At 42.9% G+C, this 127,702-nt stretch overlaps 1 protein-coding gene and 1 long non-coding RNA gene across 6 annotated transcripts; both read left to right on the forward strand.

The window, feature by feature from the left end:
• Positions 1 to 22,158: 22,158 nt before the first annotated feature.
• LOC128778355 (uncharacterized) lies at positions 22,159 to 41,523 on the forward strand. 2 transcript variants are annotated; one of them, XR_008423954.1, is made up of 2 exons: positions 22,159 to 22,217; positions 41,248 to 41,523. It is a non-coding gene; the product is annotated as an uncharacterized LOC128778355 (long non-coding RNA). The 2 variants fall into 2 exon arrangements; XR_008423953.1 differs by lacking the exon at positions 22,159 to 22,217 and adding an exon at positions 32,279 to 32,336.
• An 8,938-nt stretch (positions 41,524 to 50,461) lies between these two features.
• CPEB4 (cytoplasmic polyadenylation element binding protein 4) lies at positions 50,462 to 117,809 on the forward strand. Of its 4 annotated transcripts, XM_019450346.2 has the most exons (10): positions 50,462 to 53,030; positions 73,022 to 73,103; positions 91,856 to 91,906; positions 101,259 to 101,282; positions 102,999 to 103,172; positions 106,319 to 106,408; positions 106,782 to 106,900; positions 109,070 to 109,184; positions 110,525 to 110,706; positions 113,369 to 117,809. In XM_019450346.2, the coding sequence occupies exons 1-10, from the start codon at positions 51,906 to 51,908 to the stop codon at positions 113,594 to 113,596; spliced, it is 2,190 nt and encodes a 729-aa protein (XP_019305891.1). In that variant the 5' UTR covers positions 50,462 to 51,905; the 3' UTR covers positions 113,597 to 117,809. The 4 variants fall into 4 exon arrangements, with proteins under 4 accessions (XP_019305891.1, XP_019305892.1, XP_019305894.1 ...); XM_019450347.2 differs by lacking the exon at positions 101,259 to 101,282; XM_019450349.2 differs by lacking the exon at positions 91,856 to 91,906.
• The last annotated feature ends 9,893 nt before the right edge of the window (positions 117,810 to 127,702 follow it).

Consider the following 127,702-nt stretch of genomic DNA (forward strand, 5'->3'; position numbering starts at 1 on the left):
CTGGAAGCAGGTACCCTCAGACTTCCTGACAAGTGAACAATATATGTCTTTGTGATTTAAGCGAATGCTCGCCTGTTGTTTGAAGCCCAAGGAGAATTCTGAGAAATGACGCTGGAGAGGTTAGCAGGGCCCAGATTAGGCAGGGTCCCTAAAGGCAGTGGGGTTTTGTGCAGGGAAAGTTTTGCATAGGGAAGGGAAATTCAGGCTTACCGAGGGTAAGTCACTGCTCAGGATCCCACTGCTAATAGGTGTCAGAGGCTGGGATTTGCCCAAAGATCTTACAAACTGTTGACCAAGCCTCTTTCCCACTGCTGTGTAGGGCATTTTGCCTCATTTTGCCTTCAATTTGCTCGTGGCTTGTTTTGGCCCGTGGGTTATTTCTAACCGCATGCTGGATGAGTGGAGATTTTGCCAAAGCTTCTTCCTAAGTTGGGAGTAGATCTGTGAATTTCGTAAATAAAGAGACTTGAGGGGTTCGGGGAAGAAATCGCAGAAGGTGAGAAGGTGAAGCAACTTAGGACCAAATTGGCTTGGGGAAAAGACTCACAAGGACCAGGACACGGCCGGAACGAGACACGAGAAGGATAGTACCAATCTTTCCACCATCTTGGTTTCATTGGCCGAGAAGAAAGTTACAGCCACAGCATCCTCTCCTGACCCTCCGTGGTTTGCATCTCTCTGACACACGTTGCTGTGACAGCCTCTATGAGACCATAGAGTATTTTAGCCTCGGGGTTAAAATAGTGCCTGACCCATCTGTATCTCTCAGAGCCTGGCTTTGTGTGTGCCCCAGACTGGGTACTTCCCAATATCTGCCCTGTGGAACCTGAAATGTAAGACAAAGAGAAATTAGGGGTGTCCTCATCTGTGGGGTAGCCACCTCTTCAAAAGATAGTACCACAGGTCATCCTGAATCTTGGAAGATAAGTGGGCTTTTCTCCCCCCCCCCCCCCCAGGCTCCTTGAGACAGGTGGACCCAACTCGCACATCAAGTCCCTCCCCCGGTCCCCAAAAGACCAGCGCCAAAGACCAGCTGATATTCAATCTAGTTTAAGAGTTAAGAAGGCCAGTTCTTTCTTTTTCCTTTAAAAAAAAATTTTTTTTAACGTTTATTTAGTTTTAAGAGAGAGAGAGAGAAACAGAGTGTGAGTGGGGGAGGGGCAGAGAGAGAGGGAGACGCAGCATCCGAAGCAGGCTCCAGGCTCCCAGCTGTCAGCACAGAGCCCGATGTGCGGCTTGAACCCACGAGCCGTGAGATCATGACCCGAGCCGAAGTCGGAGGCTTAACCGAACGAGCCACCCAGGCACCCCAAAAAGGCCACTTCTGAGACCCAAATGGCCTGGCTCTGCCACTTATTAGCGTGACTGTGGGCAAATAACTTACCATCTCTATGTCTCAGTTCTGTAGTAAGAAAGGATTGATTTCATATACTTGTGAGGATGAAGTGAATTAATACTAGGAAATGCTGGTGTGTGCCAAGCCCTTGGTCAATGTTATTGTTATGTTTCGATTTTATCAGTTGCCACTGTTATCGGTATCATGCTTCCAGGCAGCCCCTTGGACCCTGACCCTTACTCTGACCCTGCTCCAGCTTCTGGTACATAAATTGAGTCTTCACCAGGGTCCTCCTAGCTGCTGGCATCCATTCCGCCATAACTGGCTCTGGATTTGGAATCGATCTTCTTGCCCCAGGGCTTGGAGCCCGGGCATTGCCCTCTAGATCCTGGCTTAGTCAGCCCTGCAGGCCCAATGTCCCCTGTTGCCCCGGAGAAGACCAGCTCTGACCCCGCACTCCCCCCCCCCTGCCCCGCGGGGCTTGCCCCCTTCCACCAGCTCTGCACTCTCACGGGTGGGGGAGGGGAAGTCTGCCCCGGTGGCCCTGCCACACTGAGCCTGGTCTGTGTATTCCCACCTTCACGCTTCAGTCGCTGTCACCCCTGACTCATCAGTTAGTTAACAAGCTCCGGAACCATTCCTCTTCCCCTGTGGCACCTCATCAAACAGCCCATCTCGCCTGCGAGAGTGCGGGCTCCATGGGGATCGTTCTGTGGGAGAACTCCACTTGTCTGTTTTTCTGTGTGTCTGTCCTCCCTTTCTCATTGCTCGGAGAGCATCTCAAGGGCAAGGGCTCTGTCTCTTCTTTCTTTTGCAGTTAGTATGTAGGGAGAGTTTTGCTTTTCGCAGCAGGGAGTTGCGGACCATCTGGCTGGCTGATCAGGAAGGTTATTAGTTTTAACAATAATAATAGTGGCTCACATTTACTGAGCACTTACTACAAGCCAGGCCGTCTGCAGAGCACTTTTTTTGCATTAACTCGTAGAGTGTTTACAATAACCTTGGGAGGGCAGATTTTTTTCTTCCTTAATCATTATGTTACAGATAAACACACTGCAGCTTAGAGAACTCATTGCCCACATCAGGCAGCTAGGAGAGACTCCGCAGGATTTGACACCAGCCGGTCTGACTTCAAAACTGTGTCCTAGATCTGTGCTTCTCAAACTTTTGGGGATGGACGAATCACTTGGAGACCTTGTTAAAATGCGGATCTGGGTTAGGACCAAGGATTCAGCGTTTCTAAGAAGCTCTCACACGACGATACTGCTGACGAGATCTGGATTAAATCGTATTTCCTCCTACCGTGTTAGGTTGACTACATCACGCTCAATTAAGCTTTTTCCTGGAAGGAAGTGTTTGAAATAAGTCATGGAAAAGGCTCGTGGCTGAGAGTCCTGGGTGTGAATTCCAGCAGTTTTACAGTCATCATGACCTTGGGCAACTTCTACTCTTAAGAACTCAGTTTCCTCATCTGTAGGATGAGGCTAAATACAACTTGCTGTATTATGAAGGACCAGATGTGATAACGCCCCTGAAAAAGGGCTCTGCGGACTATGGAAAGTATGGCTGTTACATTTACTATTAAAGTCCTAAAAACCCAAATCGTACTATTACTAATAACAGCTCCCAACCGAACGGACCATGGGTCACGGACATTCAAGTTGTCATTCGTTCGCCAAACTCTCTTATTTTTTTTACCATCTGCTGATTAAGGATGAAGGGATTCATCGGTGTTTTATTGCGCTAATCAAGAGCTTTCACTACCTCAGGATGTGAGTCTTACAGAACTTTCTGTGGTGTGTTTTATACCCGCAAACCTATTCGCCCAAGCCCCTTCCGTCTTCGGTGCAATGGATGAAAAGGTAAAATGCCTGTGTCCAAAAGAACATGAGATCACAAGGAGAGCTCGACTGAGCAGGAACGTGGAGTAAAGTTGACGTCCCCCCACTGAATCCCCAGCCCTGGAGGTCCGGCATGGAAAGCAAACAATGGCTGTAGTACGTATCACTACAGTGACCAACTGACCGATTAGCAGGGTTGTAGGTTTTTCTCAGTAGGTCCCTTAATGTATTCTCTGTAATAAACCAGAGGTGGTGGGTTAATGATGGCTACAAATTCTCTGCTGCTCCTCCTATTAAGAGGTGATGTCTAGCACCCCTCCCCTTGAATCTAAGCTGTCCTTGAGACTTGGTTGATACCAATAGAAGGTGGCAAAGTGATCCTCTGGGGCTTCCAAGCCCGGGCCTTAAAAGAAAAACTGACAGTTTCCGTGCCCTCCCCCTTGGAAACCAGCTGCTTCCAAGAAGCTTAGGCCAGACTACTGAGGGGTGAGAACCCGGGCAAGGGAAGGGGCCTTGAGGGTGAGAGGCCATCTTGGGTGTTGTAACTCCAGCCCTCAGCTCCACCATGTGGAGTTAGATAACAACCCAACTGAGCCCAGTCAACCTCCAGGATCGTGAGAAATGATGCATTATTGCTGTTTTGAACCCCTGCGTTTGGGGATGGCAAGTTACACAACTGAGCCCTAAAACCCTAGGCACTTCTTGGATCTATTTTCTCTTTCGAATTCTCCGTCAGTTCGTACATCCGACACGTATTTCCCAGGCGCGAAGCCAGTAGCCCTTCGTGTAGTCCCTCCGCAGGCAGCGTCCAGGGCTGGCATCACGCAGAAACTGGCTAGAAATGCAAATTCTGAGCCCCACCTCGGATCTACTGCCTCAGGAACGCAGAAGAGGGATGAACAAGCCCTTGGGGTTATTCTGACACGACACTCAAGTTATAGAACCCCTGGGCTGAGCCCACGGTTTTCTATCCTGGGAGGACTTGAAAAACATACGCTGGCTTCAGAGAGTGCTCACGTGTGTGTGACCCATAAGGAGTTTCATGCTGCCTGTGCCGCGTAACCGGGTCCCACGGAGGAATTAAAGATGTGCCTCCTGAAGCTGGGCCCTCTAGACCAGGGCTTAATGCGTAGAGGCACAAATGATTTACCTGAAGCTTTGGTAAAAAAAAAAAAAAAAAAAAAGAGGCAGATTCTGATTCAGTGGATCTGAGGGTTGGGCCTGAGATAAGTGCTCCTGCTTATAAATTCCCACCTGACTCTGATGCAGCAAACCTTACCTACAGTAGCAAGGCTCGGGGCAGTCGCTGTCACCATCTCTTCCGAAGGGTAGATGGCTTAAAAGGCAGTTTTCTATTACACAGCCACACACAGAGGCCCACGCACACCGTTAGGAAAGCTTCAATCAGAGGCAGCCATGCCCACTGCCGCGGGGGCAGCCTCGGTGTCCCTTCCCCATGGACGGCAAGCCCCCATAGGAGATGCCATTTGAGCTTTGCCTCGCACGATCATAGATGAAGAGGACTTTGTCCAACAGACACGGAGAAGGACATTCTTCTTTCTTTTCCTTTTTCTGCCCCCAACTCTTTTTTATTATCAATACGTATAAGAGAAATTTACCATCATAACCAGTTTTAAGGATACGGTGAAGGGGTATCAACACATTCATAATACTGTGCAATCATCACCACCGTCCATCTCCAGAATTCTTCCCTTTGTCACAACGCTGAAACTATAGCCATCAAGCAATAACTCTCCATTCCTCCCTGCCCCCCGCCAGGCCCTGGCGACCCCTATTCTCCTTTCCATCCCTGATTTTGACGACTCGAAGTACCTCACCTAAGTACGGTGTATGTCCTTTTGTGACTGGCTTATCTCGCTTACCATAACATCCTCGAGTTTCATCCCTGTTGTAACAGGTGTCAGACTGTCCTTCTTATTAAGGTTGGACAATACTGTGCTGTATGTATATTCTACCTGCTGTCTATGCCTTCATCCGCTGATTGGACACTTGAGGCACCTCCGCGTTTTCGCCGTTGTAAATAATGCTGCTGTGAATGTGGTGTACAAACATCTTTTCGAGACCCTGCTCCCATTTCTTTTGGGTATGTACCCCGAGGTGGGATTGCCGGATCATACGGTAATTCCATTTCCATTTTTAATTCCTTTTGAGGAACCGCCGTACCATTTTCCGTAGCGGCCCTCCCATTCCCGCCAACGGTGCACGGGATTCCAATTTCTCCACATCCTCCCTGACGCTTGTTAGTTTTCTGGTCTTTTGATAGTAGCCATCCCGATGGGTGTGAGGTGGAAGGGCATTCTAAGGTCGTAGGAAGAGCCTTGTCAAGGATGCTCCAAAGAGCCACTCGGTGTAGCCAGGCGGCGTGGAGAAAGGGAAATAAAGCCAGAAATGGTTTATGGCTAGATTAGGAACCACCTTGAAAAGTAGGCCAAAAAATCTGAATTTTGTCCCATGGGCCATGGAGAGCCACGGAAATTTCTTCAGCAAGGAGGTGACACGTCTGCGATCAGAGTCTGTTCCCACGTAAGGCGGAGGGGCTGCCCCGATTGCTATCACGACCACATGATATATATGACAAGACAAAGTGATACCAGAAAGACTTGAGGGCTTCGTGTCAGATGCAACAGACCAATCTCTTGAAACTGAAGGGACTTGCCCTCCTTTAAACTGGACACTTCTCCAGTCAATGCGAGGAGTTGTCTTCAGGGGGAGGAACAGCAAAGTTTCCATTCCCAGAGAGCATAGCTCTGCTCACCTGTTCCGGTAAGTAATGTTCTCCCTGCCGCGATGAACAGAAAAATGTGCGTGATGGAATGAAAATCTCCACTGCCGGGCTACCCGTGGGCAGCCTCGGTTACTATGGAAAATTTCCTGATTAAAGTCAGCAGACGAGTTTCCTAGCTAGCGACTATTATTAAGAGGAGCTTCAGCCTGGCGCTGACATTCAAGATTGGGTTCTTTAATATGCCATTCCACAAGCCAGGTGATTAGACCTCTATGTTTTTTAAAAGCAAAGAGAATGCACCCACCTTTGCCACACTGACTACCCTCTTTAATAACCCACGCGGTCCTGCTCAGTTAGCATGAGAACAAAACTGCAACCATGAAATTATTTTAACAAGACCATAAAAAAAACAATTTGCTGGAGTGATGTTTAGGGAGGGGGGGGGCCGCCCTCTCTCTAAACTAATTAAACTGTACTATATGTCCTTGTGTAGTTCCTGACATTTTTCTGGTTCACTCAGTTTGAATGGTTGCCCAAGGATCAGCGCCAAGCTCCCAAATGGCTAACTCAAAACAAAAGCAGGGTCTCCAGAGTATCCTTGAGCATCCAACAAATTGAGGGAAAGTTATTTTGGGTTAATCAATGTACTTCGATTGCAATCACATCTTGCCTCATAGAAAAGACCGAAACAAAGAATCACTGTCTGAAGTCCAATCCAGGAGGAACTGGAAAGTGACATTGGCCTTATTGCATTCATTGTATTTTTATTTTGTATTTTATGTTATATTTAATATTCTATTCTATTCTATTCTATTCTTTTCTAAAAATCACACCCTGCTGTGGATGAAACTATTGACAATGGTCCTTCATTTTCTGTCCACTCAGCCCCACCCCTCTAATAATTTATGTCTTTCCCACTCACACTAGCTGTTACCGGAAGCCACGGGCAGTTTCCTTGAACATCTTTACAGGCAAGTGGTCTATTCTCAGCATGGTAGGGACTAGACATTGATTAATAGCTGGGAACTTTGGTTTCTGGCAAGACAAGCCTTAGTTCAAGCTGGAGAGGCCTTTGGGTGTTGGTCAGGCTCTCGTCAAAGCCAAATTGAAAAGCATATTAAGTGTGTTGGATGCAACACAATTATGTATGTGTTAGATATGAAACCCCCTTCTGAGAAATGAGCCCAAATATCATGCCCTTATACTCTTTCAAACTAATGTTTACTAACCCTTTTGGAGTTTAAAGAAAATGTTCCCCTTTGAAAAGCTCTTTAACAATGACAAGGCAATAAAATTTGTGGAGTACCAGCTCCCCTTAAATTCCAAAGAACTGTGAAGCGCAGATAAAATTCATAATTCAATTCATTTCCGGTTAAGCAACATACAGCGAGCACCTGCCGTGTATGAGATACTGACGGGGGACTATCTTTTGGGTGAACAGGATGAAACTGATAGTGACGCTTCCTGACTTCAAGGAAATTAGACTGTCCGAATTTAAGAGAGGAATTGGTAGGATAAATGGTAGAGCTGCTCATTGATAAGCCCTAACGTTTTCATAACCCGCTACAATATGCAAAGTACGTGCATATATGTGTATGTGTGCACACAGCTACAAGGCTGTTCTTATCTCCTGGCAATAGATGCTGATGGTCTCTGACTGCAAATCAGTGGGGAAAAAATCAGTGGGGGAAAATACCAGCTGGAGTCACGGGGACGCTCCAGAGGTGAAAACAACCGGGTGATGGATAAGAAAGTACGGGCTTTCGGAGTCCAATAGAGATGTGAGTCCTGGCTGTGCCACATCCTAACCCGGAGCTTGTCAAGTGAGAGACACGATGCCCACCTATTAGGGTTGTTGAGAGGCATCTCCGAGATAAAATGTCTTAACCCAATGCTTGGTTCATGGCTGGCTCTCAGTGCCTGTCATGTCCTTTCCCTTCTTGTGTGATGCTTGCTTTATCAATCCCAAGTGTGCCTTGTGCAGAGGTGATGGGCCACGCTGAAGCTCATGCTATCCCTTCCCAGGGCGCCCTAATCAGTGCCATGGCACATTCTGTCTCCGGCCCCAGCGCTCCATAAAGGATGTGTCTCACTTTTTACAGAATGGCTGCCTCCATTTGTCTGAAGGAGGGGCTGCCCGGAAGGGAAGCTGCCAAGAAGAACAGCAACCCAAGTCAGGCAACTTCCTGTTTTGAAACCCAAGGACCTGCCTGTCATCAAGGAGGAGCAGTAGAGGCTTGGGGAAGACAGTACCAATACCCCGTGCATAAAGGGCTGCCTGTCGCCTGCGGTTAGCATGACTGGCACTGGGCTCTTGAGCCCGCTTCTGGCTTAACGATATACCCTTCCTCTATGGCATGCGTTTTCTTAGAAATCCAAGATCCACGAAGGGGGTTATTTGGTGGCACGATCTGGTGCGGGAAGGATAGCCTGTTATTTGGTTTCTGCAAGAACCCGTGGCGTATGTTACTTCACCTTTGCTCCTCTGGTGTTTTCCGTCCCTATCCCACGTGAAGAAGAAGCAGCAGAGCTCCTAGTAGAGCTGAGAGCCCTCAGTCCTCATGGCTCACGGCTTGCCAGAAGCACAACGCCTGAATGTCAGCTCTCTAGTGTCACAGTCGCCACCCTTGGTCAACCACCATCATCTCTTAATTAGATACCTGCGGTGGTCTCCTAATCACTGCTTCCCACGCTATCGCCCTTGCCTTCCCACAACCCCCAGCCCACGTAGCCATCAGTATCAACTCTCAGAACGGAGCTCTGACCCAGGTCCGGCCAAGTGGAGTACAACATCCCCCCTGGCCAGCGTGACTGGCTCAGAGACGGGCTGTAATCCAAGCTAGTGAGTAATTAAAACTCTCATCTCTTAAGCACTTGCTGTGTGCCGGACACGGGACAAAACCCTCAACCAGCAGCATCTCACTTCTTCACCCTCACAATAATCTTGTGAGGTCAGAGCTATTATCATTAGAGAGGGTGAGACAATTGCCGTCTCTATTAGGCACAGCCAAATAATTGAACTTCATTCTTCCCGACTCCAGAAGCCACACTTGCACTTGAGTGTAAGTGCGGACACGGACCCCTCTGTGGATGTTTTCTCCAAACAACGGAATTTGTAACTTTAAGACTTTGTCTTCTAGTGAGGACATCATGATGACGCAATATACTCTCCTTGAACAACATCAAGGAGAGTAGGGTCCTGCCACACAGCCTGGCTGCCCGGGGCTTGCCCTGTGCTCCCTCCCAGCAATGTGAGGGCAACATATTTTCTGCCTGATGATAATGGGCATTTTATTTTTTTTCCGGGTAAAATGCCATCGTGTTATCACAGTCTGGTGCATCCTGGTACACCTTGCTGGATTGATCAGTTTCTCCCTCTGAAACTGATGTGGACACTTTGGTACGTTCATCCTGGGATGGAGTCTCCTGCACGATTCTTCCTTTTTGGTTTGATATGGAATAAAATTGACCTTGTGACCATGACTCCCACCCTCAATGCATTTAACGGACTCCCCCCACAGAGAAAGAGTCTCATGCTTCAGAGCAGGAATCTGGGGTCGGAAAGACCAGTGTTAAGAACTCTCTGATCTCCAGCAAGGTACAGAAAGTCGCTAAACCCATCAGTAGGTGGAACGATAATCTTACCTCTCAGGGCTGGTGGAGGACCCGAGCTCATTTAGGTCACCTGCTTAGCATAGTTCCTGACATACAGTAAAGACTCAGTAAACTGTAGTTCTTTTTGTTCATTTTCCTGCTGAGAGGGAGAGTTCATTTGTAGACTTATGATTATTTGATTCATTAATTTATAAACCCAACTCCAAACACATGTTGTTGATGCATAAGCAGCCCCATCCTTCTTCCTCCTTATGTCTCCTTTTCTTAATCAAAATATATGTCTCTCAGGGCGCCTGGCTGGCTCAGTGGGTAGAGCACCTGGCTTCTGAGCTCGGGGTTGTGCGTTCAAACCCCACGTTGGGCGTGGAGCTTACTTAAAAGAAATTTCTCTCGTAAAATGATTTCTACTACACCAGTTTCTGTATTTTTAATTGGGAACATGCACACGACATCGCTTAGTTGTCTCTCGATAAAAACCCATGTGAGATACTTCTGTCCAAGTCAGGTGTCAAGGAAAATTTTTCTCCTGAGATATTAGCATGCTTATTCCTTACATAATGTAAATAAAGTAGCTGGTCATGTTTCCTTTTTGTTCTGGCCACTAGGAAGCTCAAAGCCCAATTTGTGGCTAGACTTTGATAAAAGCCTAGAATCCCCTGTTTGCTTGTTTATCTTATCACTGCCTTCCTGGTCCTGATCTGTTAAATCTGCCTAATCTTGATTTGGTCTCTATTCATAGTTTGCTACTCTTTACTGTATTATTGTAATGTATTATATTACTGTACATACTTAATAGTTAATGTCTCATTATACGATGCCCATAGAAAGGGGTCGATTATATATAGTCATTGGGATGATGATTTATCAAAATATTACATATTTGTTTATCTGCCGAAATCACATAATCTGACAAATCCAGATGATAATGAAGCAGGTTGTGGGGGAAGGGGAAGGTGCAGGTGTGTGTACATAACTGTGTGTCCGAGAGAGAGGGAGAGAGACAGAGACAGAGAGAAGCTTCCTCCACAGCATAGACGACTCTATAGTGGGCTTGGGTTCCTGGGGAGTGTGTCACCTAAGACAGTTGGGGAGTTTTATCTTCTATCTTCTGATAAACCTGGGTGACTCATTTCTTTCTGGCTTGTATATTTGTCCCAGCCCTCTGGCTACTCCCTGGACTCCGGAATGGGCACCTTTAATCCACTTTCTACCGGATCCCAGAGTAGTTTCCTTTCCGTTTTTAATGCAATATGAGCACGTGACTTTCCTGCTTGAACCTTTCCGTGCAACCCACAAAGTAAGCCTTAAGACTTTCTAATGTAGTGCAACCCCCTCATTCTATAATTGAAAAGAATGAGAGCCAGAGAGGCAAAGCGACTGTCCTAAGGTCACACAGCAAACAAGGCGCAGAGTGGGGGCCAGAACTGAGGTTTCCTTCCTCTGTTCTTTCATTCCTACATGCATACATCTATTTATTCAAAAAATATTTCTGAAGATGAAGAAGCATCAGACATATTGCAGGCTCCCGAGACAGCAGTGGGCGAAAATGACGCCGTGCCTGCTATCTTTGGGCTCACGTGCTAGAGGGGCAGATTGACACAGAAATGGGCGGCTTGAGCTGAGTGCTGTACAGACCACGAAGGGGCACGGTGCTAGAGAGTGAGTGGGCCAGTGTGGGGAGGGGGCGGGGGCCGCTTTGACGGGGACCTTTGGGCAAGCCAGTCGGGGGCAGATCTGCCCCCGGGCGTGTGCATGGGCTCCTGAAGAGGGCACGGGCACTGGCTTGGCTGGATAAGGAACATGTCCAACACAGGGAGAGAGCCCGAAAGAGGCGACGGGAGAAGCGACGGAAGAGGACGCAGGGCCTTGGCCAGGCCTCCTGCTCTGTCACCCCAGCGCTGGTTTCAGAAGCTCATCACAGGCTCGGGTGCGTTTTCAGACCCAAGTCCTTTGAAACGTCGCAGGGGAGCAGGGAGAGGGGGCTTTCCTTCCAGACCCGACCCAACCACAGCTCACCCCTTCTTACTGGATCCGATTTACACCCGGTGGTATTTTTAGCCTTCTCTCTCCAGCTCGGGGAACGCACCCCACATGAAAGAGGAGACAAATTTATCTCTGTGGTTGAGAAATACTCACGTGTGAGAGGCACGTGATAGCAGGAAAGAGCACGGGCTTTGGAATGAAGGCAAGCTGGGTTTGGACCTCAGCTCTGTCGCTAAACTAGGTGTTGTCCTCAAGCAAGACTACCTCACTTCTCTGCACTTTTGATGCCCCAGCTGTAAATGGCATCGGTAAGAACAGGCATTTGTAGAACACTTAGGCTGAGCCAGGCATGGTTTTAGGTCCTTTATAAATAGTATCTCGATTCATCTTCCTATGAGCCCTCCTCTTGCATTATTATCATCAAGCCCATTATACTGATGGGGAAACTTAGACCCAGAGGGGATCACCTGCATTCAAATCCAAGCATTCCTGTCTTTTTTTTTTTTTTTTAATGCTTGTTTATTTAATTTTGAGACACACACACACACACACACACAGAATCCGAGGCAGGCTCCAGGCTCTGAGCCAACAGCGGCGAGCCCGACGTGGGGCTCGAACTTATGAACTGGGAGATCGTGACCTGAGCCAAAGTCAGATGCTTAACCGACCGAGCCACCCAGGCGTCCCAAGCATTCCTGTGTCTTATGTGTGATGCTGTTGGCGGGCATCTCAAAAGAAGGAGGGCCCAGCCTGGGCCCTCACAGTATTTAATCAATCTTCCGCTTACCCTAAGGAAGCCACCAGATGCTCAATGGCTGCAAATGTGAGCCGGTGGAGAGAGGCAAAGCTGGTTGGCTGTGTTGCTCACTAGCATCCCTGACCCAACAGCTGGATGCCCGGAATATGCTTCCTGCCTTTCTGCCATGGAAAAATAAATGGGTTTAAGTTCTCCCCACTGAACTAATGGTCCCTCACAAAGCTGTATCGTAATTATCTCACTTGCCCAGGGCCAGAGCCCAAACAGAGGCCCACATATCGCATGTCTAAATATTAGAAGTTATAAATCAAGCTAACAAACTGTTAAATAAAATATGTTCTATCCACATACCTTGACAAATATATGTGCCTAGCAATCTGGAAGGCCAAGATGAAATCAGGGATCGCAGACGCCTCCAGATTTTGTGACTAACTCTGGTGACATAGGAAGGCTGGTTCCAAGCGGTCCCTAACCCCAGCCTTGTTCTCTGTCCTGTACTGAGATGGGCCTTGTATAGGCGAATGCCTGAGGGTTCTCCAGCCTGGTGTCCTGACCCCATCGTCTGCCCCGTCTCACCACCAACAGCTGCACTTCGGCCTGCCCTGGCCTTCAGGGTTTGCATGAGGGCAGCTTGCTCAGCCTTCGGGAGGACAGACCTGGGGAAGGAGTCTATGCAGTCTCCAGAAATGGGCTCTTAGCCTTTTGAGCACGACATCCCTGGTCCCCAAGTACGGAGCATGATCTAGAACAGTGATCTCTAGTAGAAATGCAACATGAGTCACAGATGCGAGCCACATGCGGCATTTAAATTCTGCGATCAATTATAAAAAGGTATTTATGAGAAATTTGCCCTTGTTGTGCTGTTCCGCTTTGCCAGCACATCTCAGCTGGCTCTAGCCGCATTTCAGGAGCTCAGCAACCACTCACCAACTAGCGGCTGCCTTATTTGGCAGTTAGGATGTGGAATTCTGCTACGCCTAGTGTCATCTGTGGACCAGCAACATCTATGGTACCTGCAGAATGTCAGCGCTTCCTCCCTCCAGACAGAATCAGCATTTTAGCAAGATCCCCAGGTGATGGATGTAGGCATTCAAGTTTTACAGACTGGCTTCTACGGAAGGCCCCTTGACCTGCTGACTGCACCCAGAGAGGGCCAGAGCTAGACTGGGAGCAGGGCGGGGTGCTTTCTAAGGGTGCTTTTTCCAGACTGTTCCTACTGATTCACGCTGCCTCCCCTGAGTCCCTTCCTACTGGGCAGAAAAGGCCAGCACAGTGTGAAAAAGGCAAACGTGGGGGGGCTTAGAGAATAAGAAAAGGGCACATAGGAAGCAGGAATGGAGATGTCTGTGAAAAGGGAAAAAGAGGAGAAAAAGCATGGTTCCAGGGGGACAGCAGGCAGGTCTGGGGAAGGGTGCTCTGAGGAGATTGTCTCAGCTGGGAGATAATGGTAAATAGTTTGCACTGGTTTCTGAGCATGAAGCATGGGAATCTAGTCAATGAGAGAGGGCCACGGTCACCACGTGGGAGGCTTCTGAGAAGACCTGTACAGGGAACTTCTTGATCACAAGTCCTTACACGGCAAAATCAGAGCTATGTCCCAACAGATTATATTTGGTTCAAACTGACGTTTTATCCTGAAGGTAGAAGCCAGTCCCATCACGCGCTTTTTGTGGAGGTTTGTCAAACACGCTGGAGGTGAGGGTTTCCATTCAAACTTCCATTAGTGGAAGAGTGCCTGGTTGGCTCAGTAGGTTGAGTCATACTCTTGATTTTGGCTCAGGTCATGATCTCACGGTTGGTGAGTTCACCTCCCACCTTCAGCTCTGCACTGACAGCATGGAGCCTGCTTGGGAGTCTCTCTCACCCTCTGCCCCTCCCTCACGCATGCTCTCTCTCTGTCTCTCAAAATAAATACATAAACTTATAAAAAAAAAAAAAGAAGTTATGTAGTGGAAATGTCATTGTCTTTGCTGTTAGCATAATGGACGTTATTTCGAGAAATTACATCCTTGGCATATTGCAGACTCTCAGTTCAAGCTGGACCTGTGTCAGGTTGGAGCGGTAGGATAACGCCCGGAGATAAAAAGGAAAGAGAACGAGAGAAACTAAGGTCTGCCAGCTCGATACATATGATATCTCCACGAATGGCCAAATGCCTCTCTCAAGTGTCATTCGATCCGTTGGGGGTTTTCATCAGCAAGTCCTAGGATGGGCAGCTAACAGTGGCTTAAAGAGTGGTTCTCAAAATGTGGTTCGCCAGCATCACCACTATCACAGGAACTTGTCAGAAACGCCCATTCTTGGGCCCGCGCTAGACCTACTGAATCAGAAACTCAGGGAGTAGGGCCGGCAATCTGTGTTTTCATATGCCCTTCAGGTGATTCTGATGCATACTCAAGTTTGAGAAAGAATAGCTTAAACCATAAGGACATTTGCTATTTCTTAATGAGACGTCTGGAAGCAGACTCCATATGGCCAGGACTGTGGAGCAGCCATTTCTGGGATTCTCTTGCCCTTTCCCTCATGGTCCTAAAATGGCTGCCATGGCTGTAAGCACCTCACATCATACTCACCTTGCAGTGTCCCAAACCGAAAGGACAAGGTGAGGGCAGAAACGGGGTCTTTGCTCCTTAACACTTTCTCTTTCAGGAGGGAGGAAAACGTATCTCAGGAACGTCCTCAGCAGACTTCCCTTCTGCATTCATTGCCCAGACCTGGGTCTCATGTGTGTCCCCAGGCAAATCCTGGGCAAAGTGGGATAGAGTCTGACGAAGACTTAAGCTAACACAGCTCGTCTCCTTGAGTTCACTGTGCTCCTCCAGTGCCTGAACAAAATTATTCTCTATTTGCAAGAACACACCGGGGCTGGGGGTTGGGTTAGGGGATGGCTACTTGCCGGTAACCAACAGGATCTGTCACAATTGTCCCCATTTTACAGATGTGAAAAGTGAAGCTCAGGGAACAGCACATACCTAGGAAACAGCGGCTCTGAGATTCAAACGCACTTTCTTCGGACTCTCCAAATCTTTCCATCGCCTCATTCCACCTATGAATTTATCAATGACCCAGAACTGGGGAGGCATAAAAGATTGATTCTGTGACGTTCCGCAGTGGCAAACCTTCAGATATGGATTATAATTTGGAACACAACACATCAGTAGAAGAGAGGCCACTAGCTGGACACCTGTGCTCCTGTGCTTTACTTGGTAAGAGATCTTTTAAGTGTTTGTGAACTCATGTTCAATATTTAATATGGGGAAACGTCACGTTAAAATTTCAGCTTCTAGGTGCCTCTGAAGAAACACGACAGGCTCTTGCCACAGACCCAACATCCCCTCATGGCGAGTATGGGTAGGAGCTGAGTGGTCTAATTTTTTTCATTCCCCACCATTCCTTACCACCTTACCCCTGACCCGGTTCGCCTATTTGTATCACCAGACTTGTCCCAGTTGGCGTTTTGCACATTCCCCCACCCAGGCCTGTCCCCCTAACACCCGCCGGGGACCAAAGCCTGCAATGCTGAGGGTGGGGGATCCAATAGCATTTATTCCTCACCCCCACCTCCCAAATCTGTAGCCAGGAGTCCTCGGGGCCGGGCAGGGATATGACGGTGGGAGCTTATGGAGGGAAATCTGAGCTTTCCCATGGGACCGCCTGCACTGGGACGCTATAGGACTTCTCTACAGTCCTTGCTCTGTAGGCTGAGACACTACCCCAGGACGGAGGCATGGGGCACCCCCACCCCCAGGGGTATGCCATGGGAGTGAACCCCCAGGCTGCAAGCAGTTTGGGCAAGGGGGTCTGAAATCAAGGTGGTAGGGACTAAAGCCGAGCTGCTTTACCTCCTAGAAGCTGGTTTCCACTGAAACTCCCTGAGGTTCCTGTGCAATGTCCTACTCCTCAGGGTCCCTATATGTCCTCTGGGACTTGTTTTCGTTGTAAACACTACCTGGGGACTAATTGTCCTCTCACTTAAGCCACTACCGGAAGAAGTTGTATATACACTTTGGGCCTATTTCTTTATTTTGCTTTTCAATTCTGAAATACTGTTTGTTTGCTTTTTCCGAAGCACATCTATGGAATTGGGGGGACAGTGTTGCCCCAGGAGCACGCTGTTACAAAAGGAGAAGTCACACCAATAATAAAAATGCTGATGATAATAGTGTAGCTAAGAAATGAGGTAATGCACGGGAAAAGCCCTAGCTCAGCTCTGTGCCAGCTCGGAGGACACAAATACTCAGGGAATTCTCCGTCCGTCCGGTGGGAGAGCCAGACACATAAACAGGCCATTACAATGGAATCTGATCAGGGCGGCTCCAGCAGTAAACAGGGGGTGTTCTCAGCTATGGGAGGATCAGCACCTTGAGATGGGAAAGCTTCTGGAGGAAGTGACAATTGAACCTTGGCACAATTGGCTGAGCAGAGAAGAGGAGAAGGGTGACCAGGCCAAAGGAGGCATGGGAGCAAAGGCTGGAAATAGGTAAGAACATGGTGCATGGTAGCACCTGTGTATTCCCGGAACTCACAGGGAAATGTTATGGAGGGCGGGGAGGGGGGAGGCTGGAGGAGTAAGGAGCAAGTCATGAGGTCCGTAGATTTCTCCTAGATGAACGGGGATGCCGTGAAGGGTCTTAAGTAGAGCTATGACCAACCGTGCTTATTGGAATGATCACCCAGGCTTCAGATGTTCTGAGAATAAAAAACAGAGGGCAGTGGATTTGAACCTAGCCACTGCCCAGGACTATTTCCTGCTAAGGAAAGAGGGAGCCGATGCGTGGCCTCTGTCTCCAGGGCTCTCCATCTCTGTATTCCAGAGGTGTGAAAGCAGAAATTGCAGATGTCCTAAGGCCCAGCCTCCGGAGTCACACAGCTCACTTCTGCTGAATTCTATTGATCGAAGCAAGCCACAGGCCCGTCCAGATTCTAAATAGACTCCACTCTTTATGGGAGAAGAGGCAGAAGTTAGCAGTCATCTTTGTGTGCACCATGCCTTACTTGCATATCCTTTTAAATCGTCTGCAACAGGATACATAATAGGTGCTTAATAAATATTTATTTGGGATTGATTGATTGACCAATTGGTTAAATCATTTATATATTCGTTTATGTGGGAATCACTGACCATAAAACAGATCAATAGTCTTCTTGGAAGGAAGGAAGGAAAGAAGGGGGGAGGGGAAGAGAGGGAGAGAGGGAGGGGGAAGTGCTGATTCTTGCGGTTTGTCAAATGCCTCTCCAAAGCTTCTCTTTGTCCAGACCCTTCCCCACTTGCCCCAACCTTCTTTTGTCCCTCCACCCTGGCACTCTTGCTCTTGCATATTGCACAGACTGGCACAGATCAGTAAATATTACTTTGAAAGATAAAACAAGGGGATTTTTTTTAAGTCTGCCACATCCCCCAGTCACTGCACACATACGTACACCTTGAACGCACATGCAGATGCTGTTAGGTCTATGAGAATGATGATTCACCCCACCATGTACTTCTCCAAGTCCCCACCGCTGCCATCCTTGTGAGTCCAAATGGGAACATGAACTGATGTGAGCTGATGTGCAGAAACATTGCCTACAAGAAAGAAAGAAAGAAAGAAAGAAAGAAAGAAAGAAAGAAAGAAAGAAAGAAAAAGAAATAAAAGAAAGAAAGAAAGAAAAGAAAGAAAGAAAGGAAGAAAAGAAAGAAAGAAAGAAAGAAAGAAAGAAAGAAAGAAAAGAAAAAGAAAGAGAGAAAGAAAGAAAAGAAAGAAAGGGAGAAAGAAAGAAAAGAAAGAGAGAAAGAAAGAAAGAAAGAAAGAGAGAAAGAAAGAAAAGAAAGAAAGAGAGAAAGAAAAGAAAGAAAGAGAGAAAGAAAGAAAAGAAAGAAAGAGAGAAAGAAAGAAAAAGAAAGAAAGAAGAGAGAAAGAAAGAAAAGAAAGAGAGAGAGAGAGAAAGAAAGAAAAGAAAGAAAGAAAGAGAGAGAAACAAAGAAAGAAAGAAAGAAAAGAAAAGAAAGGGGGGAGGGAGGGAGGCAGGAAGGAAGGAAGGAAAGTAGGAAGGAAGGAAAGGTTGCCCTTCAGTGTTTACTGTAACTCTTGATTTTTTCTTTTCTGAAATCATTTTTGCTAAGTCAGTCTCCATGTGGGATCCCCTTTGGTGGGACTTCAGTGATAGCTCTGCTATTGTTAAATTGCATCCCTCAAAAAGCCACACTGAAGTCCTGACCCTTGGTACCTTGGAAAGAGACCTTATTTGGAAATAGGGCTGTTGACGGCGTAATTCGTTGAGGTCAAGCTGGAGTAGGGATGGCCTTAATGTGCTAGGACGCAGCGCCCTACAGGAAGAGGAGACACACAGACACGCAGGGTGAACGCCAGGTGAGGACAGAGGGAGAGCTAGAGAGAGGCAGTGACAAGCCAAGGAAGGGCAGAGATTCCCGCCAGCACCCTAAGCTAGGAAGAGGCAAGGAAGGATCCTACCCAGAGTCTCAGAGGGAACACAGCCTTGCTGACACTGGCTTCAGACTCCTGGCCTCCAGAGCTGGGAGACAATAAATATCTGTTGTTTTAAGCCCCCGGGGTGTCTATTATGTAATGGCACCCCTAGGAAACTTAATTGCCATGGCTCCCCACAGCCATCTTTGCATCTCCAGTAGGACAAGAGTCTCAAAGGAACCGGGTGATTGATTTCAATTGGGCCAATTGGAATAGAATTTTGGACGTGAAACGCACACCCTCTCACTGGATTCTAAAAAAAGGTCCACTTCCTTCTAAATTTCCTATAAAATTCAAAAGATTCAAAGATACAAGGAGGCGCTCTTCTTTCTTTTCCTCAAAAACAAACAAACAAGTTCTCAGGATAACAGGGGCAGGAGGACAGCGTGACAGCGACAGTGGACAGAGAATGTGGAGTCTCAGAGCCGCCATTTTGTTGTCAGCTGCGTCCTCTTGCACAGGTGGATCAGCGACGGTCCTGGAGGAAAGGCCACTCACTGCTCACGGTTCTGAGGAAGCGATCTGTGGGGAGGGACCACATAGAGAGGTGCCGAGAAAGTTAGGGGACACACCAGGGATGGTGAGGCAACAAAGGGAGGCTGGGACCCACTCTTGGGCCAAGGGAGCAAAGGAAGAAACCGTGTTAGTGAAATCCATTGGGAACTGCTCTCCACGGAGGTCCACAGCTCCCGGTAGGCGTGCATCCGAGCAAGTAGGGGTGAGAATGAAAAATGCCAACCTTCTCTTCATTCTGTTGTTTTTTTTTTTTTTTCCAACCTTCTCTTCAGTCTGAACTTTGTCGTCGTTGTTGTTGTTATTGTTGTTGCTATCGTTTTGTTGTTTTCTCTGCCAAATGGAGATAAGACTACTGACCTGACAGACTTGGGAGAAGTTAACCTGAATTATGAGGGACCCAGTGCAATGCTTGGCACAGAGGCGTGTCCTCAATATCAATAAACATCTCGTGAACATGCAATGACAGATGGGATGGATACTTTTATAAGGCACACCCAATAACTTTCCTTCAGCAAAAAATTTTAAAAGCCTCAAATGATAGACTTGGGTAAATTGTGCCTCCCCTCCATGTCATAAAAGATGCAGAGGGAATTGCACAGCATATTAGAGATAATTAACTCCAAGTTTGAATCAGGGCTTCCAGAATTCAGCAAGGATTCCTCTAGTCAATCTTGCCCTAAAAAGGCACCGAGGCACATGCACAGGAAGGAAAATAGAAGCCAATTAATTCAAAACATTTGGTACCTTGTAGCCTCAAGAGGTTTGGATGGGAGCACTTAGTGACTGTGACTGAAATAGCGAGCGCGTTGGGCCGCATGGTGGGTGGGGCCAAGCTACGATCCAGAGTAGGTCCGCTTCTAGGGACTGGCGACTCAAAGGCAAAATGCAAGATGGGGTTTCCTGAGCCCCAGTGGGTTTGGAAGGGGTTTGGAACCAAAGGCCCTTTCTATCCCTGGGGAACTACGTTCGAGTCTTTCCCCAGTTGCAAGAGAGAGAGGAGGGCATCATTGGGCACCTCCTAAAATACCGAGCGGTGGGCTAGAAGGCTCCTGCGCATTGCCCCTGCGGATCCTCACGGGACCCAGGAGATGATGCAAGAAGAACAAACAGGCTCAGGGAGGGCAGAAATGTCCTTATCAGTTAAGCCACCTTGCGTTCGGGTGTTCTGTTACTTTCAGCTGAAGGCGTCCGAACTTGGGCACGTAGCCTTGTCTGACCCTCTCCTCCCAGCTGGTTCCATCTCATCCTCAGGTTCAGCTCTGAGGTCACTCGCAGTCACCTCTCTGCTGGACATGCCTCCTACTGGTCCCTCCATTCCATCCCGTTCTGTTTCCTGAAGAACCCTGGTGATTCCTTAAGCTTCCCTTTTTTAGGGATAGCACTCCCCTCCCTGACTAGAATGTAGGCCCCAAAAGGTAAGGGATGCGTCTGCCTTGTTCATCTCGGGTCCCCAGGACCTAGCTCAGTGCCTGGCATACAGTAGGCACTCAATAAATCATCTCTGGGTGAGTGAGAAGTGGAGAGCTGGCCTTCTAGCCCGAAGCACCTCCCACCTTTGAACTCATTTGAACTCTTTTTTTTTTTAATGTTTATTTATTATTTTTGAGACAGAGAAAGACAGAGCATGAACGGGGGAGGGTCAGAGAGAGGGAGATACAGAATCTGAAATAGGCTCCAGGCTCTGAGCTGTCAGCACAGAGCCCGACGCGGGGCTCGAACTCACAGACTGCGAGGTCACGACCTGAGCCGAAGTTGGACGCTTAACCGACTGAGCCACCCCGGCGCCCCTCCTCATTTGAACTCTTAAAACACAGCTGACATACAATCAGGTTCCTGGTCTGCAGTTCATTTCTCCACCCACGACTGATGACCATGGTCTCTGAGTGGGAGATCTCAGGCACAGAATTAGAATGGCTTTCTCATCCCTCTGGTCCACCTCCCTGCCTTCTGTGCCATAGCCCCCACCTAATTTGCTGCTGGGAGGAAAAGTCATGTTGGCGATAACATCGTCGATCCCAAGAGTTCTTCGGAATGGAAGCTGCAGCTCCGAAGGGGAACCTGATCTGGTCATCGGCAGTGAGTGGAAGACATGGCAAGAGAACCTAGGTTTCCCCTCTCTCTCTATGTCCCAAGACCTTTCCAATAACTGGTCACTTCTCTTAGGTGGAGACAGAGAGAGTCAGGATCAGATCCCAGAATTGCCATTATCTCCACGGTAAGCTAGAGCATGTCATTTAAATTCTGTGGGCAGCAAATTTACCCACCTGCAGATTGGGGGCTCCACCAGCCTCCTCTGGGGGGTAGGTATGTGTGTGTTTCTTAGAAGATCATTCAAGGGCTGCTATAAGGCCATAAGGGTTATAGCAATGCTAAAACCAACTTGTCCTCCAAGTCCAGGGTCAAGGGACCACCTAAATCAGCCATTTAAAAACACGACCTCTTACAAACACGCAGCCCTATCCTTAGCAAGATGTTTAACCTGAAGCATCGTCGTCTGCTGGCCTCGTCTGACGGGTCATCTATCCCAGCCTCTGGACATCTGGTGCCTGCTGCTGACCCATTAGCTGCCTTGCCTGCCCCCAGAGCAGAATGATCTGTCCTCCGCCTCCAACCAGGCCACCATGAAATATTCAAGCAGCCCTGAGAGCAGATCACTTATTTTGACTGGATTCTGCTAGGATCGTGGGCTGGGTTACAGATGAGAAGTCTGACCAACTAAGAGAAGTCAGAGGTCTGGAGCAGGCTGCTTGCAAAATGAGGAATGAACACTGAAAAGTAAATCACAACTCAGGAGCCCAGTCTGCAAACAAATGCAAACGTGGCGAGCTCAAACTTGCTTCGGGCTCCGAAGTAGCGGAAGCCTGAGAAAAGATTCCAGACAGTGGAGGATTGCAGTCAGAGTTGTGGAGATCAAGGTTCCAATCCAGCGTGGCCGCTTTCTGGCTCTATTCCTTTGGTAAGTTACTGAATGGCACTGAGACTGTTTTTCTCTACAAAAGTGGGGTGGAATAAGTCCTACCTTCCTCAAATACGGTCGGGTATTTGGAGGGACCTGGTAGGCAGTGACATTATGCAAGTTTCCTCCTCTTTTCCAACCAGGGGCTTCTTTTTAATCTAGGTCAGCTTTAGGAGTGAGAGATAGCCAGGCTACATCTGATGGAGGCAGGATGTCATTCACAGATAAGAAAAAGAAAAAAAAAAAAAAAAGGCAACATCCTGGCAAGCAGGTGGAAACATGCATGCTAAGCATTGATGGCCCTTTCTGCCTTTAACCCCCGGCGCAGCCATGAGTTCCTGGTCATGGCTATGAAATAAATTGTTGCAATGTGAGCAAAAACAAGAAAAGGGGGAGGAGGGGGCTTTGGACTAGAGATCTCGAGAGTCACAATAATAAAAAGAATTCTTCCTACAGGGGTCCCAGCAGTAAAGGTGTTCTGTAGCTGGGAGTTCATAGCTGTAAAATCGAAATGTCAGCTGATTTAGTGCTATCAGATTAAGTGCCACCCCCCCTAACGGCCACCAGCTCTGACTTTAGTACTAAACATCTTACAGATGTTTTTTTATCTCCTTTATCCTCTTTTCCAGCCAGTGTTATGATAAAGTCTCAAAGCAACTGTTACAACTTCAAAGCCTTTCACCTAATGGCCCCTTTGGTTCCCCAGGGGACTCTGGGGAGCCAATTGTATACCATGAATTATCCACTGGGTTATATCCAGTTTGCATAACGGACACTCACACTGCAGGAGGAAAACCTGTGGTTGAGGCTCCAAGGTGTCTCTGAGCTCCCTGGCAGCCCCTTCCAAAAGGGAAACTCGATGAAGTCCAGAAGGATCTCTCCCTCCTTAAAGGGAGGCAACACATACTTTGGGGGTGGTTTCTTTGGCTTGGCGCCTTTGAAGTGGGTTACCATCTAAAAGGCTTTGGGGCTGGATAGTTGCTGTTTGCTTTTCTGGCTGTGGCTTCCGTGGTGCAAACACAGGATGTATCTGCCCTGCTATGTGCAGAACGCCCACAGGATCTGGCAGGCCCTAGGTTCCCCCTCTTTGCCCCCACGATGTGCCGGACTTTGTCTTCATGCATGGATTCCACACTCCGGCTCCATATACTCCATTCATACATTCCACTGACAAGTCTCCTGGGAAGTAGACAGTACAGTCCCCATTTGACCGCGAAGGGAAAGGAGGCCCAGAGAGAGAAGGTAAGCGGCCCAAGGTCACACGGTCGGCAAGTGGTAGGGCCCCAGCTAGACCCCAGGTCTCCTGACTCCAGCTGCAGCTTCAGAGGTATAATGAGGGGTTTAAGCACACACACACGGAGCAGGTCACAGGGCTGGTACTCAGACCTAGGACTCGAGATTCCAAGTCCAGTGCTCGTTCCACAACATTCCACACCCTCCCAGCCTCCAGCCATCCATTTAATAAATATTTACTGCCTACCTGCTGGGCACCAGAGCTGTTGAAGTCCTAAGGATACAGCTGTGAGTAAGACGGACAGCATCCGTGTCCACACAGGCTCTCCTTCTAGTGGGGGAGACGGACTATAAATAAGGAAGCCGATAGGTTGACCAAATCATTCTGGTCGAGGTGAGTCTCACGGTGGAAATATTCAGGGGCCGTGGAGGGAAGGCGGGTGGGGGTGTGGGGTCACCGATTTCGATCAGGAGGGTCAGGAGAGGCTTCTCTGAGGAGGTGGTTATCTGAGAACTGCGTGATAAGTAGGAGGCAGACACAGAAGACAGAACAAGAGGGGTGAGGGCCTGGAGGTGTGAAGTCTTTGTGACAGGGACTGATACGAGGGAGGGGTGGGGGGAAGGTCATGGATGAAGAGCTTCCGGTGAGGTTGGACAGAGGTTAGCCACAGGCCTTGAGTGCATGTGGAGGGCTGATATTTTCCTGAGAGCATCACAGAAGCGTGAAAGCGTTTTAGGCACGGAGGTGACGGGACCCTAATTTGCATCGTAGAAAGATTACTCTTAGTTGCTGTGTGTGTGTGTGTGTGTGTGTGTATACACCCTGGGGCTGGGGGTGGGGTTGCACGTGGAGGTGAGGGAAGCCAGGAAGATGCTTCTGTGGGGGCCCCAGCAGGCCTGGACTAGGGTGGTGGAGACGAAAATGGAGGGAGGAAGCGAGCAGATTTGGGTTATATTTAAAAACAAAGTCATCAGGGCCTGTGGGTGACTTGAAAGTGAGCAGTGGTGGGGGTCAGTGTTCAGAATGACTTACAGGCTCTGGGATCCCTTGAGCATACCAGGTGAAGAACAGGGCCATCTATTTGGGGGCTGCTGGAACAGGACCGCGGGGGCAAGACCTGGGGGCAGTGTGAAGGCCCTGCAGTGAGGCCCGGGTCTCAAGTCTCACCCTGCGGCAGGAGCCCATCCAGCAAGCAAGCAGAACCCTCTGCCCACAGAGCAGGCAGATCACAATCCCCACTGTGCCCAGAGGCTTCCGGGGGCCCCAGCCAGCCAGGCCCTGCTGCAGCCAGGGCACTGCACTCTCTAGATTGGGTTCCTGGAAAAACTGTTCAATTATTGATAAGGAACCCTCCTGACATCATTGAAAGACGACGAGGCTCTCTCCTCGCCTAAGTCATGCCTCTCTGCCCTGCAGATCTGGGTCCCCCAGCTCAGCAGTGGGGATGCGGGCGGAGGGCAGGTGAAGGAGAGGGTGCAACAACTGAAATGCAGTCCTAACAAAAACACTCAGAACGTAAAAATGATGATGCTAATACTGTAATAACGGGCGTTTTCTGAATACTTGCTATGTGCTAGGCAGGATTCCAAGGGACCATACTCTTCTTAAGAACTCTAGGGGCGCCTGGGTGGCTCAGTCGGTTAAGCGGCCGACTTCGGCTCGGGTCACGATCTCGCGGTCCGTGAGTTCGAGCCCCGCGTCAGGCTCTGTGCTGGCAGCTTAGAGCCTGAAGCCTGTTTCAGATTCTGCGTCTCCCTCTCTCTCTGACCCTCCCCCGTTCATGCTCTGTCTCTCTCTGTCTCAAAAATGAATAAACGTTAAAAAAAAAAAAATTAAAAAAAAAGAGAACTCTAGGAGGCAAGTCCTATGGTTATGCCCACTTGACAGGTGAGAAAACTGAGGACAAAGGAGGTTAAGTAAGTTGCCCCAGGTCACCCAGCTTCGCGATGGCAAAGCCAGGTTTTGACGCCAATAGTCTGGCTCCAGACCCCATGGAAACCCCTACTGCTCTGAACTGCCTCATGTGCTATCCCAGGTACGGTGTTGGAGCTGCTAGCAGAGGAGGCTACTTTCCTTTTCCTCATTTAAAATGAATCAGTTACAGGCTTCTGGGTGGCCCAGTCGGTTAAGCGTCCGACTTCAGCTCAGGTCATGATCTCACGGTTCATGGGTTCAAGCCCTGCATCGGGCTCTCTGCGGTCAGCACAGAGCCCACTTCGGAGCCCCGGTCTCCTTCTCTCTCTGCCCTTCCCCCACTCATGCTCCCTCCCTCTCTCAAAAAATAAACAAATGTTCAAAAAAAATTTGTTTTTAAATGAATAAAATGAATTAATTAGATGCAATAATGTGGGAAACATTTAACTAAATCCCTGGTAGGGGCTTATATTTCCTATTTTACTTAGATTTACTAACCCCCTGTGAAATGAGGACTCTTGTGAAGCATATGTTACAGAGGAGAAAACTGGGGTTGATAGACACAAGAGGGTCTACCTAAGGCTGGGCAGCTCAGGAAGGACAGACCTAGAAATTGAACCTAGGTCATTTAACTCCAATGGTGGTGACTTCTCTAGCTGCTCTGTGCATATACATATATGTAAACTGTATATATACGAATTGCTCAAGTTCATTGGAAAGAATATGACCATTTCAACATAGAACACACGTGCCTTGTAGTGCATCCTGATGTTGTGACTGAGCCTTCTCATCCCCCCAGGAAGCCTGGTGAAAGATCCATCTGAAGCTAAAATTCCAGCTTCTTCCATGTTTCTTTCTCTGATCGTGAGTGTATGCCTTTCTTTTCACGACCTTAGAAGAAAGGAAGTTAGACCCTAGATCCATTTCTTTCATGTTCTACCAATTTACTGCTTTGCCATAGTCTATTGTTTCTCTTTTATTTTGCTGTCTTTGAACTGTTTTCAATATTCCTCCTTCTCCTCCTCCCTCCCTTCCTTCCTTTGTCATTCAACCAACATCTACTGAGCACTTTCTCAGAAGCTGTGATGTTGCAGAAAGATGGCCAGTAGTGGGGCAAAACAGGCCAGTGCTCAAATGTCCTTGACTGACTAGCTCTGTGACGTTGGGCAAGTTCTTTCACCTCTCTGGCCTCAGCATCCCCATCTGTAAAATGGGCTAATCCTCCAATGTGCTCTGCATGGGTGGCCACAAAATAGAAGCATGGTCACAGCTATGAAAGTGTCTGATAGGGAACTTGGCATACAATGGGTACTCGTACGTATTGATGGACACTGAGACTTTGGGTGTGACGGGAGGCTCCGAATGGACCACAGACTCCACCCTGGAAGAGCCCTCTGCCTAGAGGGGGAGACAGGGCAGAAACAAGGCAGGCTGTGACAGGGCCGTAGGAAGGGGAAGACAAAGTGTCCCGAGGATTAGCAGAAAGGAGAAAGTCTTGTCATGAAAGTGCCTTAGGTTCTACGGAACAGCCTGGAAACACATTCCTCTCTTTCTTTCTCTGAGGGGTCAGAATGATGTTTTTCTAGGCCAGATCTGAATCTGCCCTGAATCCTCAGTAAAATAGGGCAGAAGGTAATGAGAAGGAATCGAGGTGATCCTACCTGTGATTGAGGCCAGCGGGCTTAGAAGCTGGAGAAAGCTCCCTTGGGCTGCTCCCGTCTTTTGGCAAGAGCCAAAAGTCCAAGTCTGCCTGGAGTCCTGGTTCTGCCACTTCCTAACTGTGTGCCTTTCGACAAGGGCCCCACCACCCTAAAGCTTCGGGCCCACCACCTGGAAAATATGACTAAAAACAGTTCCCACCTTTAGGGCCGTTATGAACATGGAGAGACCTATATGCAAATTCAGGGCACATGGGATATGCATAAGGACCAGCTTTTAACTTTTGTTCTCTTCCTGGTAAATGGGGGCATACTGGGGACTCTTCTGAGACAGGTGAATTTTATTGGCCAATTCGAATTTTGGCGGCTCCAGAACAACCAAAGGGTAAGCTCCTGACCGTTTTCGGTTTTCGATGTTCAACAGAGGAAACTCAGAAATATGTGTGTTTTGAATCAATGGGAGCAAGCTATGTACGAGAGAGCCGGGCTCCTGCATTCAAAAGCCAAGTGTAGGGGCAGCCCCCATCTGACCTGATCTCACGCTCACACTGCAGGACAGGGGTAAGGTAGACTTGTTGGGGAGGATACCCAGGAGCACTTTCGTTGGCTACAGCCATCAAACTGGGGCAAACATTGTGTGCGGGCCAGCACCATCGGTATCTTTCAGAGCTTCGCAAAGCACACACATACACAGGGGCTCCACTGGGCTCATTCATGCAGTCAGCTCATGCATATGCATGAAGTAACTGTCCGGTGACCAATCAAGGGACACCATCTGAGCAGGAAAGGAAAGAGCATTAGGCCAGGGAAGCAGAACTCTGTTCAAATCCAGGCTCTGTCTCTTTCATCTCTTTGAGCCTCAGTTTCCTCATTTGTAAAAATGGAGATAAGAAACTCGGGCTGTGGGGAATATTAAATTAGAGAATCGATATGAAAATGACCTGACACAGCGCTCGAAGAGTAGTAGGACCTTAATAAATGCTGGTTAAATTGGAATCTGCCGAGGACTGCAGGACATAAAGATTTAACGAATATTTATTGCGATCCTACAGAATGTCAGCCTCGTGTCAAGTTCTGGGCGTGTGGGGATGAATAAAACATGCCATTGTGGGGTTTATATTTTAGACAATGGGACGGACACACAAATATCAGAAACGAAATCATAGGAGAAGTAAAACTTATGCCCGTGTTAAAGGACATGACTGCGTTTGCAGTCAGAGACAGTCCTGGGCTTGCAAAGTCCCCTTTGGCTATTTCTGGCTTTGAAGAGTGTAGCCATAAAGAAAAAATGAGATTCAATACTCCATTCAATTCGAGTTGGTGAAGAGACCCCATTCAAGGTGTAAGGGACAGAGGGTGACGTCAGGCTCCTGGCTTGGCCAGCACAAGTCTGCCAGGCATGTGCACCCACCATCCCACTCCACAAACCTAGAAACGGGCCACCACCATGGAGGTCCCAAACTTCTCTTTGCCTGCAAATGTCCCAGGGAGTCAATGGCCTCTGTGGTTATAGCTGAGATGCAGTGTTCCAGAAATCTTCCCTTTGTCCATCCAGTCCCACGCTCCCACCTCTTCCACTCTGTTCTGTGCCCTGGGGAGGCTTATCTAGGTGGATTGAATCTTTGGACCACCCTCCTTGCCCTCTGGTTCCTGGTTGGGCTCAAACAATGGGGAGCCTGAGCGGGCGATGGGAAGGAGGGAGGAGAGCAAGGCTGCAGGATTTAGTCCCCTGCCTCTGCCTTGCTGGGTCACTGTGGGTTGGCTGGGTCCCTCTACCAAAAGCCACAGCTCCTGCAGGGTGGGCCTTTCGGCACAGTTCAGGTCACCGCTCTGTCCCCTCTCCCTTCAGGCCTAGGAGAGGTGACAGCACTCAGCTATTACTGGCCCCAGGGAACTGCACTACCCCTGTGGTTTCCCCACATCTTTGTAAATAGCTCCTTTATTAAACTCTTCTCGAATCACTAATTTAAGTGTGCCATCTGTTTCCTGCCAGTCCCTGACTGACACCTCCAGGTTCTCGGCCTGGATACTGCTTTACTCTGTGCATATATTTTTCTGGACCGGTGGAAAATAAGGCTGGAAATTTGGCCATGACAAGGTTGTCCTTCCAAATCTTTGCACATCCTGTTTGCTGTTCAGTTTGGGCCGCTCACAAGACTCTTTCCTGCCAGTTCTAAGAAAAAGTGGTTTTCGGCCCTCGTGTGAGATCAGGAATCTCAGACGTCTAAGGGGACAGAACTCACACAAACCACGGGGGTGTATTCACCTACCGTATGTGGTGCTTCTCACGACTAATTTGCAATGACACACGCCAAGTCCTCAGGAGAGCCCCTGACGCACAGTAGGTGCTGTCTCAACCTTACTTGGTCGTATCATCGGCTTGATTTTACTCCCTAATGGTTCACACAGATATTGTCCCAAACACCCATTCTGCTCTGTAGCCTTGTTGTTACAGATCTGCAGCATGGAGAAATGCAATTCACGTTGTTTCGAACTCCTACTGGGTGCCAGGCACTTCAGGCCGTGTGGCTGCGCGTGGGACTGACGCGGTGAACAGACATGATTTCTCTACCCATTTCCTGCCTCATCCTTATCCTAGCTCCTACTCTGGAGCCAGTTACATCAGGCCCCTGTTGATGGCTCGGCCTCCCTGTGCATAAAATCCGTAGAATAATGGTACCTACCTCTTGGAGGTGCTATGATTAAATCAGTAAGATGTGTGAACATGCTTAATAGCACACGTGCTTATTCGAATTTTGTACATTATCTCATTTAGTCTTCAGGGCAACCCTAGAATAGGCAACCTTGCAGGTCTGTGTGACCCCAGAGCCTGGCTCCAGCCCACCGTCTCTGTGGAGATTACGTGGGGGGAACAGAGTAGGAGGAGGGATGTAACAAACGCATTGACAGTTGCCGTCAGGGTGTTGGGTCGTTACTACGTGCCAGGAACCAGGCTGAGCACCTGACATACGTTGTCCCACTTCAAACTTAAAATTATGCAACGAGGAAACTATTATCAACCTCCTTGTACATGAGGACGCTGGGGCACCAAGGGTTGAGTCACATGCGTAGCGACTGTGCAAACCAAGTGGCTGTGGCAGGATTGAATCCTGGTCTCCCCTACTCGGACATTCCTGTTCTTAACCATGAGGAAAATTCAAAATGCCACACTTTGCAACTGGCAATACTTGGGGATCCCACAGAAATCCACCCCCCCCCCAGGGGGGCGGATTCTGCACTGTGAACTCCATCCCAATATAAACCAGGTTGGTGTCCTCTGAGAAGTTAGCTTAGCGCTGAGGCTGGCAAATGCAGGGTCTGATGTAATCTATTCCATTACGGAGTGTGCAGTAGCTCATGTTGAAAAAAAAAAAAAAAAAAGGAAAGAAAAGAAAAAAAAGAAAAAAAAAAAAAAAGGAAAGAAAGAAAATGGCTGTACCCATGGTAGGGAGGTGGGAGGCCCAGAACCCGGCCAATTGGAAAGCAGCAGCTGGCAGGACCGAAGCTGATCACAGTGACCATCAAACAGGAAGCAGGGGAGGACTCTAACTGTCCAGGTCGCCGTAATTCCCTCCTGCAGGACAGTGAAGGATGAGGACACTTTGACAAGGCCCTGTTCAGCCAGGTCCCCACAGCCAGGCCCAGCTGTACAAAGCAGTGTCAGTGGCTCAGAAGGGACCGTATGGGGGACAAGAGCCCCAGTATATAGTTTCTTCTCTGGGTGGGTTCCCATTTCCCGCTCTGCCTCCGCTCAATGCCTGCACCAGGGCAGGGCAAAACCGCCCCATTTCCCCCCTGAAAGGCATTCACTCAGGGAGGAGAGACGAACAAAAAGCAACAGGGAAATAAGATCTGGCTTCATCCGACACAAAAGGGTGGGATAAAGGACAATGTGTATCAAACCTGGCATGAAAGAGACCAGGGACGAGTCTGATGAGGTGGGGACCCTCCCAAGAGAGGCTGCCAGTGGGACCTAACAGAGGGGAGCAGCCGCTATGAAGGGCTGAAACTTTGCTAGAACTAGCTCAACTGTAGGTTGAAATCTTCTGGCTGGGATGGCTTCAGGGATTGACAGCTTTGGATTCCACACCTAGCTCAGTCTCCTGGCTGGGCTTCCAGCCACCAGCCTCTACTCTGTGATCCCGCCCCCGGGCATGTTTGACTGGACCAGGGGAAGAGGTCAGCTGACCCTAAAGAGACCAATCAGAATCTCACTGGAGGGGACGCCCCCCCACCCCCGGGAGTTGTTTGATTTGATTTTTCTCTCCTGTTTTGTTCACTGCTACATCCCAAATGTCTAAGATAATGCCTGGCACGTAGTAGGTACTCAGTGTATATTCACTGTATATAAACTGTCTCCGCACTTCTAATCAGGATTCAGCCTCTGCAGAGCTGGTATTGAGGAGCCTGCCCCTAACTTGGGATCGGAGGCAGCCACATTCTGCAAAATGGACTGTGGAATGTGCAGAGGGAAAAAGAGGAGGAGTAAGAAAGAGAAAGGAGAGGGAAGGAGGCAGAGAGAGTCCCGACAGGCGATGGGAACACATCCCTGTGTCTTCCCGGTCATGTTCCCTGTTGGCCTTAAGCTAGCCTGAGTGAGTCTTGATATTTAAAACCAAGTCATTCTAACCAAAACAGCATGTCTCCTTAGAGTCCCTCCCCAAAGGGATTGCTGAGAATTCCTGTGCGCTCTTGAAGTATTTTTAGCTGAGTGCACTTGGAGGCATGAAGGACAACTTTAGCCCTTCACCAAATACCTTGTCTGATCTGCCTACTGAGACACTGCCTACTGAGGTGGGAGGGGGTAGGGCAACTCTAGAGCCTGACGACCTGACTCCCAATCCCGGCTCCTTCCCACCCATCCTGCAACCTATGGCAGTTTATCCGACTTTTCTGAACCTCAGTTCCCTCCTTTGCAAAATGAACATGGGGACAGCTCCTACATCCGTGGGTTATTTGAGAATATAAAGTGCTTTGCACAGCGCTTAGCACATGGTTCGTGCTGGATAAGTGATAATAATGTATCCAATACGTCGAACAAGCAAGATTCCTATAAAACAACTTCTTATTTTTGGCCTATCATTTCCTTTTATACCTACTCATTGTGTGCAATCTATTCCTTGCTCCAGAATGAGAATATGGTCAGGCCCATGAGTTTCCTAATCACTGTTAGGTCATAGAAGGTCTAGTGATTGTCCTAATTCAGGGACACTGCCTCCATTCATTACCTCTGTCTCCTCTCCTCTTCCTGATAGGCCAGCATTTCTGCTCCTCCGTGAGCTTGCGAGCCTGTTTTCTGGATCCTCCAAGAAGGTAAGGGGGATAGAAAAGTTCTCAGTTGTGTGTATTGTCGAAGGATGGCTTTGCACTCTCTGAGTGTGACAGATGTTTTAGGTTGACATTTAGATTTTCTGGAGACGTCCCTGCTGTGACCACCTATGATTACAACCTCTCACCTGCCACCTAGGGTCATATCCCTACTTCCCCTCCTCTGCTGCCATCAGCCACGGTCACTTCCAAGAGCATGCGCCAGACCCAGGCCCCCCACCCCCCACAGCCGGGCACAGGACACAAGCTCTCTGAGAGTCCCCGATGGCCTAAGGGCTAAGGCCGAAGCACAAACTCCTTTTCCGAAGAAGTTTTCACAAACTCTTCCCCACATTTCAACAGCCCAACCCAGTTCTCTCCTCCAAAGTGGTGAAGAGCTTGGAGAAGTGTGCAACTGGTTTTTGGGTTTTTCTTTTGTAAAGGCTTCGCTTGGCTGGCCCCGCCCCGCCCGTGAAATGTAGCCGCTGTTGCACCTTGGTGCCTCTGCTAAAACCCCCATTTTGATCTCCTGTTAACAAACCGACACATGCATTTAACCTTTCCGTTCACAAAACGTGATCAGGTGCGTTGTGTCAATTCGTCACAGCAACTCTATCAAGGTGGCAATTTTGTTCTCCCCATGTTACTGATGAGGAAACTTGAGGCACAGAGAGGTCGAAAAGCCTGCCTGAGATCGCCCAGCGGAAGATTTGCAGGCAGATTTGCACTGTCAGCCTGATTCCTTTTCACGGTAGCACGGAGCTTCCCGAAGAGAAAGGCGCATAAAGGCTCTGTACCCTTCCTCTGTGCTGCCTGGCACTTGGGCTGCGAGCCTTCCATGGCCCAGGGCACTCCCGATTCGAGGGATGTCCTAGAGGCCTGCTCTGAAAGGCAGCGGCTTCCTTAGCACAGGACTCAAATACAGACCGAGACTTCCTTGATGCGGATTGAGGCAGCCAGCCCTGTGACTGGCAGCTGGGTTCAGAGAACCGGCCAAAAAAAGCCTTGCTTCCTTTGCACATAAAGCGCCCATTCTCAGCCACACACACTGGCACAGACACTCACAGACCAGAGCCTCAAAGGGCTGGACAATAAAACAGACACAGGCCAGGGCAAGAGATTTTTTTTCTTTCCAAATGCAAAACGCAGATAATACTCAACACTTATATACCATTTGCATAGGAGCTGAAATTTTTCTAGGAAAGGCAGAGATTTCTTGTGCCAGAGTTTTGGGGGCAGATGGCTGGGGGAGGTGTCTATAAAGACAGCTTTATAGCCTGCGGCCACTTCCTCATGGTGATCAGCACATGGGCCCAAAATACACCAGCTCCCTTTCCCCCCATGTTTCTCGTCTTCTACCCATCTTCCTCTCTCCTTGTCCCCTCCCTCTCTCCATTATTGATACCTTCTAGTGGCCAGCCCTGGGCTAGCTACAGAGATGAATGATAGTCAAACCTGTCCTCTCTTGACTCACAGTCAGGTAGGGAAGCAGAAAAGGAAAAACCAACAAAGAAAACCCAGGATAACAAAGATGGAGATACCTGCAGAGTGCTGTGGGACCACAGAGTGGGGAGGAGGGATCGAGTGGAGTTTCAAGATATCTTACAACTGGTGCAGACAGACAAGTCTGAATGGTTGCCCAACGCATCAGAACAGATCCCAGCCTTTACACAGAACTGAGGGAATATCAACTCGTGGCGGGCTAGGAGAGAGCTTCATAGAGGAGAGTATGCTTGAGTTGAGTTGTGAGGGCATGTTCATTAGACAGACTTCAAGAGGGCGAACTGCGGGCCGAAGGAAAGGTCAAGGCAGAGACGCAGGAAAGAGAGTCCAAAACAAAGTTCCTAAATGCAAGCCTGTAGTTCGCAGGAGGTTCAATCAAAGAAACAGCGGTCTGGTCCAACAACGGAAATTAACCATCTTATTTGTGACATACATCCGTTGGGCAAGGTAAGGAATTTTCAAGGGTGGTTTTTTACAATATACAATGTAGTACAAGCCGTAGAATTTAATGCCCCAGGAAGGTACAATTGTGCCGTGCACAGCCTCCCAGGTTAGAAATGGTCAGCTGGTCTTCAGGTTAAAGGCCCTTAGCTAGGTGGTCATTCTTTTGCTCCTCTGTCCTTGGAGTGTCTGGAACCCCCTGATTCTCAGTGGCCCAAATACCTAGATTTTGTCCAAAACCCAGTACTGGTTTTCCCAGATGTAGGAACATGATGAAAATCTAATTGACCGCACCCTGGTCTTGGGGATGCTAGCCCCTGATTCTCAGCTGCCCCAGTCTTTGTGTAATTAACCTTTGGACCCCAGAAATGAAGGCTCCATAACAGAATTCGAAGGTCCTCTCCAGGACAAGAAGGAGCTTCTGGGCTGAGACCTTTTCTCTCAGCACTCTGAATGTCAAAACCCAATCGAGTATGACAGCCATTGCTTGGATCCATATCTCTAAAGTGACCCAGCCTGAAAGGCACCAAATAACATCCAAATTTTACCCCCACGCAGTGAGAAAAGAAGAAAAATAAAATCAGGCTACTTCATCATGTGTCTCTCACGAACGCGTCTTATGAATATTTTGCTTTAAAAGACTAATGGGCTGAGGACTTGGGAAAACGTATTTGTGTGCATTCATTAAGTCTCCGACTCAGAAACACATTCTGGGACTAATTATTTTTTAACTAACTAATCAGCATGTTTCATTCATAAATTGGGATTTATCAGTACAGCACATGAAAGGAGAGAACATATTATTATTTTAATTTGGTTAATATGCAAAAACGCGCTGTGTTTGTAATGACCTGCTTTCACTGAAGAGAGGCAGGCTAGAAATAGCAGCAGCTTTCTCTAATGAGGGTGCTGGCTCCCGGCCCCAGCTGCTCGCCACTAGATACTCTCCCTGACCTACCAGTGCGTGTGTGTCTCCTGCAAGGAGGCAGGAGCGATTTCCTCACGAGGGGAAACCCTGAACGCCAGTGTGCTGGTTCTGCTGATAGAACCAGTTACACCCGCTTTGTTAGTGGGGGAGAAAAAGGAAATCGTGGAGCACGAGAGTGGAGGGTGGTGGGAAGGAGCATTCACTTTTGTTGGCTATAAAACACACACGCGCGCGCACACACACACACACACACACCCTGAACCTGTCAAGAATAGGGCCCGAATCCATTAATAAGAGATTCTACTCTAATCTAGTGATTCGTGTCTTCTGTCACCCTATTGTGCCTGCCATCCGAGGTGCTGTTTGTCTGTCATGCAAATAAATCCTATTCTGAAGTCCCCTGATAAAGGGATTTATTTATCAGCCCGACCTGAGTATCCCATTTGTTCCTGCAAATGAGCAGCTCCTCCTGGCTCCCACGCACCCTGATTTAGAGCCACGGAACTAGGGCTGCAGGTTCGCCCAGTTTATCAGGAGCCTGGATTATCTCCCCACCCCCTCCAACTGTCAGGTCCTGCTTTGAACCAGAATTGTCTTGCCCCCTTGGCCTGCAGAATTGCTCTGGCCTCACACAGAAGCGCAGTGTAGGGAGGGGTGGGGGCAGAAGTCACCGCTGGCCTTTCAGTGACGTACTGAAGCAGGGTCCAGCTGCATTCTTTCTGTCCAGCCCTGGTGCCAGTCTGCCTCGGTCTCCGGCTGGGGACATCCTGATGTGGCACATTCTAGAACCAGGAGCTGCTTTTGTGTTTTAGAGAAGGACATTTCCTCTTCCGTTTTTTTTTGTTTGTTTGTTTGTTTTTTGTTTTAATTTTTACTCTATTTTTAGAGCTATTTTTAAATTATGAAAGAAATACAACACGTTCAGTATAGAAAATTTAGGAAAAGGGGAAAACTATCCATTAAAAAGTCTATAATACCACCACCAAGAGTGCACAGTCCTACTTGGGGTGTTTCCTTCTGCCCCTGTGTGCCCGTGGCAGAACAGGCCCTCTCAGTGAGTGAGCAGTCGGGGCTTCCTCTATTTGTGAAGCAATACTGTATAGCAGGGTGGGGGAAAATTACGCTGTATTTTAAATGTTTACATGCCACAAACAGAGTCACATGATTATTAAATGGCAACAGTATATCTGTGAGTAAGTGTAATTATTCAGAGTATCCCTGTGATTATTTATAAAACTGCATTTAAAGATCATGTCGAGGGGTACCTGGATGGCTGAGTTGGTTGTGCGTATGACTTCAGCTCAGGTCATGATGTCACAGTTTGTGGGTTCGAGCCCTGGGTCGGGCTCTGTGCTGACAGCTTGGAGCCTGGAGCCTGCTTTGGATTCTGTCTCCCTCTCTCTCTCTGCCCCTCTCCCACTTGTACTCTCTCTCTCTCTCAAGAATAAATAAACATTAAGAGAGAGAGAGAGATTGTGTCAAAAGGCTAAATTTGAGACCTTAAGTGAACATGAGACCCAGTCAAATTGCTCTCCTGGGTCCTGTACCCCACCCTCATGGGCTTTGTCTATGTGCCTTTGTGCTTGTATTATATTAGGGATCATACTATCTTCACATTTTTATATTCTGATTTCATAGTACTTTGTTAACATTTTTACAAGTCAATAAAAATTCTTCTGCAACCAAGTTTTGATGGCTACCCAACATTCCATATGAAAACTTACCACTTAAGTGTTACCCATTTAATTGAACACTTCAGATGATTCCTTTTCCCCCCCACTATGATAAATAGTACTGCACTGAACATCTTTTTTTTTTTCATGTTTATTTTTGAAAGAGAGAGAGCGTGCGCAGGGGAGGGGCAGAGAGAGAGGGAGACAGAGGATCTGAAGCGGGCTCTGTGCTGACAGCAGAGAACCCGACATGGGGCTCGAACTCACGAACCTTGAGATCACAGCCTAAGCCGAAGTCAGATGCTTAATCGCTTAATCGACTGAGCCACACCAGGAACCCCTGCACTGAATATCTTTATATGAAAATCTTTGCAGCTCTCTGTGGTTACTTCCTTTGGATGGATTTCTAAAAGGAAAATGACTCACTCGCAGGCTAGGAACATTTTAGTGTCTTGTTTCATGTTGCTCAATTTATTCCCAGATAGGTGGTACTGATTTATCACAAAAGTTAGAACATTTTCATTGCTGTAATTAGTCTTTAATTGCAGAACTCATTCACAGAATACAGGCTCTTTGTACTCTCCTCCAATCTCTGCCCTCCCTCACAGGTAGCCACGGGTTTGCGGTTCAACAACCGTCCTCTGGTAAAGCATTTAATTTGTTATCTGAGTGTTTGTATGAAATGTGTCTCTATCGAACTAATAAAAACTTGTGTATCTCTGTAACTATAGGAAACATGATATTTGTGTGCCCGCACAATGTAAAAGTCACTTTTTTACACAAATGATATATTGTATGTATGTTGCTTGACTTCCCCCCCCCCCCCCCGCCCCTTCAGCTGTCTTGGAGCTTTTACTGTGCGTATATAAATCTACTAACCCTAACTTTCCATACAGTTCCATGGGATAGATATAGCCTAGTTTTGACAACCATTCATCTCTGCACATTTTGGTTGATCCCATTTTTTTTTTATTTTTTATTTTTACGAAGAGTGCTGTGATGTATACCCTTTTACACAAGCAAGTTATTTGAACAGGTTTTTTCTTTACAGCAGAAACCAAGAAATAGAATTTCTGGGTCATGGGCTATGTACGTTTTTGACAGGCACTGCCAGAGTGTAGAGGGTGTTTTAAATTACTTTTATTAGGGATATTCTAGAATGCCTCGGACTTAGGCTTCATTATCAGGATGTAGATCTGAAATGTTCTATCAGGTGGGATGTCACCCAAAGGTCTGTTCATATAGTCAGTCATTCATTAATCTGTCCATCTCTATCTTCTGAGGATCCAGCATGGCCCTTCAATACATAGTACACAGTTGTCAATGAGTGTGGGTTAGGTGCTCTCCTCTTCACCAGCCACACCCTTGAGGGGCCTCACCCCGACACCCAATTCCTTTCCACGCCTGCCAACCCCTAGCTCAGCTTTCCGGACAGCGCTCAAATTTCGCCTCTTCTTGGAAGCCCTCCCCGGAGCCCAGGCTGAGTAAAGCAGCTTCTCTTCCGTGTCCCCATGGCACCCTTATTTTACTGGCTTGTCATGCTTACTGCAATTTGGAATCTAGTCATCTCTCCCCACTTGGCCTGGATAGTCTTGGAATCTCAAGGGTGTGTCACCTGATGCATGTGTATGGACTGCTGACTGAACCACGTGCATGTACACAGGGCAGTCTGTCACCTTCGAAATGGAACAGGCCAAGCGTAGGCAGCATTTTTCAGACAGAGCACCACGGAAAAAGGCTGTAAACAATTAGATGGCTAATAGTTGACCTTCGATGGCGATCATGATGTTGATAAAAATGATGAACGATCGGTAAGTAGAATATATCATGAACTCTCCCCACACACAAATTTAGAACCTGGTCATTCACCTCTCTGGAAAGTGTTCATAACACTCCTCACTTCGATATTTCTCCGTGAAATCGAGAAGTTTCTTAGGCAATTTATCTTTTAAAATGCATCACAGGGATGACAAACAGCAGCAGAAACATGGCTCAAATAGTTGGAGTGTGGCAGCTTACTGTCATCAATCTCTGGGCAGGGTCTCAACTATGAAAAGAAATGGATGAAAAAAAGACTGGAAATAAAGATATCAGAATGTGAATAATGGTGGCATCCGTGGAGTTAGGGCAATGCATGAGGTTCTTTGTGCTTGTTTAAACCTTTTGGATTATTTTGCCATGCATATAAATTCATTTTAAATCAGAAAAATAGAAATCACCAAAAAAAAAAAAAAAAGTCTAGAGGGGGCACCTGGGTGGCTCAGTCGGTTAAGCGGCCGACTTCGGCTCAGGTCATGCTCTCACAGTCCGTGAGTTCGAGCCCCGCGTTGGGCTCTGTGCTGACAGCTCGGAGACTGGAGCCTGCTTTGGATTCTGTGTCTCCCTCTCTCTCTCTCTGACCCTCCCTCGTTCATGCTCTGTCTCTCTCTGTCTCAAAAATAAATAAACATTAAAAAAAATTTTTAAAAAGTCTAGAGATTAATCATATTTCTAAGGAGAAAACTTTAAATAATTGCGATGTGTGTACATAGATGACAGAAGAAAGTAGTTCCAAAAGGACTAACCTGAAATATTTGCTCTCAGATTACCTAGTCACTCATTCAACATTAATTGGATACATGGCGAGGGGCGGCGTGGCTGGATGCCACCCTCATGGAGCTCACAGTTTAGTGGGAGCCACAAACTCAAGTACTAATGGGGGTCAGGCAGCAAAGAGAAAGAAGTGAGATCCACCTGCTGGCCCACTATTAATATTTACTAACATTTGCAGGCCCGGGGAAAGAGTATAAATGGAAGTCCATCCACCATATGTCGAAATACTTACAAGTTATAAATAGAATTAATAAACTGAAGTATCGGGTAGTCTCCTACATTGACAAATACACCTTTACAATGACCTGTAAGGCCAAGTTCAAAGTTAGAATTCTCGGACTCCTCAGACTTCCTTACCTAAAGATGATGATACAGAGAGAACTGGTCCCTAGCCCAAGATAACACACACACGTGCACACACACACACACACACACACACACACTGCAACAGACCATCTACTCTTCTACTCTTCCCATACCTGACTTGAGCTCACACAGAAAAGGACTTTGTGCAAGTGGATGGGCACCTTGGCCTGCACATTCAAGTTTCATTCCTTTCCCTCCCCACAAAAACACCCTAGCTTTCTCTTCCATTCCTTAGGCCCAGGGTATGTATGCCATTCACCTTTGGAAGAACTAACTGACAAAGAGGTCTCTACAGGCTCTGGAAGCCGGCACAGGTCATATGGGCATGGAGTTCCAGGGTCCCTCGGCTCCAGTAGTATGGTTTATAAGAGGTAATGCAGGCATCCCTTGGCTCAATGAACTTCTGGCTGCCTGAAGAAGGGCACCTTTGGAGAGGGGACAGAGTGGTGCCTCTAAGGCATGGGGCCAAAGGCAGGGTCCCACTTGCCTGACTCCTTAGTCAGCATTATCATCTGGATGGATTGGGACCATGGCGAACTAGATAGCAAACGCCCCATCTTACAAGAGTAGCAACTTCTTAACTCCAGCCCCAAATTGCCATATGTAGGAATCCAGATGGCCACATCTTCCATTAAAAAAAAAAAAATACAAGTCTTGGTTTTCTTATGAAATTGCATAATTTCTACATGATAGCAAGTAATAACTTAAAAAAAAGGTAAATTACTCTGCAAGCCCAATCTAAAGTATCCGTGAACCACCTGTCTGTGACCTCAATGGAAGGAAAGAAAATCAAAATTCCATTTATATGTTGCTTCACCATTATTTGGTTTTGAAAATGATATTCACCAATTCATTCATGTCACTCAAGCCCAGAAGTAAATGATGATATGTCTCCATTGCTGTATGTACGTTTGAATTTCATGCATCTTCTGTTTTCCAGCAGAAATCCAATTTACTTGGTACCTTCCAGTACTGACATATGTCCCCGTAACCCATCAGCAAAGGCCTGACGTATGGATTTTTTTTTTCCTGATGCTGAGTTTCATCATGTTCTCCTCTGGTCTGCCAAAATGACTTGAGCACATACCTCTCACTGCACTTCCTATACACCTGCTGTCATGAGCTCTTTATAACCATCAATTTGAGAATCATCTGCGTGTCCCCAGAGCCTACCACAAAGTCACATCGTAAACTATCTTATTTGTATATGTATTTTATTTGTTCTGAACTGAGTTTGTTGGCGGTTGGTGCTCTGTAATCACCCACATCTCCCCAATCACAGATGAGTAATAATCATAGCTGACATTTCATGGACATTTGCTCTAGGTGGGGAGCTCAGACAGGAGCTTTCCATGCATTGCCTCATATTATCCTCGCAACTAACTGCTTAACAATTTTTATCCCTGTTTTCCAGATGCAGACACTGAGGCTCAGAAAGACAAGCAGACCTGCTCATGAGTCATCCAGCAAATGGCAAATGGCACTCTGGCAAATGGGATCGAGATCAATCCTGCCCCATTTAAAAGGTGTGCGTTCCTAACCAGTAAGTCAGTGCTTCCCTAAAAGTGCCACCGACAGTCCTTTGAGATGCTTTCAGCATAAACCCTGAATTACTAGACTTGTGTTTGAGTCCATATATGTTTATTTCAGAGTGTGTTAGGAAAAAGTAAATGACAGCATCTGTTTATGACATGACGTTGCTCTTTCTATTTATATTGGTCCACAACATTTTCCTTTTCAACTTATTTAGCTAAGTTCTAAAAACTTGAGTCCATTTACAAATAACATTGGGTGAATAATAGAAAAGGTAATATAATAATACAGCAAAAATTATGTGCTTGAGCATATAAAAAGATTAGAATTCGAAAAACTCTGCCCCGTAAACCACCATCTAGGGATTAAAAAGAAACACAAGCACAATGAAATGAATGTTTAAACTCGCACCACGCACTTGCAAGTTTGTAGAACGTTGCTTAGAAAATGCCTCCCAGACCCTGCCTAATGAGGGCTCCAAGCAGCCTCTAAATTCCTAAATTTGAATCATGTTTATTTCTTTTCCCTTTTTCTATTTTTAGAACTTAAATGGCCGAATGGATTCAAAAAAACACCTCTAAATAAAAAATGAGCGAGGGGCCTGGAGCTCTCCTCTGCCTCATTTTAACTCTGAGCAAATGGTGAATTACAGCACCCTGGACATAGTGGTTTCTAACTGCCAAGCTGCCAGGCTCTTAAATAACAGCCACACAGAAGTGTGGCCATAATGCTACCTATTTCTCTTGCTAAATTATTTATGCACTTATTATATTTTACATGGGCTGTTGAACCTGAAGGTACTTTTGTGGGGACCAGGTCCTTTCTGGAAACCCATTACTGAGAATCAACTCAGCTACCTTAGAAACGGGTACATCCAACTGTATATTGATCATTAATATTATATAATTACTGCCTCTGTAGTTGTTTTGGGGGTGGTGATGACTTTACACGTATTCATGTGTGTGTATGTGCACTATCCAATGGCTTCAAGGCAATTCACCTCATTAAGAAGCTGTTTAACATTGAGGGTATATCAATACAGGCTAGCTTAATGCAATCGTGGAACTGTACCTAAACTTACTTGGCCCAACGAAGCTATTACCCTGTATAATGTGCCTTACACAAGATTGAAGTGGTTTACTAAGTTTATAAAACCACTCTCCAGGATTTACAGTGACTGATTTGCCAGAAAGATCTTCAGCATCGTAGAAGTGTTATGCCAATATAAACTTGGTGTATACTAATAGGAGATGGCCGTATTTTTCGTAAAGCAACACAAAAGAGCAACGATCAAATCTAGAGTACTCTTTATAAGATCTTCCAAAGTGTGTTCGTTGTTAAATCCAACCTAACATGTATGACTTTGGATTTACTCGTGGCTTGTGTGTCAGAAAAAAAAAAAAAATGAAAAAATTCAACCTTAATTCATCACACACTCATTAAAGGCCTACTATGTGCTGGCATAATGTCAGGCCCGGAGGATACAAAAGAGAAAAGAGTGCCTGACCCAGAGGAGCAGCTCTAGTGACTGGGATCTAAAAAGTCATTTACATAATAGTCAATTACATGGCCAAGTGTCTCTGCCAACTTAGGAGAAGACACCACCTTTGCTGGGCGGTCAGAGGAGGCCAACGAGGGTGCTTGAGTGGGAGTTCCCCTGGCAAGCAAAGTGAGTGTTGTTGGCAAACAGACACACATGGAAAGGCCTTAAGGACGTTGTGTGATGAGCTTGGGAGACATTTTTTGACTTCTCCAAAGACTGTCCCTTTACCTTTGCTAGCAGAATTCTGATTTTGTTTTCCGTTTCATGTTGGGAGTTCTTTGGTCTCAGGAAAGGTGGGCCCAGGTTTGCTCTAGATCATGGCATATGACCTAGTTCTGACCAAAAGGATGTAAAAGGAAGTATGCTGAAGGCCCCTGGGAAAGACCTACTCTCCTTGATCAGAAGAAACCTCATGCCCAGAAACTCAACTCTTTGAAGCCCTTAGTTTCTTGCCTCTGAAAGTCACAGACTAGGTCTGTGGCAGACATCTTAAGACCCTGAAGGAAAGGCCAAGAACATCTAGAGATTCCAACCCAGAGCTCTGACATCACTGACCAGTCACCTCTCACCAGCAACCGCCCACCTCTAGACTCCTTGATGTGTGAGAAAAATAACCTCTTATTGGTTAGGTCATTCTTACTCATGCATTCTGTGACTTGTAACAAGTGGTATTTGTGACTGATGGCAGGTTCATGGAACCTCAAGTTTTTCAGGATGGTTGGAACAAGGTTCTGGGGGAGCTGCACAAAATGATGCTGAACCATCATCTGGTTGGTGAGGTGCATGGGATGCGATGTTAAGGAGTCTGGCAGTGCTTTTCAGACAGTGGGTCCTTTTCTAGTGGGGTACACGAGATGGTTGCACGTCGTACCCAGACAACGCAGTGTGTACTCCTAAGTCGCACAGTGAGAAACTGAGTTCCCTTTCCATTCTCTTTCAGTCCCTCTAATTACGTAAAGAAGACCTTTCAAGATTGGGCTAGTAAGACTTTAGCACCTTTCTAAGCTTATTAACCTTCCTTTCTAACAAGGAGGAAGAAGCCCGCAAAATTAGGTCCTTGGATTTGTAATCTGGGATCTAGGAGAAATTCACACCGTTATTTTGTTTTCAATATTTATATGTTACAACATACTTTTAGGTTCTAGTGAATGATAATTGTTGTTCCTTTTGAGTGGTAAATCACATTACCTTGAACAAGTTTTTAAGTTTTTTTAAAAGGTAGGCCAACTTAAAGAAACCTATTAAATGCAGGAGCTACCCCAATATGGCAAAAATTGTGAGGCTGGAATGAAAATCCATGAGGTTTGAAAAATACAGTTGAATACATCACAAAGCCACTGAAAGTGTTTAAACAATGGAGCAATTAGACTCCCCATTTAGAAAGATTCAGTGAGCAGAGCCAGGTATTCAGCCTGAAGATAGCATCTGCAAAAAAATCCAGGTGAGACCTGAGCAGACTTAAACCAAAGTAGGAGATGGAGAGAAGGAGGAAATGCTGAAGAGAGGAAATGAAGAAAACCTGGGGTCCAACTCTAAGAGGATGGAGGAGGAGAGAGGAGGAGTTTAGGATGACTCCTGTGTTTGGCTTAGCCAACCGAGAGAATGAATCATGGCACCATTTAGCAAACCAGAGAAAATGGGAGGTGGACTAAGGCTGGTCACAGTGAATTGAAGGCCCAGTGGGGACATTCAATGGATCACTAGTCCTCACAGCATGTTCCATCAAACCAGCAGCATTGGCATCACTTGAAAACTTGTTAGACATGCAAATTCTTGGCCCTACCCTGTATCTATTCAATCAGAAATTCTAGTTTTAACTAGTCCTCCAGATAATTCTGAAGCACGCTGAATTTGAGGACCACTGGGAAGAGGAAGAGTTCTGGGTCAAACTATCTGAGCAAAATAACTGATTTTAGATACGGCCCTTCCCTGGACCTGTTTCCTCAACTGCAGAACGAGGGCACTGACTCGAGTACACAATTCAGGTACGACACTGAACTTCTCTAGGCCAAAGTGCCTCATCCATCAGTATTCACCTCCCCTATTCTTCACTGATAATAGAGTGTCACTTTTTAACGCGTCACCTGAGCGTGAAATAAAGACCATACTTCCCAACCTCTTTTGCCCAAATTGCATATGGCCAAGTTCCTGCCGGGGGAAGGAAAACGGAAGTGATGTGTAGGTCTTTCAAAAAGTGTCCTCAAACAGAAGGGTCATGTCTTCTTCATCTTTTCCCTCCTTCCTTCAGTCTAAAATACAGATGTGATGGCTGGAGCTTGATCAACTATCTTGGATCATAGGCAGAAGTTACATTTTAGGGAGGGAAGGAATGGGATAAAAGGAACCCAGCTTCTGATGACTTCCTGAAACCACTCCACCAGCCCTCTATTGATTCTCTCAAATCCCTTTTATGTGAGAAAGGAAGTTGTTTTTGCTTGGGCCATTGTGATTTTGTTTTTTTCTGTGCTCTTACATAATTTGGAGAGAATCTCTTGTACTTTAAAATTTATGAGAAAGCAGTATGAGAAAATTTAATCAGAATATCCTGGGGGACGGGGCCTAGAAATCTGCATTTGACAGGCTGCTAAGAGGCCCAGTGCACACTAAAGTGTGAGGCTGGATGCTTATGAATCAACGCATAACTGTTCTTCAGGAATATGTATACTCCAGGAATAGGGGACCAGGAAATTCGGATATAAAAGAAGTTAGTTACTTAGTAAAGAATTTAGCAAATTTTTTTTTTTTTTTTATAATGCCTTTCTTTGAACCTTTATTGGTTAAGAGTTCCAAAGTGAAACCCTTTCGGTAGTAAAAATTCCGGCTGAAAGGAAATCATCAAATTGAACCAGTGCCTATGAACTTATGGCTATGCTGGGGCTAGAATTTGGGTCTGACCTCTGGGCCCTGCATCTTCCCTGCAAGCTCCAAAAAGCTATTCTTTTTCTAGTCTCACAGGTGAAAATCCTCCGGCCTATCCACAGGGTATGAGATGGCAGCTGTTCAGCAGTAAGGCCAGGGTTTGGTGCAGGGAGGTGGAGTGTGTCCAATCAAAACAGCAAGGGGTGATCTAGGTCGGCAGCCCATCCACATAGGTGGCCGAGGCCACAACAGTCATCCCATGTGATGCATGTCACAGTTTGGAAGGTCAACCCCCTGTTCCTGCTCACCTAAATCTTTGCCAGGAGAAGGCAATTTCAAGTGAAGCATGTCTGTGTCCAGGACCTTTCCAAGCCATTTAGGTAGTAACAGTGCATTGGAGGAACTGACTTCACCACCCCCACCAAAATGGCTTGTTAATATGGACTCTATGTTAATGATAATAACCTTGAATGAGAAAGCAGGGAAAAAACAGTGTTTAAGACGCAGAGGGTTCGTGCAGATTGTAAAACAACAAACAAAAAGGGAAAATATAACCCAGCAATTAACGATAAAACAAGATGAAACAAAACAGTGGTTTTTTTTAAGGAAACATGTACACTTTTCAATATCAAAACAGGGTGGAGATCGGAGGCGGGGTTTAATAAAACCTACTTTGGGAACTTGGTTTTTTTTTCTGTCTAGCTTGCCTTCTGGGAGTAAGCTTCCAGATGCTTGTGGACAAGAAGATATTCCAAAAGTAATTCTACTCTTCTCTCTTCCTCTACCTTCACAGGACCTGCCTCTGAATATACTACTTTTATATTTTCTTAGTTCCAGTAAAACATATATTCTACCACTACATTAGAAGGCTTATTAACAAAGCTAGGCAAAGTAGCTGGGTATTAATCTCTTAGGGGACGGGACCATGAACCTGCCCAGACTTGCCTTCTCACTACAGCTCACTACTCAACAATATCAAGGACACCGTGTCCTTCAATTCCATCACAGAAAGCTCCTGGGCCACCAACTCTAACCTCTAAATGGATCAACTGCTTTGAATGTTTCTGCATGCAATAAGAATGTGCTCATATAATTTACAGTAGTACCTAGGTGTACTTTTTTTTGTATGGGTGTCATCGTTTCACAAGGTGCCTCTGCGTTTTACTCAGATGAACTGAAGCAGGGCCGCCACATTGTATAACTCCAGGGGGTGGCATTCCCATAATAGTCCGTGGCGCCTTATGGAATTGCACAGTGCACAACATGAGTGGCCTTGGGTGGTGGCGCTGGTTACTAAAGTCACCAGACAGGCCCCTGGGGAGTGGGGTGTGTGCTGTTGGGAAGGCTGACGGATGCTTCAAGGGCAGTGGTGGAGGACATCAGAGTTGGGATTGGGGCAGAGTTCACTCTGGGTGATTACGGGGTGAGATTTATATCACCTGCCAAGCTTTAAAAGAGGCCGGTGAAGGAGATATTAGGGCCATGCTTCCTGGGAGGCTTGGGTTTGGGGTGTGGTTGACCTCAAACCCCAGAGGGGGCTGGGCAACAGCCAGCAAGGTACAGGCATTCACTACGCTACAAGTTCTCTTGAAGGTGTGTCAGCTCCTTGCTGGACAGGGAGGGAGGTTTATTTGTTTCGCTTTGTTTGTTTTTATCCGGTAGCACCTTAATGTTTGTGCAGAGCTTGCTTTCTCTGCAAACTGAAAGGTTCTCAGGGAGCATGCTTCATGGAGGGGCTCTCTTCTGCCAGCACAGCGTTCAAGCCAGCACTCATCTACAACTGTAGATCCCTTTGGAGATCCTAAATGGAGCTGCTGAATTGTTGTCATGGTTACCTAGGCCAGTTTCCGAGGCCAGAATGTTTTTAAGGAGGGCAGCCCTGGGGTGGGTATCCTGGGTTTCTGAGCAGACAAATGATCCACGAGAATTGTTTCCCTCTTCCTTCTCCCAAGCTTCTCCTCCCTAACCAGGAGCCTGATGTCTATAGTGACAATTAGCTCCAGTCCAGCCTAAACCTACTGCCCATACTTGATTTAGTCTTAAAAGAACAGGCTGACCTAGCAGCACCCTGACTGTGGCTCAGGTCTGCCTCCTCCCCCTATAAAGCAACACGGGTTCCTGGATTCTGTCATGCTCACAGCTGCTTCTAGGCAAAAGACGCTTGTGAAGTACAAGTTCTCTGCACTTAATATGTTAATAAGGAACTGATATTTTAAAAAAACCTCAGCCCAGCCCTTCACATGTAGCTCGTGTAATTTACTAACCTAGTGAGAGAGGAAAACATCATTCATATTTGGTCTATAAGGAAGTGGGGGCTCATAGAGGTAAAGCCCAGGGTTGTACAACCAGGAAGTAGAAGTAGAGGTGGGATTCAAATACACTGTTGGGCTCCAAAGACAGTCCTTTTCCCCCCAAGTCATGGCTGCCATTTTAGCCACGGAGAATTGGTAGCTCCAAAAGACTCAACTATCTACTGGGTACTGAACATTCATTCATTCACTTAACAAACGTGTTCTGAGTCTGCTCTGTGCCGGATCCTACGCTGGCCACTAGGGACACAAAGATAACCAGATAAAACCTTTGCCCTTAAGAAATGAACCCACTGACAACTAGCTGTAATTTATTTATTTATTTATTTATTTTTTTAACGTTTATTTATTTTTGAGACAGAGAGAGACAGAGCATGAACGGGGGAGGGGCGGAGAGAGGGAGACACAGAATGGGAAAACAGGCTCCAGGCTCTGAGCCATCAGCCCGGAGCCCGACCTGGGGCTTGAACTCACGGACCGCGAGATCGTGACCTGAGCCGAAGTCAGACGCTTAACCGACTGAGCCACCCAGGCGCCCCCAACTAGCAGTAATGTAAAGAGAGGAGTCTACAAGATGTTAGAGAGAGGGGCGGTCAGGGCAACCATTCTGGAAGAAATGACACCTTGGACACTCTGGTGGAACCGAACCGGCAAGACTCAAGGTATGTCCTGTCGTGGGGAACAAACAGCAGACTAAGACCCAATCCCTATGCCCAAACAACTCCAAATAGAATTGCAGAGGTAAGACTCATGGTCATGACAGAAGGAAAGAGAATAAAAATCACGGCTTCAGGCTCTAAACAGGCGTTCTACATGGAAGTGTTGGAGGATGGAGGAACTGCGGCAGAAGAAGTTAGGACCATTCAGGGAAGGCTAATAGAAATGAAGTGGAAGCCACCCGTGTTCATGAGCTGCTTCTTAAAAGTTTTTGACCGCTCTTTTTTTCCTACTCTGGCTCTACTGTGATTCCTTCCCTTCATTTTTCATTTCTCATTTCCTACTAAAGGGAAACACTTATTCATCATCTTTAGAGTGAGGCATTACCCTAGTCCCTGATGGCGGTCGTAAGTGGGAATGTGCAAAGATGAACAAGACCAACGCTGGAGCAGCTAATGAATCACCCAAATGATAAGAGTTTGAGAGGCATGAACTCCAAACAGCAAAAGGAATGAATTAATTCAGACTTGGTAAGGAGGCTGTCATTCCAGATAGCGTCCACTGTAGTTGGTTTGTTGATTCATTTCTTCAGCATTGATTCACCCATGTCCTCCTATCCACAAGGTCCTCTCCTCAATGAGCCCAGGTCTGGCAGACATAAGCAGCCATTACAATAATGGGATAAACGAGCATGAGACACACAGGACTAATGGGCCATGGATGCTCGTTAAGAGAATTCAGGAGGCAGAGCTGGTAGCGTTTGAACGGATTCCTAAGATGAAAACAAGCGTTTACCAAGTGGAGAATGAAGAAAAGGGCATGTTAAAAGGCACCGGGAGGGTGTTTGGAGCAGCTTGGTGTGGGGCATTTGTTCGGAGATGAGGTGTTAAGATACAACCGCCCACAGAGCGGAAAGGCCTTGAATACCAGACTAAGGAGTTTGGCCTTTTTCATAGAAAGATCTGAACAGATGAGGAAGACCGTAAGATTTTCGTGTTGGAAATGTCTCTCTGGTACGGTGTGGAGAGCGGACTAGAATAGGATGAAGAGGTCTCAACCACATACGTTTACAGCAGCTGTATCTTTGTGCCTGATAGACTGCACCAAGTCTCCCAGCTAAGCCACGCTGGGGAGTGGGGGTGGTGGAATGGAAGGTGAAGGGAGAGTCCCGCGTGAGGTCAACAGGCAGGACAAGGACGTACGCAGTTCCAGGCTCGGCACAGAGGCTGGGGAGACCCGCCTCCCCTTCCAGATCCCTCTGGGGCGGAGCTCGGGCCAAAGCACGTGATGCCCGGGGACCCACCTTTACTGTGGGCAGGCCTCCCGTTCATCCTTGGTTTTACCGGTCGCCACTCGGATCCGCAAGACCCTGGCTCTTTTTCTTAGGGCTCGAGGGATCCGTTCTCTTCCGTGCGTCCCTACATGCAACTCCTGCAAAGAGATGGGAGGGGAGATCAACAGCGAAGGGGTCCTGTGCCCACACTAAAGATGGCAACCTGCTGCGCTCACTCTGGGTGGGGGAGCGGGTTCCAGTCGCCAGGCCTCACTGGGCGAGGCGCAGACGGAAGGGGCGTCTCTCGAGGTAAGCTTTCGACCTTCCTGGGAGGGGACCGGAGCCGGGGGGCGTGGCCTCGTCTAAATTCTAACAGCTGATTGGTATTTCGACAGGTGGGCGGGGTGCCCTCGGTACCCCACCCCTCCCTCTTCGAACCGGAAGTGTCTCTCGGTCTTTCCAGCTGGTTGTCATTTCACTCGGCTCGGTCCTGAGGAGAAGGACTCAGCCGCGGCTGCGGGACCCGGACACCGGGAGGCGGTGGCGGCGGCGGCGGCGGCGGCATCGGCGACAGCAGAGGAGGAAGAGGAGGAAGAAGGAGAGAAAAAGAAGAGCCAGGCGGAGTCCGCAACAACGACAGCGGGGACTGCGGGACCGGGGCAAAGTGACGGCGGCGGCGGCGACGACGGCCCAGCAACCGTGAGGAGAAACAAAAGCCTTCTAAATTATAGATTTTTTTTTTTAATCTGAGGGAAAGAAGAGAGAGCACAAAGGGGGGAGGCCCTTTTCTTTTAGAATAACTACACTAGTGGGTTTTCCCTTTTTTTCCTCTCCCTGCCCCCCCCACCCCCCCCCAACCCCCCCACCCCCCCTGCGGAGAATCGAACTGAGAGAACTGAACAAACCGCCCCTGGGTCCCATGAGGGAAAAAAACCCCGGAGCCGCAGAGAGGGGAAGAGGCCGAAACTGCAGGACCTTCCAGGTCGCCCCGTTGGTCCCCGCACCCCCGGGCCGCCAGCTCCCTGTCGTCGAGTCTCGCTAATCCTTGCTGATCGCGATCCCCCCAAGAGGGAGAAACGGGTGTTTCCAACCCCTTTCATGGGGGAGAGGAGGCCGGGGGGGAGCCCAGGAACAGCGACCGCAGCAAGATCTGCACCCAGAGCCTCAGGAACAGCCCCCGAGGCCAAAACTGCGCCCCGTGAAAGAGCAGAAACAGGACCGGGAACAGCAGAGACCTCCCTGCGATCATCTTTCCATTAGTCAATGCTGATTTCCTCTCCCGCAACCAGGAATTCACCTCCCGCCCCAGATAACCTAATATAATCTATATATATAAATATATAATATATAATGTTCTTAAATTATTCCTGATTTTTTTTAACCAAGCTGCCAAGAAAAGAACGTATTCTCCTCTTAGCCCTATTCTAATTTTTATGTGAGTGAATCTAAACTGCTGAGGAAGACCATATGTGATTGTTAAATTATATATATATATATTTTTACTCCGCGCAAGGCTTATTCTTCTACATCCATAGATGCTTGAGAAGCTGTGTTTTTGTCATTCATGTACATTTTCCTTTGGAAAAAGAAAGCGCCTATTTTACTAACCAAAGACTTGAGTTTTGCCCTCTTCGTTTTTATTCCCTCCTAGAAACAAGCCCAGTCGGATTCATGTCCATGTGTTAAGAGACTTTTTTTTTTTTTTTTAGTTTTTTTTTTCCTTTCAGAGACCAGAATTCCAAATCAGAACTATTTCGAGTGATAAGCTGCGATCTTTGAGCTAGCTATATAAATAAGACACTGCAAACAGACGACTTAAATTTCGGGTGGAGGACGCAAAGACGCGGGACACCGGGTTGCCCTTTTTTATCGTAAGCTTCTGATCCTAAAAGTGATAAATGGGGGATTACGGGTTTGGAGTGCTAGTGCAAAGCAATACTGGGAATAAATCTGCTTTTCCAGTCAGATTCCATCCACATCTGCAGCCTCCACACCATCACCAAAATGCCACCCCCAGCCCTGCTGCTTTTATAAATAATAATACAGCTGCCAATGGCAGCAGTGCGGGGTCAGCTTGGCTCTTTCCCGCTCCAGCTACCCATAACATTCAGGATGAGATATTGGGGTCAGAAAAAGCAAAAAGTCAGCAACAGGAACAGCAGGACCCTTTAGAAAAGCAGCAGCTCTCCCCCAGTCCAGGTCAGGAAGCCGGAATACTGCCTGAAACCGAGAAGACCAAGTCGGAAGAAAATCAAGGGGACAATTCTTCGGAAAACGGCAACGGGAAGGAGAAAATAAGAATCGAATCGCCAGTGTTGACAGGGTTTGATTATCAAGAAGCCACGGGGCTGGGGACTTCGACCCAACCCTTGACGTCTAGTGCATCGTCCCTTACTGGTTTCAGTAACTGGTCGGCAGCGATAGCACCTTCTTCCTCTACAATCATCAACGAAGATGCAAGTTTCTTTCACCAGGGAGGGGTCCCGGCTGCTTCGGCCAATAACGGTGCTCTGTTGTTCCAGAATTTCCCCCATCACGTCAGCCCTGGCTTTGGAGGCAGCTTCTCCCCTCAGATCGGGCCTCTGTCACAGCACCACCCTCATCACCCTCATTTCCAGCATCATCACAGCCAGCATCAGCAGCAGAGGAGGTCTCCCGCCAGTCCCCATCCCCCGCCTTTCACACATAGAAATGCTGCTTTTAACCAGCTGCCTCATTTGGCGAATAATCTTAACAAGCCCCCCTCTCCGTGGAGCAGCTACCAGAGCCCCTCTCCTACACCATCTTCTTCGTGGAGCCCGGGAGGTGGTGGATATGGTGGCTGGGGAGGTTCCCAAGGCCGAGATCACCGCAGAGGGCTGAATGGAGGAATAACGCCCCTGAACTCCATCTCGCCTTTGAAGAAAAATTTTGCAAGCAATCATATTCAGCTGCAGAAGTACGCTCGCCCCAGCTCTGCCTTTGCTCCTAAATCCTGGATGGAAGATAGCTTGAACAGGGCTGACAACATTTTTCCTTTTCCGGTAAGATTATGTTCCATTTATAGATTAAGATGAATAAGGAAATTGCCTGCTGTAGTATCTGTTTAACTAAAGAGAGTTTGAATTGTTCGTGCGCATATCAGAACTCTTCTGAGAAAATGAGTTAATTACCAGACGTTATTTTGGCAGGACAGGAGTATAATTTGGAACAAAATATTCAGCGGTTTCTTTGGGAAATTTCTAATTGTAATCTCCCCCATAGATAATAGTATGAATTGGCGTACTTATGAATACCAGATAGCTAATGATGTCAGAATTATTAACTGTAATACCTTTCTAGCCTGACAGGAGCAGCAGGGTTGGTTTTTTCCCTACTTTTTTAGGTGGGAATAAATAATGTATAGATACAAGTATATTTCACTGTGGAAACTGATGATCATTTTCTGCCTGCATGAAGTAACTAGATGACAGAATTCATGTTTTTCCTCCACTGTAGTGTAGGGTAGTGATTCAGTGAAAACCAACTATTGAATTATAGTTTTCTCCCTGGTTACATTTTAAACCTGGAACCTCTTTGAACCTTGCAGTGTGAACAGTCTGAATTCATCAATTCAGCAATTCCTCTTAAACCTCTTTGCAAATTCCGGCCTGCCCTGTTCAGTAAGGACTGGTACAGAAATGATCTAAATGTTTTCTTCATCCCCATTTATTTTCAAATACCATGAAACTGTTGATCTCAGAGTGACTCTTTCATGATGCCTTTCATCCATTTGTTTATTTTCCAGTGTTAACACTAGGGGTGTAGATAAACCGTTCCTAAAAATAGATCCAGGCAAAGATCACTTGTCTTTCTGGCCACCAGTGTATCTTTACTCTGTAAGAGTCACATTGTTTGATGTTTTTGAATTAATGAGCAGCCGGTCTAGTTGACAGATAGGACATAAAGGGAATTTCATAGTTAATTGAGCATCAGATGCCCCACTAAGTTTGTACACTTCGGGGGTATGATTGTTTATATGTGTTTAGGAAATTTATATGGGATAATAAGCTAACACTGAGTCAGTCCTCACAATGACCCCACAAGGTAAGTTCTATTGTTATCCCCATTTTGCAGAGGGATAAAATTGAGTATCAGAAAGATATAACTTGTGCAAAAGCACACAGCTGATTCGAGTGCCAATTCTAGGTTAAAAAAACAAGGATTAAAATACATGCCTGTATACCTGTGTATGTACATATGTGTGTATGTACATTGTGTGTGTGTATATACACATGCATGCACCACAGATAGAGGGTTATTGTAGAGACGTTTCTGCAAGGGCTAAAGCAGATTACAAAATAGTTGCAATGTCCCCAAATATGATGTCAGCACAAGCAGAATTATCTGTTTTGATTAATCATTTGCTTAGCGGGAGGGGAAGTCTGCTAAGAGAATCCTATGTCATTCCAAGGAATTAAATGTCCCTTCCCTGAAGGATTCAGGTGTAACAGTTAGGATGTATCTTAAAATATTCCATTAAGTTTATTTTAGAGTTTTAAACTTTTTTTTTTTTTTTTTTTTTTTTTGTCTAAGTATCAAAAAGCTGTTGGCTTTTGCTTTTATAAAGGATTCTTTACTCAAAACTGAAGAGCAGTTATCTTGTGTTAGTGGTTAGGTAAAAAAAGGCTCTTTTAGATATTGGCAATTTCATGAAGTCTGTTTTTAAAAAAGTTGCTTTTAGTACTCTTTTGAACATACATTTAAGGAAAATGTAGTGCAAAGGTGACTTTTATGAATTATTCGTATGTTGCTAATTTTTAGATCTGAGATGGCATTCTGTACATTTCAACTGATTAAGATTGGTTCAGAACTGAATACACTTTATTTTACTACTATACAGTGACAGAATGAACTTATGTGACCTCATGCTTTATTTTCTGTTCTCAGTTTACTGATTTTTGATAAAGATTTGCTTTGGGAAAAATAAAAAATTCGGAAAATGAATAAACTATATATATGTACATTATTAGTATTTTGGGGAGGCTAATGGAATGTGTTTAACGTGAAATCTTTCGGTTCAGTTGGAGGCGTATATGAAATAATAATAGAATAGACTAAGATTGATCCTAAAACTAACTAACTAGGAAACTAACTCTTCCCTTAGGATTGTTGTCTATTATGCTGAGGATGGGAAAAAGGATGAGTCAATATACTTGGCTCAAATGTGGTAGGATTAGAAAGTAGATTGTTGATTACTGCTCACCGTCCCCACCATTTTTAGGAAAGGGAGTGGGGTTCAGGGAGCCAAGAGCAAGTGTGGTGGTGATTTGAAAGTCACAATAGAAACAAGGGATTTTAAAAAATCCTGATTGGGTTTTGAAAAAAAATCACACGAAGTTAGTAAACTGACTACTGTAGTGCTTACTTAAATGAATGTAGTTCTGTGTGTGTGTGTGTGTGTGTGTGTGTGTGTGTGTGTATTTTAACAATTACTCTTTTGAATTGGTTTTTGGCAAAAAAGAAAAAATGCCATTTTGGGTTGGTATGGATTACTTGGTTAAATTTAATATGAAAAACTCAAAGAAACACTTACTTGACTGGGAGCCTGGAGACCTAGGTTATGGTCTTGGCCCTATCAATATCATAGCATTTGGGGACCTCGGTTTCTCCATAAAATGTGGGGGATGATGGAGGTGATGCCTAAGTTCCTTATGATCCTGAAGTGAGCTACTGTGAAATTGCAATTGCTGCAACCACAACCACACTCTTTCCTAACCGCTGCCATTTTTGAATTTATTACCCTAAAAGCTATTCATTTTAGGAAAGAAATTTTATAGATATTAGTAATTCAGTTTCGATGGCTATTGTCAAGAATTCCTAAGGTGTTGTGTAGAGATCTGGAAATGCACCACAGAAGTTACAGGATCCAGCTTACATGGCCACATTATGATGTTAGTATTCAATCAAAGGCCAGCCTGGTATTGTTACATTGAAAGGAAAGAATTCACCTGATACGTAACTAACACCAGGCAATGTTTGTTTTAACTTGAAATAAATCAGAATGTTTTTCACATTTGTTTAGTGCAGGTTTGAGTACGTACAGTGAATTGAAATTGAGGATAACGTCTTCAGTTAGTTTTTTTGTCCAGCCTTAACATTCTCTTTTATCCATGTTTGTGGAGCAAGAACAGAGATTTCAAATATGTGAATAATCCTCTAAATAACTGATATGGCAAGGCATTGTATTTTGTGAATATTTTTTGTATTACAAAAAATAAGGTCTTTTTCTAGTTTTCTGTTTTGTTTTTGGTTAGTTTAAAGCTTTAATTAATACGAACTCAAATGACATGCCTCAAATCCTGTTTTCAGATACCACTAATGTATATAATTATATATACCTAATATAATTATATATATTGTATAATTAATATAATAATAGCTAACATGCTTATGATATTCAGTTTTACATATATTAACTCATTTAATTCATTCAACAATCCTATGGGGTAGAAATTATTATTACTTTTCAGATTTGGCTTTTAACCAGTATACTACAGTGCCTCTTGACATAAACATAATACAGGTTTTGGGGGAGAATGCCTCCTAGAAGCAAGTAAGATGAGAGGAAAAATTTTATAGTTTGAATGGTTGGTACATGCTAATCAAAAGATGTAAGTTTCGAAAGTGGAAAATAATATAAAATAATAGAATATACTTCTCAACTTTAAAATGTTAAGCTTAGATAATATTCAAGTCAATTTTTTTTGTTTATTTTTAGTATGCACTATATGTCAGGCACTGGCATAGGACTTCTCAATCCTATGAGGTTTGGTTTTATTGTCCCAATTTTAAAATGAAGAAACAAGGTCCATATTCTTAAAGGCATGATTTGACTCTTACATTAAGGAGGAAAAAAAAAAAAAATTCCTTGTCCTGCCAAACACATCCTGGAATTTCAGTGTCCAAACCAAATAATATATTGGGGCACTTGCCAATAATTATATTTGAATACAGCACTTCTTTGGAGAGGTGCCTATTTTCTGTCCTTACAGGAAAGTAAAGGAGAATTGTATAGTATATATTCTGAAACTCTCTTATCTTCAGCTCAGTTATACTCACACCTCCATTAGCTAAATACCAGGAAATAGACAATCAATCAATAAATTAATTAATTAATAAAAAGGCGGGGGGGGGGGGGTGGGCAAAATCTTTCCTAAAGACCATCCTAAAACTTGATAGGGAGACATTTTGGGATTTAGAGCCCATTTGCTTTTACTTAAGACACAGTCACCATGGATTTGTCTTAACCAGGCAAATAACTCATGTCACTTTAATAACTCTGCTTGTGTTGTAAGTTTATTGATCCTTAAAATGATATATGGCATCTTATATTTGAAAACAGAAAGTTACTGCATTGCTTCACTTCTGAAAGTCATGGTGAATTATTGCAGTTGTCTAAGTGCAACCTCATTACAGTTTTGGTTTTTTAATAGCGTCCTGGGAGGGAATCTTTATATAGGAAACATTTTCTATTACTTTGTATTCCTTCATATTAGAAGAAGGAAAATTCATTTTTTAAACTATAAAGTATGGGTTGGATTGTTTTGGCTCCAGCAGAATTGAGATATTGGAACAACTTTGGAAAAAGCCTACCAGATACAATTTTGTGCCTTTTTGTAGAAAACCTTTCAACTAGGTTTAATTGCTTTTCTGATGGAATCAAAACTTGGGCAGGGTAGAGTGGTTTTTTTTATTATTTTTTTTGTTGTCTTCACAGAAGCCATGGAGTATGATCAACACATCGTTCTATGTCTTTCAGGAAAAACCTGTTTATAGCAAGCCTCATGAACTTGGTTGTTGCTGGCTGCAACTAGAAAGATGCTCTTGGTTCATGGGTTTACGCTTTTGAGAATAATTCTTGTTGGTGTTCATGAGAAAGAATGGAAAAGTAGTCTTTTTTTTTTTTTTAATTTTTTTTAACGTTTATTTATTTTTGAGACAGGGAGAGACAGAGCATGAACGGGGGAGGGTCAGAGAGAGAGGGAGACACAGAATCTGAAACAGGCTCCAGGCTCTGAGCTGTCAGCACAGAGCCCGACGCGGGGCTCGAACCCACGGAGTGTGATATCGTGACCTGAGCCGAAGTCGGACGCCCAACCGACTGAGCCACCCAGGCGCCCCTGGAAAAGTAGTCTTAAAGTTAACATATGCCTAGTTTAAATTTAACACCCCGTGTTTATTTTTTTAAGAACTTTATCTTGCTGTAAGGAAAATAAGCTTGAAGATCCATTATCACATATTTTCAACACTACATTGTACTTCAGTTTTTGGTCCCAGCACAGATAAGATAATGTATAGAATTAAGGCAGGGAGCCCATAACATGAGCATTCATTTTAATATTTCCTGACAGACTCATTTTATAAAATTTAATTGTTCAGAGAAAATTGCTCTTGCAGAAATTAAAGTACGTTTTTACCATGATAAATTTATAGCGATGTGTAATTTTTTAACTTCAAAATTAGTATAGGTTCTCATCACATTTTATATTATTGAAACAGAAGGGGTTCCACTTTCAGGGTTTCAGAAAATTCTTAGTAGCTAGAAAGATAAAGGTACAGTCCTCTTTTTAATCAGTTTTTGAAGGTGAAACTTGAAAAATTATCGAGAAAGCCTATTTTATGACGCCAAACAAACACGAAGTAGAGTGAAGCACAGCCTCTGGTTCTTAGCAAAACAATGAAATTACTTACAATTACGGTATCTACGAAAGATTTTTTTTTTTTTTTAATTTTTTTTTTCAATGTTTTTTATTTATTTTTGGGACAGAGAGAGACAGAGCATGAAAGGGGGAGGGGCAGAGAGAGAGGGAGACACAGAATCGGAAACAGGCTCCAGGCTCCGAGCCATCAGCCCAGAGCCCGACGCGGGGCTCGAACCCACGGACCGCGAGATCGTGACCTGGCTGAAGTCGGAGGCCCAACCGACTGCGCCACCCAGGCGCCCCTACGAAAGATTTTTAACAGTCCTTTGTACCGCCTCTCTCATGCTATATATTTTATTTACATTTTACTCCTTTTGAATGAGCTAGATGCAATCCAGGACAGATAAAACATTTAGCAGAATTATCAATTTTCTTGAGAAGTTTTATAATTGTGTATACGCTTAAAATTTCATTAGGATTGGCAGACTGTATCTTTCAGTACTTTGAAAAATTTTACCTGTAGTTATTTTGAGCAATTTAGAACATTTCATTGCCTTTGTATACATTAAAGGAGACTGTTTCAAAGGAGAATTTGTGATTTTTTTAGTAAGAGATAGGAAAAGGTACCAGGGATTTGAATTGGGTATATTTTAGCTTTTATTCTGGAATTCAGTTTTGTTTTGTATATTTTAATTTATTTAGCACATATTTAATGAGCACTTCCTATGTTATCGACCAGGGGCAAGACTAGATGTCTCATAAAAGTTGTTTTGGTTTGATTTATAATTTATTTCTGATCTGTGCTAGTCCCTGAATGATACTAAACATACTTTTTTTTTTAATCTCATTATAAATACAATTAGCAATTGATAGTTTCAGGTCATTTTAATCCATGAGCTGTTTTAATTTTTTTTAATGTTTATTTGAGAGAGCGAGAGAGAGAGAGAGAGAGAGAGAGAAGTGAGAGAGAGAGAAAGAGAGAGAGAGAGGGAGGGGCAGAGAGAGACAGAGACACTGAATCTGAAGCAAGCTCCAGGCTCTGAGCTGTCATCACAAAGCCCAACGCAGGGCTCTAACTCAAGAACCAGGAGATCACGACCTGAGCTGAAGTTGGACGCTTAACCGGCTGAGCCACCCAGGCGCCCCTCCATGAGCTGTTTTGAACTTTAAGGCAAATTAAGAGATCCACCTTTAGCTATAACAAAAACAATGTGTTAATGGTATTTTCAAATATTTTATTAATGGTCGCATTTATAAATATATGCTTGTGTGCAACATGTGCTTATTTAAGTTCTGTGGCAAAATGGTGTTACAAAAGGCAAACTTTAACCTATGGTTAACAGAATTCAGGCCTTATGACACGTAAAGGAGAAAACTCCATCAGCCACTTACAGGTCCTCTCTCATGTTTGCAAACTGAATTAATGAAAGTTCAAAGTCTTAAGCCATGCCCATACTTTTCATATTTTAGAGTATTTAGATTGGGCAATTTCTGTTTGCTGAACATTTACCAGAAATATCCCAATCATTTTTTTTTTTATAGATCTAAACTACATTATAGTTAATCCCTCAGTATTATACATTTTAAAGCCATATTTATATTTAAATATTATGTAACATACTTTTAATAGTAGTTCTTCCAGGTGTTTTTGAGGAACTCATCTGAGTGCTCATCAGTAAAATAGCTGTTGTTATTTTACATCTGTAAGAACCTTTAAATTTTTTTTTTAACCTTTTTTTTTTGTTTTTATTTATTTTTGAGACAGAGAGAGACAGAGCATGAACGGGGGAGGGTCAGAGAGAGAGGGAGACACAGAATTGGAAGCAGGCTCCAGGCTCTGAGCCATCAGCCCAGAGCCCAACGCAGGGCTCGAACTCACAGACCGTGAGATCGTGACCTGAGCTGAAGTCGGATGCTTAACCGACTGAGCCACCCAGGCGCCCCTACATCTGTAAGAACCTTTAAAATAAAAGTCAACATAAGAATGTTGCTATTCAGAAAAATCTCCTAATTATAGTATGGAAGTCAGAGCTGGGTTCCAAATATGGCTCTGCCACTCACTGTACGACCTAGGGCAAGCTACTCAACCTTCCTGATTCTTCATTTTCTCATTTGCTTTGACAGGTGATCATATAGAAATATTGATTGAAAATCTTGCAATTAGCATGTCTTCTTAAAATATGAAAACCATTGTATAACTTGTGTCTGGTAATTTGAGCTTAATTTTAAAGAAGACTTTCATAAACCAAACTATAATTTTTTTTTTTTTTAACACTTATTTATTTTTGAGACAGAGAGAGACAGAGCATGAACGGGGGAGGGTCAGAGAGAGGGAGACACAGAATCCGAAACAGGCTCCGGGCTCTGAGCTGTCAGCACAGAGCCCGACGCGGGGCTTGAACTCACGGACCGCGAGATCATGACCTGAGCCGAAGTCGGCCGCTTAACCGACTGAGCCCCAAACTATAATTTTTAAAAAGAAAGTCACCGTACTTAAATGATAGTGGAATTCAAAGCTAGATGATGTTCTCACTTTCTTGAACACTGCTAAAAAAATTATTGACTTTTTTTGGTCTCTATTTTGGCAAAGTGTTTTCCCTCATGACTTTTAAATTTTTTATTAGGAAAAATATTAAGCATATTCAATAGTAGACAAAATAGTATAACAGAGCCCCATGTACATGTCATCGGGCTTTAACAATGATCAACTTGACAGTCTCCTGTATCTTCTTATGTTATTTTCATGTTATTTTATTTTATTTTATTTTTAATTAATGTTATGTATTTATTTATTTTTGAGAGACACAGAGAGAGAGAGAGAGAGAGAGAGAGACAGACAGAGTGTGAGTGGGGGAAGGGCAGAGAGAGAGGGAGACACAGAATCTGAAGCAGGCTCTGGGCTCTGAACTGTCTGCACGGAGCCCGACGCAGGGCTCGAACTCACAAACTGTGAGATCATGACCTGAGCCGAAGTTGATGCTTAACCGACTGAGCCATCCAGGCGCCCCACTTTTCATGTTATTTTAAAGCAGTTTCCAGATAGTGTATCATTTTAACTGTAAATGCTTTAGTATGTGTCTCTAAAAGATTAGGAGTTTGTTCCCCGCCCCCCACCACCACCACAACAGCAGCAGCAACAACAACAACAACAACAACAACAACACTTCATGGGTGTTTTTAAGCCAAGATAGTGAGAGGGGCGCCTGGGTGGCTCAGTTGGTTGAGCATCTGACTTCAGCTCAGGTCATGATCTCGCGGTCTGTGGGTTCAAGCCCCGCATCGGGCTCTGTGCTGACAGCTCGGAGCCTGGAGCCTGCTTCGGAGTCTGTGTCTCCATTTCTCTCTGCCTCTCCCCTGCTCGTTCTCTGCCTCTCTCTCTGTCAAAAATAAATAAACTTAAAAAAAAAAAAAAAAGAAAAGAAAAGATAGTGAGAAACTGAAGCAAGGCCCACATTCTGTGGCACCTGCTCAGCTTGTTTCACCACTCAAGCTGGTGCTAATCTCCAAGGAAATCACTGCTGCCTTCATTTCCTCCCTCTGGGCAGAGAAGGGTGTTGGTAGTCACTTGGCTATCAGGAAAAAAAAAGGAGAGATCCAACAAAAATGCCAAAACGTATCAATCGATGACCGAAAATTTGGGAGAGGATGGTCTAGTTTTCTTCTATCCACCTTATTCTTTCCCCAGGTTCAGGCTCCTGTGGACTTGTGAGAAGGATCTCTGAAAGGAGAGAGAACAGGACACGACTGGGAGCTTTTGGGGCGTATTTTTGTTTGTCTGGTTTTGTTTTTTAAGAAGAATTGAGCGATTTGGGGCTTTTGTTGGACTGCATCAGATTTTTTCACCTCTTGCAAATGTCTGATACTTTCAATGGTCCACGCACTGGGAGTACATGACCAAGGCAAGCATACTTCTTGAAGTGTACAGTCTGGGCCAGAAGTACCTTCTGCTCAGGAAACTCTGGGGAGCTAAGGATATGGGGGTGGGAATTGTGAGGGCCCAGAAAGGCTGACACTGGGCACGGGCTGCTTTTTGATGTTGCTCTCAAGGTTCCCAAAAAAGATGTCATGGGTTATAGGACACGGGCCTCAGTTTAGGAATAAAGATTGTGCATTTGGGTGACCATTTTCCTTGCTGACTTAGGACCCGATCCGGCCCAGCAGACGTGGAACAGAGGAACTCTGATAGGCAGTAAGCTTCCAAAGGCAGAGGAAGGGCCAGAAGGGGCTAAATGACTTCATTCCTTAGTGTTGAGTTTTAGTAGTATTTACCTATTTTCCTTAAGCTAGTGACTTCTTGCCCTGAGTAGTTTATTAAGTAGGAGAAATATTTTTTTCCATTTCAGTTTCCTATGAAAATGCACTACAGGAAATAGCACAGAGCAGCTGAATTATTCAGATATAACAATTCCTAATTTAGTATATTACTTTCAGGCTCTTCTGCTATTTCACTAGAGAGAGAAGGGGCAGAAAGACTGTTTATTGAATAGACCTACTAACGACCGGGCATTTTGCACAATCTGTTCAGATACCTTATCTTTTTCCTCACCGCGATTTATTATCTTCATTTTGCTGATGAAACCAAGGTTCACAGATGCTGTGGCATCAAGATCACTTGTCTAGTAAGTGGTCATTTAACCTCAGGTCTGAGAATTTTTCCAAAGAAGACATCCAGATGGCCAGCAGACACATGAAACGATACTCAATGTCACTCCTTATCAGGGAAATACAAATCAAAACCACACTGAAATACCACCTCACGCCGGTCAGAGTGGCTAAAATGAACAAAATCAGGAGACTGTAGATGCTGGTGAGGATGTGGAGAAATGGGAACCCTCTTGCACTGTTGGTGGGAATGCAAACCGGAGCAGCCGCTCTGGAAAACAGTGTGGAGGTTCCTCAAAAATTTAAAAAATAGCATTGCTGGGCATTTACCCAAGGGATACAGGAGTGCTGATGCATAGGGGCACTTGTACCACAGTGTTTATAGCAGCACTCTCAACGATAGCCAAACTGTGGAAAGAGCCTAAATGTCCATCAACTGACGAATGGATAAAGAAGATGTGGTTTATATATACAATGGAATACTACCTGGCAATGAGAAAGAGTGAAATCTGGCCATTTGCAGCAGCGCGGATGGAGCTGGAGGGTATTACGCTAAGTGAAATAAGTCAGGCAGAGAAAGACAGATACCATATGTTTTCACTCTTATGTGGATCCTGAGAAACTTAACAGAAGACCATGGGGGAGGGAAAGGGGAAAAAGAAGTTACAGAGAGGGAGGGAGGCAAACCATAAGAGACCCTTGGATACTGAGATCAAACTGAGGGTTGTTGGGGGGTGGGGGGAGAGGGGAAAGTGGGTGATGGGCATTGGGGAGGGCACTTGTTGGGATGAACACTGGGTGTTGTGTGGAAACCAATTTGTCCATAAATTATATTAAAAACATAATAAACTCAGGTCTTAGAATAGAGTAGACTTTAATTATTTCTCTCTGCCAGGCAAGGTGAGAATGAACAAATAGTCAACAAAAAGAAGGGGTCTGTCGACCCAGGAATGACTAATCAAGTCTGGAAAGGCAGCCAGCTTGTTTTGTAAATTCAGTTAAGTGGTGACAAGAAGTGTTTACCATTTCAAGGATCTCTAATGCTCAAAATGAGTGTGGTTTATTTAGTGAAGGTGGAGTAAAATTTTCTTCTCGAAGGCTTTCTGGAGAGATCCGATTCATCAGTTCACATGGGAGCAAATGGAGCTATTGATCCAATCAGAGTAAAACACCAACGACATTCACTCATTTAGTTATGGTTTTTTATAGGGAGCGTTTGGTAGCCTATGGTCTCTTAAGATTCTGCCTTAGTTATTAAGCTGTCATAATCAGAAAGTACTGATGGAAGAGGAAACACGTGAGGAAATATGAGATGATGCTGAGTGTGGTTTCTTCTCCTGCAGAGAATTACCTCTTTGACTTTAACCTCTGACACTTGTTCTCTGCATTCAGGCCCTGTATATAGCAAAGGACTTCATACTTGCGGGGCGTTTACACATTGAAATTTCTAGGTCCCGATGAGGCTTACTTAAATGGATCACGTTTCTAAGCTTCTCTGACGTCAGACTCTACCACTTACCGTGTGACTGGGAGAGCGATTAGTTAACTTCTTACAGCATCATTTACCTAAAATGGGGATGATAATCGTATGCACTTTATGTGATGGTTGTGAGAAACCAACGTATGTGTATCATACATAACTCACATAAGATGCACAACACTGAACCAGGAGGAACGTGTTGGCCACTTTAATAACGGTGGTGACAATAATGAAGGACTTATACTCTGCACATGTGCAGCATATCTGTGGCTGTGTAGATGAGTGGTGCTCACAGCCCACTGGGGGGATGGCTGTGATGGAACTTTGTCAGCATCATGTGGAATGGTGGCATGTTAGGGGGGCTGGGAAAAAGGGACTCGTTTCTGCACAGGGATATGAGGGACATCTGGAAGTGGACTCATGAAAGTTGACTTAGGTAGTCTTTTTTGATGCCTGTGGGCTTACATGTTTAACCCAAGAAGAACATTCGCATCTTGGCAAATCTTGGATTAAAACTCCCATAGTACCTTTGATTAATTATGGACTCTACTGGCATCCCAGACTTCCTATTTATTTTGGCAGCTGACATCCTGGCATAGACTTTCCTTTCAAGCCAAAATATTTTCTTTTCCCTTCTTCACTAGGGAAAGTTTAAGCCAGAAAGAGAAACTTCCATTGGCTGATATAGATACATAGTTGTCTGGGAAGTGGTGATCACAGTGCTGTCTGTCTTTGTAGGGAGAGAGTGAGTGAAGGGAGTAGTAGCTGACTTTTGGCTTTGGTTCTTAATAATGTGGCTGTATTCAGTTAAGTACTTTTTGTGTGTTAGATCCAGTCTAGTAATGCAAAAACATGCTAACTCAAGTATAAACAGACAAGAACCAGTAATAGAGGGGTCATGGTGGTTGAATTGTTGAAATTGAACTTGATTGTAATCTTTTTCCAAGTTAGGCGTCTCGGGGCTTGGAGAGGGCTTTGTTTTGGGTTGTGAGAGCAATCCCTTCGCTTTATGCAGAAACCTTAAAATGGGTGACGTAGACTGTTTAAGCTGGACTGTATCGTGGCCAGTCAGCCAGGATGTAACTCACAAACACAACCCCAAGTATCTAAGGAAGTTAACCTGTTGAATGTAATTGCTTAACTCAGTGCCACTCAAAGTGTGGTCCCTGGCTTCACTTAGAAACTTACTAGAAATGTGAATTCGTGGATCCTACCCAGGCCTACTGAATGAGATACTTTTGTGGGTAGACCTCCTAATCTATGTTTTGACAAGATCTCCAGATGATTCTGATAGACTCTCGAGCTTGAGAATCACCGTCTCTCATATGCTCTCAAGTTTTAGAATATCCATCTGGATGTTAAAAAGAAAAAAAAAAAAAAAGCCATGAATGATGATTTTGGTTTGTGGTATAACTGCAGTCTAGTTGTTCTTCCTGTGTCAATAGACCGACAGGTTCATGTGTTTCTTTTGGCTACTCCTGGAATGTTATGAAAAGCCATGTCATCAGATATTTGCTGATGTAAGGCTTCCTATTTTGCCATGGCAGAGTCAGGATCACTCAGGTGTAAGTTAAAAGGACGTGTCCTGCTGTTTGAAGTACTAATTTGTTTTATCAGAACATTATTTTTTGCCAACTTGGATTTTCATATTAGGTTGTATGGTTTTTTCCCATTAGAAATTGTTCTGTGAGGTACAGATGACAGAAACTGAAACCAACCAGTTACTGACCTGCAACTCTATATGTTAAATATAACAATTAGGATTACAAAATAAAATGAGGTCAAAGTGTCGTAGTCAGGTTTGCTTTGCTGAGCCTTGAAAATAATTGGTACTCTTCTATCTTCCTTCAGGATTATTAAGCTCACCTGTTCTAGAGTCGGAAGGCCTGGGTTCAAATTCTGCCCCTCCACTTACCTCGCGTTGATACAGTTATTTAATCCCTCTAAGTTTCCGTTTCTTCGTCTGTGAAAAGGGATAATTACGGAACATACCTAACTGTATAGGATTTTTGTGAGGAATAAAGAAGATCATATATATAAAGCATTAGAGCTTGATAAGTGTTAGTTACTAAGGTTAGTGGTATTATTACTACTGTTACTACCACTTCTACTCCTGTGGTTGGCAGTAGAAAGCCTAGAGTGGCATTTGTGGTAGGTTTTTCATTTGTGCACCATATCTATTTGCCACCTCGACAGAAAGAAGGAAGATGAGGCTTCTTTTCGTATCTTCTTGGTACCTCTGATATAATCCTAGATTATCCTTATACATACTCTTACACATTTTATTCTTTCTTTCTTTCTTTATTGAGAAATATTCCAGTGCCTGCAATTTGTTGGGCACTTGCCAGCACATTCCTGCTCCCTGGACCTTTACAGCAGAGTATCTCATTTATACCAATGCATGTCTTTTGTTTTATTTTTATTAACATTTTTTTTCTTAACGTTTATTTTTTTTGAGAGGGGAGGGGGAGAGAGTGAGGGAGACACAGAATCGGAAGCAGGCTCCTGGCTCTGAGCTGTCAGCACAGAGCCCGATGTGGGGCTCGAACTCACGAACCGTGAGATCATGAACTGAGCCGAAGTCGAACATGTGACTGAGCTACCCTGGCACCCCTGTGTAAATGTATGTCTTAATTAGTGTGGTCCTTTGACTGCTTACCCAAGGAATTACTGCCTGCTCTGGAGGGTGATTTAGGCTTGAATCCTGACTAAGCTGCTGAACTATGCAGGAACCTGTCTGTGCAGTAAACAGAATTTTCCTTAGTCTTAGTTTTTATCATGAAAACGGGAATAATGCCATCTAACTTAGAAGGAGGTTTGAGGATTAATTAAGACAGTATTAATAAAGTACTTAAGGGGCGCCTGGGTGGCTCGGTCGGTTAAGCGTCTGACTTTGGCTCAGGTCATGATCTCACGGTCCGTGAGTTAGAGCCCCGCGTCGGGCTCTGTGCTGACAGCTCAGAGCCTGGAGCCTGTTTCAGATTCTGTGTCTCCCTCTCTCTCTGCCCCTCCCCTGTTCATGCTCTGTCTCTCTCTGTCTCAAAAATAAATAAACGTTAAAAAAAAAATTTAAAAAATAAAGTACTTAAAATAATGTCAGGAACTTAGTAGGTGTTCAGTAAAAGATAGTTCTGTTTTTCTGCCTTTTCTCCCTTTAGGCTGCCAAGAGAAAAGGTGATGGTATGTTGAAGCAAATATGGTTTCTGGTGTTTTTTGTTTTATAATAGAGTCTTTGCCCTTTCACCTGAAATCAGCACATCCCCTTCAACAAATTGTTTTAAGTAAATTTTTTTTATTTAAAAAGCTTATTTTCCATTATGTATAGCATAAGAAAATGTAACGACTGTCCTCCTAAGACTTTTAAGGCTTCGTTTCTTATTAACCTGTGATTGACTCTCACCTTTTCGTGGGCACAAAATGATGAGCTTTCATTAGTCATTCTCAATTACATTTTTGCTTCCTGCCAATAGTCATCAATATAATTAAACTAAATCTTGGGAGACCACAAACTAAGGACATCAGAAAGCTGGAATACAAATAATATTTTGGAGCTAGGAAGAGGTCATTATAGATCTAATCAAATGTTTTCCTTTTTCAGATCAGCAAAGAGGTCTGAAAGGTGAAAGTGCCCAAACTCACATGACCCACCAGTAGAGAAGTTGGGGCTTCCTAGTGTCCAATGTTCATTCCACCGATTTATGCTGATGTTCATATTTTGGTTATCAGCTCAAGTTCAATCTAGGAGAGCTGTCACTTAGCGAGTTTTTTATTTTATAGTTTACTTTCTGGGAAATGGATCCTAGAAAACAGATAAGTGATTATGATATTTGGCCCAGTTAGCAATCAAAAAAAGGCAAAGTCAAAGAATGAAATAGGGAAATCAAAGCCCTCTTATTTTGACACTTTGGTTATTGCGTAGGAAAACCAACATCGTTTGTGTTCTTATTCCTTGGGTTTATTTATTTGTGTCTACTTCTCCACCTATTTCCTAGTGGCTCACTTAAATTTTAGGTTTTTTTTTTTTAATATTTTAACTTTTTATTTATTTTTGAAAGAGAGTACAAGTGAGGGAGGGGCAGAGCGAGGGGGATACACAGAATCTGAAGCAGGCTCCAGGCTCTGAGCCATCAGCACAGAGCCTGATGCGGGATTCGAACCCATGAACCATGGGATCATGACCTGAGCTGAAGTTGGACACTTAACTGACTGAGCCACCCAGGTGCCCCTAAATGTTAGATTTTGTTTTTATTTTAATTAGAGGTTAAAAATCGATGGAAAAGACCAGTGAGAGGGCGTAAATCAAGAAGGATAAACTTTAGACCCTCTCTGAGAACAGAATGTTTACTTGACAAAATGTGTGGCTTTTGAACTCTTTGAATTGCCAAGGCATCATAAGAAATAAAATGTTATACGGATGTAGTCATTTATAATAATTGTAATAAGGCTGGACTGTGGGAAGGAATACATATTAGGCGGTTGGCAAGAATGTGGTACTTGTGCCATTGGGTCTGTACCTTGCACTTAAATCATCAGCAGTCTGTCCAGACACCATTCCCTCTTGAATCTACACAGAGCCTGAGAATCTTTCTCAACACATCGCATCTGAGAATCAATACCAATTGATCAGAGTTTGTATATTGGCATTTATTTGTTAATCTTGTATTAAATCGTGAGAAATGAAAGGAAAGTTAGTATGAGTGTAAAAAGGATAGAGGGTTTGTTTGTTTTTAATCCCATAAAGCATTACTGAAAATTTAAAAATTTCATTTAGGATTTTAATTTTAATATGTTCCACCAGTTACAAGTCAATGGTTGTATTAGCAAAAATCTTTATGTTTCAGGCACTATGCTGGGGGAGGAGGTAATGAAGTGGCTTTGGTAAATTTCAGTACCACATTTAGAAACTTAACAGGTTAAAAGGAAGCTTATTTTTTGTTTTTTTAAAATAATATTTAAAATATTTTTTTAAATGTTTATTTATTTTTGAGAGAGAGAGGGGGCCCAAGCAGGGGAGTGGCAGAGAGAGGGAGACAGAGGATCTGAAGCAGGCTACGCACTGACAGCAGAGAGCCCAATGTGGGGCTCAAACTCCTAAGCTGCGAGATCATGACCGGAGCCAAAGTCAGATGTTTAACTGACTAAGCCACCCAGGTGCCCCAAAAGGAAGTTTCTTTCTTTCTTTTTTTAAGTGTTTGTTTACTTTTGAGAGAGAGACAGAGCTTGAGCAGGGGAGGGCGGAGAGAGAGGGAGACACAGAAATCAAAGCAGGCTCCAGGCTCCAAACTTGGAGCACAGAGCCCGATGTGGGGCTCTAACTCATGAACCATGAGTTCATGACCTGGGCTGAAGTCGGATGCAGGAAGCTTCTTTATTTAATGGAAACAACTGTCATAAACCAAAACAAACTTCTTCTCTTCAGTGATCTTGTTATTCAGTGATTGGCAAAATGCAAGTTCTGGAAATTCACAAGGTTGCTTACTGCTTTAGTTGCATTAAAAAAAAAACAAAAAACAAAAAATACCAGGCTGAGTATCCTCTACCCCACCACCCAGGACAGTTATTTTGGCAAAAGAAAACCTACAACTCTAAGGCAGGAAAGGGAAAATGTAAGAACAAACCTTAAGGAAATAGGAGGAAAGAAATATTTTAAATATTTAAAAATTACTTGAAGGCATTTATTTATTCATTGCTTCAGCAAACGCTTGTGCTTTCTACCTTTCAGATCCTGGGTGAGGCACAGTGATACAGAAATGTAGGGCAAAGCTTCTCAACCTGTTTCATATCATGACACACATAGAAAACATAATATTGAAACAAAAATCATCTGTTAGGGAGTTCCTGCTACATCAGTCCTGTGGGCTTAGGCGCTGAATATCTTGGCACACCGCCACCCTTTGGAGTTGTACCCATTGGGAACATTTGATATAAGACATACTTCCTGACCTTGAGAAACTGACGACATAGGCAAGTTATCAGACACCGAGAATTCTTGCCTCCAACACTGGTTTTGTATCGGAGGTAGTAGAGACAGTGGATGGCCTAGTTATCGGTGTGCTTCGTAGATTTCGGAACAGGGGACAAATCCAGCAACTGTAGAATAAGACAGTGGAATTTTGTTTTAACTTCTTTCGCAAGTTATGCCTCGAATCCACCTAGCTTCCAAAAGAATAGGCGGTTTTGATTTAATTCAAGAGTTTTGATTTGATTCAGTGCTTGAGATGAGGAAGGATAAAAAAACAGAGCAGTTGTCTCCCTTTTTGTGAACACTACTCTTTAGAAATTCTAATTCTGGCCACGTGTCCTCCTGCTTCTCTGTAGACCATATTGAGAAGGTGAAGACGATGAGGAAAGAACCGGGAAGAAAAGTGAGAAAGATATTCTGGAGGGAGTTGTACCAGGTCAGAGCAGAACAGCGTGTTAAGGCTTCTGCTCCCCATCCCCAGCTTCATCCTGTCTACCCCCAACAAAAAACCTGTAATGCTCTGTTTTAAATATTGGATTATATTCAAATATAACTGTTCTTGAGCTCCTCAAGTTGCAGAGGTAAAGAAATTGGTGTCGGGGCTGTATCTTTCTCTCTAAATAAACATTAAAAAAAAAAAAAAAGAAATTGGTATCCTAAAACAGTTCATTCAGAGAACATTCTGAATGTCTACATGGTGGAGTGTGGTCAGAAGTGATCCCTATTTCAGGGAAATAGGACAGGTGGTGTTACAGAAGGACGGAGGAGAAATGCCAAGTTGATCAAAAAATGCTCTCCAGTGGAGAACGTGCTCTATCAGTCTTAGGGTTCTAGAAGTTTGCTAGGAAAGAGGAAAAGTGAGATTCCACAAATTGAAAGAAAGGGGTGGGGGATAAAATCAGGGGAACCTTTTTTATTTTTTTTTTAATTTTTTTTTATTTAACGCTTTATTATTTTATTTTTGAGACAGAGAGAGAGACAGAGCATGAACGGGGGAGAGGCAGAGAGAGAGGGAGACACAGAATCGGAAGCAGGCTCCAGGCTCTGAGCCATCAGCCCAGAGCCCGACGCGGGGCTCGAACTCACAGACCGTGAGATCGTGACCTGAGTTGAAGTCGGATGCCCAACCGACTGAGCCACCCAGGCGCCCCAGGGGAACCTTTTTTTAAAAAGCCAAAGCTTTGAGTTAAAAAGTAATGTAAGAGAAAATAAAGCTGAAGAGAAGGTTATAGACTCCCGCTTGTCAAATTCCTTTGGAAGCCCCTTTTCTTTTTTTTTTAAATTTTTTTTTTTAATGTTTATTTTTATTTTTGAGACAGAGAGAGACAGAGCATGAACGGGGGAGGGGCAGAGAGAGAGGGAGACACAGAATCAAGCAGGCTCCAGGCTCTGAGCCATCAGCCCAGTGCCCGACTCGGGGCTCGAACTCACGGACCGTGAGATCGTGACCTGAGCTGAAGTCGGACGCTTAACCGACTGAGCCACCCAGGCGCCCCAGCCCCTTTTCTTTAAGACGTTTGGCAGTTGTCTCTGTATGTGCACCTGTTTATTCTTCGGGTGGTTCCGAAACCTGTATTACTGCTTCCTTTCAAAGTTTAATTTTAAAATATTTTCATCTCCTACTCGTCACTTGTCAGGCTAAACTTAATCTTAGTTATCTCTAGTACTTTTCCTCCAGAAGAATGCCAGAGCGGTTGGTTCGTTGTGTATTTTCAGATTTCTCACCCACTCTTGAAATGCATTTGGTTAAGCCAGGGTTTAGATCAACAGTGTTGACCCCCTGTCTTCCCTTTAAAATTATGGCAGCAATATCAAGACTGCTTTGCCACTTAGTGGTCAAAAGACTATTGGATAACGATTTCCAAACTTTGGGTTACAAGCATATGTCTATTTGGTAGCAATCTCTACTGAATGCAGCTCGGAACCTAAAGTGCTGAAACAAGTTTGTCAAGTTTTGCCACGTTACTGCAATCTTAAGTGGCAGACAGGTTATGAATTTTATTTTTGCATTTGTTTCATGTTGTTGACTATATGGAAACAGGTTTTAGTTGCCTTTGCTTTATTAGTAAAAGTAAAGCTTTAATTGAAATTACTAGAAATCAAATCACTCTCTGCTGAACGCTGGGTACTTTTTGTGCTTTTGATATTTTGGAAGTGTTAAAAATAAAATGTAGTAATAATGTACCTTACACATAGAGGGAGTAAAATTGCCCTTTTTTGATCTGTGTCCCATGGGATGCAGCTTATTGTCTCCTTTTATAAGTAAAAGCTATTTTAAAAGTGGTTTGTGGCTGTTTGTGTTTGCAGGATCGCCCCAGGACATTTGACATGCACTCCCTGGAGAGTTCCCTCATTGACATTATGAGAGCTGAAAATGATTCCATTAAAGGTAATTTAAAAAATCTAACTATTTGGTTTTAGCGAACAGTTAAACATTTGTATTATCTATGTAATCTCGTGAGCAATACGGCAAATATTATGGGTGCATATTTTGTATGTAGTCAGTTCCATCAATTTTGTACATGGACCTCTCTTGTGAAAAAATCAAACGTATTTGGTGGACATCCACTGTGGGCCCTTCCCAGTACCCATTAAGAGAGCTGCAAGAGTTCTAATTTAATGGGAGACACGAACCATACACTTCATTTTTTTTTTTTTTTTTTTTTTTTTTTTACATCTGAGGCAAAAAGTGCTCAGTGTCTCAAACCTCTATGTGTCTCTGCTCTTGATAGTGACTGGACGCTAGTAAGAGTCCAAATGCTGATAGAGGTTTTGGTCTAGTTTCACATTTTTAAAAACGGCCAGTAGTTTCCAAGTTAAAATGAAGTTTTATTATTGAAATAGTTTTTATGGATTATGTTAGGAAAAAATAGTGTTCTTTCTGCATTCTGGTCTCAATTCTGTTGCTGACTGGCTCTGTTATTTTGAATAGTACATTTTCTTTTGCCTAGGCCTTAATTTCTCATCTTTATAGTAAGAGGCTTAGCCTCACTGTTAAAGTAAGGCACTTATAATGGGTAAGCTTTAAAAACAAAATATAGATGCCTGGACTCCATTCCACCTATGGGATGGGACTTGGCATGTCAACTTTTCAGTGTCTCACGTGATGCTCACCGGTAACCAGGACTGAGAATTACCAGACTGGGTATTCTCTAACGGTCCCTCCAGCTCTGATTTTGGGAAAACTACCCCATAAAATAAGATATTTTTCTGCACATAAATGTCAGTTTACTGGAAAGCAGGGTTGGGTTTTTTTTTGTTTGTTTGCTTGTTTTTTTTAAAGAAATTTGGAACGTTGGATACATTTGGTCATCCCACTTACCTGTTCGTTCACTCCTTCATCCATTCATTTGTTCAGTGTTTATGATCCTACTTTGTGCCAGACACAGCTTTGCACTAGGGTCAAAGGTGGCAAGACAGCCTGTTGCTTTAAGTGGTGACCAGCCCGGCCTGGTTTTCCTTTGAGTTTGGTTGATTATATTACTGCTGCAGTCAAACTTTTAAGTATTTTTTCAGCAGACGAACAATGGTACATTTTTTTCAGGAGAGCTTTTTGAGGTCTGGGGAGATGAAAAATAATATGTGAAAAAAGTGTGCACCCAGCTGTTGAGATAACTTTGCCATAATTAAGAATATTTTTGAAGATCTTTACTGAATTCCCCATATAATTCTGACGGGTGACTCTAACCCAAATACACAGTCTGTTTCTGAGGAAAGATGATCTCTTGTTCAGAATTTATTTTTGCCATTTCTTAGCACTCTGACTTGGGGTCAGCCTCTTTGACGTGTCTGTTTTCTCATCAGAAGAGTGAGGAGAGTCTAAGGCCCTTTCTAGCACCAGAAAAACTACACACTCTTAAATTAAAAGTATAAGCTAAAGGAGAAATGTGGATATGGTCTGTATATTGTACCAATGGCAGTTTCCTGGTTTGTACTCTACTTATGTAAGGTGTCACCACTTGAGGATGTCATATAAAGGGTACATGGGATCTCTCTGTACTATGTTTTGCAACGTGCTGTGAATCTGCAATTATCCCCAAATTAAAAGCTAAGTACAGAAAAAGTAGCTGAAGGTAAAGAACATTTGTTTATTCTTAATGTATTTGATTCCTTTAGCAACTTTCTTTTTTTGGGGCGGGGGAGAGCCTCTTATGTACTTGATACAAGGGATAATAAATAATCAGAACTCATTTTTCATGATAAGTGCCTGTTTCTTTTTATTTCATGATATTTTATTTTATTTATTTATTCATGATAAGCGCATTTCAGAGAAAACACAGTTTCCAAACGGTAGCAGATGTAAGCAGTTTATTACGTGATGCTTCTAAGAAGCAAGCCCTAACTAGTACTTAGGTTAGAAATAAGAGTTTGCACACATTATTCTAATAGGATTAACAGTAGCATTTCTTTGATTTATCAGATACAGCCAGAATATCTCTCAGGTTTATTTCTATTTCTTCTAGTGTGCTGAATCATCATATAAAGTTCTGCTTTTATTCTATATTCCCCTTTCAATTTCTTCCTACCAACTTTTACCCAAATCAAGTTTCTTTAAGCTGATTCTGTAGGGATAACGAAAAATTAAGTCCGATGACAGAAAACATCAAATCTGATCAGCCTGGTCTGGAAACATAAAGGTTTTGTAAAAATAGTGATTTATAAAAGGAAGTGCGGCAAAGCGGAAAGGCCATCGGTTTTGGGGTCGGATCTGGATTTCAACTGCCATTCTGTTGCTATGGTTTATGGTGGTTGGGAGGATTGAATGCTATGATATATCCATGAGATCCAGCACACTGCCCAGCCTTGAAAGCACTCAATAAATGGTACAGATTATTACTAAATATCTGTTAAGTCTATTTTCAAGCCTATCAAATGAGAAACTTAGCTCGAACTTAAGCTTAAGTGCCAAAGTGACTTAAGTATATTAAGTGAACTTTGTCCCTTTTTTCCTTTAAAGAGTAGTAAAGAATTCATACATGAGTTCTTTGTCCCAAAATGTCAGAGTATAGTTATGCTTGATTTTTTGTATTTAAAAAAAAATTTCTTTTAACGTTTATTCATTTCTTGAGAGAGACAGAGCGTCAGTGGGGGAGGGGCAGAGAGAGAGAGGGAGACCTAGAATCCGACGCAAGCTCCAGGCTCTGAAGTGACAACACAGAGCCCTACATGGGGCTCGAACTCATGACCTGAGCCGAAGTCAGATACGCAACCGACTGAGCCCCCCAGGTGCCCCAGCTTGATTTTTTTTAAACCAAGATGATGAACTTTATATTACTGTAGTCTATTACCACCGAAATGTAGTTTGGCTCGAGGAAATACTTTACTTCTTGTCAAGCTCCCTTGGTTTAGATAGCTACTAGGAAAGCTGTGCTTGATTTTAACAGTGATTCTATTGTGAGATTTTTTTTTAAAGGTGATAACAGAAGTTGAATATCTTAAAAAAAAAAAAAAAACCACAACAACATATTGTCCTTTTAAAGTAAATATATAAAACCTGCCAATCCATTTTGAAAATAAAGAACCCCTCCGGTTGCTCTGCTACTTTAGAAATGGAGAAAACAGAATATGAGCGTTGATTCTGTGAGACTAGTAGAAAATAATATGCCTCTCAGAAAAAAAGTATGAGAATTCAATTAAAAGAATTTGAGAATTAAAAAGAGCCCACCATATGGAAGCAAATTTTATATTTGGGTTTATTTTATCTTAAAAATAATTTCATAAAATATATTATGAATGACTTCACTTATTTCTAATCTTTCGTTTGCAGTTCCTTATAGAAATGTGATTGTTGAATGTGTTTAAATTTGATATAAGACCTTTAAGTTGGATGGATTGATATGGCTATATTATTCATCTAAATTAAAAAAAAAAACCTAGAAAACGAAATTTTGCTTTTCCTTTTGGGAAAAAAAAAATCTCCTTTAATGTAGTATGGTTTAAAACTTAATTTTGCAGTCAACAGACAAAATGCTTAATAGGCCTAGGAACCTTCAAATATAGCTTTTGAGTATCTTTATGAATGTGTTGTTGATTCCAACTGGCTTGTTGAAAACCTTTCATCTTTTTAAAATTTTTTTTAACATTTTTAACAAATGTGCAAAAGGAGTACCTGGCCTTCATTTCATAATTTATATTAGTTTTGATTACAGTTGAAGTAGTTTCTCCAAGAATATTAAGGCTACTGTCATTTTCTTCATGGACAGAGGATTAGCTCTTTGGGAGGAAAAGGGTCTTGCCTCTACCTTATCTCCATGTCCTTTCTCTGATCAGCTGGCATGTCTATATGTTATTTTTATCCACGAAATTATATATTGCATTCTCCATAACCAATGCCGGTAATAGTCCATAGAAGCCTTTCCCCAGAGACCGATTTCATTTTCTTTACTGCACACCCAGTCTCGTAAGCTAAGAGCGTGAGCTATTGACAGATTTTGAATTTTGATCTCCCAGTGGCAGGTTGCTCATTGCCACAGAATTATTAGGCTTATCAAGTATTTTCTTCACCTGGACAGAAGAATCTTTTACTGTTGTAGGTGGTCAGCTGATCATTTGGGGGAATATTCTATCTTACTGTTATTTGTGTTTTTTCTTGCCTGTGAAATTGGTACTTACTGTTTAGAAATGGAGTAGCGTGAAATATATTAAAACCACATGCGAGCACATCTGTTTTCAGCCTTCTGAAGCATGGGCTGGACACAGTGAAATAAAAGATTCACAAAATGGTATTATATTCAGTGTATGGTAGGAAAGACCTCTGACAATTAAGGAGACTTTTTTTTTTTTTTCCTTTTCTGTCTGGGAAGGGAATGAAAGAGTATAGATGTAAACCAAAAAGTAGCTGTTAGGGAGAGGAAGCAGAGGGAGGCCGCACTGGAATAAAGAGAGAGAAATAGTACTTGAAAATTATCAGATGTCAGATGGAGTAAAACAATCCACAGTTTCATAATAGTCGCTGAGTATTTTAAATCCTGTATATGGAAGCAACTTAGTATATAGTTTGCTTCATTTCACTAGAAAGCCAAATGAGACAGCAAAATTATTGCGAGAATAAAGGCAAATCTGTAAATTGTCAAAACATTATAGTTGTTCTTCAGGTATCAACTAACTAAATTATGAGTCAGGATATCATCCTATTTTTTCCTCAGAATATTGTGAAATTGGAATGTTCTTGTCTTTATATTGTTCCAGAATGTATCTTGCTTTCATTTGTGGAAGAGGGACTAAAAGTATCCACCCAGTGAGTTTCAGGCATTTTAAATACTTGACTTGAATGTAAGCAATAAGGATTGCATTCAGAGGTGCAAGTTGTTTCAAGTGCCATTTTTTTTTACATATCCCGTGGTGCCCAAGAAATCTATTGCATATGTAGGGTAAGCAGTGGGAGTATGTTACACACTTAGACATTACTGCCACACTTGCTTCATGCATTCATTTAATAAGAATTCATTTTGAGAGCTGGATCTACTCCAAAAACGCGATGTATTTAATTCCCGGCTGCCGAAGGTACTGTGACCTTGCGTTTTAAAATATTTTTGATATACGTTTTTCTTTCTTTATTACACATTAAATCTGGGGGCCCTCCCCCCCCCCCCACTATTTTTCATTGCTGTGGATTTGTTTGAAACAAATGCTTAAATGAGTAGGCAAGTGATGATTCCATCTGTGCCTCATTTCTTTGTTGCTAAGCAGAAGAATTTATAATGATCTCTCTAGAAGAAAATCATGAAACTCCGTTGAAAGTTGAGTACACAAAGCCTGTTTCATTTATTTTGCATAAGTTTTTATGTCGCTGTAAGAGAATGACCTTTGGGATAATTTAAATTCCTTACAGTAGGGGGGAGGATAAAGTTAGTGCTACTTAAAAATAGATACCATAAAAAAGAGCCAGGAAGCCTTACATTTTTCTTTGATCCCCAATTCTTTTAATAATCCTATATTCCAAATTGCAGCCATCTAATTCCGTAGTTTAAGGAACAGATGTTGCAAACTGATACAGATGTTTTAGAACATATATTGCAGAGTGACTTTATGTATACTTGAGATAGCTCCAAAAACTTTTTATGAGAGTTGTTGAAAATAGGACTACATTTAACATCAGTTATAAAATTGGATTTTGGAGTGAATAAAATTATAAAAACGAAAGGAGCTCTGACTGAAAGAAGTTCCGCTGCTGTAATGTTAAAATGATTTATTTCAAGTGGTAGTGAGGGGATATCATTTCTTGTAGTATTTAACCTTTATCCCAGTTGAATCAGTTTGCCTGTGGCAATGTGAGAAAAGACTACTATGCACTACTCTGCGCCCCACGCCTCCATCGCTTTTGTAAAGGACAAGATGAACGTTTTCCTTTAAGGGAGATTTAACAGAGCGTGATACAAAGTACTGTAAAGAAGAAACGGATAGTGCAAACCAGCTAATTTTGCTCGTGATTCTTAATCAAATTTCACCTTCCAAGTGAATGACTGTTACTTGGCGTCAGATGTCTTCCGGTGAATTGGGGGGCATCTTTAAATATTACCCGTCTTGAAGATTCAGAGTCCACCAGGCAGCTGCTCTGAAAGTCGGGCGGGATCCTTCCTGAACTCGACTGGTTCCTTCTTGCTCTGTTTGGATGATACCAAGTTAACTCAGAGCAGCCTGGCAGGGGAGTGGCTAAGGCCTCCAGAGAGAAGAACGTGGCCTTACTTCTAGAAGCTTCGTGAGTAATAGAGTTAAGTACACAGCAAAAAATACAATTTAAACTCGACTGCAGTGAACTGTGTGTGTGGCTGTTTAGAAATGAAACGAGTGGTTTCCTCTCCTTTCGCTCTCTCCCTTTTATGACCCCTGAAATGGAACATCCTCAACACTCCTTCTCTTTTGCTTAGTTTAGCGGTGCCGCAGGATGGGACCTGGGCTTCTGTGTTGAGGTAACTTCTTTTGTGAGCCAGGAGGGGACAAAGTAGCGGGGCATGATTTCCTTTGTATCACCGACGCAGGGTATATTCTTAATTGTGAACCACTGTCCGCTCTCTGGTTTACTACCGGTCAGGATTTGTTGGATTCCTCAAGCACTGTGTAGGCAGAGCTTACAAAGGTGTGGATTTTGACCAGCATGGCTTCACTTTTTCAGATTGGGGATTGCTTTTGTTTTTGGTTTTGTTTATTTATTTTGTTTTCGGAGCGGGGGGGGGGGGGGGGGTGGGGTGGGGGGGGGATGGCTGGGAGAACAAAATGTGATGTGTATGAACAGAGCATTGGACCTTTAGCCTCTGAACTGAAACCCGCTCTGTTCATAGTAAACACTCCTTGTGCTGTGTCCAGACCCTCCTCTGCCCAGTTTATTAACATAACATGTCGTGGTAAGTAGATTCTTTGCCCTGTCCCCTCCACACATTTGTGATAGAATATTGACTTTTGTTTTTATTTGTTCTGAAAATCATGTAAGCAGTTGTCACAAAGGGGGAGTTTGTCTTATGTCATCCATGATGTGGGTCCAGAATTACTTAAGCAGTCCTCTTAATCCTGAGCATGGAGCGCTAAGAATCTTATTTTGAGTCCATGAAAATTCAGTGATCCTCTTAAAACATTGTTAAACTCCTGATTTTACCTGCGTGAGAGGTGAGGGTAAAGGGGCATGGGGGGTGGGGGGAGGGGTGAGAGTGAACTGTTTATAGAAGGTTAAAGATCCGAAACATTTCTTTAAAAGAAGCTTTTAACTTAGCAACCTTCCCCCCCCCCCCCCTTTACAATTGCGTTAAGGCTCACATACTTTATGGCTGTTGTGGCTTAATTTTGTTGGATGTACGTTCAGAGCAGGGACTGGTGATGGAATCGACTGCACGTGACAGTTAACACTTAGAAATAACAAGAAAACAGTAACTTGGGAAAAAAAGGCAGCAGTCAGGTAGCACATTAACAAGTGCTTTTCTGCAGTGTTTTACCCTTTCAGTGTTGTGTACAGCTTAGTAAGTATAGGTATTACCTTATGGACAGGCAATAATATTATTTTTCGTTCAGAAATGAAATCAGAACGATATTTAAGCAGTAAAGTCTTCCGACTTTGTCAACAGTTTGCCAGCGTTACATAATAGGGAGCTTCCTACACTAGAAAAATAGGAGAAGGAAGTCGAGAATATTTATAGAGATCCATTTTGTCCATGCCCTGCCTCCAAATAAATAATAGTATATGTGCACCTTTTGGTAGTGTCACTTAGTACTTTTGGTCTCCCTTCTATATTCTAAAATTCTCTGGAGAGGGGACTTGCTCTCTTATTTCGTGACAGGTAGTAAACCAGCCCTGAATACTAATAGCTACATAATGAAAAGTCTTTTGATAATGGGGTAATACAATAGGGAGTAGTCTGCAAAGATCTTAAGACTTTTCCTTGACCCTGTGATCTGTAATCCTTGAATATGTTATTTGCCAACTTGGCGCTGTCATAAAAATATCCGAGATTCTCTTTGCGTTCAGTTCAGTGACAGGAAGGACAGATCAGTTGCACAGTTGTGCCACAAAATTATTTCTTCCTTGATAGGCATGGCATTTCCACATGACTAATGTATGCAGGTGATTCATTTAGCATGCATATGTGTGTGTGTATATATATATATATATATATATATATATATATACCCGGTACGGTGAATTTCTCTACCCCACAGCTCCTTATTTTTTCCCCCTCACGTTGCCACTATCCTCACTACTAAAGTTACAAGATGGAAAAGAGAGAAAACTCTCGCAAGAGAGAGTCTGTTGTTGTTCAGCGCTAAAAGTTTGCAAAAGGAGTACTTTTTAACTAATTTTGAACTAGTTACTACTCTTTGAATCAGGTATTGAGATGGCCAGGCTGCCTCTGGGCTTCATTATTTTGTCTAATTGACTGATTCTGAATTCAGTCCCACGCCAGTGCGCTCTGGTCTAAAAGCAAGGCTTTGTTTTATTCTGGGTATTACCTGGTAACCAGTCAATTAAGAACGTTAGTGGAACTCTGAAGGGAAAGCAGTTCCATAATCTCTTTGGAATCCAGTTGGGCTGATGCCAGTTGCTATACATTGGGAAAGAGAAGGAGGAATCAACCAATTAGAGGACCCTTTTTTCATTCTCAAGAAACCCACACTAAGTGCAAATCTCAATTCTGAAGAGCAGTCGTGATTAATTGAAGTATAAAGAACTTAAAACAAAAAAATCTAACTTCTGCTGGCCCTAATATTCCAAATAATAAATGCCTAGTATGGTTCATTAAATACGGGTATTTAAATTAGCCACTCCATCTCTTTATTGTACATGATCAGTAGTTGTTACCTTCTAACAGACTTTCCCAAATTGTGAGGAGTGAAAAGAGAAGCATTTAGGATTGTGCTCCAACCTGGCTCTGCCATTAGCAGTTATAAGGCCTTCGGTCCATCACTTCTTTCTAGATTTTGGTTTCCTCACCTGGGAATGGAAGGATTGAACACCATGACCTCTAAACTACTGTTAGCAATTCCACAAAGTCTCTCTGACATGGTATTCCTAAGTGACAAAATTGCAGAGTTTTGTAGCTTCATGACGAAAAGTAGCGAATGGATTTCGTGTGAGTTTGGGCGTGGCAGTATTTTATACTGATTAGTTGTAGAAAGGGTATACCAGGAATCAAATAAATGTAGTCAGCTGAATGTAGGCTTTGTGTTTAGACTGCATCTTTTCTTTTTGAGATAGGCCTAAAAATATTATGTTTAGGAAGCCTTTGTTTAAACTTGGCGTCATGGAATGTTTTTGTTCTCAGTTTGTGGACCATGGGCCTCTTGAACCATGAGAATTATTTGATGGGGCCCTTATGAACCCATTAGGACTAAGCATTCCAGTTAGGTGATAGATACATCATTTACATATGCAGTATTGTCTTTCAGAAGCATGTGGATGCTGATGTAATGTAATTAAAATACATTTCAAGGTGTTGCTAAATTCATAGTAGCCTTTTATTATTAAGGTGGTTTGTTGTTGTTTTACAGGTAGTATTCATGGGAGCGGGGGTTGGGGTCTCATTTGTTAGTGTGGTGGGGAGGCTCTCCGAAACTTTTTTTTTTTTTAATATTTTTTTTAATGTTTATTCTTGAGAGAGACAGAGACAGTGTGTGAGCAGGGGAGGGGCAGAGAGAGAGGGGAGACACAGAATCCGAAGCAGACTCCAGGCTCCGAGCTGTCAGCGCAGAGCCCGACGCCGGGCTCGAACTCACAAACTGTGCGATCATGACCTGAGCCGAAGTCGGACGCTTAACCGACTGAGCCACCAGGCACCCCTGAAATATTTTGATTAAAGTAGGTCTTAATAATTACAAAAGGTTATGAAACACTGCTCTAGAGAACTTCTTTAATTGTTCTTCTTTAATTTTTTTAATTTTTTAATTTTTTTTTTAATTTTTTTTTTTTAACGTTTATTTATTTTTGAGACAGAGAGGGACAGAGCATGAATGGGGGGAGGGGCAGAGAGAGAGGGAGACACAGAATCGGAAGCAGGCTCCAGGCTCCGAGCCATCAGCCCAGAGCCCGACGCGGGGCTCGAACTCACGGACCGCGAGATCGTGACCTGAGCCGAAGTCGGACGCTTCACCGACTGAGCCACCCAGGTGCCCCTAATTGTTCTTCTTTACACTGCCATTGGAATGTACCCCGTTACCAAAAAGAGTGTAGCGTAAGGAGGAATTTAATAGAGGAGATGGTGACGATGGAGACATAGAGGAACGAGGAGCTGAACTTGCCTTACCCTAGATTATTAGCTCCACCAAAATAGCACTTTGGGACTTTGACGTCTAAAACCATCTTTTTGCCCTACGAGGCCGGGCTAGGAGCGTGGGCTGTTTAGACTAGGTCTGGCGCAATGCTAGGGTCCGGGGGAGTCCTGCCACAAGGGGTTGGGTAGCATGGCAGCCCCCGATAGCAGGGGGAGACAGCCTTCTTTAAGGCCCACGGTTTGAGCTCCTGCTTATATTCCAGTTCCACAAATATTCGAGTACACTCTATGCACCAGGTAGTAGTAGATCAGAGGACACATTTGATGCCAGGCTACGGTTTTCTTTTTTGAGATAGACCTGGACATCCTGTGTAGGAAGCGGTGTTAACAACCACTTCCAAGTGGGAGAGTTCGTCCTTCTGATACCGTTTCTCTGACTTTCACTCCGTGCCCCTTCTGGGATTTATGCAACTTAAATCCTTACCATAACCTTTTATGTGAGTTTTGTGATCTCCATTTTACAGTTGAGGAAGTTGAAGTTCAGAGAGACACAACAGCTTCTGGAAAAGTCACTCATCACTCAACTAACTGGTACCTAGAAAGGAACACAGAGCTCCTGGTTCCTGGTTTAGTAGCTCGGGTGTTTATTATGTGGCGTTTAAGAGGAAAACATAAAAAGAGCCTGAACATTTTTTTTCTTCTTCTTATTTATTTATTTTTTTAGTACGCTTTAGACAGAGAATAGGCGTTAACGTTTCTTAATTTTTACTTAGGACACTGGGTCAGAATTGAAGATCTGCATTTTATCCTAATGTACGGTAAAAGATTCCGATCTCAAATCTGCTGGTTTCTTACTGAAGGTTACATTATCGAGGGTAGAGGTCAAAATAGGATCGCTGAGGGAACGTTTCCAAGGTGGCTTATTTTCCCTGATTCTGATTCACCAGGTCTGTCATGAGACTGAAGCATGCGTATTCTCCAAGTGATTCAGATACACTGCTGTCTTGCCCCCCTGTCATCTTCACTCACTTTGTGAACCACTTTGGATATAAAATCTAAAGCTGTGGGAGGCCATTTGTACAACAAATACATATCAAGAATCAGCCATGTGCCAGGCACTATTTTAGGCTGTTGGGATATATCAGGGAATAAAAGCAAAGACTCCTGGCCTCATGCATCTTATCCTTCAAATAATTAGCAGATATCTTGGAATAATAGCTTGTTTATTACTTAGTTTTGAAGGCTAGTAAGGCGGAGGAAGCCTCAGTGCCTTAAATATCGATAGAAAATAAAAACTGGGCCTTCTGAGAAACCACAAAAGGGGAAATTGCATCAGGTGTGAAATTCAAGTACATTCTTCATTAAGGTTCAATAAAGTCATCAGACTTTATATTAAATAAGTGATTAGAGTTGAGGATAGGTATGTATGCAGAAAGTCAGTTAATGACTCTGCCGATTGCTTTTTGGGGGTTGGACTTCAGTAATCAGTTTCAGGAGCAGTTTATCACTCTTCTCTAAAGTTCTCAATCGTTTGCAAGCAACTTGGCTTCTGGCATCTAGAGATTTCATAAGTTTGTCTTGATCTTTTATGTTCATGTCAGTACAGAGAGCCGTGGCTCAAAATCATTTGTACCTTGGGGTCAGATCGCTAATTCTTTGTTTATTCACTGGTTCTTTTAAAATGTGTCTCTTGTAACACATGCCTTTTTTAATCAAACTTTTGCCAAGATAGGAGAATTTCAATTTACTGCCTTGACTTTTTTCTGGATTACTTAAAACTTTACTACCCGTTGGTCTGTTTTTCCACTTTTCTTTCCATTATATTATCTTTCTGTTTTTGTTTTTCAAACTGGCTTTTGTTCATTCAAATTTGGACAAAAACTATGCCTAGTTTTTTAAGCTTTAAAAATTGCTATTAATCACTGGTATCATAACATCCTCTTAAGGCAAGTTATCTTGTTGCTCTGTCCTCTAAATGTAGCATCCAGAGTCAGAAGGCCTCTGGCAGGGATAAAAATAGCCTTCCTGCTTGCCGGCTTGTTGTTGGTTTACTGGCAGTAGGAAATCTTTTGAATTCCTTAATTGGGTCAGCTGTTTGCTAGTTTCTCTCTAGACATCCCCTTCTGCCTGAAATTCTTAGATGCTTTTTGTTAGGTCTTGCAACTTTGTACCTGCCCTGAGTTCCAGTCAAAGCCATCCTTCTTTTTTATAGGAAACCTTCTATAATCTATGGAAACTTACCCCTTGACTTTACTGTCTTACAGATAAATGTTATTGTTTTGCCACTATTACAATCTCTTACCACAATTGAAAAATAAATTTGAGGCATTGGTACAAAAGGAAGACCTCCTTGGTTTTTTTATAAGGAACATTTTTCAGTTGAATTTTCAGTTTTCATTTCCTAAAACACTTCTGCTACTTTGCCAGTTTGGCTATTATAAAGGTAAGGAGTTTGATTTTTTTTCCCTCTTCACTCCCCCAAAGAATCACATCCGTTTGTAACCAAGAACACCAGCAAGCTCTCATCTCTCTGAAGCTGAAAAATCCCCCAGATGGCCACTCCCTTCTCCAAGTTTTCAGTTTGGATCTTATTTGGCTAAAACAAATCCTTCCTCTTTCTTTCATAAGTGGAAGATTGTTGGTTATCTCTGGCTTGTGGTCTCAGAGGGGAAAAGATTTAATGTTAATAGAGCACCTCTTCTGTACCGGGGACTTTTCCGAGCATTCTGCAAAAATTGTGTCATGAATTTCTCAACAACAGCCTTGCAAAGTAAATGGAAATACTTGTTTTACCGAGGGTCATAAAAGCTACCTAATTCGACCTAGCTCACAAGACGGGAATTGGTCTGCCTCTCTACCCTTTCTACTGCATGTTCCGGGGCAGAGAGACCACCAATTGCTGGCTTTGCTTCATTTGCTTCAGCTATTTATGGAGCATCTTTGCTCGAAGCTCTGGGAGGCAAGACCTCCAAATTTGTCCTGAAAGATTTTGTTGCCTTAGAGAAAGAGGGAGTTTAGAGATAGGTAATTCAAATATCGTGTAAAGGGTGTTGTATGGAGTGCATGAGGTTGTCTGAACCAGAGAGCCAGTGGTTTGGGCAGGCAGGGAGGACTTCCCATAGGATGAGAAGCTACCTGGGCAGAAGGGTGGTGGCTTGAGTGGTGAGACATTGGGAGTAGAGAGAGGAGGGCATTCCAGACAGAGGGTGGAACCCGGAAGTAAAAGTTAACGGGCCAGTAAAAGTTTACCCGGAAGTAAAAGTTAATGGAGTAGCTAATGTGGGAAGGGAAATGGCAGTGTGGAAAGATGAACCTGGGGAGATAGGCAAGAGAAGTCAAGAATTTTTAATAAGCCCTGGCTTTTAAAGTGAAAGCCAGCTCTTTCTCAGAGAAGGGTTTTGCTTAGCGTGAAGTGTGTCTACGTGTGATTTAAATGTCTCTTTGGATGGGTGAGGGGCAAGATTCTCCAGCTGATGTCAGTTCCAGCCAGTTCCTCCTTTGTGATTTTGCATGGAGACATCTTTACTGGAGGCTGGTGGTATCACAGATAGGTTAGGGGATAGAGTAAGGTCAGTGGAATGCATTAGTAAAAATAATTATACGATTAAGTGATAGAACGTATTGAACACATTTTACAATAGTTCCTATTGATATGTGTTCTGCATCTAAGTATAAATTTGGTATTCAGAAACTGAATTTTTTGTACATCTCTTTGAGCCTCGCTCTGTGTTGTCTAGGTCCCCACAGCGCCATCTTGCTGCAAGTCTCAGGCAGTGTTGGTAAAAACCGCAGATGCAGAAAGGCAGGTAGAGCAACAACACCTCCTTTAAAAACTCGTTGGTGGCAGTATAGCTTTGACTTGCTTAAATGTGAGCTAAAGAAAATTAGCAGGGACACTGCAGTGAAACAACAAGTGTATATGTATGTTTATGTATGTATGTATGTTGGTACTGTGTATAAATCTTTACTCTGCCTTAGGAATGGGCCTAAGCCTATATACTTATCCTTTTCCTGTTAGAAAATTTTAATGGTGTCCACTGAAAACCCTTCTCTTTTCCTTGGAGTATCCAGGTTTTAATAGGGTGAGTCAATCAAAAAAACTTAGACTTTTACATCACTCGTTACTTTATATAGGACTGCATGGCTGTATTTTGGGCAACCTTGCAGTTATCCCGTATTATCATTCCTTAGCCTACACACGTCACCGACAATGCTGGCATGACTGAAAAAGAAGGTTGTGGCATGAAATCTAATAGCACTATAGAACATTTGACATTTTTCGGTGTTTGTATATTTGTATATTTCTGTGTTTGAAATAGTAGCATTTATTATATCATTTCCTGCCGAATCATCAGTAGCAGTAATATCTGGGTAATGTTTTAGAAAATAACTTTTTCTCTAATTTGGAAGTAATGCATACATATATATACTCTAATATATCAGAGTATCTCCTTCTAGTCCTTCCTCCCTCCTTTCATCTCATTGACGAGGTTACTTTAGTTTTCGTCTTAGTATAATAGTACATAGTGTTCTTTTGGGTACTTCTGCCCCCCCCGCCCCCCAGCAGTTCTTATTCTGGTTGGTAAATATTGGTTCTGCAACTTGCAAATGCCTGGCATAAAATTGGCTAGCTGAAGTACATATCTTTTCCGAGCTGTAGAATTTGGTAGTGTAGTTCCCCAGAGTCTCACACTGTATCAGTTGCCTGTATTTGGCTAGGTTGAGTCATAGCACCAAATATAGTCTCTGCCTTCTGCATGATGTATGCCGGGCTCCTGGCTCCAAATGCCCCAGCTGGTCTCCAGGGACTACTATTTTTCTGTCATAATCGCCCTTAAGATTAGGATGGCTAGCCAGGCAGTATTTCTATATATTCATAACATAATCAATACTAAGAGCCTTCCAAGACTGAATTTTATCCAGTAGGTTCACTTTGCCTGAAATCCCAGTGTCCTCCTTCTCCCTTGAGAAATTCAATTCTAAATGTGCCAAAACCTGGCTTATATTTATAGATAGATGAGTTATCAAAAAACCAACCAAGCAAAACCCACAAACACTGGATTATATTCATATTCAGATAGCTCATTTATTTTTGTTCTACTTCACTTTATTCATTTGTAAAATGCTGGTATTTTAATTTCAGTGGAATGAACTCATTCAATGCTTACCTGGTACTCAAACAGGAAACTCAAGGTACCTAGGTAAAAGTCTAATTCTTAAAGGGGGCTATTATGATAAAGAGATAAAAAAAAGAAATTTAGATGATTACCTAACAAGGTTGGCTGTTGCAACATAGTTAGAAATAAAACTTAGCGAGTTAATCTAGAAAGGGGGTTGCCTTTTGGGGAAGGTTGCACTGGAAAAGGGTGAATCTGAAGAGAGAAAAAAAAGAAAAGATTTGAAAAATCCCCTCCCCTGGGAACAAAGGAAGAGTACTGTCAAACAAAAGAAGGGATTGTCAGTGATCTAGCTGTGGAATAGAAACCGCAGAAATGTCTGTAAAAATTGGCATCCGTAGAACAGAGGGAATATTAGCACAGAAATGAAGGGTGTACAAGGAGAATGAAAAGGCTTATGGAAGACTTGAATGTCCCATGGCACTTAAAATGAGAGTTTATGGAAGATTTCCAGAAAGGAAGTGATACGTGTCATCCATAATGGATGTCATCAATGGGTGACTCTAGATATTTTAATTGTAGAAAGAATTTACAGAAGGGTAGGGCAGTCAGGTTAAGGAAGCATTATGAAGTTTTAAAAAAAGTTTTTTGAAAAAAAATATCATTGCTTATATTTTCTGAATCGAAGTAGAAAACATTACTGATTGGTTAACAAAATGTCACAGGTGTATTTGTTACCTGGAGGCCAAAATTGATTCCAGCTTGACAGGACTCATATCACAAGACCAGGTTAGAAAATTAAAAACAAGTATCACTTTCAGAGTTAAACTATGAACTTGGCTGTTGATTCTTCAGTGCCCTATTGTCTTCGCTGAAGGGTAGAATTACTGCATTCGGAAGTCCTCGGAAGAGCAGGAAAGGGGTCAAAGGTCACCTACTTGGCGGTAAAGGGTAGGATCTCCTCAGAAGCTGCGCGTTGAGGCAAACTCTGAGAACTGAGTTCAGGACATTTTTGTGCCTGTCAAGTTGAAATATTCTTCTTATCTCTCTCTCCTTAAAAGAGATACCCAAAAGGTGAGTTTCTGATAAGGTGGAACTTGGTTTGTTTAAACTGGGCCAGCCAGTTTGGTCATTTGTCCTTTTTGGATTCTCATTGTTGATTATCCCTTCTTGGCATCAGATAAGAGGCATTTAGTTTATATGGAACAGTCCTGGTTTCACCTGGAAGGTTAGCATTAAAAAAAAAAAAAATAGAATATGTTCTTAGAAGTAAAACATTTCCTTTTAACTTCGATTAATATAGTTAAATACTTTTGTTTCTGTGTTGACTTACATCAACTTAAAAAATGAAATGGCAAATGAAAATGGTATGTGTCATAGTTCTCTTATTTACTAGAGGGTTTTTGCAGCAATAAAATTTATACGTGTGTTCCATTACAGAAAATCAGCTGCTACTTTGAGTTAACTGATTCAGAAACACTACTCACCCGCTCCTAACTTTTTTAACAGTTAAGGTCATGTTCTTTTTCCAGCGTCACCAGTCTCTGCTTTAAAAAAAAAAGAAAAAAAAAATGCTTGTGACAGATCATACAATCCAGGCTTATAGTTAAAAGCAGGTTAGATGGAATTCGCCCGACTTGGATACTTGGCTGTGTATATTAGCGTTAAATAATTGAGCCAACTTCCGTGAAGACATTGAATATCAGAATTAACTTTTACCTCCTCCTTTCCTATTTCCATCCCTAGCTTCAGTCTAACTAGGAGCAAACTGAAATTTAAGTGAAATAATTAACAACTTAATAATAATCCTTGTATTTGGCCTTAAAGTATAGGAAAATTATGAAGTTCAGATTTTGTTTCATATTAGACTCCCAAGTTTTGGACATGGGTTAACTAAAGCTATTAGCAATAGAGCACAGTTTTCTTTTTTTTCATGGCATGAGGTCGTTTCTTTGGAGACTATTTCAAAGAAGCAGAATTTGAGAAATCGAAAGATAGTTGAGGCCTAAAGTTCCTTTCTGAGGAGTTGTAAATGTATGGCTAGTGGAGCGATAGGACCACATATTAGCTCTGGTTCCCATAGTGTTTCCTGGAGCTAGACAGAGCCTCCTGGCATGTTGGAAGGCTTGCCTCAGCCTTAAGGCGTGCGAGAACCTCTGCTTACCCACTTTTCCGTACCTTCGGAGAGTCTGCTGTGATTCTGTGGGATTAGAGTTTAGTGTGCTATTTCCTAATGAAATGTCTGTAATTAGGAGTCAGTTTTAAATTCTCACACTATTCCCCGATTTACAAAGTGCTGACCATGGTAGATAATTAACAGTCACGTTCTCCTATTCGTTCTTTAGACTTGTAGAGGGTTTTCCACCATTCTTATGAAGGCGGGTGCAGATGAACGTGTAGAATATGGAGACTTAAAACTGTTGCCCTAATAATGTTTATAATTTACAGAGTAGAACTAGGGGCATGGTGTGTACCCAGAAGTAGTACATGGTACTATGTGGTGTAGATATTTAGAAACTCCTCCAAAACAGAAATGTAATTCCTTATAAATGGAGAGATCCACCCCACTGCTGTTTCCCTCCCTTTATTTGTGGCTACCAATCTAGAAGATGCTGTGGCTTCCAAAAATTTTAGTGCCAACACAAATTCTCTTTTGATGGACATCTTGGGTGTCCACTGTAGGTTCAAAACTAGATTTTGAATCACCTCGAAATCAGAAGTAAACCAACCCAGCATTTATTGAGCACCTATTGTGCTCTGGGCATTGTGCTCTGGGCTTTGATATTTTCTGTCACATGTAAGTACGGTGATATGTTTTGCTTACCTTCTGTGCATTTCCTCCCAAATGAGAATTTAAACCTATTAGTGTGTCTGTACATGTAGTTATAAGCCTGGACTTTTGTTATGAATTATATAGAGAAATCTTCCTGCTACTTACGTACTTTTAAAAAACCACACACAAAAAAAACTGCACACCTGAAAACTTTCACACTTATGGAGCAAAAAAACTATCATGATGAGTTTGTGTTAGAACATAATGTTATAAAGGAAATTACTTTGTGTGGGAATTTGGAAATTAGAGAGCAAATAGTTAAATATGAGGGATATTTTATTTTCCCACTTTCAAACTTGCCCTTTTTGGATGTTTGTGAACATGCTGATTGACATGTCCTCTGACTCATTGTGTTCATTAGCACAGCAAAGTTTTATCCCATAATAAAGCTTTTTAAAAATACCTTACCTATTAAAGCTATTAATTCAGCTTTGTTACAAATACGTTTAAACCATCTCTGAAAAAAATAAATTTAGTAACGGCCTTCTTTTACCTTCAGGTCGTCTAAACTATTCATATCCAGGATCCGATAGCTCTCTGCTTATTAATGGTAAGTGATAATTGATTTACCCTAGTGAAGTTCACAGAACTGAACCAAGTTAGTCCTAGATGAGAAAATATAGGAGGTATGCTTTGACCGGTGGAAAAAATGACATTAGTTTGTTCTGTAATCATAATTGCAAGTTGCTATTAATCTATTAGCTGTATAACGAATAATTATTTTTCCTCCTGATTGTGGCAGGAACTTTTTAAACGTTGAGAACCAACTGATTCTCTGTCTTGAAATTGGTGACAGGATAAATGAGAATCACATACTGATACATAAAGAATGGTTTAATCTACCCTTAGATTCTGTAGAGTGACCTTTGAAATGTCAACATAAAAACCATTTCCATGTAGTTAGAAAAATGTTCCAGGGGAAAAGGAGGGTAATCAGAGATCTGAAACCAGAAAAAGCAGCCTGAGACCACAGGACTTGACATTGTGAAGGACAAGGTCATTCACCGTTGGCTGTCTAATGAGAACAAGAAGGATGAAGTTTTATTGGCCTTTACGGTGCCTTTGGTAAATTCTCCTTTCTGGTTCTAAATATTACCCCATTGTACTATTGAGTTCTATTTTATGCACATTTGCTGAAACAGACTAAATTTCACCAGGAAGGGGCATCTACTCATAGAAGGAATTAAAGAATCAAAAAGTGTCTGTTTTGTTCTACTATCGTTTAATTGGGTAGAATTCAAAAGACATATTTACTTCTTTTCTACTCATTCACTATTGAATATGGATCTTAAATTTGTGTGTTCACAATGCCTTCTATCTGCCAAAGTTTAAGTCCCACCATCTCGAAGAAGTATTCCCTGACTAAATAGCCATATTCTCATCATTCCAAAAACGAAATCAAACCAAACAAGCAGGCAGAAAACCAACACACCACCTTGTACTCCTTGTCTATGGTATATCATGAATGGAGGATTACAAATTATTTTTGTGACTGGATCTGCTTTTATGTTTGAAATCAGTATTCTGAAGGACATAGGATTGTTGAGTCAGGAAAAGTGAAAAGAAATTTGATTTGTGAGAATTGCGATGGATGCGTCAGATCCTCTGGAGACTGTACAGTTTATAAAAGCCTCACTTATTATCAGACTCTTCATGCTACAGCTACCAGAAATAATGTCAAAATATAATACTTCAGCGTAAATGTGTGTAGACCGAAAACCAAACCCAGTGGTGATAATGACATCGAGATAAGGGGGAATAATATAAGGGGTTGCCATTACAGCAGGATCTTAGCTTTTCTTGTGGAACGAGTTCCAGAGTCTGTGTGCTGGAAATGGCAGTGAACCCAAGATTTGAGATATTGATGTGTGATCTTAGGCAAAGTGGTCAAGTCTTCTTTGTCTCACTTTCCTCATGCAGTTGCTAAATTAGATCATTTGCCTCTGGGGTCCATCTTTGTTGAGGCGAGACTCTCTCATGGGTTTTCTTTAAAGCTAAATTCACTTAAAAATTTTTAGAGTCTAGTATTATATTTCCTCCTCCCCCCTGCCATTAATATCCTTTCTTTTATGACTAGATTAGTTTTTGTGACCCCTACCTGGCAAAGAAAAATAAAGGTAACTTTCTCCCCCAAATAATTATATTCTGACATTTTACTGGTCCACAGACTCTATGGTTTTTGCTGTTACATTCATGGAAATTTTGTTTATTAGATATACTGGCTGAGGTTAATATGGTCTCAAACTGAAAGGTAGGAAGATAAAGAACAAAGAGATGTCAAAGAGGGGGAACTTACTGGTTCCTTAAGCAGGATCGCAGAGTGGGGTTATGACTACCATAGTCTCAGATCTAGTGTTCATCTCAGAGGGTCCTAGAACTTGATTTTGTCAGATTTGATCAAGTGTCAGTTTTTAATCACCAGCCAACTAGGACCAGATGCCAATTTATACATTTTTAATACGGAATAAAACTAGGTTGACCGGATGCTGGAGTTGGCTGACAGGGTCATTTTCTCCCCGGTAGCAAAGTCCAGATTATAGCAGATTACTTTAAAATCCTGGAATTAAAACAAGGTGGGGACGGAGGGACGTTGAGGCAGTTTTCAGTCACCTTGATTAGATGTGGGCATTGCCTGTTCTCTTCAGTCAGATTTATGAAGCATCTTCTATGGTGGATTGCTTCTATAGATAAATTACTCTTATTCATGTGTTGAGTTTTTAGTAACTTTGCTGTCAGTTTAGCTCATGTTTTGGAAATCTAGTGTAAAGCATTAATTGTACTTAATGAAGATAAATTCACAAATACTACCCATTTCACAGAATTGAGATGACGATGAAATGCATGTAAACCACTTAGCATAATACATGGCACACAGTCAAATTAAAATAATTAGAATGCTTAGGAATAGATGCTAAAAATTTGTAAGGAAAAAACAAGGGATTAAGAGGAGTCTAAGAATTGTCTATAGTTGACCATGCTTTCTTTGTCTGATTATTAACAGAGGGGCGCCTGGGTGGCTCAGTCGGTTAAGCATCCGACTTCGGCTCAGGTCGTGATCTCGCGGTCTGTGGGATCGAGCCCTGTGTCAGGCTCTGTGCTGACCGTTCGGAGCCTGGAGGCTGCTTTGGATTCTGTGTCTCCCTCTCTCTCTGCCCTCCCCCCACTTCTCATGCTCTCTCACTTTCTGAAAAATGAATCAACATTAAACAAAATTAAAATAGATAACATGAAACTTACTGTATTCATTTTGAATTACAGTCCCTTCCTGTCTTATGTCCTTGCAGTCTTTTCTGAAAACTGAAGATAACAGCCTAGTTCATTGTGCTGCTATATATTCATTACTAAGTTTAAGACTTTAAGGAACTATAGGAGCTTTCCTTCCCTGCCCACCATAAATCATCTGTTCATGTTTTAAAACCTTTATAAAAGTGGTTATGTAGCTATTCGACTTCGTGTAACCTGCAGTGTTTCAGAGGTTTTTTCTTCCAAGCCACTGTTGAGCGGAAAGACATTTCTCTTTTGTTCGGATAAAAATGTGTAAGAATTGTTTACTCTTTCTCCCGTGAACCTCTGAATTTCGACTATGATTTTTATCGTACAATTTGTTTTGAAATTTTCAAGCAATCTCCAAGTTTTTTTTTGGAAAAAAGTAGGGTTTAAATCCTCAATAACTAAAAAGAAAAAAAGATTCAGAATGTTCAGAGTGGTCTGTCAGCTTCAGCAGTTTATATTGAGTTTATATTGGAGTAGTGTTGGGATTTGCATGTACAGAGATAAAAAGGGCTTACTCATCTGGTAGATCAAATTACTTTTTTCCCCCTTGGCCATGCTCGATCATCAGTTTTCATACTATGCAGTGACCTTCATATACCACTCATGACTTTTAAAAGACACTGCAAGTATAATTCAACAGATAATAATTGATAACGATGCTGAGAATATTGTAGTGCACATTCTGGGGAATTATTCAATTTATTGCCGTTATCAGTTGTAGAGATTTTTTTTTTAAGGGACATTCACAGGGGAAATCCTTGGGTTTTAAGTGTATAAAACCCCCAAACTTCGTAGCTACTTTCTGGATGCTGTATTCATTTGCTAGAGCCGCCTTAACAAGTACCATAGACTGGTGGTTTAAACAGACATTTTTTTCCTCGGAAAAAATAAACTCCAGCTTCGAGTCTTGGAGGCTAGAAGTTCAAGATCATAGTGCCAGGAGGGTTGATTTCTTCTGAGGCCTCTCTCCTTGGCTAGATGGCTCTCTTCTCTCTGTGTTCACATGATTTTGCCTCTGTGCATGAATGGTGTCCTAATTTCTTCTTATAAGGACATCAGTCATTTTGGATTCGGGCCTACCTCAATGACCTCATTTAACCTTAAGTACCTCTAGAAAGATCCTGTTGTCAAATATAGTCCCATTCTGAGGTCCTGGAGGTTAGGACTTTAGCATATGAATTTTGAGAAGGGGACACAATTCATCCCAGAACAGATACCTTTTCCAAATAAGTTTTATGTAATAGGAATATAGTTAGAACATCCATTTCATGGTTATGAAAAGCAATCCTGAAACTGACTCAGTTTCTCAGCCAAGTCAGAAAGGAGCTTGGGCCAGACTATCCTCGGGTTCCTCAGATTCCTTGGTGTAGCTTTGAGACAGACATCAGATTAAAAGATTAATTTTCCCTTTACCCATCTTGAGAATTTATTTTGCCTGAGAAGACTAACATACAACTACCACCACCTCTGTATAAAAGTATTCGTGCTTGGTACTTTTTTTTTTTTTTTAATGCGTATTTATTTATTTTTGAGAGAGTAAGAGAGTTCAGGCAAGGCTGAGAGCGCAGAGCCTGATGACAGGGCTTGAACTCCTGAACTGTGAGGTCATGACTTGAGCTGAAGTCAGCTGCTTAACCGACTGAGCCACCCAGGCGCCCCTGAGCTTGGCACTTTTTTTTCCCCAACCTCCCATTCCGCTGCTTCAGCCCATAGGATTAACTGCTTCAAAAATAGAACTTCTGGCAGGGAAAGTTATAGAATAACAGGGAAATATATTAGGTTTTAACAGATTCATGTATGTATTTCCTTTTCTTTGTGGATGTCTTTTACTTGGAAGCATCCATTAAAATATTTGTTTGTCCCAGATAGGAGATTCGTAAGAGATCTTTTAAAGGTTAGCATAGAACAACAACTCTTAATTATAGTTCTTTGGAATGAGAGGAGGAAGATTGTTTGCTTAAGGGTTGCAGGGCGGCGGGGTGGGGTGGGGGGTGGCGACATACACAGAAATCTATGAAAAGAGAGAAGGTATAATTTACCCAGGAGAAAAGTAGATTATAGTCACTTACTGAAAATGTATATAATATGGTTCTAGTTGCTAGAATAAGGAGCATGTTGAAAGATGCCTTCCTGAAAAAGATAATATGAAAACATTGTAAACTCTAAAGTGCTCTGCGGTTGTTAGCCTTAGAATAGTAATGAAAAGCCGAGAGTAATTATTGAAGACCAACCTCAGAATATAGACACATGAGTTTACTTTTGTGGAGGGAGAAAATCACTATTTACTGAACATCTGACTATGTGGTCATGATATATACATAGGCTATCTTTTGTTATTCTCTAATCAGCTCTCCGTTTTTATAAAAAACTGAGGGTTGGGGATATAGAGAAACTAGGGTCACATTCTCCGCCCTTCTCTAAAATAGCTCTTCACACATAATATGTTTGTCTCATCTTATCAGTATCTTTGAACATCATACCAACAAGTTAGCGTAAACACAAGCCAACGTGACATAGGAGATTCTCACTGTGAAACGTAGATTTAAAATTTGTGACAATGCGTCCATTACATTAGGGGTAGATTTATAAAATGATTTAAAATGATTCTTTGCGTCTTTGTTGAATTGTTGGCCCCAGTCTTTATGATGATTGCCTGCTTTTTGGTTCTACCATCTCCATTCTTTTAGCTTCCAGCCTTTGATTTATATCTTTTTAAATGACTGCTAATTTGACTAATTCCCCTACATACTTTTTTTTTTAGTCCTATTGAAAAAATCTGTTGTTCGATAACATCTTTTATTCTGAGCCCTCTCCCCTTGTTTTTCCAAATAGAATTGCTATCTGTTTTCTCAGCTTGGGGGCAGTGAGAGTTGTAGACCAAAGGCCTGAGGTAGGCCAGAGTTGCCGGAGTGTGATCAGTCTTTCATTGCCTCCTAAAACGTAGTAATCTCTTATCCCTCATGGCCTAAAGCCTCTTCTTTACAAAGTTGCTTTTCTTTAATATATCATTTGTTTGTTTTTAATGTCAGTACCAAGAAGAAAACCAAAAACGATCTGTGAGCGAGTACAGTAATGTAGTTGATTAATGTAAATAATACAGAAAAGGATAAAACAAGAAGTGAAATCCTTCTTTCTTTCTCCCTGCCAGTTTTTCTCCCTGAAGGTTCTTGTGGTTTTTAGAAAAAAGATTTATGCAAATTCCCACATGCCTATTTGTATTTTCTTTATTTTTAAATTTACACGTTATGAACCATACAGTACACACATAGGAAACTCATGGAAACTCTCTGAGAGAGCTTTAGATACCAGCACATGAATATTTGCCACTCTTAAAATGGCTACATGCTAGGTATTTACTTCTTAAGATTGTTTCACTGTTACGGATACTTGCTTCTTTTTGACAAGAAACGAGAAACGTTTGACAAATGAGAAACAATGAGAAAAAGATACTTTATAAGAAACAAATAATATTTTCATTTTTATAATGATGTATAGAAAAAAGATCTGAAAAGTCTATCCCTACCTTCTTTGCAAATCTAGCATCCCAGAGTACTGGAATGTTACTAGAGGGAATTTAATGATGAATGTAGGGCATTTGTAAGCAATCCTGTGGAGACATTTTGGAGAGAAAGTATTTATCAATAGATCTAATAACAGCATGCATCTAGAAATCATAAAAATTGGTAGCTATGGGGCACCTGGGTTGTTCAGTCAGTTAAGCATCCGACTTTGGCTCTTCAGGATCTCGCGGTTCATGAGTTTGAGCCCCGGGTCGGGCTCTGTGCTGACAGCTCAGAGCCTGGAGCCTGCTTGGGATTCTGTGTATCCCTCTCTCTCTGCCCCATCCCCACTCATGCTCTGTCTCTCTCTGTCTTAAAAATAAATAAAACATTAAAAAATAATTTATAGCTACAATGTTTCCAGTCCATTTAGAGCATTCTTGAATCATGTTAATACTGAACATGGAATTATTGAGGACTTTATAAGTGAAAACTAAGAAATTATAATAAAAGTAGATAAACATATAAATAGTAGTCATTTTAAATCATATGGGGACTAGAAGATTTGTGTGTAATAATAGCATGCATTTTACAAATATCTTTAACAGTGTACCCTTTGAAAATTAAAGGAAGAATCTGGGCAGAGTTTATTTCAGCCAACTTAGCTAGAATTTTCCAAAGTGTAGATTTCTTTATACATATTTAAGTGATTTTTTTTTTTTTTTACCCACCACTTCCTTGGATGTTTGAGAAACATGAAATAATATGTAACATTTGATGATCATGAGATTTCAAATCTGACATTTTCCTCAATAAAGTGGTGCAGACCTGTGTTTCAAGTATTCCGTCATCATAATCTTAAGCCAAGTATAATTTGAAATAGTTGGGAAAAAGATGCTTATTACATCTTTCCTATGTAGGATGAAGTGGCACCATTTACTACTCTGTTAATATCTGGGTTCTGGTTACATAGGTGTATTCATGTTATGGAAAATTGATTGGACTCTGTACTTAATGATCTGTGTACTTTATTTTGTCATGTCAAAATCTGCATTAAAAATAATGTATAATTAACAGCACAATAATAAGTGGAAATAAACATTCTTCTCTTCTGTGTTCTAGAATATCATTGTTTTTATCTTTTGGTACTAATTTATATTAATTTCCCTACCTCATTTGACAGTTTTTGTGGTTGTAAGCGTTGTGTGCCTATCACTTATTTTTCTCAGTGTGGGAAAGCATTTCTGAATAGTTTTCAGAATTTAACCATGAATTCTTGTGTATTAACCAGCTTAATTTTGTGGTATAAGATCAAAGTTTGGAAGTATACATTTAAAGATTTTTGAGATTTTATTTTTGCCTTTAATCTATAGCATTTACTGTTCCTGAAACTGTATTTATTTTTGATAAGTGGAAGCTATGAGAGCTTTATGTTAATTTTATAGCTTTTAAAAGTCTACTCTTTTCAAACATTTGTTTTCTTAGAAATCTGAGTAGCATCAGTCAACTTTTTAAGTTTGACGGAACCAAGATTTTCAAATCATTCGTTTTCCCAAACTCCCTTGTCATTGAAGTAGTTATAGGAATAGAATGTTCTTAAACAAGCACCTGTTTTTATATCTTTGTCTTTGCAACCTATGTCAAGTTAACTGAGAAAATACCTCCCCTCACCCCAAATTTAAGACCTACCAAAGTGAAAACCTAGTTGAGGGAGGGAGATTTTATGTGGTTTTAATCCATTTGTTCAAGTATTTTGGTGAAATCCAATGTTACCTACTAGTGGGAGAACATGTATTTTGTATGAGACAGTCTCACTTTGGAAAATACCCACACAGTGCTTCTAAGTTACAACTCACTTATAACTGAATTAAACATCTTAAGCATTTATTTAGTGGGCTAAGAACTAAAACCCCGACCAGTTTGTATAATGACTTCTTCAAGGTACGACTCCACCTTCTAACTCAAAAATCTACCCCGACTTCCTGTTTGAACACTCCTCTGCAGCCAGGTCCTCACTCGTTCCATGTCCTTCTGTTCTAGGCACCTTTTCCTGACCATGACAGCACTCCTATTTGCTGCATTGCTAGGCCTGCAGTGCCCTTCCTCTGTTTGTTCCTTAAGGTCTCACATGCCATCCCATCTCCTGCTCCAATGCCACACCCCCTCTCCCTGACTCTTTCATCCGAGCCAGTTGCTTTCCTCCTCTGTTTCTGTTGCACCTAACACATAACTACCACTGCAGTAGGCATGCTGTATTATCATTATTTGCTTATGCGGCTGTCTGGCATTTAAGTTTGCTAGTTCTGTGTAGTCAGGGCCATGTGCTTTGTCTGTAGTGCCCAGCCAGATCAGGCATTCAAGCAATGTTTGTTGAATTGGTTTCAGGTGTTCGGACAAGCCGGGCTTTTAAGTGCCAGTTGGTTTCAGGGGAGCCATTTTCTCAAAAGCTTCTTGATCTAAAGTTTGTACTGCCCTTTTCCCGATATTCAAGGAAATACGTATCAGTATATTGTATACTTCTCTTAGCCGTAACTACTTGGCAATAAAATGCCAGACCTTTTGCTTTTCAGCGTTTGGGACATGGTGGGAAATTTGACAAGGGACAAGAAACTTCCTTTGGCTAAAAGGAAGTTTATAAATTGCCTAAAGATTTCATTTGTTATGATTTTCTTTATGAGGGATTAATCAAGCCATCGTGTAAAATTGCTATTTATCCTGTAGTGGTGAGAAAGTCTTGAATTAAATATTGACATATTTGCTGAATTGCTAGTTAGCAGGGAATTCTGGGACAACATAAGATCAGTATGGTAGGAGTCGGTTTAGATCGTGTTACATGTTACCTAGTTTGGATCCTGGGTGACAGTTATAGCCAAAAACTTCTCTTACCACAAGTAAAATTCAATACAGCTTTACAGTGTTCTCGAAGAACTTAAAAACAAGTCAGAAGGGTGTATTAAATTGACCTCTCACCATCCAAATTCCTTGTTTTTGAGACATTTACTAGGAAATGCAGAGCATAGCCAACTTTTTTCAGTTTCAAAAGCTGGTAGTTGAAATCACAGTTGATTATTTTGACAATGTTTGAAAGGTTGTTTTTGTTTTTTGTTTTTTTTCTCATTTGACATGCAGCAAGGACATATGGGCGAAGGAGAGGTAACATTATTGTTTCTAACTTTTGAATGTACCAGTTGTATTTGGAGAGGACCCAAGTTCACTCACTTTCTAACCCTTGTGGGGAAGGGGGGCGGGGGAACGCACCATAGCTTTGATCGGTACATTATGTGTCATAGTCAACATTATAGACTTTCTAATTTGAAGGAGTCAGCATGGTAGGATTTGGATTTGAATCAATAATGTCCCCGAATTATAAACCCAACTTCTTTGTATCAGAAGATTTATTTTGCTTTTTTCCTTGCTGAAAGGAATTTCTTAGGAGAAGAAACTTAAGGATCTTTAAAAAGGAAAATATGGGGTGACTAGTCTCAAAGTACCTGATCATATTGGAAGCTCTGTTATACTTGAATACCTTATGTCTACTTTTCTCTACTAATTTCAGCATAATACTGAATGAGATTAGCTACACAAATGACAAATCCTATACATTTCCAACACTGGAGAAAAAAACTCGAGAAATTTTAGAGAATTTAAAAGAACCATTTCCTAGAGGTACCTGAATAAACCTTATTTTTGACGCCTGTGATAGCTTTGCCTTTTTACAAGCAAGGTGGATAGTCAGATAGCTCAACTCTAAAGTGGAAGTGACTTTTAAAGACCATATAGGAAATAACCTCCAAAGTAATTTTTTATCTTCATTACATAGCCCTTGAGCTATAGTTTTATGGGATAAATTCATAGCGAGTACACTGTTATTATTTGCGTTCAGTCAGGAAGGTCGAGAGGAAGGCAAGTGTGGCAACAAAGGGACATCGGAATGTTTCAGTGGAGGAAGAGCACTGACAGCTACATTTCTGTAGGATCTGTGAACAAACTCCTCAGGTAGTACCTGCAAGGAAATTGGCAGCCCGGAAAGTCCCAAAACAGCGCTCGAGAGATTCTACAGTTATTTGTAGCTCTGTGTTTTCGCTTATGATTTGCAACGTTCATATTTTGCGGTCAAGTACACAGGGGAATAATGTGAACCGCTTGGGCATCTCTGGTCTCTTCCGCTTATATTTTCTGTATCACAGGATTTTCAAACCGCACACGTAATGCCTAGTTTTTAGAATTAGCTGGCACCGGTGGCAGCTGGTCCTTACTCAAACTGAAAGAAAATAGATCGTTAGCATGCCTAAGAATCTTAAATTCTGTAAGACTAGACAGGTTGGAGAGCAGCATTAAATGGGTTTCGATTAGAACCCACTCAGGTAAACTAAGGTGAGTGCTCACTTTAAGAATGGACTTGTGCATTTTAAGGACAGTCTTAGAGGAGGTTGTGCAGGCTATGTCATTCTGTGTTTTTGAAAAATTCAAGTGATCTAGCATCTGCTAGTCAAACTTAATACTTGGTATACATGTCTAGGTTGCCCGTGACCATGGGGCCCTGCCAAGGCAGTGCTGTCTACTGCCAGCTGCTTCCAAAAGAGAGTGCTCCCTCCTACTATACTTCTAGTTCACCTCCCTGAAGTTTCTGGATCCCAGGGGGCTAGTTGAGCAGTCTTCTGTTTAACCATGTGCTTTTCTCTCTGACTCCATTGAGACTTGAAAGCGATGGGAATTCAAGAGCCTATCTAAGCGATTTGTTATCTAGTGAGAAAAATAAAAGCAGCAGTTTTATTGAATCTGCCCTTTTCCTGGTTTCTTGGGTGAGGTCATCGGTGGCAAGGAACATTTGCTGTTAGCGTTTTCTTTTTTTCCTGCTTTCTATTCCAGGTCAGTCTTCACTGTTTCCAATGGAAGATGGATTCTTGGATGATGGCCGTGGGGATCAACCTCTTCATAGTGGCCTGGGTTCACCTCACTGCTTCACTCACCAGAATGGAGAGAGAGTGGAACGATACTCTCGCAAGGTGTTCGTGGGCGGATTACCTCCTGACATCGATGAAGGTATATTTACAAAGAACTGTTAACCGCACGGTGCCTACTGTGGCACATAGTAGGTAACTCATAGATAGTGGTGGCTGTTATTATAATAACAATCTTATCTGACTCCAGGTATTCAGTTTCGATTTGCATGATTCTTTTGTTCTATCTCTCTATCCTGGCAAGTGAGAGTAGTTTACGGAGGAAGGGGAACAGGACTTTGGCAACCAGCTGAAGCAAGTGATTGTGCTAGATGAAAAAGAGTAAACATGGGAAAACCGGCTCAAGGAGTCTGTTGTGGGCAAACAGTGCTTACTGCGTTTTCGTCCGTGTGGGCTGCCTTGGCCAAATTCCACTATGTGTTTTCCTATTTGTTTCCTACCTTTCATGAGTGCCCCATAAATGTGGTTAATTGAACATTTAAAAATCTTAGATTAAGTGTGAACTTTTGGAAAATAAAGCCTGAAGGAGTACCACAAGAAAGGGAATCTTCAGGGTTTTATCATTCAAGGAGTATTTTTTCACTTGTCAAATATTTACAGGCTTTTAAAATGCCATGCACTGTTCTTAGGCTTGTTTATAGTATAACCAAGATAGAAAGTCCTTGTTTGCATAGAGTTTCAGTTCTAGTGGAGAAAGGCAGATAAAATAGTGTGCAACCATGTAAGAAAGTATCAGAGAGTAAGTGTTGAAAAGAAAATAGTGTGATACTGTGCTATTTTGTGATACGGTGATATCTTCTTAGATTAGGTGGTTAAGGAAATCCTCTTTAGGGAAGTGATATTTGAGCTGAGACCTGAATTAGGAGCCAGCCATGCAGAGATTTAGAGGACTAATTGTTCAGTAATATTTTATTCCTCTGTGGGTCTAAATGACCTAGTAAAGACCCAAGGTGCAGACCATAGAGCAACCATATATCCTTGGTGGTGGTGGTGACGTTGTTGCTTGTCCTAATCTCTTTTGTCTTGGTTTCCCGAATTGGAAATGGAAATCAACCAATTAATGTTACGGAGAATAGTTTTCTCTAAAAATCTGTAAAGTCATAATAATAAGGTTTAATGGCTTCCCATTAGGCTGAGATTAAATGTATTGAGTCACTTCATTTTCCTGAAGATGATCAATCTTTTGGAAGGTTGAGACAAAAAGGTTTCAAAAAGCCAAAGACTGAAATAAACACGGTTCTCTTTTGTTTCGTTTGTTTTGTTTAATCTATGAAGCTGTGTTGGGATTTCAGGTGAGACTGAATCAGTCTCCATCCTGTCCTCAGAGGGCACAGCTTTCCAAAGTGTTCATCTTGGGCTCACCACGTGGTCACAAAATTGGCCTAAGTAAGCTCCGAAGTGCAGCCTTCTCTTTTCTCTGCCTGGAATCCTCATTTTCCCTAGTACCATAGGTTCTAGGTGGTTTTTTGTTTTGTTTTGTGTTTTAACCTTTTAAAGTCTTTATAGCCCAGATGGTGTTTAATGAGTGAATTACATGCTTACATACAAAAAGAGAGAGACGACTGAATTTGACCTGACCTTGCCTGGGATAAACTCCTTCCTGGCCTAGATAGTCTGTATTTTTTTGGAAAATTACTGAGCCATCTTAAATGTGCAGTTTCTAAAACTCTTAGAAGCACAGGTAGATATAACTAACCTGGCAAAGGAGATGGTTTAAACTGAGCCAAATTAATAGGAATGATGGTAGTCGTCTTGCATTATCCTTAAGACCAAGCATATTGATAAGTTATTTCTATAACATGAAATATGCGGTCCTGGAGAATATTGTGCTATGTGGAATGGTACCTCAACAATTACAGGGTTTCTGGTGACATAGGGTTAGAAGCAGCTAATTTCGAACCTGTTGAACTTTGTACCCAAAGTTCATTAGGAAGCACCAGCAAAAAGGAAAGTAATGTCCGCAGATAGCTTGGACAATGTAGGCAAGTAGGTCAGCACGGTTGGAGGTTACCTCAAGGAATACTGAAAATGCACAAAACCACTAGAGCAGAAACGCTGGCTTGCAAGCTTGGAGGCAGTGCAGATGTAACTGGACCTCAGCACCCGAGAAGGTGCAAACACTCCCGAGAAAAGAGCCCTGCAAGGTTGAGAGTATACCTCTCCAGCGAGAGAGCCCTGGTCGCTGTGCTCATTTGTAATTTTCTTACAAGAGAGAGGGAGGGCTCCTGCCAGCATATCAGACAAGCTAGGGGCTTTTTCTTTTCCTGGGGAAGGTTATAGTTCTCCTCCCACTATGCTAGCTCACCGTGCCCAGGAAAAATCACTTGTGAGCCAGTAAAACTTCTAGGTGGTACTGATTTCCTTCCTCTATTTACCAGTCTCTCTTACGTGAGCTAAATGGTACTGTAGAAACAGGCATCAAGAGGAGCGCAGACTGTACTGTTTCACAATCTGGAGGAGAGAAAAACAGTTCTACCAGCTTGGAATTTGAGCACATCTCCCATCTCTTCTTTTTCTCTGACCTGCTCTCCTTCTGGGTCTTATCTATACACGCTTACCTACCGTTTCCAGAACTTCTTTGGAAATTTATTTTCCTATAGTCTACTCATGAGTCTGGTCATGAGGAAATGGTACGGGCTGAGAGTCATCCTACAGAATGAATGGCCTCTATCCTTTTAAGACTGTCAAAGCTATAAAAGATAGCAAAGAATGAGAAGCTGTTCCAAGACTGGAGAATACTGATACCCTAGGGACAGGACATCTAAATATATCACGTGTCCTGGATAGGATTCTGGATCAGAAAGGGAAAAGGAGATACTACTGGGATAGGTCGAAATTTGGGTGGAGTCTGTGAATTGGGTAGTAATAGTGTATGAATATTGATTTCCTGATTGGGAGGGTTACCTGGTGGTAGATGGGGAGATGGCCTTGTTTTGAGCAGGTGCCAGTGGTTGTATTTTGGGGTTATAGAGCGCGATGTCAGAAAAAAAATGATAGGTAAGTAGGTAGGTAGGTAGATAGGTTGATTTCATGCATACATACAGGTAGAAAGAAGGGCAAGAAATGTGTAAAATACTAACAATTGGGGAATCTAGATGAAGGAGGTGTAGGAGTTCTTTGTACTGTTCTTGTAAAGAGTAGATTTGAAACTTTTCTCTAAACCACTTCCCCAAAGTGATTATAAAAATATTTAAATTTACTGTTTTGTTTTGCTTTGTTGTTCTTTAGATGAGATCACAGCTAGTTTTCGTCGCTTTGGCCCTTTGATTGTGGATTGGCCTCATAAAGCAGAGAGCAAATCCTATTTTCCTCCTAAAGGTAATTCTCCAAATTTAATATACATGTACAGTGTATCCTTACATTGTTTAATGTTTAGCCTTTTAATAAATGTTCATCTTTGCTATAAAAGTTTCCGTTGTTAAACTTATATTTTCCCAAATACATCTTTAAAATTTCTACCTAATGTATACTTTCTATTCAAATTAAATTTTACTCCAAAATACGTTTCAAGATATCAAACTGAACTTTAATGTTGATACTATCAGACTTCAGGTAGGAATATTTAAGTTTATTAATTTTTTTTTTTTACTCTTTTTCTCTTCCTTAGTTTCAGTTTATCCTTCCTTTCTGTTGAAGAATTATGTAAAAAAAAGAAGGGAAACAAATAAGCCTCTTTTCCCCTTTTTATCAGGCTATGCATTCCTGCTTTTTCAAGATGAAAGCTCTGTTCAGGCTCTGATTGATGCATGTATCGAAGAAGATGGAAAGCTCTACCTGTGTGTGTCCAGTCCCACTATCAAAGATAAGCCAGTGAGTGTTGTCTAACATGAAAATAGCTTCTTGTTTTTGCCTCCATCTCTGCTTGGTTTGAAAACCCACAGACATCTTGATGTGTTTGTTAATGGATAAGTTTGTAAGTAGAATGTCGTTGCTGTCAACCTCCTAACATTGACATTCTGTATTATTCGTGCGCATTCTTTTGACATTGAATTTTTTGGTTAATTAAAATATTGGTAAATCTTTACCATTGAAAGACTTCAGTCGATAATAACGTTTGATAAAGTAGCTGAATTTCCTCTGAGTAATAGAACTCAAAAATCACAAATACGTATTTGTCTATCTCCTTCTTCTCTTTGATCAAAATTTTACCCAATAAATGTCCTTAACTTTTTGCACAAGGTATTCTCCCAAAGTAAAATGAATTATGTATATAGAGAAAGGTATATGGCTTTTTTTTTTTCCGTTTTAATTTTTTTTTTAACGTTTATTTATTTTTGAGAGACAGAGAGAGTCAGAGCACAAGCAGGGGAGGGGCAGAGAGAGAGGAGACACAGAATCTGAAGCAGGCTCCAGGCTCTGAGCTGTCAGCACAGAGCCCGACACGGGGCTCGAATTCAACAAACTGTGAGATCATGACCTGAGCCGAAGTCGGATGCTTAACCGACTGAGCCACCCAGGCGCCCCTGGTTTTTTCTTTTTGAAAAAAAAAATTTTTTTTATCAAAAAATTTGGTCTTTAAGAATAGTAGCAACTGTCCTGTTTTGACAAATCTGGCAAATCAACAACTGATTATCACTCAGGTTGATCTGGTAATGGGGTGCAGTTCAGAATGGAGGTGCCTATGGGTTCATACTGCTCAAGCAGTAATTAGTGGAGCTTCCCTCGGGGTTGTCTAGGTCAGGAACACTCTTCCCAGAGTTCCCATGGCCTAGACTCTTTATACTTGACTTGTTTATGTTCCCCCATAGTCTTCACAGTATTTGAATTTGGACCTCTGGCCTAGGACTTTGTTGATGGGCATATTGGGAATACCCCACTATGAACCTACCCATAGCCTTTGGTATGGGCATTTGTAACAATAAATAAATGCAAACAATTAGGATGAGATACATGATTCTTGGTTGGCTGAAGCAGTGGAACCATCGCTATGTGCAAATATTATTCTTGGTTGGCTGAAGCAGTGGACCCATCGCTATGTGCAAATATTAATGTTTTTACTTTGAAATGCTTTTTGAAATAATGCAACAGGTTTGTTAGTATTAGGAGTAGTTTGCATTTGTAGGATTGGGCACACAATCATAGTTTACTTATTAGCACTGTATTTTTTTTTTAATTTTTTTTCTTTTTAATGTTATTTATTTTTGACAGAGAGAGAGAGAGAGAGAGAGAGAGCATGAGCAGGGGAGGGGCAGAGAGAGAGAGGGAGACACAGAATCCGAAGCAGGCTCCAGGCTCTGAGCTGTCAGCACAGAGCCCGCTGCGGGGTTCAAACTCACAGATCGTGAGATCATGACTTGAGCCGAAGTCAGACACTCAACCGATTGAGCCACCCAGGCGCCCCTTTAGCACTGTAGTCTGATTAACCTCAAGTACCATGCTAACTTACATTATGTAGATTTGGGGGGATCGGGTGGGATGGAAGCCCAAATAGTGTGAAAAACAGCTAATTACTGATAATTGAAGTGTTAGTGATTTAGTTTATAATAGGTAATGAAACTGAACTTTCCATCTTGGTTCACTTGGTTCGCTTAACATTGGTTCACTTAAAAAAATCACTTGGTTTACTCTTAAAAATGTAATGAAGGGTTGGGCTATGCTATTTGTAAGTCTTCTAATTTTACAGCCTTATTTTTTTTTTTTCAACGTTTTTTATTTATTTTTGGGACAGAGAGAGACAGAGCATGAACGGGGGAGGGGCAGAGAGAGGGAGACACAGAATCGGAAACAGGCTCCAGGCTCCAAGCCATCAGCCCAGAGCCTGACGCGGGGCTCGAACTCACAGACCGCGAGATCGTGACCTGGCTGAAGTCGGACGCTTAACCGACTGTGCCACCCAGGCGCCCCTAATTTTACAGCCTTATTGATCTATAATGATGTGGATTATTGTTGCTCTTCAGATACTCTGCAGTAATTTTAAACTTATTTCTCCATAAATTGTCAGCATTAAGAATGAGACATTTTGGTTTGTCTGGTCCCTAGGTGCAGATTCGGCCTTGGAATCTCAGTGACAGTGACTTTGTGATGGATGGTTCACAGCCTCTTGACCCACGAAAAACTATATTTGTTGGTGGTGTTCCTCGACCATTACGAGCTGGTATGATTAAACAAACAAAAATACCCCCTTTATTCTTTAGCATAAGAAATAACCTTATAAAGTTTTTGGTTTTTTTTAATGTGTATTTATTTTTGAGAGAGTGAGAGTGAGCATGCATGCGAGGGTGGGGCAGAGAGAAAGGGAGACAGAATCCCAAGCAGGCTCCACGTGGTCAGCACAGAGCCTGATGCAGGGCTCTAACTCGTGAATGGTAAGATCATGACCTGAGCTGAAATCAGAAGTCGGTTGCTCAACTCACTGAGCCACCCAGGCGCTCCCCTTATAAAGATATCTTAGGAAAAATTCTCCGTAAGCATTTGAGTTAATGTCCAAGAGAATTCTAGAATCAAAGTATCTGGCTTTGAATTCATGTGCCCTGCTCCCAGTTAATAGTTGAGTGACGTTGGACAAGTTATTTTCTCTAATTTTCAATGTCCTCATCAGTCCAAAGGAGTTATAAGTGTATCTGCTTCATAAAGAGTTTTGATAGTTTTGAGGATTGAGTGTGATGAGCAGGGCCAAGGGCTCCGTGTGGTGTTAGTGAGCATCACTCTTGTCATCATCTGGAAGAGCCCTTCAAGAGTAGACTAGATGTCAAGATGTTCAGGGTTTATTTCCCAAGCCCCCAGTTGCCCACCGGCTTTTACTGAGCTCTGAAACATGGGAGGGTTTTCAGCAGTGCATCATGTCTTTAAAAGTAGGACCTACAGGAGAAATTTCGTCCCTGACTTCAAGTAATTTGAGGTTTAATAGTATAAATGAGATAAGATAAAAACGAACGAGAATGCAGTTTCAAAATTTAAATGCCTCATGGAGAACACCATACGTTCGTTATTTCAAGTTTTTATATAAAAAACTGGTGGAAAACTAGACTGTAGGGAAAGGTAACAAGGCTTTCATGGAGATATTCTAAAACGACCTCCATACTGTCAATTTGCTAGCGTTCACCTGATTATTTATATTAAGCAATACACTATTACTTGTAAAGCCATGGTGGCCACATGGTAGAGAGCGGACAGACCAAGATGACCGACCCAGCACTATCACTTAACCATCTGTGACCTTGGACAGATTGAACGTCCACTCGGTGGCTCAATTTCCCCAGGAAATCACTACCTACTTCATAGGGTTGTTGTGAAGATTAAAAGAGACCGTACGTAAAAAAAAAAAAAAAAAACCCAGCAGAGCCCCTGCCCTTATTTAAAAGATTAAAGATTGATTTCATAATTATCATAAGGACGTGAGCTCAGAATACATATGAACTGCTTTTGATGAAACCTTTGGTGAGCGAGATGGCTTTTCCTGATTTCAAATGCCGTCTTTGTTCCTTTCTTATTTAGTGGAGCTTGCCATGATAATGGATCGTCTGTATGGAGGTGTGTGCTATGCGGGGATTGATACCGACCCTGAGCTGAAATACCCTAAAGGAGCTGGGCGAGTCGCATTCTCTAATCAACAGAGTTACATAGCTGCTATCAGTGCCCGCTTTGTTCAGCTGCAGCATGGAGAGATAGATAAACGGGTAAGTCCTAGATTACATTCTGGAAAGTTCTGGAAATGGCCCTCTCGGTGTGTCATTACCAAGATTGGAATGGGGGAATTTTAATATGGCAATAAAATTGGCAGCTGACAGTTATGCCTGTAGGACCAGTTAGGTGTATATTCTTTAATGCATCTAAGGGTTCCTGTGATTTTTTTCTGTCTCTTAGTTTCTTGAGTAGCCTAATCAGAGCCCTGCATCAATTTACTGTGGTTGATTTAATCTCCTAAGCTATCACCTCCATCCATTCACTTATTCAGTTAGTCATTCAGTAAATATCATTATATCAAGTACAATATACTTGATATAAATATCAAGTATACTTATATTGATAAGTATATCAATATAATATATATATTGATATATATATACTTATATATACTTATATATTATAATATATTATAATATAATATAATATAATATAATAATAATATATTGTATATTGATGTATTATATCACATCAATATATTATATATTGATGCCCTTGAGATCCCCTGACCTTTTTTTTTTAATCCCGAGACATCATGACTATCTCGTAAGCCCTATTTTCCAGTGTGCTATGTAACAAATGACTGAATAAATTCACTGGTAGGACTGCGTTAGAAATATTTCATTGAAACAGATTAAGTGAAAGAAATCATAATCTTTTTAGTGTATTCTACCACCTGAAATCAGGCAGTAATTAGCATTATCTTCGGTACTTTAAATTCCTCTTTGTTGGTTTGTCTTCTGAGTTAAAAAGCTGGAGAAAACCTCGGAGAGAGCGCTCTCCTCTGTTTTCTAAGCTACTGTATTTGAAGCTCTGTGTTCCGTTATCCGTCTTATTTCTTTGCATTCACAGATTTATTTCTTAGTTTGGTGTTTCATGCATTCACCAGATGTTTTAGCACCTAGGACAAGTAGTTGATGTTCTTCTCGGGAACATCTCCTGAGGAGTTGATGTTCTGATAGATATAACTGTATCTTACACTGACACTGCTCAAAGTGTGGCCTGTGAGCTGACTGCCAGAAGCAAATGGTTACTAGCTTGTGGTGAGATAGGAGTTTACACCATTACACCAGAATGTGAATCAGCTACATTAGGAAGCGTGGTGTTGATTAGTTCAGCTGACTTGGGGTTCTTTGGGGGTTTTTTTCTCCCCCTAGAAAGACCCTCCTGATGAAAGAAGCAGTGTGTTGATTTATATTCTGGTGTTAGCTCCTTATTTCATGGGAGACTGGCACTTTCATTAGGACTGACTTAGATATCAACACTCTGAGGCATTGTGCTCCAAAAAGTCCTTACTGATTGATCGTATCGTGCTGTTCTCAATTCATTATGTAGAAACTATCAAGGCGATGGTGGTTGACACTTACTGCTTATGTTTCATTTCATGTATACGCTGCTACAGTGTCGGTATGAAATACAAGGTGATAGTGGCTGTCATACTGTGACCGTATGAAAAGAAAGGTCTAGATTCGAACATAAACACGGAGGGAGAGGGCAAGACACGTTGCAGTATAAGTTAACAAGCCCGCATGCTTTTAGTTCACTGAAAAAATAGCTACGTCTGACCAAGCAGTGTCTCCTGTCTCGCCGCTTCATCCCAGCAAAGGTGTCAGAGGTGTAAGGTTAGTCATGGAAATGCACGCTTCATTTGTATTCCTCTGCAATCAAGCCCTTTGACCAGCGTTCTTGCAGCTCCATAGATGTCACGGAGTGGCCTCGGGGCCAGAAGGCTAATGCTCTGGTTTGTCTGCTCTTCCCGTCTTCCTGTCACTCGTCTTCTTTTGTTCATGGCTAACCTTTGTCAGGATTCCTTGTCACAACCGGATGGCACCGGTGGTAGTGATGGCCTGGTATAAGGGAATTTTAACCCTGAGTCTCTCTACGACTAAAAATAACCAACTCTTTTCTCACTGGTGAATTAACAGCCAGGTTATTTTTAATGCTTGAGAGACTCAAATGACAGGTTGGCCTATTGAACACTGGAACAGACCCAGTTTTAGAAATTCACCTCTGACTTTTAGACTGAACCATTCTTACTGACAGAGAATAAGGCGAGGTTTTAGACTGTGAGTACTACGGCCGCGTCTTGTTTGCTCAGAGTTCCGAGTCTGGGTGATTATAACCCACGATGTGCACACTGTAAATAGAAACCGTGACCCAGCCTTTATTACAACTTAGACGCTTATGACACAGAAGTCAGGCATCTTCCCTCTGATGCGAATACTGAAGTGCTATTTTGTGGAACTGGGAAGCCCTTCGTTGGTTTTGTTCAAATTACAATTCCACATATGACAAAAATCCAGATCCACTAATTAAAGCGATGGTTTGTGTCTATAAAAATGCTCCTGTGGGTTTAATCTCGTGATGTTCTAAACAGTTGGCTTCCCTTCTTTATTTCTGGCCGAATTGTTTTTCCTTTGAAAAGTGTTTCTTTAATAAGACAGAAATGTAAAATGAGGAGTACAAAAGCCTCACCAGGTCCTTAAGGATGGACTGGACTGCCTTAATTTCAGGAAAAGAGCTACTGACCCTTGTTTCAGGGCACCCCGGCACAGATTGATTCAGACAGAGGTTGGAAGTGCACGCACCACAGTAAGAGGTGCCTGGACCGTTCACTGAAAAGTGTAAACGCCTTCCTTTTCTTTTCGATTGCAGGTGGAAGTTAAGCCATATGTCTTGGATGATCAGCTGTGTGATGAATGTCAGGGGGCCCGTTGTGGTGGAAAATTTGCTCCATTTTTCTGTGCTAACGTTACCTGTCTGCAGTATTACTGTGAATATTGCTGGGCTGCTATTCATTCTCGTGCTGGCAGGGAGTTCCACAAGCCCCTGGTGAAGGAAGGCGGTGACCGTCCGCGACATATTTCATTCCGCTGGAACTAAAGGGTAACTACAGTGCTCATTTTCAGGCCTCAGAATAAGTGCACTCTTCTGTTAATTCTGACCCCTTCCTCGCCCTCTTCACGCTGGCATGTCCTTTTGTAGCAGCCCGTAACTTAACAATAGTGTAACAAAAAGAATGACCTATAATATAGGCGTTTTGTAGATTCTCGTGTCACTGAAAACAGTACGTACGAACTCCTTTTTCGTATTGCCATCGTGTTGCACGGAAGTTTTATTCTCTTGTTTTGCTGGAGACCAAGAGGATCCAAAACTTCCTGTAACATTTTCTTAGAGGAGAAAGAGAAATATTAAAAGAGAAATGAAACAATAGAGTATTTTGGGTTTTTAATTAAATTATTGTTAATAATATAACATATAAGAATACTTTTATTAAAATTAACCATGCAACAGTAACACTATCAGTCTGTCCTGACACAGTTTTTCCCCCAGAGAAGTGCTTTTGCCTTTTCCTTTCTTTCTTTTTTGCCTCTCTTTTTTGCCATCCCCCCCCCCCCACCGTTTTATTCATTTACAGCAGTGGAGGAAGTTAACAATTATTAACAGGAAAGAGCATGTTAAAGCAAACACAAATGCATGAGCAAGATCGAAGCAGCATTAGAACAAACTGTAAGGGTTTCGAGGCCGAGTAGAATTTCATGACGCCTCCGAGTTACTACCACAGCAGAAAAAAAAAAAAAAAAAGTAAAGTAGGCAGAGCTAGGTTTATTTTCTTTTCAACCATTTAAAAACCTTTAGAATGTAAAAATTGGGTAAATGTACTACTGAGGGGAGTGCACTTATTTATTTTTAAACTTCCTCGTCTGGTCACGGCCCCAGGAACCTACCAAAGCTAGAATTAATGACAACTGGTGGGAAAACTAGCATTTCCTCCCCCCGAAGAACAAATGTATAAATTTTATTTTTGATGTTATATATAAACTCTATATCCTAATTTAGTAAACACTCATCAGGTGTCAGCCTTTGCTCTCCATTTTGACGTTAAAAAACAAAACAGAACAGAACGGATCTAGAGATACCTCAAGGACATCAGTTTTGATTTTGTGTTAACAGTACAGTTGTAGCCCAAACTGGGAAACAAAACCAATATACAAATTGGCTGCCGATTGGCTTACTTTTAGATTTAAAGTTGCTTTGGGTATCCTGTAATTTAGTTGTAACATAGACAACGGAAAAAAAAAAAAGTTAAAAAAAAAAAGTTAAGTAGTTGCAGAGTGTTTTGCACTGTTGAACTAAGTAACTGTGTAAATCTGTGCAAAGGTACGTATGTTTATCTTACTCTTCCTATAAAATAAAAATAACATTACCGTTTCAGAACTTAGCATGGGACATAGTCAGTGTTTGAAGTGCCAACTTCATCAAGTAATGCATGCTTTATTATACATAAAATTCTAGCTTCGAAAGGCGTTATTATGTGTTGAACAGTACGCTTCAGGGGTAAATTTAAAATAGTCTCTTGAAGCCCTGGTCATGGAAGTAACTTTTATTTTAATTGACATTCTCTTATCAAATGCCCTACCCACCACCAAAAGGATTATTACCGGTGTGCAAAACATTAACAAAAATCCTGCTAGTTGTGCTACCTAACAGTACCGTCTTGGATCCTTCAAAACCAAAGACTTGCCCCAGCACTACGGTGGAACCACCTGGCTGATGACCCCTGCTGATTATCGTTAGGAAAAGCAGTCCTTTATTTTTAGCACAGGCTTTAACGAACTGCATACCTGTTAAGTTCCAAAGGTCAAAATGGAGGCATATGCTGTCTAATGGTCAGACATAGAAAGGGAGCTGCTTTTAAAGAATTCCCTGCAAATACGGAAAGCAGTCATGCGAATGGAGGGTGCTCTTGTGTAGCTGGTCAGGGACTTTTTTTTCTTTTCTCCTGAACTACATGATTCTAACCGAAACGTTCATTTGCCTCTTTTTATTCTTTTCGATGCTTGTAGGTGGCTTGGGGTGTGCTATTGTACTGTTCCTACTCAGTAAACAGGTGTGATGAGTTAACAAGAAATAACACTGTTTGAGAACTAGCTTTGAATAATAATTTTTCCCTTTGTACATGACCTGCTGAATTTCGGTACAGTGTTTTTGTAGCTAACTTATTTTGTCATGCACATAATGTATATTTGTTATGCACTACTTTTGTATATCTTGTTTTTCCAACAGTGAACATTTTTAGGCACACTTTTCACTGACGGGATATCTCTTTATGCAATACCTCAATTTTTCATATTGCAAAGAGTAGCTTTTTGTACTTTTATTACTGAGAGATCTTCATATACTTCATTTTTTAATATAAATAATTTTAATAAATTTTATTTTCTTATATTCTGCTTTTTATACATTTCAGTGCTCTGCATACATTTTAAATTATGAATGTTGTGCACTGGCAATGCTATTTTAGAGTCTGCAGAGAAGAGAAAGCATGTTGCTTAAACATCCTTCCCCAGCACCAGCTATTGGTGCACCTATAATTTAAGAAATAGTCTATGTAAAGTCACAAATTAATGAAAAAAATTCGCATGAAAATGACAGATAACACGGTAGTTCCTAAAAAGACAAAAAATTAAACGCATAAGCATAGGGTAGAAATTTAAAATAACAAAATTGTCTACAGCTTCTTACTAAGTTTTTAAAATTATTCACAACGCAGACATTCTTGGTGAATGTTTAGCCATTTTTAATATTAATAAATTGATGTTAAGTGTTTGATTCAGAGATGTCTGCTCTTTTAATTATATATAAAGAAAAAAAAAAATAGCCTGCCGTGGGACAGGTGTGTAATGTTAGTATGCATGACTAATGTAAGAAATTGTTATTCTACTAATATTTACTTGTGATTGTGTGACAAGCGTGTTTACAGATTATTTGGTTACACTTCAATTTACAGGGCATAAACAATTATTATCTATTACTCTGAACGTTATTGATTACATGTCCTTCAGATTACACGGGATTGTAGTTGGGAGTTACCATGTAACTCAAAACGTAATTAACATGGAATTAGTTTACAGATTTTAGGGTATCACTTCAATTTACCAAGCATGTAGTTCTAGCACACTAGCATGGCACCAGCCATGTACTTACAATGTAGTTACAGAGTAATTACATGGTTATTTTTGCAATGTAAAATAAAGTGTTTCTGATTATTTTCTATGTAAAGGAACCCTCTCTCCCTTCCCCTTCTGGTCCCCACGCTTTGGTATAATATATATACTTCTCCATACACAGACCTCTGCAGAATGCAAAATAAAACTTGCAGTGAACGAATTTAGCATTTTATGAGAGTGCTGTTGGAAAGACTTGATAATTCACCCCTTTTGTTTTGAAGAGTTGAATCTTCTGTTAAAAGGTGATTTAAAACTTGAATGTGATGAATTGTGGCAAGTTAACTTCAAGTTATGTGCAATACTTATTTCAAACTTTTGAAAGATCTTTGCAGTGTAATTCTTTGTTTTTAATTGCAGACATTTAAAAATGTCATTTTCTACTGTTAAGAGTAATCCTCTTTCTTGCTGGTGTTTCTAAAGAAAAGAATCAGAAATCAATCTTTCTACTAATGTAAATTTGAGATTATTTTTAAAAATGGAATAAAAGAGGTTTTGGTCATTTGCTTTATTTTATTATCTTATTTTAAAGCTACTGTGATTGATAGCATTGTAAGAATTGGGACAATATTGTATTCAACTGTTTTATTTTTTATATTTTTAAAATTTAAAGTATAATTAGTTTTTATAATTTTCATCAGATTTTTGTTATATTTTTTGGAAGTGAAACTTTTAGCAAGTGGGTGTCTAGTTTTTACTAATCCCTAATGTTTTTTTTTTTTTTTCCAGTGTATTGCTCATATTATCAGAAGGAAAAGTTATTTAAGTATGTCAGTTAATTGTACTACTTGGCTGAATTTCCATATAGTTTTTACTGTGTATGGGGAGGTTGTAGTATTTATTATAGCATTTTAAATAAGGGTAATTCATTTTTTATTAAAGTCATTTTCACGTTAAGTTCCTATTTTTGTATGTTCTACTCTTAAGTTATATAACACAGTTCCTTTTTTAAAAGAGTTCATTTGTTGAAGTGCTAGTGGAAAATTAATGTTATTAAATAGTTTGCAAATGACTATTTATACCAGTATGCATATAATTTTTAAATATTTGTAATGTGAGATGTTGAATGAATAAAACTTTTAACTCAGCTTTCTTTTTAATATACTTATTTATTTGCAACATGAGTAGGTTATGCTTCCATGATCAGGAATGAAACCTTTAAAAAAATATTAGGTGTATATCTCGGGCCAAGGCAGAACATACTGATACGAAAAGATGTCCAGCCATATAGGGACCAGTCGCAAGTATGCGTTGCTTGTGTAAGTTTGTAAATATCTGTGGGTTGTTGTCTTTGATCTGTGCTATTAGTTCACACGTTGCCCTGCAGAGTCCTTTTTTTTCCCCCTTTCCTTTTCTTTTCTTTCTTTCTTTTTTTTTTTTTTTTTTAAATAGCCTCCCGTGTGTATGGGAGGCCTCGGCCAGGATTCGAGCATTCGGTCACCTGCTGAAGGCCAATGTCCAGTAAAAGTAAGGAAAGGTCAATATGTGGGGGGTTTGATTTGTGGTCTTTGCTAATGAAGAGCCTTGATTTTTGGCCACCGTACAAGAGGATCTTGGTTAATAAGTCTGGACTTTCAAACCCCTAGTTTTTCCCTGGATCCTAACGTCACAGGATATGGCCTCTGGGATAATAATCTCTGTAGCATGTGAATTGAAAGTACGATCTCTGACTCGATTCGTTAATCACGTGGACTACCGAGCACCACAATGTATTCGTGTTTACATTTTACACCACATCTTCAAACTTTTAACTTCAGGACTTATTATGGCATGAAGCGTAACACGGAGAATGTTCTGTCTTGTCAAATTTAATTTCTGTTCTTTCTCACCTCGAGGATAGTAGTCTTAAGACGAGAAGAAGCCGTTCTCGTCCTGAGACAAATGGACTGTAGAGGTCTTTTGCTTCTAACTTGTCTTTCCAACCTGTAGCTCTTCCAGCTGTAGGGGAGCCTGAGGGGCCTTAGCCTGAAGGGCTAAGCAGCGCTTAGATATTCCCCCGGGAATACTGGGTCACTCAAGCTTTGGCTGACAATAGCGGGAAAACTTATGTTCCCAGTTCAGTAAAGGGCCCCTGAGGAAGCCCCAGGGGACATTGGAGATGTGGGTGGTGTTTGGTTGCCACTTCGACAACATCCCTGGGCGTTCTGGGTTGGTTTAAGCACTTAAAGTAGGGGCAAAAAAAAAAAAAAAAAAAAGACATAAGTAGATTCCGGGGTTTTTTTTGGTTTTTGTTTTATTTTTGTTTTATTTATTTATTTTTTTAGAAATATTTATGTTAGGCAAGTGCACATCAACTGTAAGTGATATAACAATTAAATCTGAAAATAATATGTAGGTGCAACACGTGGTTGTTTTAAATCACAGAACGGTGAATCTGTAGCGTGTAAGAGGCTATTTGGGCTGCATTTTCTTATTCACTGGTAGTTCACCCAAATTCACCCGAAAAGGAATGTCCTCTACCCCATTCTTCACCATCCTTAACAATCAAGTTGTTTCATAACCTCTTTTGGTAATGGCTTTGTATCCACACCCAGTTCAAAAGGAAAATGATTTTTTTATGGATTTCTTTCTTAAAGTTGGATAAATACCCCCTTAAAGTCTGATCGAAAGTCATGGGGAAAGTAAATTCCTGATTTTAGAAATTAAGGAACTGTGGAGATGTCAATGATACAAAAGAGTAATTCTTTTCTGAAGTATGGAATGGCAGAATAATAAACAAGGAACTCCATATTTATTTCCCAAATCGGGATCTTCAAAACAGTAAGGTAATCCTTTCTATAAGAAACAGACAAAAAAAATGTGAAGTTCGGTCATTAAATAAACATAGAAAATAAGGCACCCTGTTTCGTGGAAAATCAAATCGTGCAATTAGCTTGCTGAGGCTTTGAGAGGTTGGACAATGAAGAAACCCATTTTACTTTGTTTAAAAGTGCCTCCCCCCACCACCAAATTTCTTTGCCTACGGTCTCTGTTTACAGATAACACAGGGCCCCATGGGACATACTTGGGATCTATTGCTCTCCATTTTAGTATGTTTACTAGTATCAGGAAGTCGAAGAACCTTACTGTTTTTTGTTCTAGAACGTCTCTTGGTCCTGTCCCTCCTTAGTTATTCCCAAGGCTGGTAACCATTGTCCACGTTAACTTTACGGGGCTTCGAAGTCATTGCCTAGCTTCTAACCCCTGCACCGTTTCCGGTTTAGCTTCTTAATTCCCCTCCCTCTACTCCCAGTTCCAGAAGAGAGAAGTTTCTTTGCAGAATGGACCGTCACCTTAGGAAGCGATTGTTGATCGTGCCTCTCCCTGGCTCAGAGCGGCCCTTACTGCTCATGCGTGCCACGGCAAGTGCTGCTTCAGACAAGCACCTTGTGGTTTGAATCTGCCCTTCGTGACATGCTGTCTTCCTGATAATTCATGTCATTTCCCAACTTTGAAAATTTTCCCTCACAAATGTCCCCCGCACCCCCTGCCAGTGCTCTGAGAGCCGGGACCGCAGGCTTTGAATAAACTCTAAGAATTCAGAAAATGAACATTCGTGCCCTACTATGAACTCTTCTGCAGTACCAATTCAGTCTCTTATTAAAGAACATTGTGTTTTTGGCATGCCTGAACCTTGTCAGAATATTTTAAGTTGGAATCTTTTTTCCTAGTCAAATTGGGTGTCATTGTTGACTGGCTGGAAAAGGAGAGAAAAAAAAAAAAGTGTCTTACTGTGATTCAGTGCGGTGACCAGAGTTGGAAAAGAGCCGTGTGTCTCGGGAAGTTAAAAATGAACAGCGGTGTCCAAATCTAAGCCCGAGCTTTCTTTATCCTTTTCATTGGAGTTCTATTTCGGTAAGCAGGGCTTCGATACCATAAAAATGTCAACGTGATGAAGCAAATGTCACCATTTAAAGAGATTATTTTCCACTCGTCTCCCACCGCACCCCCCCCCCCCCAACACCACGAGAGAGAAAAGGACCAAACATCCCCAGGAATGACCCTCCCACCCCGCTGCAGAACCCGCCACAGGCGGCAGGACATTCAAAACGTGTTCTGGAGTGAATGAGCCGGGATGAGAACTGGGTGTAATAAACGTGTGAAACTGCATAAAAGGTCTTAGGCGGGGTCCAGTACAGACCTGAGCCGCCTTATCTGACTGCGTGGAGGCATAATTCACCTCTCATAGTTGAGGGAAAAGGGAAGCGGCCCCTTGTGTGTTTAGCCGGCTATTGAAGATTTGATTCCAAAGACCTGCTATAGGGTTGGGGGTAGGGGTGTAGAATGGCCTCATCTCTCAGGTGACTCTCAGCTCGCCTGACTCGGCAGTGAGGGAATGGTTTGATTCTGGAAGAGGGAACCCGTAATTGCTGACTACCTTGGTATGTTAAGCACTTACATACATGAGCATAGTCAGCACCCTCCCTTCCCCGCGCCCCCACCCCCACCCCTGCCCTGGGAGCTACTGAACAGGAGACAGAACTATCTCTGGGAGAAGTTGGGTGTCCTGCAAGGTTACACAACCCGTATGAGGTAAAGGCTGGATTCAAGCCCCATCTACCAAATCCCACGTTCTTTCCCCGTAAACCTCACTGCCACGGGGATGGCAATGGACGGGATTTTTTTTTTTTTTCTTCCAATTGGTATTTGCTTTTAAAACAGAAGCTTCGTTCTTAAAACTAATCTGGGCGCAAGGTATCATGTTTGAAAGTATCGAGACAGGGAGACAAAACAAAAGTTGCAGGCGAGAATGGGAGTTTTGATCGGGTCTGGGCCATCTCTACGATTCTGGTGTATCTACTGGCTTCCCTAAGTGTGTGTCGTTGGTTCAGTGACCAGACTCGGCGGACTTCTCCAGGAGTAGGGGCAAGAGAGTTGAAGTGTCATTTCTATTCACTTGGAGGAGCTGCAGACTTCTTAATGCATACCTTTTCTCTTTGACTTAACCACCAGTGAAAGACCGATCAGTTTGGGGCGGGCAACCAAGACCAAAGGAAGACCCTTTCCTCCAGCACCATGAACCCCCAACTTCCAGAATCACGAACAGTTCTCGAGTAAGAATAACAATTACAACAGCTAGTGATGAGGTTTGTTTTTTTTTTTTTTTTGGAGTGAAAGTGGGGTTCTGGAGCCAAAGACCAAGGAAGAATTCTTGAAGACGTCTTTGGTGCAAAAGAAGGTGATTTTACTGAAGCACGGGGACGGGACCCGTGGGCAAGAAGAGCTGCCCCGGGGACCACGAGGAGAGACTGGGTATATACTATGGGGTTGGGGGGAGGTAAAGTCCAGGGGAAGTTTCCAGTGAGATTTTCGTATATTAAAGAAGACTCCCAGGATACTGGAGGCCTGGCTACTGCCAGGCTAAGGTTGTTTTTCTTTCCAGCAAAGCATTAAGACAGTAAGGAGTTCCTGGACGTTTTACTCTGCCAGCCTCAAGTATTTGTCAATAGGCGGCCGGTTATAAGGAAAGTTAGTTCTATCCGCCATTTCCTTCTGCCTTCGTTTCCCACATCACTGTGGAGGGGTGATGGAGACTGAGGTCCTGCGGGACTATGATCTCTATCAGTTAACCATTTGTTTTTCCCCTTTCCTTCATTCTTGGTCAGCCAGGAGTGCCCAAGGAATAGCACACATCCCACCTGGTTGGGGGTGGGAGTGGGGGGGGGTGCGGCCCCTCAGCTTGCCTAACGCTCCCCCATCAACTAGCGTGGATGGCGTGCCTACCAGATGCCAGGCATCCCGCTTGCTATAGGCGTTTCCTCTTTTCAACCTCCCACAACGCCACAAGGTAGGTACTGTTCGTGTGGCTAATGTTCGGAAAGGTTAACCAGTCTGCAAAGCCAGGATTCCAACCCAGGCACACAGACGCCCAGGTCCTGTGTGACCTCACCCCCCTTTTAAGTTTCCAACCAATCAAAGAGCAATTGCATTAAAGTTTCACCAAGAAGTGATACTGTGGGGCGCCTGGGTGGCTCAATCGGTTAAGCGTCCAACTTTGGCTCAGGTCATGATCGCACAGCTTGTGAGTTCGAGCCCTACGTCGGGCTCTGTGCGGACAGCTTGAGCCTGGAACCTGCTTCAGATTCTGTGTCTCCCTCTCTCTCTCTGCCCCTCCCCCGCTCGTGCTCTCTCTCTCTTTCAAAAAATAAACATTAAAAATTAAAAAGAAATGATACTGAAAGAATACCATTTTACAAATCCATCGAAAAATCATTGCCCTTTATTGTCTCTGACAAGGATGTCTTTAACAATGCTGTGATAGCTATTTTTGGGTGTAGTTACGTCATCTCCTAAATTGAGAAAGCCAAGGAGAAACCCGACCAACCAAATCACATGGGTGTCAAGAAAGGATATCTAGTTAGCTAGATGGATGGATGGGCAGATGGGTGGGTGTATGGATGGACAAATGGGTGAATGGATAAGCAGGTAGGCAGGCAGACAGACTGACAGATTTGCATACATATTGTATACATCTATACATCTGATATATTTTTTTAGATTCAAAGAAACTCTCACCCAGGAGAAAGGGTTTTATTTCTTCCTATAGAACTATAATTGAACATGTTCTATATAGAGATCGTACAAATCAAGCCTCCCCTCACGCATCTCATTCTTGAGACTGCAGTCTTTGTAATCTCCTCCAAATAATCATGAAATCCAGGGCGCCTGGTAGGCTCAGTTGGTTAGGTGTTTCTTGATTTCGGCTAAGGGCCTGATCTCACAGTTAGTGAGTTTGAGTCCTGTGTCAGGCTCTGCACGGCCACCATGGAGCCCGCTTGGGGTTCTCTCTGTCCATCCCCCGCTTGCGCGTGGGTGCACAGAAACTCTCTCTCCCTCAAATAAACAAGCTTAAAAAAAATGGCCCTGGGGCACCTGGGTGGCTCAGTTAAGCATCCGATTTCCGTTCAGGTCATGACCTCACGGTTTATGAGTTCAAGTCCCGTGCATCGGGCTCTGTGCTGACAGTGTGGAGCCTGCTTGGGACTCTCTCTTTCCCCTCTCCCTGCCCCTCCCCCTCTCTTTTTCTCTCTGTCTCAAAATAAAAACTTAAAAAAAAAAAAAAAAAGCTCTGAAATCCAAAAGAGCAGGGAGAGGCCTTCTTACTGACGAATTTTCCTGGTGAATTTTAAAATGGCACATGAATATTTTGCTTCTGGACTGAGATGTCAGAATCATTAAAATAGATTTCTGCAGAGAATATATATTCTTGATTATATACATATATATATACACATATATACATATATACACACATATATATATATTATATATACCCCATATATATCATATATCATATATATCCATATATAATATATATGACATATATAATATATTATATGCATATACATATATGTAAATGTACATGTACATATATATATATAAAGAGAAAGAGAAGTGTTTGCCATTTTTAGAGCACCGGAGCTCCGGAATACACAGCTTTGATCATTGCTGCAGCCCGAACAGCTGTTTCTGAACAGATGTGATGCTAGAGAGCCTAGAAGAACCAACTTAGAATGTTTGAACATAGATTTGCAGCAACACCCTTCTGAGGGAGACATTAAGGCCACAGCCAAATAGAGTCATCAGCAACTTCCTTTTTCTTTGCCCCTAAAGAATTCAAACCTAACAAAGAGCAAACTCGACACTCTAAAACTGGAAAGCATGCAAATGGGGACTCAGATTTAGTCCCCTAAAGTGTCCTACTTAAGTCAGAATCAGCAGTCCTCCCCAAGGGGTGTCCCAGGGCAGGGGGAACGAGGGTGGGTGAAGGGGGACAGTAGGGGGAGTGGGAAGAACTGGAAGAGGCGGGCAGTGGAATTCAGTTAAGAAATACAATTTTGTGTCAGAGGTCAGTAGCCCCACCCTCCACACCCGCTGCAAACAGCTGGGGCCACAGCCGTCCACACCATTTCCTCTCCCGTCCGGGTCGGGGACATTTTGCAATGATGGCAAGTAGTTGCCCACGATGGCAGAAAATTGGAATCTTTCCTGGATTTCGGTGTATTTATTTTATATCATTTTCCCCTTTGAGTTAATACGGAGAGCGCAGCTCCACGACCTTCAGACGTGGGGTCTCTGGGCGCCTTGATCTGTTTCTGTCCGGCAGTTAGTGCCCTCAGTACGTGTTAATCATTATTAGCATCCGAACGACTGCTGTTCTTATTATTACTCTCTGTGCACTTAGTGCTGGTGCCTGTGCTGGGTTGGGGGCAGGACAGGGTGGCAGGGTGGCCGTGCGTGCGTCAGGCAGGAACCCTCTTGCTGCCGCTGTCCTACATCATTTCCCTTCTGCGTATTCTCAGCATTCTGTCCCATCCAGCCGGCAAGGGTTGCCATGGTGACGGGGAAAGTGTGGCGACTCCAGGCCAAGTGCCGCTGCTGCGCCCTGTTCTTGCCGTCTCTCTTCCACGTTGGGAACGGGATTCCTCCCACGCACGGTGGGGAACCATACCCTGCACAGAGGGTCAGGACTCTGCTACCGATTTGAACACAAACTCCCAGGGACGGTGCCCTGGAACCCTGGTGTTCTGGAGAGTTTTAGGTGAGCCAAGAATCTTTCACTTTAGGGAAATAAGCAGGAAAAGAAGGGGAGGAGCTGGAGATTAGGCCTGGAGTCTGCGAGCTGACAGCTCCATCATGCTGCCTTCCAGCAAATACGATTTTTCCTTCCTCCGCTATTTCCCCTTTGCCCTTATAAATGGCAAAACGGAGGCAAAGGTGGCCCCAGGCGTGGTATTGGGTACTAGAGGTGACTTGGGATTTAGAAGTCAGGCTCATACCCCAGAGACAGGAGACATAGTTCTAGGGTGAGACCCCAGGATTTCTGTCCCTTTGCCACCTCTGGGTGAGTGAATTTGGCCACTTCAGTTCAGCTCTTAATATTGTTTGTCTCACCAATCAGAAGGGGTAAAAAAATGAAATCCCCATCTTCGGGGCGGAGGTTAAGTCTTCAATGAGGCAATCGTAAACAAAGCAGCATTTAAACAATAAACTTTGGAGACTGTCATTATCATCACCATTATTGTGCCAGATCTGGCCATCGTGGCCTGCCAATACCTTGGGGAAGTCCCTTCCCCTCTCTGAGACAGTACACTTGCCATCTCTGTATGGAGGGGACAAGGACACCGGTCTCCAGGGCTGTGGTGAGAACCAAGTCAGGAGAACGCCCGGTCCCCTGCCCCACCTCAGTGTTGCCTCCTTGCGGTCACCCTCCCTGCTACTGCCTCCACCAGCTACAATTCCTTCCCCCCAACACCCACCCCACCATGTTAGCTGGGGTCAAACAGAAATCTGGCTCTGCCCTTGCCTTGCCAAACCCTCCCACAGCATCCCATGGCCCTGGAGATAAAACTGCTTGTGTTTTCTCGGGGCGCCTGGCTGGCTCAGTCGGTTAAGCGTCCGACTTCGGCTCAGGTCACGATCTCGCGGTTTGTGAGTTCGAGCCCCGCGTCAGGCTCTGTGCTGACAGCTCGGAGCCTGGAGCCTGCTTTGAATTCTGTGTCTCCTCCTTTCTCTGCCCCTCTCCTGCTCACACTCTGTCTCTCTGTCTCTCAACAACAAATAAATGTTTAAAAAAAGCCGAAAAACTGCTTTTGTTTTCTCAAGCCCATAGGCCTTATGGGATCTGGCCCCGGCCCCCACCCCCACCTCTCTCCACTGTGCACTCCAGCCACACTGCGGCCCTCCTCCGATGCAAGCCCCTTCTTCCGGGGCAGGGTCTTCCTACCAATTGCCTCCTCAGTGAGAAAGTATCTGCCTACCCCGCCGCCTCTCCCCGACCTCAGACTTCAACTCAACTCCTCCACCCTGCAGGACTTCACTTAGACATCACCTCCAAGAGGACTTCCTGAATCGCTCTTTCTCAAGTCTCCCCGTCCCGCCTCCCCACCCATCACACTTTGTTATCAGAAGCACACCTTCGGACTAGTATTTCTTACAATGTGTAATTAGCATTATACATCATTTGTTTACCCGGTTTTTTTGGGGCGGGGGAGATATTGTCTTACCCGCGCTTGTGTCCTCAGGAGCAGTCATGTGCCTTGCACAGCGTAAGTGCTTAATAAATGTTTACTGAATGAGTGACTCACGGGATTTGGATATTAGTTCTCTTTCCTAGACCTGCTCTCAAAACAGCCGCCAAAGGATCTGTGTTTCAGAAGGAGGGCCTGAGAGCTGATGGGGCCCCAAGGCTCAGGTATTTCACAAGCAAAATAGAGATCGGAATGCCAGATAAAGGTAGCTCCGAGCCCTGCAGTCCTAATGGGCACCAAGTTCAGCTAGGGATATTGTTCAAATGCAGGCTCTGGTTCAGCACTCCTGGGGGCCTGAAACTCTTGTCTTTCTAACAAGCTCTCAGAACTGCTTCTCCGAACTGCTGCATCGCAGACCATGCGGAGAAGCAAGAACTTTGGCCTCGTGAAAACCTTGAAAATTTTTTTAAGTTTATTTATTTTGAGAGAGAGAGAGAGAGAGACAGAGACAGAGAGAGAGGAGAGAACCAGTGGGGGAGGGGCAGAGAGAGAAGAGGACAGAGGATCCCAAGCTGGCTCCGCCCTGACAGCAGAGAGCCCCGTGCGGGGCTCGAACTCACAAACTGTGTGATCATGACCTGCGCTGAAGTCAGACGCCTAACCGACTTAGTTACCCAGGCGCCCCCAAGCCTTGAATTTTTAAACCTTGGAGTCCCAAGGACAGGGCGAGCATAGTGGCTGGGAGGGGTGGTGCGCACACCTCCTGAGCTGGAAGCTTCTCAGACCCAGGATCCAGGGGCCAAGAGGGGAGGAGCGTCCTCTGGATACGGAGAGCAGAGCAGCCAGATGGGGTGAAAGGTCGGAATCGGCTTTGTTTTAGACTGTGCCTCCCTCTCACAGAGAGACTTCTACCCAGGAGTTTGCTCATTCATGTATCCCTCATTTCTCCAGCAAATACCTGCTGAGGATATTATGTATCCTGAGGATACTGTGGGGACGAGACAGGCAAAGTCTCTGTCCTCTTGGCGTTT

This window comes from Panthera pardus, unplaced genomic scaffold (assembly GCF_024362965.1).
Source record: "Panthera pardus isolate Hobbes unplaced genomic scaffold, ASM2436296v1 HiC_scaffold_2, whole genome shotgun sequence".
NCBI classification, from domain to species: Eukaryota; Metazoa; Chordata; class Mammalia; order Carnivora; family Felidae; genus Panthera; species Panthera pardus.

Coding starts and splice junctions, on each gene's coding strand:
- CPEB4 (XM_019450346.2), top strand. CDS start 51,906: ATGGGGGATTACGGGTTTGGAGTGCTAGTGCAAAGCAATACTGGGAAT. Junction 73,104..91,855: donor TGAAAATGATTCCATTAAAG/GTAATTTAAAAA, acceptor TTTTACCTTCAG/GTCGTCTAAACTATTCATAT. Junction 106,901..109,069: donor CCACTATCAAAGATAAGCCA/GTGAGTGTTGTC, acceptor TCTGGTCCCTAG/GTGCAGATTCGGCCTTGGAA.